We start from the raw sequence: 144,179 nt of genomic DNA on the forward strand, positions 1-144,179 counted from the left end.
TATTTAGTTCATTTTCCAGCTGTAAGGCTGCCTCTACACTAACAATTTTTCCCTTCAGGAAGTGTCTGTCAGATATACATCATGAGTTTAGATGCTAGTCCAGTGAAACAGTTGATTTGACCTTACAGATCCTTTGCCAGTTAGAAAACTAGCTTTTTTAAAATTCAGATTAACTTCTCTTTCCAAACAAGCTGCCCTTGTCATTTCTATTAGGTTATGAAATTCTAAATTAAATTCTTGGAGAAAAAAAAAAGATTTAAAGAGATCCTTTTTTTTTCTTTTTTTTTTTTTTTTTCTTTGCAAAGCACCTAGATATTTGTGTTTAATACAATCACTCTTCACAAACAAAACATATTTTATGGTAAAAGGCTAATTTTCCACTTCATATGTAGCAGCTATCACTTAACAGAGCAATGAAGGGCTCTATAGCTTGTGTATGTTCTCTTCTGATTTCTGTCCTTCCTCTTTCACAACCCAAAAATGTTGAGACAAATGAACTCACATTTCCATTATTTTTCTGCTGTTTTACACATAATTGTATTACAATCTCACTGGTCATTTGTGATGGGAACAGGAAGGAAATTTTCCCACTAGAAGCACTTTCACAGGTGCCTCTTACAACTATGTTATGAAGTTCCTTTTCCATAGTAGTTTCTCTGCCCGATAAGTATAGGAAAGGAAGGCAGATTCAGAGGAATAGGCAGAAATCATGCATTATCTGAGCCTGTTTTACTTGTGTTCTGGGTCTACCTCAGACCTGTAAGTTCTAGCCTCAGTCTGCAAGTTTGCATCAGCATTCAGCAAGGTGTGGAGGTTAACAGCCCTGAACTGGTACTGAAGCTGTAGCCAGATGTTTGAAGTCACCTCTGTCTCTGCAATTATTCATCTACATATCCTAATCAGTATTTGCTAGCATAATTGTCTGAAAAGAGGCAATTTTTGTTTGAAAATAGATAAAATATTTACTTGATTCTGAAGTGGGAAATGTCCCAAGGTACCTTACTTAAAATGGATGCTGAAGGAAATGCAAAGATGTGGAAGCATTTTCCACTTTGAAATTTAAAGCATGTATCTGGCCTTCTGTCATCTTGATATAAATCAAGATCTGACATTTGTCTAAAATAAGCCTCTAGATCTAACAACATCTGTATATTTTTCCTCGTATTTTTTATCTAGTCATGCCCTCTGCAACGTGACAAGTTTTCCTTTATTATTATATTTCAAAAAGACTTAGCTTGAATAAGTGAACAAGTATGTTCTGTTTTCTTACAGATTTTTCACCAGGCACTCCAAACTGGGAAACAGCAAGTAGGTTCAGAGTTAGAAACAGGAGTTGCTGCCAATAACGTAATCCCTGGAATGTATGTGAAAAAGTCTACTTGGTTGAAGTCAACTGTCAGCTGAATTCTAAAGTAGCTGATTAATGTCAGGTTTACCTGAACTTGGTGGAACTCCGTTTACTTCGATAATCAGAGGCTTCATAACAGGAATTAGTTGAAATGGGGAAGAAAGGAAAGGAAGGAAAGGAAAGGAAGGGAGGAAGGAAAGGAAAGGAAGGAAGAGAGGAAGAGAGGAAGAGAGGAAGGAAGGAAGAGAGGAAGGAAGGAAGGAAGGAAGGAAGGAAGGAAGGAAGGAAGGAAGGAAGGAAGGAAGGAAGGAAGGAAGGAAGGAAGGAAGGAAGGAAGGAAGGAAGGAAGGAAGGAAATGGAATTTATACGTGCCAGTGTAAAAAGGGGCAAAAATTTGCTGCCGTTTGAAATCAGAACTTTTTACTCTCCAGCGTTACTTGTTCAACAGAAACTTAAGTAGTACGATTAGAATATTTATACCCAAACCGCACCAGACACTTGATTCCTGGAACATGAAGACGATGGAGAGGACCGCGTCCATGCTTCCCGCCCCGGGAAGGAGCCGGTGCGGGGCCTTTCCCGTCATCCGCCGCCCCGAGGCGAGGCCCCCGCCCCTCGCCCCCGCGCAGGGGCACCTGCCGGCCCTTCGCGCCGCGGGGAGCCGGGACGATGCGGGGCTGGGCTCCCGCAGGGCTCCCGCAGGGCTCCCGCAGGGCTCCGGGGCCGCGGGGCGGCGCTGGAACCGTTGTCTCCCGCGGGCCGGGTCGCCTGGCAACGCGTGGGACGCGGCGGGACCCGCGGCCATGGCCGGCAAGGGAACCAAGAAGAAGGAGTTGAGCAGCCGTAACAGCTCCGCGCAGCTGAGCGCGTTGGGCAAAGAGTAAGGGCCCGGGGAGGGACGGAGGGAGGCGTGGGGGGAAGGCTGCGGCCGCTCCCGGGCGGGCGGCCCGGCTGCAGGTCCCGGGTACGGGCGGCATCGCGGTCCCGCCGCCGCTGCCCCCCGCTGGACACGGGCATGGCAAGGTGCCTGCCCGCAGTCCCGTGCGTGCCAGGCACTTACTTACACCAACAAAACGGGCAGGTGCTTTACTTAGAAGTGGTTTCAGTAGTCAAGGTGGGGTTTGTTTGTTGTTGTTTGCTTGTTTTATTTTGTTTGTTTAAGCTGGAGGCACAGCTGGCTGTAGAATTGGTACTTTTTTCCTTCTATGGTACTTCCTACCCACTGGCCCGGTAGTGCCGTCCTGCCAGAACAGTGCTGTGCGTGTCTTGTCCCGTACCCGGCCTAGCAGACAGGGTGTCCCGGGCCTCGAGAGCAGCAGGAGGAACAAGAAGACCGGAGGAGCAGAGGTGGTTCGCAGGTGGGGGGCTGCTTTTCTGTGCGAGGGGCAGCCTGCTGGCCACAGCTCACCCTGCGAAGCGTTCGATTTGCGGCCAGGAGCAGACACAGGTTCACTTAAATGTCGCTGGGTTTTACAGGAACCTCAAAGCAGTGAACCAGGACCATAATTTTGGGAATCCACACCTTCGTTTTCATCGGGTAGAGGAGTTAAGCAAGTTTTCAGGGCAAAACGGTTAATGACCCTTAGAGCACATCACTTTCATTTACAGAAGGGAAACGCAATTCCCAATGCCTTGAATGTTTGCTTTATGTTATAAGGACTCCAAGGAAATTAAGCAGAAAACCTGGCACATTCTTCCTATTGATTTCTTAAATATTTCTGTGTAAGTAGCATCTCTTGAGATCTTTTGACATTATTCAGTATTTGCTAGGTACTTAGTGTGAATTTGTATATTTCTGTGAAAATGTCCATTTCTTCCTGCAAACAAAAATACATAAATAAATCGAAAAGATTAACTTTCTTTCACTGTTGCTATTTTGACCTGCAAGTTCTATGTTTTGAGCAGCTTTCTCATCCTGAAGTATGTAAGCCCGCATGCATGGCAGTGGCAGGACTTGGAAGAAAAACATGTCATATATATGTTCTCATGCCCTAAATAAAGGTCGCAGTTGTATCACTTATTTCTCTCATGAAATCAATCTTCATATGCCTTTTTTTCTTATTTCATTTCCAGTTATCCGGCCTTTGCTACAAAGTAGATTCATATTTTCATACCTCTGTTTTGTATTTCACACCTTAACTCCCATTGTAATAACTTTTCTCTTGTTGCAGGCAGCTGGTATCTCCTATTCCTCCTTTATCCTTACTGTGTCCCTTTGCTTAGTAACTTCTTTTGGGGTTTTTTTTGGCCACAGCCATGCAGCCCTTCATATTTACTGCTTCAAGCAGTTTATCAAATCTTTCTGATGATGTCTAAACTGTGAGGGACACAGTTTTTTTTTAGCACCGTTAGAGAAAAAGATTGATTTTCTTACTTTCCAGTGTAAGTGAAAATGAATGGGCTGTCATCCAAAATCTTATGTCTAGTATTTCAGGTTTTGTCCCCTAATATACATTCTTACAGTGTGAGAATTTTTTTTAGCTGTTCCATTAAATTAAGACACATCTTTTTTTGGAGAGTCTAAAAAGATGTATTTTTAATATAGTAAAATTGGTGACTCTGTCATACATGTTAACTTATACAAGAATCATACTTAAGAAATTAGTTATTTGTGTAAGATTATCTAGAACAGTATCCATCTTGTTCTTCAGTACATTGTTACTTTACGCTTTATTAAATGAGACTGCGATGGATAAATCAGATGAGAAACTGCTTTTCCCAGTGTCAAGATGAGATGAGAATACTTAATTACAAACTCTTTGAATTATACTAAGTTTTACGGAAAGACCTCTGAAATGCAATCTAGGGGATATACTCCTGTTATGTTTGAAACTTCACGTTAAACCTAAGGGACAGGAGAAACGAATTATCTCTCAATCTGTAATCATCAACTAATTGCAATGGAACTCGTGTCTAGCATATGCCAGCACTAATTCAGTGCTAGGTGAGAATCAGAGAACAGGATTATTTAGTCATGTCACAAAGGCTATTTCACATAAAGTGTAGTAAGTAGCTTGAAGATGTCCTGATTTCCTATCCCTACTCACTTATTATCATTATGCAATGTTACTAAGGCCAGATGGATGGATGGATGGATGGAAAAAAAAAGTTGGTTTAGGTCCATGCATGTCTTACCAAGTTCAGTAACTGACCTGATAAACCTTGTTAAAGCTGTCAGGAAAGATTTTACTTCAGCATCTATTGAGCTGTAGATGATTAATTTAAATTAAGGAAAGATAATGACAGCTTATTCTAATCTTCTGTCTTGAAAGATGAAGTCTATAGAAAAAGCAGCCCCCTTTCCTCATGAAACAGTAGAGAATGATGCTATAAAGTATTTGGAAATCTTAATTCAGTGCTTGCTACTCTTTAAATCATGTTGTTTTGCTCTCTAAGTGGGAAGGGCTTTCCAAGTTGATTAAAGGCTCTATTCTACCACACTGTTTAGTCTCAGTAAGATCTTCATCCTGCTGAAAACCCACATGCATCTTAGTACTCTCCAATCAAATATGTGGGTGAATATCTGATTTTGCTGAAATCAGAGAAGATTGTTGATAATTGTGAACTGATCACAGTGGGGCTAAAAGTTTACCCTTGAGAACACTTTTGACATCTTGAATAGCCTTTCTTCCTGCTTGCCATTGTCTCCCAGATGAATGGAAATTTATACCCCAAACCCAGTATGAAAAGATTGTTTTAGCATACTAGTACCTTTGAAAGGACTGAAATGTTAAAACATCCTTCTTTAGTCATGCTATCTGCCAGTGGTCTCCAAACTTTTTTGATCATACAACCCTATCAGTAAAAAACTTTTGAGAACAACCCCCCAGAAGATGTTTGTTTATTTATTTATAGATTACATACATGCACTACTGAAGTTCCAGTACTTTCTTCCTTACGTGCACACCCCACTTGGAGACCACTGCTATAAGCTACAGAATTTTGATTGAGAGAACAAGCCACTGCGCAGCTTCAAATGTTGAAGTCCGGTCTGGTAAAGTCTACAGGGATTTTTTGATTTGGATCATACTGATGGTCAAAAGTTAGAATTACAAGCGGGGAGTTATGCAAAAAGGGAGGCTATGATTAATTTTTCAGTTTTAAACATTGCTTCTAGAATGTTTTCCCCTTTGTCATATGATTTGTGATGTTGAAATTGCAGGAATGCAATTGATAGCAGACAAATTAATTGACATGTTTATTTGGAAATGGAAAGATGCTGTATAGTAAGGAAAAAATTTATTACAGTAAAGGTATTCTGTGTCCATGAGAAAAAGATGCAAATCTCGTTAATTTACTGTACAGTTCCAGCCCCAAATGCAGGCAATGTTGAATTTTTTGATTCAGGGCTAGATCTGTGTCATTGTTGTCAAGAAAAACCAGCAGAGCCCTGAGCTGATTCTCCAGGAGTCTACTCTGAGGCAAAATTATTATTATTCCTGCTCTTAATATATATAATTGTTGAGAAAAATTGGTGAGCATGGTGATAAAACAACTGTATTGTGTAACCCTATGACTTAGTCCTCATATTGGTTGGCAGTCCCTGTGTTGGAGACATTGCTCTGTTTCCTCAGATAATGTTTTTCTCCTGCTAGTAAGCTAATGTTAGTAATGATTGTAAATGTTTTATCAAAGACAGTTTACCAAACCTTTTTTTAGTGGGATGTGGAGATTTGAAGTAAATCTTACACACACATTCTAAGACTGGAGCTGTGTACCCTGGAGATACAACAGTTACCTACTAGGTATTTTCTATTTACAGTAATTCTGTTACTGAGCTTGTTCAGTGCATTTGTGAGACAGAGGCAAATTGTGTAAGTCTATGAGAACTTAGGTAGTGTTGCTATGCCTGTACCATAAAGGGGAATGGATGTTTGCAGGCTGCCTGAAAAAACATTGTCATGTCAATTGAGTGTTTGATAACTGCAAGGTAGGTTTTCCCTAAGTATCTCTGTTTTATTTTTGAGCATGGCTTGTAGTTGCATGGATAAAAATGTAAAAAATATTTTGTAATTTGTCTAATATCACCTTCCTAATACTAAATGCTGCTTGCTTTTTGTGTCTGCAATTACTGAAATAATGAATACAAATATTGGTAGTATAAAAAGAAAAAAGGCTAATATTTTTAAAAAATATTTTTTTAAAAAGTCCTGAGAACAGTCTGTGCTTAGCACAAAGCATTACAGTGTTATCATTTCCAATCTTGTGAATAACATTAATACAGAAGCTCCCTGAGAGATAAGTGTACACACAGCTGGAAAAATGCATTTTGATGACCCTAAAATTACTTTGCTTGATTTCTAGTGAGATCAGACTTCTTTTTCCCCTATAAATACTGACAATAGTCAGCACAGTACATCTGTACTGTGGAAAATCAACAGGGGTTACTGGTTGGATATATTGCATTGCTGAAGTGGGACCTCAGAAGCATACAGAGAAGGCAGAAAAATTCCTCTGGACTCACTAAGCCAGACTTCACATGGGTCTCTGCAGGATTTGGTCTCTCTTCATTACTGCTTTCTAATTAGGTAGCAATTCCCTTCAGGAGCTAGACAGTTGCTAGAGATGACAGGCTGAAGAGCTCAAAAGAACTGCTGTCCTTGTAGCTTTTCTTAATTGCACCATTAGAGGCTACTGAGTATCTGATCTGTCCCAGGTTTCAACAGCTACAGTGAATGGGAATTGATGTCTTTGTTGGCACTGAAAGAGATTCTGGCTAGTAAGAATGGATAATGAATTAATACGTTTTTTAAAATGAATTTGATGAAACTCTGTGCCATCAATCCCCATCTTTGAATAAAGCCTGAGTCATCAGCATCTGCCAGCACAAAGTAAAAAATAGTGTTTGGGTTATTAGGGATAAAAGTGAGGAGTTAATAGTCAGTGCCAAGAGAGGCAAGTGATTAGGAATAGTTGTGGAACAGACAGAGGTCAGTGATGTGTAGGGTAACATCAGAGTGGTGTTGGCTGTTCTCGTTAGGGTGGGCGGTAACTAAGCAATATTTACTGCTGATGGATCCTTAAGGACCTGCAAAGACAGAATGAAGCCTGGACTGGCTGTAAGAAATAATCTAAGTTTGGCTGTGTGCTTGATTGAATGCATTGAGTAGCAGGTTTTTGCACTGCTGTTGTACATTGGATTTCTGCACCAAAGCTGAGGATTACCTGATGTTTGTTGTTAAGATTAAAGGCTGGGACAGTAAAAACATTAAAAAATAGCTGCATTGCTACTTCATACTGGAATTCCCGCATGCCTAGGATAAGGTGGAAACCAAGGCTTATGGTTGAGGTTTTATCCATTGCCAGCATGTCTTCCTCAGGTAAGCATTCTTAAGATGTAGGCTACAGCAGTGGTTTAGAGAATATAGATTGAACAAATTAATTTTTCTGTTTTGGGTAGGTCTCACTGGACTGGCTTTAGTTTGGCAATGGCAAGAACTGTCTTTTGGATAAAGTCCTGGTGGTTGAAATTGAAGCTGCTTTTAGTGTTGTGCTGGAGCACTTGTGTTGCCTAGTTTAACGAGCACCAAAAATTCACATGGGGTCATGGAAGGAGTCTATGGAAAAGAAATCCACAGAAGATTATATAAGTAAACAGCAACCATATGTAACTCAGGAAGTGCTTGAGCTAAAAATTATTGGAAACTATCAAAGTATTAGAGAAATATAAGCCTTTACGCTCTTTGTCAGCTTTCAATTGCAAACATTGTTTGAAACAAGATGTTGGGCTGTAGTTCACCCTTGCTCTGGCTCACTGTTCCCACTCTTATGCTTGTGGTCCAAGAGGGTACCTCGACAGTGCATCTTTATCTTGCAGCACATGTTGCAACATAGGTGTTACTGAGAGAAGGGGTTGCTGTATTACTGTGAATGCTAGATAGATTGGTACATAGATGCTTACACATGTTTTTGACCTTGCATGAGCTTTGATCAGGGATTAGTATGGCTTGATGGTTCTAAGTTGTGCTAGAAGCTTGAAACAAAGTTACAATTTTGGACAAAAGGCATTGAGGATGCTAGTCCTGATTATTGCTGATGCCCTAAATTTTCAGGTTTTGGGTTAGGTGTATATATATATATATATAAAATATTTTTTTTTCTTAATTCTGGCCTATTTATTAGAAACTGGGCTGCTTTTAAAAATAGTTACAAGGTAATGGTTATGAGAAACACAGTGCTTGAGTTCAAAGCATTCTAGTGTCACTAAGAATGACATTCAAAAGCAACATGAATCTATAATGGCCCAGGATTTCAGGATGTCCAGCTGCAGAAGTGAATGCAGAAGTATCTATGTTGCTTAAAATTTAACCATCTGAAACACTGAGCAAATGGCACCCTCATGCATATGCGTCCTTTCCCCAGGTGTAGTAATGCTAGTGAATAAATGTGTTCTCTTGGGTTCAGTTTCAGCAAAATGCTCTGGTTCATAATTGTTCCTTGTAAATTATTAATTGCATCAATGTGCATCTCCAAACTCTTTCACTGTATTATTGTACTAATACCTACATTTTAATGCAACAAAAACTCTCTAGTTTGTCTCTATTTCTCAGAAACATTCCTGGAGAGTTCGCATTGTCCTACCTGACCTTAAAATATCTGCTTTTCATTTATTGTCTTTTTTTGTCTCTTTGGTTTGTACATAACCCATATTTCCAAGGCCAGTGTTTTCATTAGTCTCAGAAATACAGGTAAGCACACCTAGAATTCTTAATGGTAGCCTTTTCTGGTCAGAATGATTGAGATCTTGTTTTTAGCATCTGTGCTTCATCCATTGAAATGTTTCAGCATACAGAAGCAGTACAACTTTAAGCTATGTAGTCAAATTTTTAGTACTTTTTTTCTCTTTTCTTCTGCCTTTAACTTCTTTTTAGTTTCACACTTTGTGGTGAGATAATATAATATATATATTATATATTATATTATACAATATATATTATATATTATGTATGTTATATATTATTATATATTATTATATATTAATATATTACTATATATTATATGATATAATATATTATATAATATATGTTATATATATGATATATTATATATCATATATAATATAATATATTATGTTATATATATTATTATATATAAAATATATAATAAAATAAATGTATTAAAATATCGTATGAGTCAACCAGTATGTTGAACTTCTGATTAACTAGATTACATTTTAATTAGGAAAATATGTATTCAAATTAATTTTACTAGTTAATTCTAATTAAAACAATGAACCCTTGAGAGCTCAGCCTACCTTGATCTGTAGATTTCCAACTTCATGGACTCATGGGCATGAAAACATTAAGTAATATACCAGTGGCAAGAGCACACTAAATGCTGTGCTCCCTGCTGGTCTTAGTTTTAGGTTTTTCTTTACCTGTGTGGCCTGCACTCTGGTACTATAGGAATAGAGAAGAATGCATGTGCAATGTCAATAGTGGCATACCACCTAGCTGATTTCGACTCCAGCTCATACTGAAGTTCTAGCATGTCTGGTACAGCAGCACTGAGCGGTGGTGTCACTTCATTCAGGCCACGATAGTCCACTGTTAGCCTCCACTCGCCATCAGGCTTTCGCACTGGCCAGATGGGACTGTTGAAGGGTGAATAGGTCCTGCTGATCACACCTTGGCTTTCCAATTGCCGGATCAGCTTGTGAATAGGGACCACCAAATCTCTGTTGGTGCGATACTGCCGTCTATGCACCGTTGAAGTGGCAACTGGCACCTGTTGATCCTCAGCCTTCAGCAACCCCACTACAGAAGGGTCATCTGAAAGGCCAGAAAAAGTACGCAGCTGTTCAGTATCCTCAGTCTCTACAGCTGCTATACCAAAGGCCCATCGGTACCCTTTCAGGTCATGGAAGTATCCTTTCCTAAGATAATCTATACCAAGGATGCACGGAGCATCTGGGCCAGTCACTATAGGGTGCATCTGCCACTCCTCACCAGTAAGGCTCACATCAGCCTCCACAACAGTCAGCTGTTGAAAGCCTCCTGTCACTCCAGAGATAGTGACGGAGTCTGTTCCCTCATGATTCGACGGCACCAGTGTGCACTGTGCACCCGTGTCCACCAAAGCTCTCTATCTTTGTGGTTCTGATGTGCCAGGCCATCTAACCCACACAGTCCAGTAAACTCAGTTATCCCTCTCTGCTTCCTGGCCGGAGGCAGGGCATCTCTAAGGCTGAGCATTAGAACTCGATGAACCATCATGATTATTGACTGATGCAACCTTCCTCTTGGAAGAACCATCTCCTGGTATTGTTCTGTTTAGTAGCTCTTGCACACGCAACTGGAGAATATCAGTGGGTTTCTTGTCCCAGACTCTCATGTCCTCTTTAAAATGATTTTTTCAAGAGAGACCACAGGTGGCGTCGCAGTGAGTCCTGTCTTCCTCGCTGCTGTCTCGTAGCAGGACGTCTCTTATTAATGACTGCAACACGTGGCCTGTCGTCTCTAGGGAGAATCTGAGATTTACTTCCCCATCCATTTGGCATCCTATTCTTTCTGTCAGTCACATATTCAATGGCTGAGGTTTGGAACTGAAAGGAATCAGAGATGATGTCTCCATACTGTCGTGCTTTGAAAGCCACCTCACACACAGTCGGTCTTGCGCCTTCAGTAAAGCATCCCATGAAGGAGAATATATGGGCATGTGCTGCTGGTACAGCCTGAGCAAATCTCCGGAACATCGGTGTGTCACACTCAACATCATCAGGATTTGTAAGTCCGTCTTTATCATAGATAACTTCTCGCACAGCTATCTCTCTCAAGTATGTGATGGCTTTCTCAAGAGTGGGTGTTCTGCTCCGGCGCCATTCAATGTCACCCTTGTGGGGGTATCTCTCTCTCACAGCTGAAAGGAGTCGGTCCCACAGGGTGGTAGTTCCCACCTTATTACTAAGTGCTCTGTCAAAACCAGCATCTCTGGCCAGGGATCCCAACTGCTTGGCTTCTTTCTCGTCCACCTTGTGGGTTTCAGCATCACTATCAAAGCATCGGAGCAACCATGGAAGAATTCCCTCACCCTCAATGCGGGTAAAGTCCTTTCTCATGAGGCGCAGTTCTTTCATAGAGTAAGGGTACAAAAGGTCATCGTCGTCATCGTCGTCGTCGTCATCTGATTGAGGAGGGCCTGCTGTCGCTTTATCCGTTTGAGAGTGGTCTGATTTTTTATCTGTCTGAGAGGCACTCGCTCCATCAACTGTATTAGAATCCTCTTCCTCACCCTCACCTTCTGCTGCTTTAAGGAACTCTGGATATCTCAGACGGGAGCGGGTGAAAAGGGTGGAGCGCTTTGCCTTTGCCTTGCTCCTGGTCACAGGATCAACTAGCCTGATTTGCGATGGATCAGACTCTATCTCTGTAGGAGCACTTGTTTTTGTAGCAGTAGGAGTGGTGGTATTGGCAGCAGTGGTGTTGGCAGCAGCAGTGGCAGCAACATTGCCTGTGGGGGAATGGCAGTGAGCAGAACAGCATCTGGCCCTACGCATCCACATTATATTATAAACATGCAGCAAAAACATCCCTACTGTGACAATGCTATTCAAATCAAAAGCTGGGAGATTCAACTTGAAAGAAAATAGAGGTTTAAAGTTGGACCAGCTAGAACTTGTATTGTGGCTGTACATATACAGTGCCCCCATAAAGAACAGTATCATAATCCCTAAAATGACCAAGCCAGTGATTATATGGTTGATAATGGCTACAGTTCTATCAGTAAACCATAAAACGATCACAAGAGCAGCCACAAAAAGCAGAATGCTCTCGGCTGCATACCACATGTACAGCTGCAGGCTTGAAAGAAAATCCAGTAGATTCATGGCAGCAAATATCTGTTCAGTTTTCAATCCATCAGGAAATTCAGCAAAATTGCTTGCCATTGCTATGTGAGGGATTTCTCCCATCAGAGATGGAATTTGTAATCTGGGCTTAAAATTCGAGCCCCACGTTGGGCGCCAATTAATTGTTGTCAACGTTTGACTCAATTTGACAACAATGCTCTCGATCCCCTCCCCCTCCCACCCAGGTAGGGAAGAAGAGAGAGAAAAAAAGAGAGAGACTTGGCTGGATTGAAAACTGAATCGTGCAACTTTATTTAGAATACTAATACGTGATATAAGAGCGTATATATACATATATATATATATATATATATATATATATATATGTGATTATACAAAGGTGTGGTAGAAGCCTCTCGCCTCCCCGACCCCCAGCAACTCCCACAGCACTTCCCTCAGACGAGACAATTCCGAGGAATCCCGAAGCTGCTCCTGGAGAAAGGCAGAGAGTTACGAGGGTCAGGAGGGCTTGAGGTTGATGGGTCGATGATGATGGGCAGATGGTGTTTTCCCAGATGCCGGCCACGAACAAAAGAAAGAGAAAGAGAGAGAAGAAGGAAGGCAGACAGAGAAGCGAAGTGAAGTGGCGAGAGAGAGAAGCAGGAAGGAAGGAAGTTTTCTTCTGTCATCTCCGACCATCCCCTGAGCCTACGTAGATATATGGAATGGAATATCTCTGGCCAGTTTTGCTGTTCATCTAACCCAGCCTCCCACAGGGGGGCCACAAATCCCCCCGCAGTGTCTGAGCTGGCAGAGCAAAGGCACGACCTTGAGGGCCCAGCAATTACAAAAACATTCCAGTGTCTTATCAACCTAGCAGAACACGCAGTTGCTAGTTGAAGAAAGCTCACTGAAATGAAAAAAGGAATCAGCAAAAGAAAAACTGGCTTCATCCTGGCTCAAACCAGGACAACCTGTAATTCAAAACAATGTCAGGGGATCTTGCAAGCAAACACTGTCCCTGAGCTGTTGATTGAAGACTGTTCAACCAGAATGAGCCGTTAAAACGGGCAACACAATAGAGAAAAGTAGCAGAACTATACAGCAGAAAAAGTGCTGTGAAAATAATAATTATTGTGCTTTGAAACAAGAAAGCATTCTTAAAATACCATGTTAGAGACTGTTTGCCATGGATTATTTATCTACTTAAACAGAATCATTAGCTTCTTCTGAGAACTTCAAGTAACCATTACTTAAGAAATGATTTTCCTGGTTTTCTTACCAATGCATGCAAAGTGCTTTGTAACTGAGTTGGCTTAAATCCACAGAAGTACTGAGGTGCTGTGTCATGCAGACATTTTAAGTTGTTACTTACCCAAGTGCCACATAGAAGACATGAAAGAATTTTACAGAAGCCAAAAAAGAAGAAATGCCAAAGAAGGAAGCAAAGCATAAGCTGTGTTCTTAAAAGATACTTGACTACCGAACTCCAGTGTGGAAAGAGGTGCTGCAATCTTTCCAGCATTCTTGTAGCTGAATCTAAAGCCCACTCCATCTTTTATCAGGAAACATTGGGAGAAACAAACTCCGAAAAGTTACTGGTTTCATAATTTCTAAGGTGCTATAGAATTATATGGAGAAATATTACTTCAGATTCCCTCTTTGAACAAGATACAGTAAAGAAGGATTTGGAGAGAGATCCTCAGCTTCCTGCCTTGGAGAGAACAAGTGGATGCTCTGTGACTGTGCCCTTAGTGGTTTCTCACACAGAGCTCAGTGTAATAGAAATAAGATCCCCTAAGTGGTACATTCCTTTTCATCTTTTTCTGTCCTGAGTTTGGTAGAGGTACATACTGCTTGAGACAGGCTGTTCCAGCAGCTATAGATCATTATTCTCACCTGAGTGGCATCTGATGTAAAAGAGTCCTGCTGGGTAATTATGTTCTGAGCCATCAGGTATTTCCTTTTCTGGTATTAAATTTGTTGTGGTTTATGTTAGATTGTGCTGAGTGAAATTGTACTTATTTCACATATTGGACATCCTACTTCTAACATGTCCTAGTGTTTTCTTTACTTTCCTTGACTACACTTGAACAGGTATCTTACTTGCTCTATTGTAAAGACAGACAGCTCCTGATGTTAGGTGTTAATATTAACTGAGAACGGTATAACCCGTAGTCATTTGCTGCTAGTTGGAAGGACAGTGCAAGGATCCATCAGAAATGTGGTCTGTGAATTGGATTTAGATGGCACTTGCACTCAAATGTGTGACTTACTGAAAGATAGGCACCTTGGTACCTGTGTTAGTAGGTACTCCATTCACTTGTCCTGTAATCCCCACCTTTTGAAACCAGATAACCATAAAGAATTTAGGCCAGCTGACCACAGTGCCACCTGGAGCACAGCCCAGAGTTAACCACCTTGGAAAAAATCAGTCAGAGATCACTTCACTTGGCTGATATTGGCACCTGAAAATCACCAGAAAAGGCATTCATCTTTCCAGGCCTTTGCTATGGCTCTAGCTAGGTCTTAGAATATCATCTTTCTGTCTGTAAAACTGAATACAAAACCCTCCTCTGTAAACTATTTTTGTTTCTATAGATTCAAAGTGCTCATTTAGAGGCTAGATATTACAAGGTTTCTACTTTGGCAGGCATCTCTTGGAACTAATCTTCAGTGTTCCACTCTTGGGAATATAAATTAAAAAAACCTTTTTAATTAAAAGATATCTTTTAAAAGTGCAAGTGACCTTCAGTGTGGTAGAATATGAAAAGCTGGCAAATTAATGATTTCCAGGCCATCTGATACCTTCCATTATCTAGAGTGTTTTTCAAATATGTAAAATAGTATTTGTTTCCATTTCATATCAAAAGCTTTTTTACTGCATTTCTTTGGCTCCATAGAATTTTTACTACAGCTGGTTCTTGCCACTGAAAATGGCAAGCTGAGCTCTTCTAGCATGGCTCTCACAGGCTACGGAGTCTTGACTTGTGCTTCTATTTAATACATCAGTGTCCCTGCTATTCTTTCTGAAGTCTCTAACTTCACCTCATTTTCTTCTGTCTTTGAGCCATTTCTTAATGATAGTTTATGAAAAAAAAAACCTAATCTTCTTCCTGGAACACAAAAATAATAGGCTAAAAGATCCCCAAATTCTGACACTGTACATGAGCTGCCCACTAGTATGCAGGCAAATAAAAGTAAGAAAACACATGGACTTCTAGCTGGCAAGGCTAAATGTGAGTCTCAGTAACCATGCTCTCTTAGCAAATATGCACAAGCATTTGAAATAGGCTCATTCTTGGCAAGTTATGGAAGTCTATTAGTAGTTCATCTGCCACCTAAGAGGATGTCTGCTATACTTAGAAATGATAATATTACACATGGAAGTAGTGATCCAAAGTCCCCTGTACTAAGCACTGGTGAGGCCACACCTCAAATACTGTGTTCATTTTTGGGCCCTTCACTACAAAAAGGACATTGAGGTACTGGAATGTGTTCAGACAAGAGCAACAAAGCTGGTCAAGGGCCTGGAGCACAAGTCTTATGAGGAGCAGCTGAGAGAACTGGGATTGTTTAGCCTGGAGAAGACGAGACTCAAGGGGGACCTTATAGCTCTCTACAGCTACCTGAAAGTAGCTTGTAGCAAGGTGGGGGTTGGTCTCTTCTCCCATGTAATAAGTGATAGAACAAGAGCAAATGGCCTCATTTGCACCAGGGGAGGTTTAGATTGTATATTAGGTAATTTTTTTTCACAGATTATCAGGCAACCCTTTCCTGAAACTGGAACAGGCTGCCCAGCAAAGTGGTGGAGTCACCATCTCTGGAGGTATTTAAAAGGCATGTAGATATGCTGCTTAGGGACACGGTTCAGTGGTGGACTTGGCATTGTGCTAGGTTAATGATTGGACTTGATGATCTTAAAGGTTTTTTTAAACCAAAATGATTCTATGATTCAGGGACTACAGACTCCTTTAAAAATAATATGCCTATAAAGAATAATCATTTGGTATTTATCTTTTCTTTCTATCATCACTTATTTTCCACAATTTGATCTTGCTTCATGCAGAAAGTATTCTGTGCTTTTTGAGGAATAAATCCTACCCCAGTATATAGAAGTGAAATGACAACAAAACTTCTTGTCATGGAGTTTGCAAGGAACCGTCATTGCAACTTAGATGCCTTAAATTATTTGCCCTGCTCATTGTACTGGAATCACATCCACAGCTTGAGCCTCTCCCCAAACATGAGAGCTCTGATCGTTTACACCAGTGTATTTTTCTTCCGCAGAGAGTCTTAAGTTTTGGCTCTTGTGTCTGAGATAAGAATAATGGTAAATTAATGTAAATGACACATACATATTTTGCTGCTGACTGTATTAATAATACAGAGAAGACTGTATTGCCTTAGCTGCTTATTAGATCATCTGATCATGACTCATTCTGTTAAAAATGGCACTAGGTGTGAAGAAAACAAGTAAATAGTTTTGAAAGAGTTACTGATACTTGGGGAAATGTTCTCATATCCTTTCCAGTTAGTCTGAAGTTGAGTGTTACCATGGCTTCTGCTGGGGTTTTCTAAGATACTCAGATGCTACTTTTGAAAAACTATTTAAATTATTAGAGTTTAAAAGAAGATTCTGCTACAAATAAGGTCTTCAAAGGCCCCTTTTGTCTTTGAGTTCTGAAGAGACTAGGGAAAAAGTTAAGTAGCTGCCCCCAGGACACATTTGGAGGAGAAGCTGAACCATCTGTTTGTTCTCTGACCTCTTTTTTCCTAATATAAAAGCCTTTAGTGGGGCCAGAATTTGTATCTTCTGACTGCTCCAACATTTCAGGGATAGGGACACATTTTTCTTTATTGCTTCCTGGTAAGTGGAAAAAGCCCAAAATTCTGTGTTTCAACATTGGTATCAAATGAGAAATATGTTATGTGAGATCCCTCACTGCTATTGCTTCCTTCAGATTGCTCTTTCTTCTGTACTTATAGAGGAGTTCAGAGCAACCAGAGGAGTGGAAAGAGGAAAGAAGGATAAAAGTTTCAGCTCTGAGCCTCATTCACTGACCTGTCAGTTACCTAAGTATCATATCCTTTAACTTAATCTTTTCCATTAATTATTGGCCATCCCAAGAACAGTAATTAGTGTGACATGAGATATATGTTAATAGTGTATTTTCTGGGGTTTGAATGAAACTAAGCTGTACAGTGCAATTGGTGCAGACATTTCAGGGAAAGAATAGAAAGTGTTTAATGAAAGATTAAAGTTTTGCAACACTCTCCAGGGAATGAGGTGAAAATTGCAAGCATCAAATAGACTTTGTCTTCTGCTGGGGTACTGTTATGATCAAATTCACAGTCTATGTTTTAATCTTTAAAACATGCTATGGGTAATGTTGGTGACCATTAAGAACACCTACAGGGAGCACTAAGATGGGTTAAGTGATGGCCTGTTGCCAGTTGCTTAGCAACAAATGCCCTGCTGTGAAAATAAACAAATTCTTAATAGAGTGAATCAAATGAAGACCAAACTCACAATCAGTGCATCTGCAGAAAGACTAGCATATGAATACCTAATCATACTGTGCCACCTAAATATATCATACTGTAAATAAAATGGCTGGTTTGTTTAAACAGTTGCAGTTACCGGTGCCAGTTCTCAGTCTTTTGATTCTCAAAAATGTGCTTAAAATAACCACATTTTACTCCACAGTTGAAGTTAGCTAAGAACACATGCATAGACAGTAACAGTAGCTCAGTTGCTCAGTCAAAATTAATTAATTCAATAGCCTTAACTTGCAATTTTGCGTATCAGTTCTCAGACAGAGAGGTCTCAATACTATGTCCTAAGTTTATGAAAGCCTCCATATTGATTTTCTAGGATAATGATATAAAGCAGATATTAGACTTTGAAACTTACATAGGTTTCCTAGAAAAAAATTAATGAAATCTTAATTAAATAAAACTGGAAAGGTTTTAGCAGCAATGTAACTCCTCTATGTAACCTGTGTCATAAAGAATGACAAAGATCACAGAAAGAGTAAAAAAGATTGGTTATATCTATATGCAAATAATAAATAAGAAACCCTGAAGAAGTCATCAATATGGTGGAATTCCTGGGGATTTTTTCCTAACTTCCAAAGTACAAACATGGGGAGAGAAAAAGCTCAAGCATGTTTATTTGTCAAGGCTCCAACCAGATTTCTGCATAAAGCCCCAGAGTCATTGTTGAAGCAATGCTGGCAATATTATTGAACTATTAGACAATTTTATCTGTTTTGGATACTCCCAATCAAAAGTACTGTGAGAAGAGATCTCATTTCCATCCTCAGATATGCTCATCTAAGCAAAAGTGAAAAACAAATTATTTTTCCTTGCATTTGGGATTTTGTTTTGTTTTATTTTATTGCTAAGGAAAGTGAATGCATTAAAATGCTAAGGTTAAAGGTGCATCTAACTTTTGCAGAGGGAGGTTGAGAAAGAGAGTATTAAATCTTTGTCTGGAGAAAATAATTGAAATAGAAAGAATAGTGTCTTCCTAAAATATTTAAACAAAACAAAAACCAAAACAATGACAAAAAAAAAAAAACAAACCAGCAAACCCTCAAAACAACTTTGCATTGCACAGTGCATCAGTTATTTTCATGTGTCACAAAACTATTATCTTCTGATGATCCAAAATGATGCAATACTGGGATAGGAATGTGGAGGAGCCATGCTGTTCTGAAACTAAATACCAAAACTTTTTTTTTCTGTAGTTCTCTTGAGAAGACTCCATTCAATGTTGCTGGGTTCCCTCTGTGAGGCATGATCATAGAGAGTTTACAGGTAGATTTATTTACTGTAAGAAAAAAAAAAAAAGCCTGCTCCCTAGCAGTCTGAAAAAAGCAAAGCAAGGTATCATTCCAGAGAATACATCTTCCCTCCAGTTATAGTGGTAGAAGCTGTATTTCTTATTTGCACAGCAGAAGGCACAGATGGTATTGACTTTTCACAGCTGGCTTCTGGTAGTGTGGATGAATGTAGTTATTGTCTAGACAGTGAGAAATCTTTATTTTTACCCATGCCTATGTCCTTATTATTGCTAAAACTACAGTAAGGAATCAGAGAAAAATGTTGTTTGAAGGGTGCCTCTGGAGACCATCTAGTTCAACTCTGGCTCAGAGAAGGGCCAGCACAGATCAGCTTGCTTGGGTCCTTGTCTGTGTCAATTTAAATTACATCAAAGCAGTCTAGTTCCCCCAGATCCTCCTTCTTGCCATTTGTGAACTTGAGTGTGATTGCCTTTTACCAGTCATCAGAAAATTTGCCTGATTGCCATGGTCTTTTGAATATGATTGATAGAAGCCTTGGAGTGACTCCAGTCAGCTCTCTTGGTACCTTTGCTCACATCCCAACTAGTCCCATGCACTTGTGTGTGTCCAGTTGGCTTAAGTGCCTCCTAGCTGCCTTCCTCAGCTGTAGATAATGTTTCATTTCCACAGACTCTGCTAGATTCATAGACTGAAAAGTCTGAGAGCCAAATTTGCCAAGAAAATCCAAGACATAAAAGGGCATTGAGTGCCTTGGCCTTTTCTATGTCCTTTGTCACTAGGTTCCCTGACCTGCTAAGTAGTGGACTTGTGCTTTCCTTAGTCTTCCTTTTGCTGCCAGTGTGCTTTAAAAAACTTCACTCCTTGACCTTAATGTCCTTTGATTATTTTGACCCCAGCTGAACTTTTGCTTTTGTGATTTTATTGCACTACATTTGAGCAGTGTCTCTGTTCCCCCAAGTTACTTGCCACTGCCTCCACCTGAGATGTAAGTGCTTAATAGTATTTCAGCTGTCACTTGCTACACACTCTTTTCCCCTAGACTACAAAGTTAAGTAGTCTGTATTTGTCTTTTGAATGTAATCACAATTAGTGTTGCACATACATAGGAATAAGAACTGTTGTGTACAAAAACTAAAAAAGAGCATACGTGAATTATGACACTGTGACCATTTTATCTGAAATGTCAAATGCTTTGTGGAATTTGAGTGATTCTGTAAATCATAACCAGGGTTCATTTTTTTCTGTGAAGTCAGAAAAATCTCAAGAAGAGGCTATAATTCTGAAATTTAAAATGTGAGTATAGTTTTATATAATATCACAAAATATATGTCACAATAAATATCCATGTGGTAAGATATGTAAGATAAGGCCGAGAATTAAAAAAACCCTGTTCTCAAATGTAAAAAATGGGAAGCTTTCCATTTTAAACCTCCTGCAGATGTAAGTTTTGAAAGAAATTCAACTTTTATTTTTAAAATAAGTATTTCTTGGCACCATTTCTTAAAAACAGCCCTCTAGCTGTAGCACAAAACACTTCTATCTTCCTGATGTCCTGGCTGTATTTGTAGGAATCCTATTGTTTCTCATTTAAAAAAAAAAAAAAAAAAAAAAAAAAAAAAAAAAAAAAAAAAAAAAAAAGTGGTATAAGAAAAGGGAAAGTCTTTAGCTTTTTATAGCTGTTGTACATAATGAAATAAAATTACCATGTAAGTAATTGTTAAGGCTCCAGTAAGTAAAAAAGTCTGTCTAATATTATATTTCTGCTGAAGAAGCCTGCTGAATATCAAAGAGGATATTGTGACCTTAGTCGTTTTTTTCCAGCTAGTTGAAGTCTACATGGTTTTTTCTGCAGTAAATTTCATTTTAAACCCTTTTGCTCAGTTTTCAGTGCCAGATTGCATCTCAGGTCACAGCAGCTTCTTCCCTTTGTTATTTTGAGAAGAAAACATTTACAGTTTATTGCCATAAACATATACAGGTTTTTTATTGGTTTGGGAGAGTATAAAGTATATCTAACCAGCACATACTTTGTCAGCTTCCAGGTTTGTTAGTTAAGGGAGAAGGAACTGCTATATTCTCCTTCTAGCTCATTCAGTTTTTCAGCCCTTCGTGTGCACTGGAAGAATGTGCACGAGTAATGCTAGTGCTAGTTGGTAGATGTGTACACTTTATGTATTAGCCTTGGGGAAAATCCCTGCAGTCTCAGGAAACTTTTTGCAAGAGTTACAAATTCCAAAAAGAGGAAAGTGATAATACTGGTAGCACAAGAAGTCCTGAGAATGAAACTAACTGGAGACACAATTGGCTGGTCTAGCAGATCACAGGTGCCTAGAAGTGGGGAGTCCCATTCCTCGATGTTTTTTTTATCTGTGGCAAGCTCCTTTGGTTGGTTAAAGAAAATAAGTCAGGAAAAAAAAAGAAGAAAAAAAAAAAAAGGGAAAGCCTTGTATTGGAGAGATGAGTTGAATTGCATAGTGAATGGTGGGACAGGCACAGGAGAGGAAGCAGAACCATGCTGCATGAAATGGGAAAAGGAAGAGAGAGGAAGCTGTGCCCTAGGGCTCTGCTTTTGTGCTTCTGCTGTCACATTTATTCAGCAGGATTCCTCATAAAAATGGATTTAAATATTTTGTTAGATTATATCTAAAAATGCCATCCAGCACTTCTTCAGGCTTGCTTATCTTAGTGACAAAAAGTTACTGTAGTTACTAACACAAAAATTTTTATTATGGTACATTAGGAAAATAATCTTTTCTGAGATAAAAATCATTCTGCTACCCTTGTCTAACATATTGTTCATTTTTATTCATGCTTCTGTTTCCCAGAGCAACTTTGTCTTCCCATGTAGGTGCTTTCAATGAGAAGTGGAAATTTCCCATTTGGCCAGAATGGAATGAAGCAGATATCAATGCAGAAAAATGGGATGCTGGAAAAGTTGGAAAAGAGAAAGAAAAAACAGGAAAAAGTCCTATTCCAGTAAGTTGTGTGACACAAATATATCCACCTAATTTTTGTGCTTGCATTTAATATTTTACACAACTTCAAAATAATTTGCTACTGATAAATATGTTAATTTTCAATCTTGTTTCTTCAAAAAGTTTCAGTAGTTCCCTACTAAACTAAAAGAATAAACTAAAAGGATTCTGCATTTTTAATGTATTTCTTCTTAAATGAACTGTTAACATATGTGTGCATTAATCTGTGCACATTAATGGTTAAAAAACCTGCAACCCCTAAGTCTCTTTCATAACATAATTTGAACTGATGATGTGGGAACAAGCTGAACTTTCAGTGCAGTCCCTTTGAGCACTGCAGCTTCTCTGGACTCAAAAGATTAAATGCATCTGTGCTTATTATGGGGAAAAGGGCAGGTCCTTTTGTTTTGCACAACTCAGTTTCTTGACATGAGAAAACACTATCTGAAGTTCTAGTGAGTAGAGAGTGGTTTGAGGGGAGATAGTTATTTTGCAGAAACTAAGCACCTACCAGATGCAGAAAAATTTCTGTCTTTCCAACTTTGGAATGACTTTTAATCTCATCTAGATTTTTACTCCCTCAAATTCATTAGCTTTAAAAACTGTATGTGCATTTTATGCAGAGTAGTAGTAGAACTATTTTTTAAAGAGCTTCTTAAACTCAGCATTTTTAAGTGATATTTGAAATCCACTCAATATCATGCTTAATAATTTATTTATTTTATATGCACATTCTGTGTTGTCCATACGTTTGTTCTGTAAGTATCTTTGTGCTATGTGTCTGTTAGCCTATGTATTTGTAGATTTTCTTTTTCTTGTCCCAAGCTTAAATGTATTGTAGCCTCATGGGGCCAAAGTAATCTTCTGAGAGAAGTTACAGGTTCCATGCTGAATGCTGCCACTAACTTGACAGGTACTACATAGTTCCTTTGTGTCTTTTTTCCATTACCACCTTTGGTGACTTTGGGCTGCACTCTTAAGCGTTTATACAGCTCTAATTCATTACATCTGCCAGACATTATTATAATAGACAAAATTTAAAAATAATTGTAATTGAAGATTTCTTCTTTTTAGCGTAAGAGGCATTCTGGGGTATTAACTTGACCGTTCAGTTCTTCAGCCACAAGCTATATAAAACTTTGCCCTTTTTACATGTTTAAAGGAGCTGTTAAAGATATCTGTCAGAGCAGACAAAATTACAGATCTAAAGAATTTTCTGATGTGACCTATTTTAATCCAAGCAGCTAGCCAGGATTCAAGATTGTACAGGGTATTCCAGTTAGAAACAGAACTAGTGATGGCCTCCAGTACCTTTGAGTACACTTAGAACAAGAATATAAACAATCTTTGTTTCTTTTGTAGGAAAATAAATCAATCAGAAGTTATTTCTTTCCTTGTAACACTAAAGCTCTTTTGCCAAGCATCCTACACAATAGTCTCTCTCAGAGCAGCTCAGGTTGCTGCTGAGATTGTGCATGTGACCTTGCCTGTGTCTCATGCCTTTCCTGTAGAACTTGTGGTTGAGGCTCCTGTCCTTATAGCATGAACACCTTAAACCTGGCATTTGTCTCATAGCCACCTTTAATAAAAGGTAAGTTAAACCAGTTTTTGTCACCCAAGTTTAGCTCAACCTACAATGTCCTTCTTCAAAGGATTTGCGCTTGGAAGCTAAAGTAGTATCTCTCCATTTCTTCTAGTGTTTCACTGCATAGTGTTATGTCATTCTCACCTGCCTCTTTTATTCTGGTTTATCTAGTATTTAAGTGCTAAAATTTCCTGTCACACCATGTAGTTAGGATTGGATGTCTTTGAAAGCAGCATGTAAGCTCTGTTAATGCAGTTCTGTATGGGGCAGGCTACAAGGCTTCCTCTAACCTTTCAGAAAAATAAATATTTCTAAAGGGTTCCTTTTTTCCTCCAAGCTTATTGTCCTTCCTTCCTTCAGGTACTTTAAATAGTTTGTTGCAGATTGATGTGTTGAAAAAACTTACAAAATAAATCAAGCAAGAAAAAAAATGTGGGGAAAATACTATTTTTGAGTTGTTGGTTTGAGTTTGGGTTTGTTTTTATGCCTTTGTAATATATTTTCTTTTGCCTCCCTTTAATCAGTAACTACTCAAAGCACTGTAGTTTTTCCTTCCCAGAAAATCTTTCTCTTGATTGTCTGTAGAAGTTAAATAGTGTACATCATGTTCTTTGAATACACAGAAGTGTATAATATGCCTAAAAGCTATATAAAATTCCAGGCACAAATAGAAGGCACTAGCCATGTAACCAATTAGTTTCTCAGTCATCATGAGCAGTATCAGAGGCATCTTCTCCTTCTACATTGTGCTGTTAAGTAAACAGCTATCATATGTCCTGATACTTTCTGTTCACATAGAGCATAAGTATCACTTTGAAAATAGAAGTTTGAAAATTATATAAGACTCTCTAATTTATGGTGCTGTATGATTATCGCTCTCTTTGATTTATGCAGCAGTTTTTGAGGCATGGAACCTGTTTTGTTTGTGTGTTAATATCTATTTAAACACATATTGTCGATCTTCAGTTTAAAAACCTTTTGAAATAATTTAGCTAGAATAAATACTTAGAAACAACTTCATAGAAGAGTGACTGGATTAAAAGCTTGCACTGTTTTTTGGGAAGGTTTTCTGAATGGTGGAAAAGAAAACAAGTATTTCACATAGACCTGTTGAGGCAGTGCAGACCACATAACCTCTGAACTACATAAGTGGCTTTTGTGCTTGATCTTCAGTTTGGGCTTTGCACTCTTTTAGTTTAGAGTTATAGATACTATTTGTTCCATTGTATGATATTTTTCCCTGTAAGTGAACAATAACTTATTTTATGATCACAGAATCACAGAAGTGTCATGGATGGAAGAAACATACAAGATCACTGAGTCCAACTGTCCACTCAGGGAAGGGAAAAAAAACACAAAAGGAAAAACCACAACCACACCCCACAATGCTGTAGTTAATAAAAATGTTAAAAATAAGTATTTAATAAAAATGTTCAAAAATAAAAAATGTTCCATTTTTGTTCATGCATATTTTGTGTAGCCTGCCTTTGATGATCCTGAAGGGAAAATAGAAATGCCAGCATCCTTAAAAGTGCATTCATGGAAACGTCCACATGAGTTTTTAACAGATAAGGTAAGAAGGTCATAATGAAAAAAAGCTACTTGCCTAGCTATGTCAAAAGTAGAGGAATATTAGAGCAGTTAAACTGTGCTGCACACATGGTTTATCCTTCAGGCCTTCGTGGGGCTGGGCATGATCCCTGGCCACTGGGTAAACTCCACCAGCACATTTAATGGAGGAGCCTGCAGGCAGCTCTGCATTTTTGCCAGCAATTGCACCCCTATGTCTCCTTGCCTTAATCTAAGGGCAGTAAGAAATTCTTATGTGAATACCCTTTCTGTTTTACAGTAGAAATGAAGAGGGTTGTTTTATTGTAAGAAAATCCTATAATGGCTCAAATCCTATTCTAGCTCAATAATAGCAAAATGGGGCAACCCACTCGATGGATGGGGTCTGCACAGAATGCTGTGCTGTGCATGGATCAGAAGCCTGTCCAATGCTTCACAACTTGAGGTTCCCAGTGTCTAAAAGGATGTGAGATTATCTATACTAATCCATTTTTTTATATTTAGGTCTAATAATAGGATTTTAATAGTTCTTACTGTGTAGAGTATGAGTCTGAGTGCCTTTCTTACTGGAATCACCATGGACAAGCACCTTCTTGTCCACAAAGTATCATAGTAGTGTATCTTCCCAAGTCTGCTCTGCTTCTTGACTCCACATTCATTTAGAAGACAACTGGATGGAGATGCTTTCCATTTTCTTTGTGTTCTTGTTTTCTCACTGAAAAATCAGTGTCATGGGAAAACAAGTTCTGTATGTTCCAACTAGGCCTTCCATTGAGCAGGTATCTGAAGTAAATACCTATTCTGAAACCATGAATCAGCTCTGAGAGAAATACAGTACTTTTTCTCACTTCAACTACTGTATACAGAATGTGTCCATGTCTTTGACAGTACTTGCCTGGAAGGTAACTATAGCATTTTAGAATTATGCATAGCTCTTACTCAGTTTATTTTAAAAATTAATTGCAAAGAATATAAACAGCCTGCCATTTCAAAGGTTAGTGTTCTTCAATGTTGTTGCTAATCTAAGTTTTAAAGATTTTTGCTTCTGATGAAAACACTTTGACCATCCTTCCAACTTTTTCAGGCTTGTCAGTTTTCCTTTTGTCAGCTTGTCAGTTCCATTTTTTATTAACTAGACTCTAAACAATTTCTGAGTTTAATTTTTAATGGAGGAACAGGAGGGGAAGGTCAGGGGAGTAATTGAACAGACCAAAAGATTGGATGAGAAATGCTGCCAAAATGCATAAACTGAGTAGAAGTGTCTGAAAGATGAGGGCAAGAGAGCTGGCAGCCCAGAAAGCTATGGAAACATGTATCTGTATTAAAAATAGCTATTAAAATCTATCTTTAGAGCACTGTGAGGAAACCATTTGTTTTCTTCAAGGTCTGATTGCATCTTTTATGCTTGTTTTTGTCCAATGCATTTTGAATCAAGAAGCTATCTATGATTACTAGAAATTTTATAAATTGTTAAAAATTAATGTAAATGTCAAGTGAGGAAAGGCTATTAAGATGATATATGTTGCTACCTAATCTACTAGTAACTAAAAAGAAAGTGTAAACAAGCCTATTTAGTGTGGTAAGCAAAGAATCAAGCAATGATCACCAATAAGTAAAGAGAGGCACAGACACATTTAGTTCAATAGACTACAACCCTAGTCCTCAAAATTATGTAGTACAGTCAAAGGTCTGATAAAGTCAGTGTTCATACTGACACTACCACTGTCTAACTGACCATGAGGAAACAAATTCCTTTGTATGTCGGTGGGGCACCAAGGAAATGTCAAACTGTGAGACAGTGTTATGATAATTATTTAAAGGATTAACTGCAAATATTATTAATAAATTGAGGGAATATCAATTTACTTATGTAATTATTCCGTTTGATAATCTTTAAAACTCCTGATAAAAATAATGATTTTTAAAAATTCTGAACAGCTACATTTTAAGAAATTTTTATTAAGGACCTAAGCAGCTACAAGATTCGCAAACTCATGGCCTTTAGTTTGCAGATGTCTAATGAATGTTTGCCAAATGTCTAACATTTGTATGTCACTACTGTGAAACATTAGTGTTAAATGGACTGAACTGATTTACTTTCTCCTAGGTTCCTGTGGTTGTCCACAATGAAACCTCATTTGATGTTTTTTCAGCCAATGATCATCTATTTTGTAGTGAGGTAGGCAGAAATATGTTAATGTCCTTTCAAAAATATTTCCTTTAATTCTTTTTAACTCCTTCTAGCTTTTCAATCCAAATTTCTGTCTTGAAGAAATAAGTTGTCACCATTTTTTTAAGTGAAAAAAGAAAGATGGGAATAAAATAGCAAGAAATAATCTAGATTTGTATAATAGGTGTTTACCTTTTTCACAATTAAAAAAATTAAGTCAATAATGGTCAAAAAATTTTCAAACTTTTTTCCATGAACTATGAAGATTACTGGATAATATTCTCAAAACACAAGAGCAAGTAAAAGCTATATTAGAAAGGTTTCATATTTTTCATTCAAACTTTCCTGAAGTCATGTTCTTAGTTTGCTTGCTAGGTTGTGCAAATGCCTGCCACCCAGCCAGTGTTTTCATTCTCCCTCAGGTTAATTAAATGTTTACTGAATTTCTACAGATCAGGAAAAAGTATTAAGCAGGTAGAATCAAGGCATCTTAGTGCCTTACTGAATTTAATATTACTTCATAATTTCTTATTAATTTGGTGCTTCAATACAAATACAAAATTCAACACCAGAGAAACTGTATGGGAGGATGCCACCACAAAAGGTATTATGTAAATTGTGCTGTTCACAAAGCAGCAATTAATCTTAGGCCAGGTTTCTTATAGTAAAAGCTTATTTTCAGTCTTGTTTATATAATCACTGTAACAGTCTGCTAATACTTGTGGAACTATAGCATACATCAGAAATCTGCGTGTTGGAAAAACAAATGCACTAAAGCATGCTTAGTTAATGTTGTTATTTTAGAAATTATTAAATACTTTTAATGTTTTAGGATTGTTTTTTACTGAGTAAAAAAGAAGTGCTAAAGCCATTACTGATTTTTAGCAGCTATATTTAGCCATAAGCAAATAAATAAGTGACAGTTCATAAGTCCTAGAATGTAATTTATTTTAAATTATATGTCCTAATTTTTCTTTCCTAAATGATGATCAGTGCAATTTATACTGTGCCATTACTCAGTTTCAGGAAGTCTTGTGTTATTGTAGATAGGTATTATGATGATTTTTAGAAAAGTTGTACCAGTTAAATTATTTTTTGCATGAAAACCTAGGATACTTTTGTTTCACTTCATTTAAAACACAATATTTTTAATTCTTTGATCATTATAATTTGGTTTTGTAAATAAGTATTTTTGCTGTAAGTAAAAAACATCTTTTTTTTTTGTATTTTTCTCTGTTTTCAGCTGATGAGATGGATTATAAGTGAAATCTATGCAGTCTGGAGGATATATAATGAAAAGGCTTTAACTAATGCAACATCCACATTTTTTTGGAAACCATGGGAACATATTTATGCCTTATGTAAAGCTATCAAGGGACACATGCCACTGTACAACAGCTACGGAAAATACATAGTGAAACTTTATTGGATGGTGAGTACTTGCCTCCAACAATATATAGATGCTATGCAGCTAATTAGGCAAATGTTAACGGTTAGGGTAAATACTTTTTTTGTTATTGCAAATATATGGATTTGTAGGCATAGGAGTGTTGACAAATTGTTAATGCATGCTAATAAAAATGCCTTTTACCATTAACGTGAATTTTTTGGTACAACTTAGAACTTGATTGTGCTTGTTTGGTTTGGTGGGGTTTTTGGTAGGAAGGGGAGGGGCCATTGAAATAACTTTTCTCATAATTTTTTACATTTTGTGTAAAACAGCAGCTTAAAGCACAATTGCAATGTATTTAACAGGAAATAATTGGTTCACTCTGTATCATATAGTGAGTGGTTAAAGTAATGTTGATTTAAGTGATTGTAATTTTTCTGAGCTGCATCTGATGCTTTACATCCTATTTTTACAGGCTTTGATTTCTAAATCATGTGTCCTCTTATACTCCAATGTAAACTGCTTTTGGCATATTTACACAAATTTGTTTCTTTCTTACACCTTTTTGTTTTACAAAAGCACTTCTTGTTGATATTTTGAGGTTGCGTTTTGTTTTTTTTTTACTGTGTCTCAAAATGTTATGACAATACCAAGTGCCGTATGTGTGTTCTACATGAATGGAAATTCCTTTTACTGCTTGAATTCTCAGTGCAGGTTGGTTATTTTTAATTTCATTTTTGCTAGAGAGAAAAATATGAAGACTGATTGTGAAGTTGCACTGCACTGTAAGCTGTATGATTTAAATTCTCATTCAGTAACTTTTACCCTTTTTATGTTTCCCTTAGTTTCATCTGCTGATTTTTTTGTGTGCATTAATTTTTTTGAAATAATATTTACAATATTGTTTTTCCTGTGTAGTGAATAATGCAGTATTGAGCTTTGATGCACGTTTGGTAGAGCTAGACAAGTGGCCCACACCTCTGGTGTACTGGGTTTAAGAATGTTTTTTATTGTTTAAGTAACTTAAGTTATCTGATTTTACAGAACTATTTGTATCCAATTGTATTTAAAGATAATTAAAGTCTTCCAATGTAAGGACCATTTACTAAATATGTACTGGTAAAACCAAAACATCCATGGAGTTTCTAAACATAACAGACAAAAAATTCTTAAAGCTTTTTACAGTCAACAGGGAACACTTAATTTAATATTGAACCTCATACTAATAAACAAAGAAATTATCACTGATCTAGAAGTTAGAAGTAGTTATAATATAAAAACTTCCTGTGAATAAAAGTAAGCAGGGATTACATTTACTTCTACATCACCATGTTAAATTCTTTATAAATCTGCCCATCTTTTGAAAGAAACATAAATGCAAACACAGCCAGGGAGAGATTTGGAATGGCTGCACTTCTACATAGTGCAGTTTGATATGTGTTTCTTGAGAGGGAATAAAAACCTGAGCATATTTATTTTTAAATAATCCTACACCATGTACTTGTATGAAGAAAAACTTAACAGTTCTAATCTAGTTTAGATCAAATACGATCTTTTGAAAGGAAGCTTCATGCAGTTTGCTAGTGATACATGCCAGCCAGCCAGCACTGAGGAAGAAATAGGAATGCATTTAAAACTGAGAGAATTTCTTTACTTTCTTGTAAGGGGAAGCACTTAGCTGATTTACATGTCTGGGCTTTCCTCATCCCTTACTACTGCCTCCACATATGGAATAACTTGTATACGTATAGGGAAAGAGAGTAGCAATAGTTTAAAAGGCAGAAATTGTGTTGCCCATGTTCCTCAGGAGAGAACATCATTCTGTGTGTGAATTTAATGCTGCAGAGGCTGTGCATTCATGTGATAAAAGACTGCATTTTAAAGCACCTATGAGTTTTCAGGGTGTTTTATTTTCTTTGTCACTTTTGGTTTTGTTACCTTTCTGGCCTTTTGGCTTGCTTAATTTATTTTCTTCTCATTGTACAGATGTATTTCATAGAAAGAAAAGCAAGGGGAAAAAGTGGGTCACATGGTGGAAGATTAAAGAAAATGTACAAATGAGAAAAACTAATACCAGTAGATATAGAAGAGAAACAGATTTTACAGGAGAAAGTGGCAACTTAAATGAAAAAGGAGAGAAAGCACAGTGGAAGAATAAAGAACTGCTTTCAGTAAAATGGTGTATTGAGTCCTGAGGGATCCATGGATAATAATTTTCACATAATTGGCACAATATTTTTTCAGTTCTACCCCACATCCTACTTTCATTTTGCATTCTTGAGTTTTATTGAACTGATTTATTTCCACTTTTTCTCACCAATAGATTTTGTTTTCAATTCATTGACCTTCTGCCCCATATATTTTTCTCTTTCTCTTGCCATCATATTTCCATAAACTAGCATAATTGCTTTTAGAGTTAACATTGAAATGCTATAAGTTTATCAGTGATGCAAAATAAATGGATATGGATTCTATTATTTAATAAGTATAAAAGGAGAGCATTTAATGAGAAGAAACAAAATTTAAATGGTGCTACATATGCAAAAAATACTACTGCCTTTGAAGTATTAAATGCACAGAATTACTCTGAGTTTAAAAATGTCCAGAGCTATAGAAAATCAAATATCTCCTCAATCTTTTCCGTTAATTTTCAACTTGTATTGCTCCCTCTATTAAACTTCAGCAGTTATTGAAAAAGGAGATGACTATGTCATCCTTTAATTTACTAGATCCTCTTCAAACTTGGGAAATCTTAAAAATCTAGTTTTGGCAGTCATGGAATAGTTTTTCCCTAAAAAAATATTAGCCTCTTTTATGCTTTATTGGTATCTTTGCTATTTGGTCTAACTTTATTTTCTTCTGAAACTTATAGAAGTCATATAGTGTTAATCAGCTGGTATTTCAGCTTGAAGCCACAGTTTAGTTGCAAGCAGAGAACAATAATTTTGCCCTCTCTGATAACTTATGGTGAACATTTTAGTGATTTGGTCAGGCATATTTACTATGGCCCCTCTAGTTCCTTAGCCTCTCTGTTATGTCTTGATCACTTTGACAGAGACTTTTTTGGAGAATGGTAGACAAGATTATTTTGTGGGATATTAGCTTGGATGAGACATCAGGTGTTGGAGATATGAGTGTCTTGTCTTACCTGTTTTTTTCTTATCCTGTAAAAACGGATATTTGTTCATTTTGTATTGTTTCCTATAGTGTTTTAAGACACAATCTTAATGCTTTCCAGGACACTAACCACTGCAGCCAACATTCCTAGGTACTTTGTGGGAAACAAGTGGGGCTTGTTTATGTCACAAGTATTTTCTAGACTAAGACCTTAAAGAGGCATTTGCAGAACTGACATCTTATTTCAGCCTTTTTTTAATCATTACTCTTTTCAGCTGTCTGTCATGGCAGCTGATGAAACAGCAGTGACTGCATGCACATGATGGTCTACACACATGAGAGGAAATCTATTTGGAAATAGCTGCAATTAGATTTATCTCTGACGTAAAACACTATGAATACTGTTTCTATGCTTCTCAGATATTATATGAGAACTTCTTTTAAAGCCATCTATAATGTAAATCAAATTACAGTAGACTCTGGTTCTTGAGTTACATGCACATTCTGTTTCCAACCCACAAACTTGGTGTTTTGTTTCTTATTGCCACCCCCTCCCTCTATCATAGGGTTGCTGGAGAAAGATCATTGTGGATGACACTATGCCTTTCAATGAAGAGGATCAGTTATTACTACCAGCTACAACCTGTGAAAGTGAACTTTGGCCAATGTTACTGTCCAAAGCCATCCTTAAGCTGGCAAATACTAGGTATGTTTTGTCATGTCACTTTCTGTTTGTTTTGCAAAAAGTCATTTCAGTGTATATGGGAAATACATTTTGCTACATATTTTCTACTGAAAAATATACATTTTTCTGAAAGCTGACACCATAAATCAGTAAAGCAAACTCCTCTATAGCTAAGGAAGGTGCAGTATTTCCTTTAGATGTGTTTGTAAATGCACAGAAAACTGCAAAGAAACTGGAGAACTCTTCTTGTTTGCTTTATCTGTCATTATTCCTAAAAAGTTTCACATGCAGTTTTCCTGCCAAATTGAAATGTCCAAGAAGTTTTAATCAAGTTTTGGTTGTCATCCTTAACTAGTATTGATTTAACCAGTATTGAAATAGAGTATTGTAAGCTACAGTTGATGTTTTTGCTGCAGTTTTGCTGTTGTGGCCTATTTGGTGATCCACTCCCCTAAAACTGACTTGGAAAGTAGGAAGTGGCCTGTGGTGCAGTGACTGACAATTAGGGCACCAGTCACAAAATTACAGAATGTTAGGGGGTTGGAAGGGACCTTTGGAAATCATCGAGTCCAACTCCCCTGCCTGAGCAGGATCACCTAGGGCAGGTCACAAAGAAAAGCATCCAGGTGAGTCTTGAAATTCTCCAGAGAAGAAGACTCCTCAACCTCTTTGGGCAGCCTGTTCCAGTGCTCCATAACCCTTACAGTAAAGAAGTTTTTCCTCACATTGAGGTAAAACTTCCTGTTCTAGTTTGCATTCATTGCCCTTTGTCCTATCACAGGGCATGACTGAAAAGATTAGCCCTTCCTTCTTGACACCCACCCTTTAGATATTTATATACATTAATAAGATCCCCTCTCAGTCTTCTCTTTATTAAACTGCCCCAGTTCTCTCAGCCTTTCATCGTAAGGCAGGTGTTCCAGTCCCTTAACTGTCCTGTAGCCCCTTGTTGGACTCTCTCAAGTAAATCCCTGTCCCTCATGAACTGGAGAGCCCAGAACTGGACACAATACTCCAGGTGGGGTCTCTCTAGGGCAGAGTAGAGGGGGAAGAGAACCTGACACACTGTTCTTAATGCACCCCAAGATATCATTGGCCTTTTTGACCACAAAGGGTACATTGCTGTCCCATGGATAACTTGTTGTCCACCAGGACTCCAAGGTCCTTCTTCATGGAGCTGCTTTCTAACAGGACAGCTCCTAATCTGTACTGGTGCATATTGTTCCTCCCCAGGTGGCAGGACTCTACACTTATTCTTGTTGAACCTCATTAGGTTCCTCTTTGCCCAGCTCTCCAGTCTGTCCAAATCTTGCTGAATGGCTGCACAGCCTCCTGGTGAATCAGCCAATCTTCCCAGTTATGTATCATCAGCAAACTTGCCTGAGGATAGACTCTGTCTGAATTATTTTGAAAATAGTTCAAAACACTGATCTGGTTAGTCAAGGTTCCCTGTTTTGGTTATATCAAGTTATGTTTGTTGTAAGAGTGATCTAAAGCACTTCTACACAGGCTAGAGAGTTGCCTAGAACTGCCCATTAGGAAACTGTTTTCAGGAACCTGTTTGAAATACTGCATTTTGCCAGAGCACAAGGGTCATGGCCAAGTGCTGGCATGCTTTGCCTTGGTCCTCTCAGGATCTACAGACAGAAATCTCTCTACAGAGTAGCAGACTGTATTGCTTTGAAGGAATGGAGTGTGGTATGCTGGAAATGCAGCCAACTTGTGCATAGTAACCTGGGAGTTAGAGCAGCTGCTCAGGAAATGGAAGTTCTAGATTCATATCCCACTTCTAGCGCGAGAGACTTCAAACCCACATCTCCAGCCCTGCAGAAAGATTCTTTACTGTGTGCTACTATACATAGTATGCTAGCTAACAATTTTGAAACTGTGCTGTTATACTGGAGGGAGCGCTAAACTAAAAGACCTGATTCAAAGGCATAAAACCAAATTTGACTGTAGGCTAGCAGTCAGCATGGTTTGAAGACTGAAATAGCAAGTAATGACTTGTTCAGCAAGCTGTTCTGTTTGTGTGTGGTCTTGATCCTACAGGAAGGAATGTAGACTACAGAGTTTACCATGAGTTGGTTATATTGTAATTCTGTATAATGTCTGCTTTTGTCTTACAGTATGCTTGAAACTGGAAATAGAGAGCTGGAGGAATTCACAGTTCTACAGACACTGACTGGATGGATACCAGAAGTTATTCCTCTCCAGTATGCTCTCCAGTATGCTCTTCTATTAAATGACTTACATATTACTCATTTAACATTTAATTCTATAAGTTATTATGAAAAAAAAGCTGAGTCCTAAAGTCCTGCAGCATCAATTTTGGGAAGTCTATGTTTTTAATTCTGGCACTTGATAAACATGCCTTCAATGAATGAAATATCATTGAGGGTTTTTTTGTAGGTCATACAGTTGCTTGTAAAACTATTTATCATGTTAAGCTGATACTTATTATTTATAACATTATTCAATTTTTAAACTAATATTAAATACTGTGGTGAAAACAAGGTTAGAAGAATCTGTTTCATTTAGTATACAGATACAAAATATCTGCCAGTAATAATAATTACAACCTTGTATCTGAATTCACTATAAAATTAGATATCAAGAATTTGAAAGTGCTCAACTTCAGCTAGTATGGTGTTTTCATCTTTTGAATTGCAACAGTTGATATACTTTTATTTCTAAGCTAAAATAGTATTTCCAACCTATAATAACATATTTCATGTTTCCTCTGGGGTTTAAGTCCATTCTGTAGTTTTAAAGAATAGATGTTCTAATTTTGCAGCTGGACATTGTTTTTACTGAATGAACCACTGGGATACAGGCACTAAATACTTGGACATTTTTTTTTAATTGCTCTTGTTTGCCTTTGATGCATACTTTCTAATGAATAGATTGATAACAAATAGTTTGGGTTTATGTATAATTTATTTAAGTCTAATTATATAAAAGGTATTTTAGCCCTTATTTCAGCAATTTTTATGTTCGAAGCCATGATTGCACTTTGGGTTTTTGATGTATTTCTGCCTTGCACTAGTGTGTTTGAAGCCCATAGACTTAGAAATCTAAAAACCTACATTTTGTTCCTTTATGTAGCTAGCTTTACAACTGCAACAGCAAAAAGCAGTATTCATGACTCTGCCACTTACTTAAAATATATTATGGAGTAAGAAAATGTGAATAGCACAGATTCTTTGCAATAGTAGTAAAACTTGGCTTTAGCTCATTGTACAATCAATCATGTTATTTGGTTCTTTATTTTTGTTTTTTTTAAAGTGGTTTGAATGCAGTTTGCTTTCATGAAGCATATTCATGGCCCTGGAAAAATCATTCACTTCTAGGTTACTTCTAGAAACACTGAGCTTCTGTGGAGAATCAGTATCTCTGCAACTGCCATGTCATATCAAAAAGCAGTTGCAGCTCTGATGGAATCAGTGGAAGAGGCATCAAACTACCTGTGCTGAAACAATTAGGAAAACTAGTTTGGAAGTACCTTTGAGAAGGTTTTTGATGTGCAGAGCCAGAGTCAAGTTATTATACAGTGTAGTTGCAAAGTGGTCTGCAAATTTCCCTGCTGCAACTTTTATCTCCTAAAAAGCTTTAGAACTAATGCTTTATTTATGTGCTCCTCTAACCACCATCTCTTTCTTTATGGATCTATCCATCATCTGTCTCTCAACAAATTGGCTGATACACAAAATTAGGCAAGTCTGTTTTATTTAATAATAAAGAAATTAATAATAAATTAACATAGTAACTTTTCTAAGAGTTGGATTGTCAGTTTTAACATAATGTTGTCTAAATGAATATTATGCTTTCTTTCCCTCTTCCAAATATCATTATCATTGACGTATACATGTGGGTTTTTTTAAAGGCCTGGATACTTGGACAAAGTCTGGAGCTTTCTGAAAAAGACTGTGCCAGAATTCAAGTTGCCAGATAAGAAGACTCCAGAACTTGATATTTCTCAGTCAGATACAAAACCTACAGAGACCAAAGTCTCAGAGTTAAAAAATGAAGTTTCATTTGTGAATAAGCAGTCAGATAAACCTGAGAAAGCAGAGAAAACCGATAAACTTGGCAAAGGTCTGTAATTTTAGTTAGTATCTTTGTAGGCCAAGCATAAATAGTTAGCATAACCTCTGGCTTCAAAATTGTATGTCTTTATTGCAACTCTGTGGGATAGTTGTTGTTTCGTTGAACATGTTGCAATGGTGTAAATTAGAAAAAGGTTTAACTGTCAATCTCATTAGAAGCAGTAGTAGTCTCTTATGAAAATAGGTTCATTTTATGACAGACATTTGTTCAGCTCTATGTCACAGCCATTTTTCTAAAGACTGGTTCCTTGCAGAAGGATAACAGCCAGAGAGGTTACAGTTTCCCCAAAGGCAACACTACTCTGACCATCATTAAATTATTCATTTTGTATTGTGTATTAAAAGCATGATTACCTACAGATGGTTCTGACAGGTACATTCTGATGGCTATCTGCATTTTTATTTATAGCAGCTTTTCTGTTTATGCTACTGGGCATTAATTTTCTTCAAGAGCTGCTAATCTTATTTACATTAAAATGAAAAAAAAAAAGGTTTAAAGACTTTTTTGTTCTAGTATATAATTCTTCAATGTTTATATTTCAGTGTTCTTAATTGTTGTTTTAACTTGAAGGTTTAGATGCAATTTCACAAATACTCTAATGTCTTTGGAATGTACAAATCATATACTACAATTTCTATTTCTTCCTAGATTTTTGGAAAAAATATTTTCTTCCCCACTTTGAATCCCAAATACTGAGCCTGAATGTGCAAAGTGTTGCAAAAATATTAGAAAAGACCTGGCTGAGGGAGTCTTGTCTCCTAGGAATTCTTGTTATCATTTTATGACCCACCCACCAGCATAGTAGATTTTTCAGTTTGGAATGGACACTCACAGGGATGCAGCCACTGGGAACTTCACTGTTTTTCATCCCACAGGGTGTTTTCATTTATTCCTGGAAAACTTTGTAAATTTAATCCTCCCTAAAACTTCAATCCCCAACTCTGAGACTACAAGCTCTGTTCAGATGCTCTAGTAATGTTTGGGATTTTTTTTCCTTAGAAATGCATTTTTGTATAATCTAAATTATGAGGCTTGAAAGGTTTTGCCTGTGGGAGACTTTCTTCTTCCATGTCCATTGGGAACCTATGTCTCATCTGTGTTAGATTTTTTTTGAAATTACAGATGCACAGGAGAGATGAATAAAACTTTTGGCAAAGTGCCAGAAACTCAGGAATTCCAAAATTATCCCGACTTGGAATAGTTTGTGGTTTATTTTTTTTCTTTTTAAAATTTATATAAAATGTCAGTAAAGCATTTATACAGTAGGAGAGTTTATGACTGAAAGATTTTATCTGAAAAAGAAAAATATTGATGTTTATTTTGCTTAATAGAAAAAGCAGAGCATAAAGAAATGGGAAAAAAGAAAAGCAGAGAAGGAGAAAAAGAAAAGAACAAAGCACATCATTCTTCACAAATGTTGCCAGAAGCCCAGCGTACTCAGGCCTTAAATGGAAGTAAGTCCTATTCTTTTTAAGCTAAAAATACAAAGAAGAATTACATATAAAGCAAAAGGCTTTGCTTTTATTTGGTTTTGAACTTAATTGGAGGGAAGTTAACTATACTGTTTTTAAAATTTGTAGTTCATTAACCTATTAAAATCCTGTGAGTTATATTCAGAGTAGCACTGCAGTAACTTGTGTTTGGTTTCAGAAGGTAAAGTAAATCTATGCAGAATATTTGGAAGTTGATGGCCAGTCATGTAGGACCAAGATTTGTTCTCCTGGTAAACTTTCTGTATTAAAAAAAAACCCTTTCCTCTCTAATAACTTGTTTTTTCAATAACTACTGTATTTATTAAATTGTGTTTGGAATAGCTGGAATACTTCTTTTTTGAAGTCTAGGGGGTTAGGGTGGCCAGAAATCATCTCCAGAGAGTGGCCTGAAACAGCAAAAAAAACTGTTGTGATAGTAACATCTGAAACTGGGGCTAGGTTCAATGCCAGTCTCCAGAGGCAGTAGTTGTAAAAAGTTTCTGAATTGTTCTTGGGTATTTTGTAATAGTGACTTTACTTAATGCAATAGGTTTTCTTTGGTTTGGTTTTTGTTTGGGTTTTGTTTTATTTTGTTTGGTTCATTCTTTTTTTTTTCTTTTAATGTATGTGGCTTGAAATACACTTCCTTTCCAGCACCATAAAAGTGCTTGTTTCCCTCCTGCAAGTTTTCACTCTACCTATTTAGTGTGAGGACTTCAGGGAATTGTTCTTTTTTCTGTGAAAAATAAGAATTATTTCTAAAGAAATATTTAGCAACTCTTGATATCATTTATATTTTATTTCTAAAATGGCAAAACTGTTTATTCATGTTCCTACTGGCCTGTTTTAGCACACAGTCTGCACTTTTCCACTAATCAGCCTTTCCTTCTAGGAATATTTCCCCTTTCATACCTAGGGGAGTCCATTCATCCCATAAAAAGTTTTTATAATTATCAATATGAGCTACTTAGGCCCTGTGTTCCTATAAAGAGCCACTGCACCATTTTCCATATATGTTTCTGACTTATGATTTTCCTAATCATTTCTGAATTGCTGGACAGGGTATACTATTCCATGAGAGAAGGCGCTAGCCAGGAATTTGGGAGTTTGTTCTACAAATTGGCCATATATTTGTGCCTCAATACTAGTTTAGTAGAGATACTAATATTTTCTATGTCACAAGAGACTTGAGAGATTATTATGTTTAGAAATTTCTGAAATCTTACAAGCAGTTCTGTAATGTTAGCCATCAGAGTTAATGAGATATATAACATGTAACTGTAAAGCCCTTTTCGTTTTCCTTTTGTCTATTCAAATGAATTTTCATTTACAAGTAGGGACCAGAGCCTAATATTTTGTTCTGGCTTTTCTAATTCTTATTATAATTCTGCAACATTTATGCCGCTTCTGAACAGAACATTCAGTTTTTCTGAAAACTAAAAAAATACCCTCCAATAGGCAAAGTTAATCCGTACCTCACTCAACATAGGAGTTTAACATACAAGCTGCACATCTAATAAAAAAGCTATTGAAAGTCAACTCAAGTGTTTTGGAAAATTAAAATTCAGCATCAGCTCTTGTTTGTCAAATAAATGTAGAAGAAACAAAATAAGAGAGAGCGAGAAAATTATTCTCAAATCTGCAAAACCTGTGATTTTTTTAATTATTTTTTTTTTTTTTTATAAAACCAGTTAAGAACTATTAAAACCAACAGTTCTAATTCCCAGCCTTTCTTTTTAAGTGACTGGATATATATACATTACATGTATCAATTCAAATCATACTTTCCCTTCTCTCAGAGACTGAAGCATTTGTTCAGGTTGTGTACTACTCACTCTCTATAAATGAATTTGCAAAGCTGCAAATGTGAAACATGAGCAGCTACAAGGATTCAGGAATTTTTAAGAAAGCATTACAGAATTAAATCCACACTGATGGCTTTGCTGAATCTGTTTTGTTATACTGTATGTTATAATATTTTTCATCTAATAGTACAACTTCTTTATCGAGGCTATTGGTTTGGACTAGTTTCCCTAGATGCTGAATTCACACAAATCAATGGTACCCTTGATGGCAAATAGTTTGCATATATCCTCCTCATTTTTTGTACAGTAAAAAAGGATCAAATCATGTATTATTTTTAATAATGGCATAATAAAAAGAGTACTTCTAGTATTGTTATTATTAATAATTAATTATTATTAAAGTGGATATGGTTTCATCTCGTTAATCATTTGCCTGCTCTCGTAATTTGTTTGTTGCCATCTACTGTCTGCATTGCAGACACTTTTTTTCACAACCCATCTGGGCTGCTTATGACAGCTTTACATTCCACCTGGTATTTGATTAAATACTCTTTTTTGAGAAATACTTCTCACAAGCAATCAGGTCTGTGTGTCTTATGGTACCCTTCTGTTCTGCAATGCGTAGGACATCGTAGCTGCTCCTGCTGTATTTGTGAGATCAGCTATGTCAGTAGGGACTGAGATCAAACCTAAATTACAGCCTTGCTTTTGAATAGGTTGGAACTCACAGCTATCACAGGAGCTGTGGTTAACATAGGAATCATAAGCATGCAGAGAGAAATATTAAGAATCCACTGGAAAGTAACTCTAACATACCATCAGCTTATATTTAATCAAGTAATTGAATTTCTGGAAGAATATTTAAAATGCAGAGACATCTTACTGCTTAAAAAAACCCACAACATTGCATACCTTCTCAATATAAGGATTTTAAGTCTGATAAATTTTATTTTCTAGCTACCTGCCTCTCTGTCATTTTCCTTTCTTTTCTCTTTTCTTTCCCTTTCCTTTTTTCCTTTGTATGCAGACAGCATTGTTTTATTCTATTTCTCAGAAAATACCTATTCTTAGAGCAACTTCCAGTTAAATACTTATTCAACATAGGAAGCAATTATCCTGTATTTCAGGTGGAGTTGAAAGGAACAAAGTCAAAACATTCTGATGAAAATCATGTGTCACAATTTGTGTACTGAAATCCTCTCTTCACTAGCTTGCTTAGATGAGAAAAAAAAAAATAGAAATAGGTACCCTTCTTTTTGAGCTTTTAGGTCCAACCACAGACCCATAGTCAAGTATTATATTTCCTGGACTTTTCAGTTCCTTTCAGCTTGAGTAAACCGGCTGTCAGCCAGGCAGCCTTGGTTTCTCTTCATCATTCAGGAACTACCAATGGCCTCTTTCACAGAAACAGGTATAAGATGATTGTGTGGCTGCTGAGTGCAACAGATTTCTAGAGGTAACAAAGTGAGCATGTCCCTGCTTTTTATGCCCTGTCTATGGCAAAATTACAGGAAAACAAGCTTCTGGATGGTGTGTGGGATAAGACCTGTCTAGTCACCCCCTCACAGACATCATTACCTCCACTTTTCCATCTCCTTGACAGAAATAAGAGCAGTAACCATGGTTTACAAGCATTCTTTCTCAAACTACTTATCTCAGTCTTCATGTCCATTGGCAGGAGTGGCCAGAGCTCTGGCTTAAATCCTTTTGTTGCCAAAATCAAATTTTGCATTTGCTGGTGGGAAGTACTGACCCATCACTGTGTTTTTACTTTACATCTGTCTACCCAGATTATGTTTATTGTGCTCTTCACACTAGTATATAGTATTTTAAAAATTTAAAGAAAAATGAAAGAGCAATGGTGAGAGCTGTTGCATTTCTAAGTTGTAGTTTCTGTTATTCATTTGTGTAAATGAAGTAAAAGAGGCAAAATTTGTTGGTGGTCTAAATAGGTAAGGATGAAAACAATGTGTTTTTCCATTCATAGCTTCTCTTCTGAGTAGTTACAATTAACTCTTGTTTTGAATGAAATAACTGAGTCAAACAAAGAAAAGAGTAATAAAAATCAGGCAAAGAAAACATAATAATTTAGGGTGAGGCAAACCAATATTTATTTATTTACTGTTTATTATAAAGCCTGTTATGTTTTCTCTGCAGACTCTTCTGCACCAACCCAGCCAGAAATGGCCGTGTATGCTGGGTGTATACCGCTACATTTGTTTGAAGAGAATATTTTTTCATTAAGGCAGATGGTAAGATTCTATGCTCTCAGGACAGGAAAGCATTACTTAATTATCAGGGGGTCCAGTTTTGTAGCAACTATGTTATAACAAAAAAAAAATTGAATTACTATAGTGAAACAGTCACTAGGTAATGACCATCAGTTACATTTGTATTTCAGTACTTCTGTATTCTGAATGTGCATTTTCCTGCCACAGCCTGCTCATTTTTAAAGTTCTACTCCACATTTCTCTGGATCCCAGGAGCTGAAGTCTCCTGGGAGAGACCAGATGTGGACTAGAAAATGCATCATGATGAGATACTTCTGAATGAAAAGACTAATTATTTTACGGGTTGCTTGAAAAACATGAATTTTACTTTTTGTTTAATACTACAGTTAGTGACTTCTCTGATACACATTTCCCGATATGTTTTTCTATAAGAAACAGCATGTTTATATCCATTTCTATCATTAGTGTTGTAACTGTCGAAAGCAGCTGGAGAATGCGTTGCACTTCATGCAGCTGGGGTGAAAGTAATACTGACATTTCTACTTAGTCAGTCACATTCTACTGAAAGCTATTCATAATGCCAGAGCAGGCTTTCTTGAGCTGATTATTAATTATATTTAATTTTTTGTACAATTAAGTCATGTTTATCATAATTAGAACATTAAAATGTAAGCTGCCTTCTCAGGAAACTGGTAGGCTTCATAGAATAAAGACATTTTCAGAAATGGTTTGCAGGTGTCATGCTTTACTGCTCTGAATTCTCACACTATTTTCATTTTAGAAATCATGCTGGGTATTCTATGTTGTTTTGAAGACTAGCTTGTTCTCTGCAATTTTATTTTAACTTAAGGTCTCTGACAGTACTGTCTCTTTGCTAATAATAGGTGATACTACTCATCCAAAAGCAAACTGGAAATGGTGACATAGGTTTATTTCTTTCCTGGCACCTAAGGCCTTGAGTATCAAACTTGGCTTCAGTCTTTTAATGCATAGAGTTTGCTGAAAAAGAGGCATGGCAGACCAAATAAGATGATGCAGATAAATCCAGGTCTAAACCAGTATTTTGGTAAAGACTGATAGAAAAATTGAAGTTGCCAGAAATTAAATGTAGAAGTGCAGTGGTTTTCATGTGAGTTAAAAAAAGCCTACTTTCAAGCTTGAGACATACTACACTAATAGAAGTAATTGAAGTTTGGAAGAGTGGATTTGGAAGAGTGGATTCACTGGGATAAGATTTGCTCCCTAACTTTGGAGGAAACCTGATAATTGACTGACTTTGTGCCAGAATTTCCTTCCATAATTTTTGCAGTATCCCTTTTAGCTTTGCTTTCTATTGCATCTGTCCCTGGCTTGATGTGGCTTGAATTTAATTGTCTCAGATTTACTCAAATAAAGTGAAAAAAATCAATAATCGAGTCACTCAAGTCTGTCTCCTACTCAGCAACTGACAAGTTCTCCTCTATGGCACCTAACCAGTCTTCAAAATCCTTTCAAACCCTGAATGTTTTAACTTGCATTTTTAAGTTACTCGAATGTGTGTGAACCAAGTCACCACTCCTGTAATACATCTTTATAAATTCAGAGATCAAAGGAGTCTAATACATTGCTTGTCTATCTTACTGCATTTAATGTGATCCTCTCCCTTCAAATAACTCTGACAACCACAGCTACATTCTGTTCTGCAGAGTTTATAGTTACAGAGCATCAGGAACATCTGAGAATGAGCAGGAGCAATCAGGGACTTGGTGATGAGCATGTTGAAAAAGGAAATTATAGGTGACTTCTTTAGCAAGTAAAAGAAGGTATATTTTTAAAATAAAAATGATGTACAAATCTTGTAACAGAACTTTCACTAGTGAAAATTATTAAGTACTGGACCATTATTATTTTAATGGGAAGAGCACCACTCAATGTCCAAATCTAAAATTGCTCTTAAGTCTGTTGCTAAGGGCTTTGGTATACAGGTCAACTGTAGTGCCTTTAACGTCTTTTCTAAATTAGCCAGCAGATAAAAAGCTTAACTTTAATGATGCATTGCTTCAAAGTGATACTGCATAATGGAGATTTCACAAATTATCTAAAAGACCAGTTGCTTTTAGAATTATGCTGCTTTATAAATTTAGCATGAAGCAAGAAAAAGTAATTTTATATATGTTTACTTAAAACAAAATGTTGTCACTGTTGTTTTCTTAGCTCTTCATTCTGTTTCACTTACACGTTTTCTGTAGCACTTGAAAGAATATGGTTATATAAATACGTTGAAAGAATCAACGAATCTATTATTAAAAAGTAAAGTATATCTGGAGACTTCTAATTTTTTTTTCTGCTGAATATCAAATTCTAATTAGAATTTTTCTAGATAGCCTTGCAAGATGACCTATTTTTTTTTCATTTGTTATCTAAGCCATTAGATGCTGTTCCTTTTTTGTGAGAGAGAAATTATGAGAAAGGAGATATGACCCCACTCAGCTTATCTTTCCATGTTTCCTAGGCTGATTCTTCAGCGACGCTGAGGCAATATGGGCTCTCCCACATATATAGCCATCCTGTCCTGATCACCAGAACCAGGTCCTGTCCTCTGGTAGCACCACCAGAACCGCCACCAGTTCCTCGTTGGAAGCTTTTCCGTCTGAAAAAGGAAACTGTTGTGACATCTGAACCCCAAGGTTTGTGTGCTCAAACCTAGAAAAACTATGTGTAATCACCTTTTAATTATTAAAACCTTTTCCAGGGCCATACTTACCATATTAGCTTAACTTCAGTGGAACATCCCTAGGGGTTACTTTTTCCTCGCTATTTTTTATAATTTTTTGCCAATTTTGTATTACTTCCCTTCAGCCCTATTATTTCTTAAATGGTTTGAGAAGTGTCTTAATTTATCTCTAAAAAAGCATGCTAATTGAGAAAATTAAGAGGGAGTGTTATCAAAGCAATGCAGAAGCTCTCTGATGTAGAGCCGTGAAAGCTTCTGAACATCTTACAAGCATTTAAAGTATGTTACTAGTCCTACTGCTACAACTCACAGTTTTAGAGGTAAACTTGTTCTAGAGTTTGTCTGTACTGCATAACAGAGTTGAATACATGACATGCAATAGCTTGAGTATGAAAGCATTACAGGCAAGTCAGCAAAACTGTTGTCATCCCTAGTTGTTGTCTTCCATTCAAGTTTATGTGATGATACTTGGAGAATTATTTAGGGGTGATGAATCCCCTGCAGTCATTATTTGTCAAAATTGCAGTATTCATTGTTTCTTACAAATATATATATATTTAACAAATTGCTTTTTTCCAGAGCCTGTGCTAGAAAAACCTGAAGAACACATTGAAATTGCTAGCTTATTTTTGAATTACAAATTGAATCTTATCAGAATACCCACAGATACGTAAGTATTCAATGTAGGTTCAGCATTAACATCCTATTGTTAGTCCACTTCACTGTGAAAGCACAACGGCGTATGTTTACCCATGTCACAGGGAAAAACTGCTCAGTAGTTTAAAGCACATTAGCATCCGACTACTCTATTGATTTATTGATGTCAGATAATTAATTAGCCATCAATGAACTGTACATTTAGGAACAATATAAAAAATATAACAGATAAACACCTGTGCTAGACCTACTTACAAAATGTCAATAAACACCTATAAACTTGTGAGCACTGTTCTGTAACTAATCCCAAGAGTTCCTATGCACACACTCAGAGACACACGCGCATGCAATTGTATGCACCCTCCTGGCACTGAGAGTCACAAGCACAGCTGCTCTTTTGGGAGTTCTACTTGCACATACCTTCTGCTGGAGATGCAGGTTTGGGAGCTCTAAGTTTTATATGCTGCTCTCTACCATCTGCTAATCTACATACTGGTGAGAAAGCCCACCAGGAGATGATGGACGTGTACACACCTAAAGGGTGGGTCCCTGCTTGTCACACCCTGTCCAGACTGTCCCCAAGGTGGATGCACACTGGTCAGGGCATTTGACAGTGAAGGGCAGGGAGCTCTGTCAGGCAAAAGCACTTTGCCAGTTTCTTTACTCAGCCGTAAAACATTCAATAGGTCATTTCCACCAGAAATAGGAATAAACTTTGATGTCTTTCATATTTTACTTCAAACTACTGGTCTTTTCAATTCTTGCACCTAACAAGGGAAGCCATTAACTGGCCAGTCACTAATTTAATGGGTGTCAAATATTTGGCATGGAACAATTAATTTAAGAGTTTATGAAAAAGTCAGGCTGCTCTCTGTTCATTACAGTTACAAGAAGCCTGAGAGTGCAGGGGAGGAAGCTTGTGCTCAAAACATAACTTTGCATAGATGTCTTGCATTAAAGACTATTTGGAAGTCCTGTAAGCTCATGAGGGACAAGGTCTTAGAGAAGAAGTTTCAGATTATGCATGACTACTAGACAGCATTCAATATTCAGCATAATACTTGCTCACTGACTGGAAAAGAAAGGGTATCAGGGTCTTGTTGTTTTGTATTATTTTTTTTGACCCACTGCATAACACAACTGTCAGGCTTCAGCTTATGATTTGAACATTTGGTAGACAACTACTAGAATTATTAATCTCCTCTTTTTTATTCTGACTGAACTCCTGACAGAGGAAACATTGAATTTATCACATACCAAGTGAGCACCAAAAAGCTGATGTTATTTTGCAGGATATTTCTATTATTGAGACTGAGTCCAACAACAATTTTTAAATCATTGGAGGTGTATATATACATATTTTTAAGGTGTGTACACCTTTTGTTAAGTGCAGCTCTAAGTAAATTGAATGAACTACATACTTGGAAGGTTCTGTATTTTGGTCATTATGATTGAATCGGTTGAGATTTAACGAGTTAGATTTTTTTTTTATTTTTTTGAATGGCAGCATTTGTACATGGAAGAAATTACCTTGTATCATTGTTTTGCTGATACAGTTGCATTTTATTGGTTAAAACCACATTAAATTACATATTATTTGTTTTCAAATAGTAGGAGTAGAAATACAAAAAAATGCTCTAAGCAGTAACCATTAACAGGTTATTAAGATAATATTTTGCACTGTTTTTTCATATTTAATAGATTGCTTTGTGGTCAATTTACCCCTTTTTGTCAAGGACAGTTTATTTAACATGCTAAATTTCCATGACAATCACCTAGTTTAATATATTGTGTGTTAATTAACAGGTAGTAACCAAAAATATAAAGTATTAGCATTTCATTAAAGTAACATAGCTGCCTAAATAATATAAGAGACTTTTAATATACAATTGGGACTGAAACTGTTTTAATCTCTTGGTTTTATTCCAATAAAATATTTTGAACATGCAAAGGCAAGATAATTGTTAATTTGCTACTCCTGAAGATCTTGATATTTTAGTATCTCAGTCCTTAAGAAGGGGGCTAGATAAAACAACGTGCTTACACTTTTCTCTCTTGTTTATTGTTGCAATAGCACAATTACAAATTTATGTCTAATTGGCATTTGTGCAACATTGTTTTGATGTGGATCTCCTACTTCACTTATAAGCAAGAAGTTATTTATATTTCCATCAGTTATTACTTCTGTCTTGACTGAACTCAGCAACAGAATTCTTTTTTAATACAACAAGAATAGGCCTTGCACAGGTTTCCTTGGTTATCATGTGTTTTAGCTGTCTGGTAGCTATGGAGACCCATTTTGAGGGAAAAGACAAAAACTATTCTGACACAAAACACTTTTTTATGCCCTACCTCCATTTAAGTAGCGTACATTATACATTCTTTTTCTGGTCTAGAGACCACAGAAAGATGTTCAGTTGTGGCATTACCATCTAGTTTTCCTCATCTGACTTGGGTTTTGCTTTTTTGAGGGTCAGGCAGGAGGGCAACGGTTCAGGTCTTTTGAGCATAGGTATGTGTGTAGTGCCAAGCCAGTAATTTTAAGGAATTATACAAATGTATATTTTGTGCTGCCCGTTTAAGCTGTCAAAATAAAGGAGGCACAAATTATTTTGATAAAAATGTTGCTACGAATGGTAGTTATGAAAACTGTAATTTGAAAGTAAATGTATGGATTACAGTGTTTGCCTTTTTTTATTTAGCCACTTTCCCCAGTCTACCATCAAAAAAGGATTTCAGTCCATATCTTGTCTCCCTTCTGTTACTGAAAGTGATGAAAATGTAAATGACAGTAATGGGGATATGAATCAAGCTAGGAGTAACTCAAATGCTGAAGATTATTCTCAGGTAATAGTTTTCTTATTCTTTTTTTTTTAACTTGACCTAATTTTATATTTTAAAGGAGAGTGAAAGACAAAACAGTAAAGAGTTAACATGGAAATACAGGTTTTTAAAGACTTCTTAGTAAGCCTTTTTTCCCCAGTATTTAAGTAATTTCTCTACCCTTTCCCCTTTATAGGTATATTGATGTGTACTGGATGGGAAGTCTTCTCTAATACTTTCTGTTTTAACCTTATTGTTTTTACAATTTATTCCTCAGATTCTAAAAGTCCTATTGCTAACACTAGAAGATATTTTGGGTTTGCTCTTTAAAATCAATTTGACAGTAGAATCTTAGGAAGACAGAGGTCTTTATAAATAAATGTTACTTCCTGGATCGATGTTATGATTACTATATTTCTGCTACTGTGAAGGATGTACCTAAACACGTGACTACTTGAAAAATGTAAACTTTATAAACACATGCCTTAAAATGTCATGCTCATTTGGTCCTTAATTGAAAGACTTGAGGCCAGAGCTAGAAAAAGAGTTAAGGCTTCAATTCTGCGTTTGTCTTTAATTTCAGAAGCTTTGCCTTCTGAGTGAGTCCTCAGCCATGAATTAGACTCTCAAGCTTCCTGAGCAGCACTTTGAGAGAGTCACATTCCTCCAGACAGGTTCATTAGATGCAGCAGGCTGAATATAGGTTGCCTAAGCTAGCCCAGGAAATGCTAGTTACTAGGTGGAAGTCTCCACTGTAATTTTGCAAGATAGATAAGGTGAATCTTACCCCAGTTCAATAAAACATTACTAGGTTGACTTTAGCCAGTTATAGCTACTGTGTGGTTTTTTTTCTTGTTTCTGTTTTTGTTTTTAAATTGGTATGCATGTGTGCTATCAAAGCCTGATTTTAGAGAAAACTTTTACCAAAATGATTCCTGTAATATTTAAATTTTATGTGTTGAGCAGAGGAAAAAATATACTTTCAAAGGGTTTCTGGACAATACACTATTTCATGCAAAATATTTAATCTTGAGAAATAATTCACAACATATAGTAACAGAGACTTAAATATTCAGATAAACACACAGACCTCCGCTGAGTTGTTTTATTCTATACTCATTGCAGCAAACGCTGCTCATAAGAGTTTCTGGTGGCATTTCTCTAGACAATACACAAATGTTTTCAATGAAGTTATACTCAAAATCTGGATCTAACTCAATACACCAATTAAACTTTGGAGGAGATGTAGTCTGAATTTGTAAATTTCTTTTCTGTCCCATAATAAACAATGAGTACTTCTTCTATATCTGTTACATTCAACATGATTGCAATATAGAAAATAATTTAAAAGAACTTATGAAATTTATTCAACCATAGTGGTGCATAAAGGAGAAACAGCAACAAAGTCCTTATCTGCACAATCCCATATTAAAAATGAATAAATTAATTTAAAATTTCTACTGTTCTGGGACAAACTAATAAGTATACTTGAAAGTAACATTTGTGATATTTCGTTGTTGTATAGTGACTGCCTGTAGGGTTCCAAAATGTGTTTGAAGACCAAAGGCATACTGTTAAGGATAGTAGTAGGTATTTTCAAATATAATGAAAACATAATTTAGTTTGGTAAATTTTGAAATAAAAGGGAAAAAATTTTATATGTAATTTTTGGAGATCCTGTTTATATGTTTCCTCTTCAGAGTGCAATGTAATACCATTATTGTATTTCAGATCTGACACTCAGTTGTTTTCATTATTGTATATATAATGTCTGTACAGAAAATGTACGTGTGGATATAGTTGCTGGAAATTAATTAGTTTAAAATAAGGTAATTCTATAGTAAAGGAGATTTCTTTACATTAGGATATATTTTTAGCTAGTCTGTATTTTTTGTAAATTTTATAAAGAATAGTTTATTTACTAATTGATGACCCTTTAAACATCTTCTTAGTAATTGCAACTTATGAAAATAATTACAAAAGCAGCAGAGTAAAAAGGAGCTGTAAGTAATATCTTACAGTCTGCAACTATTGGCTGCATGACTTCAGTCTCTCTAGCTGTACAAATGTAAGTTAAGTTAATTACAAATTAATAAACCTTTATGTGCTGGAGGCATAAAAGTAGTTTGAAACGTCACTTTGATTTTCTCCCCTAGTCCAAGAGTGTAAAAACCGTGTGACTGTAGAAAGCTGGTCTGTCACACTAGGATATCCAGTCACGGAGAGACAATACAAGAGAGAGAGACACTGATGAAACTAAACGGTTGGAAGAAGACATGAGCGAGACTTAGTCTGAGGGCAACCTGATACAGATATTAAATATAAGAAGTCATGAGCAGCTCATTGACTTATACTTGAACCTTAGTTTTGCATCAGTTTAAATCTCAGCTGATAAATGCTGTGCCTATTAACATCTGCAGAATGTGAGCAGGAATGCATTTTTACAGACTTCAAAAGTATATAATGTTTTTAACTTGCAGAAAAATCTTCTTTATTTCACATATTAAGTCTTTTAATCAACAAAATTCTGTGGATATCTCTGGAATATTCATTCTGGGAGAGCTTTCTTTCTGTAGATTTAAAGCTTGAAATAACAATATACATTTATACTTTTATTTTTTAAAAAATCAATTAATTATTAAAAAAGCAGACACCAAAAGAGAAACTTTGGTATCCCCAGCTCAATAAGTTATTGCTAATTTGTAGAATTTTCTACTGTAGTATACTGAGTGTGAATAACTTTGTTTTAAACTGTGTGATTGCTATTCAAGAGACCTCCTCTATAAAACCTTTGCTGTAGATTTGGTAAATCTCTGGGGTGCAGCAGTTTTATGATTTACACTGACTGAAATTCAGTCAGCTGCTGTGTCAGATCCTCAGTAAGTTTAAATTGGCATATTCTCTCTGATGTTAACTGTATGAAGTTACATCACTGAATATCTGATTCACTATTTCTAAAGTCAGTTGTCACAGAAACAGTCTAGTGATAAATGAAAGAGAAAATTTTAGTAGCTGGATATATTTTCTTTGAAGAATATTGGGTTGAAAAACATGGCATTATCCCTCATGTCCCCAGAGTACTTATGGCAAAGAACAAAAATGCTTTATTATTGATTTTTTAAAGTTTTCTTTCCCTCTGAATTTCCCATTCCCTCTGATTTTACAGTTCTGAAAGCTCTGGGAATTTGCATTAGGAAAAAAAATATTTTAAGATATCTGGTTTTCGCACTTAAATTGATCTTGAATCGCACTGTTACTAAGAAAACATTTTGTGGATATTTTTGAGTAGCAAGCCAAAAAAATAAGGCCCAGTTCTTTAATGAAGAGGCTCATTTTTATTATTTTTTAATAGGAAGGTAAGAAATTTGTATGTTTAAGATGCATTGAAATGCATGTGAAAATAAAGCCCTGGCTTGTTCCTTTTGGAAAAAAAAAATATTTGTAGAATAAGCTGAAGTAATTCCTGAACTAGAAGGCTTTCAGAATTTGATTTTTCATTTCATTTGTATTCCTTATCCCCCTTTGTGTTAAGTAAAAACTCAAAGCCCAGTGGATTGGTATTGAGTCAACTGGAGATACTGGAAGAAAATGAACAATTCTGTTTCCTTTACAGATGTTATAGTTCTGGAAATTACTTCAATCTACACCAAAAGAAAATTTCCTGATTATTTTATGAGGAAAAAAAGTACACATGACTTGTGAAGCGCATGAATTTGAAGAGGGACTTGAGCTCTCAATTAGGCACTTGTGTTACTGAGAATCTTTTTGATGGGCCTGCACATATCTGCTTGCTTATATGGATTGGGACAGCTCCAACATTAGAGACTGAATAAAAGAGAAGCCAATTCCTATACTTCAATCCATGCACAATTTTGCAGCTGCTTGTTCTTTTGTACCACTGCCATTTTTCAAAAGCCACCTCTGTTGCCTTCTCCCACATCACAGCTAAACTAGAACTGATATTGCAATTAGTGAAAACAGTGACTCAGGAGCAGGCACAAAAGGACTGCATCCAAGTATTTCTGTAGATGCAAAACCTTTTGTTGCTATAACTGTCCTGTAAACATCAAACCTAGGAATTTCATACAAGGTTGAATCTTCAGAAATATTTTTGTCTTTGTCATTTTGGAGGTAGATTTAAAATGGATTTTTAGTCTTAAGAATGATCGAGGCATTGGAAGAGGCTGCCCAGGGATGTGGTAGAGGCACCTTCCCTGAAAGTGTTCAAAAAAACAGTTGATGTGACGTTTTGGGAGGTGGTTTAATGGTTAGGGGTTGTGGGTGGATGGTTGGACTTGATGATCTTGAAGGTCTTTTCCAACCTTGATGATTCTATGATTCTACGATTCTGTGTATTTTAAGCTTTATTCCTTCATCTACAATTATATTCAGATAGCTTATTTTTTGGAAGAAGACTTTTTTTTTTTTTTTTTTTCAGAAAAAATTATGACTTAATAAAGCTGAAGTCAAGGAATATAAAAGATTAATTCTTTACCTCCCATCAGCAGGCGATGTCCAGACACTTCCTGGGAAGTCAGGCCTCAGTATGCATAGCAGTTGGTCCATAATACAAATGTAATAATGAATGCCCCACCTCCTCCTCCTTTCTTTTAGCTTTTTTTGATGAGCAGATGTCATATGGTATGGAATATCCCTTCAGTCAGCTTGGGTCAGCTGTTCTGGCTATGTCCACTCCCAAGATGGTGCCCAACCCCAGCCTACTGGTGAGGAGGAACTGTTGGAGAGACAGCCCTAATGGTGGGCAAGCACTGCTCAGCAGTAGCCAAATCAGCACCTTTCTGGCTACCAGTACAGAGCACAGCACTACAGGGTTGGTGTGGGGAAAATTAACTCATCTCAGCCAGACCCCATACAACAGGGTATGTTCTTCTTTACTGGAAATTCTATCTGAGCAATTTTTGAGGATTTTCTGTATCTCTCCAGGCCTTCCTGCTGCCAACTGTTGATACCAACATAGTAGCTCTATGGTAAGATGCCACATGTCCATACTGGAAGCATGGATCATGTGTACTGTCCATGAACAATTAGTTTGGCAGGAAGTGCTAGCTAAACTTGTGGTGCAAACATTTATCTCCAAGGCTTCTACAGTAGATCTGATACTTTGTATATTTTTGACATGCCCAGGATTTCTGAGAAGAAACTTGATAAATTGTACAGTTGCCATCGACATGCACCTGTTTGGTAAATCTTGTGACTCCTACAAGAAATTTGGTGATATTAGAATCTTGCAAGATATATACTCCCATGCAGAGATATGGCAGCTCTATGCACAGTTTAAAGGGGAGAGATAGTCCAGGTATTGCTAGAGATTTTTCTGATCCAAATGTTGAGTAGTGAATTTTCCAAAGTCACATGATAAGTGAAAAAAGCTTGATTTTTGTTTTCTACAGTTGTATGTACAGACATCTGAAAGCAGGAGCTGAAGTACATGGACTATTGCAAATTCCTATTGTGTCCTTTTCAGCTCATTTCCACTAGAAATTAATCTAAAAAGAGACACCTAAGACATAATATATTTCAGTTACCAAATTATTCAACAAACAACAATTTCAACAACATATTTTTCTCTTAGTTGTTATTTATACTAGATCTGTCCCCAGCTTTGACTCAAGAACATTCTTTTAAAAGCCCACAACGGATTTGGAGTAGAATTTAGGATTTGTAATGTGTAAAAAATGTGCCTTTCAGATTCTCTCAATTAAAAATTATAAGGATTAAGTGAATTGGTTCTTCCTATTTTGCAACAGAGATATATTGCAGGTAAGATGGCAGTGAGAAGGAAGGATGACAAGGCATGCATTTTTAATAGTATCAAAGATTTTAATCTCTCAAAGAAAAGGACTCTGTCTTTGCAAATTTAATGAGTGGACTTTCTGAAAGGCTGGATAACTTGATTTTGACTTAAAACTAAGTGAATATTGCATTTGTATTAGTTCAGCAGCTCTAGCTTGGAAATGGGATTAACCAGGATAGAGTTGTTAGCCAAAACATTCAAAAAGAGCAGGCTACTTTTTATTTGTGCAGCTGATAGAAAACAAAAGATGCTGTAGCTGTCAGACATGCTGTTGCCAATGACAGTTTTGTACACTTGCAGAGCAAGAAATGCCTTTTGAAAAAGGAACCCTCCATATACTTTCCAAGAATGGAAACTTAAAATAGAAAACAACATAACTGGTTCTGGAATAGAACTAATTAGTTCATAAAATAGAACTTATTTTATTGTCAAAGAACAGTAATATCAAATAACACTTTTTATTAGCAGAGAAGCAGGCATGGGGAACAGCTTTTATCCCAGACTCCAGATCACATGTACTTCTCTAGAAAGACATCAGCCTGTATATTAGTGATGTATATGTAGGTGTAACGGAGAATTTTATTGTTTCTTGTTGTTGTTTTTTTTAATATACATACTATTATAATAACTTCTAGTTTGTTTCTCCATCTCAAGAAGAACTTCTCCAAAACCAAGTATTTGCTTTAACAAGATAATGCAATAGTATAATCACCATTGTGAGGTTTTGGTTTTTTTCACTATATAGGAGACCTCCTTCTTTCGGCAGCAAAGTGAAGAGACCCTCAGTAAAGGTAAGTGTGTTTGAAGTTTACATTTGGACTTCTGCCATTCCATTATTGTTTGACCTCAATGTTAATCCTAATGTACAAATATCAACAGTATTATTTATGTGTGTTGGTTTTACAGGAGAAGATTTTGAAGAATGGATAATAACATGTGTAATTACATACAGCGGAGTCTTAAAATTGGTATTAAAAAATCCCTAACTTGCAAAAAATATTTTGAAAAAAAATAACACTTCTCATAAGTTACTTTTCAGTAAAATATACTGGAGTTGGTATACACAGCTCTTTTTCTAATCACTGTGAATTATACAATTTTATTTTTTTTTCTGAAAGAGAAGGCAACAAAATAGGACAACTTCCATTTTAATAACCTTTACTCTTTTCATGTGATTGAAATTAGTATTTCAAGTATATTCAGTCTAATTTTCAAAATGAATACTTCTTTGTTTAAGTGAATGTTTTAAGGATTTGGTCAGGAGTAATAAAAACTGCCTTTTAAAAAGTCATCAGATTTGCTTGGTGCAGTGTCAGCCTCTCCTAAAACTGACTGCCAAAAAACACCTTTCCTTTTTCCAGAGATCTGAAAGTTAATCTCAGAGCAGAAGAACATGTGAAACTTGTGAATGGGAGTCATGCTTTATTTGCACCATGACTCATACATTTTCTCATCTTGGTTTTGGTTTTCAACTCTTCAGTCCATGTAGAAGCCTATGCAATGTACCTTTGCTTTTTAGGTGTTTCTGAAGGTTGATTATATGGGGGAAAGGCACAGAATGCCATTTTTAAAAACTTTTTTTCTGTTTTTAATTGGTTCTCTGTGAAATATCTACAATCCTCTCATGCCGCAATTGAGAAACACAATAAATATCCTCTCAGTTGAAGCATGTGTACAACCTCCTAAATTCTACAGTAGTTAAACCAGAAATTTTACCCAAGATGTTTAGATATTTTCAGTTTTTAACATTATCTTCAGTCTGGAAAAAATGTACATCCTATTAACTGTCTCTGGTAATCCCAAAATAGGGTAATACAAGTTAAGGTTATAAAGAGAGGGGGAAAAAACACCCTATCCAAAAACCTGTGTAATACCAAAAGTATAATGACGTGTGAATACATTTATTATTTTTAAGTATATTGAAGCAAACGTAAGTCATACTTCTCCAAAACATACACTTACAAATAGTTTTAAACTAATTTGGAAAACATTTGTTCAGTACAATTTTGAGGCTACACTTTTAAGAACTGATGATGATTTCAAGTACTGTAGTGCATTAATGTCTTTTTTTATTAATTCCTATTTTTGTATTTTGTATACTTACTTTACTATCACCCCAGTAAAAAAAGAACCTACTGATTGATTCTGATGTTAGTGTATCTCAGTAGTTAGACTGCTGTATTTTCTCCTTTGTCAAAAGTCTACTCAAGAAATGCCCGTTAAAGAAAAGGTCCCATAGAACAACCAAGGAAAAGGATAAAGTAGGCTTGTTTCCATTCTCTGGCCTATATTAGTAATAATTCACACCACCACTGTTAAAAAATCCCTTGTAATCAGGTTCTCTTCACAATCTCCCGGCCATCTCTACCCATATGTTGTCATGCAAAATGCATGTATTCCAAATTTACATCAAAAATATTGCTAATCATTACAGGATTCAAAGACTGGAGCCCTGTGCTTCTGTTAGATGGTATAGGTGTGATGGCTTTTCTTTAAAGAATGAAATTTCTTTTAATGTCTTAATTAATTATTAACTAAACCCACCTTCAAAAAAATATTTTTAAAAGAAAACAAACATTGGGAGGGGAGCCTTGGTAATATATCTTACTTTAATGCTTGGCATTGTGCCATGTATTGTAGATTATGGGAATTACTGTTACTTCAGAACAATTCATTATGAGTCTTTCCGCATTTCCATGTTTTCTTTAAAACATTCACTGTTCTTCAAAATCCTGGGAGAAAATCTACATTTAAAGATATCTTAAGTACTATTTTGTGGATTTGGGGTTTTCTGTCTCTGTTATGAAAATTAGCTACAACCTTCATATTCATTGTGGTAAGTCCTTGTAATTTCTGCTGTAGACCGAAAATTCTGGTTTTGTACCTCTAGTCCAGTAAACCAGCCTTCCTGTCCCTTCTTACTGAAAACTGCAACAGAGGACTAATTTCAGTTTTCAACCATTTTGGACATTTACTTTACAAGATAGTATTTGCTTGTGCTTTTTCATTTCCTTGTCAATCAAAAGTTTTAAGTTGCTTGTTATTGTGTTCTGCTAAAGAGCTAGCTCACGACTATAAAAAGCCAGATACAAAGCATCCAGATATTGAATGAATGTTGGCACCCAAAACTGCAGTCAGTGTGATGAGGGGCTTGATTTCCATTTAAGCACCAGTAAAGCACCAGTGCTTGAAAAATTATGAGCACTTACCAAAAGCAATGACTGCATTTCTTGCTAAACTGTTTTAAAATATGTCTTCTCACTTGTTTAAGAATGTTACTCTCTCTAATAATTTCTGGGGTTTCATGTGGTATAGTATTTTCTTACCATAAAAATAGGGATTTTTGTGATAAACCCTGCCAATCCATGTTCATTTTCTACTCTTTCAACTTCCCTTTTTGAATGAATTATTTTAGTTTGTATGCTGCTGTGCTCTTAGTTATTGATCTGGTTTTATTTGTCTTCTATTTTTTGTTACAATGCATGTTTCTTTATTACTTCTGTATTTCAGTGTTTTCTCTTATTCATCAAGTTACTTCTTTTCTTTTGGGCTTGGTTGTACCATTAATCTTTGTTGCTTGAGTTCTAAGTAGCATAAAATTTTTGAACTCAAATAAGTTGTTCCCTTTTCTGAAGCTCTCTGCAATGTTTAACTTTATAATAACCTCATAATAAATCCCTGTCTATTGCATTAGTATTTTAATTTATTTGAGGGATTATTTATATGATACTTATGGAGAATTATTTGCTGCAATTATCTTCCATATGTCAGTTCTAAAATACCATTTTATACTGAACATCTCTTACGATTAGCTTCATTTTTTTATTATTTTATTCCACAAATTATATGTTTATTATCTCACTCAGTGTTTGCAATTTCTTATAGCTGAAAATGACACTTCTTGCATACAAGGTAAATGATAGTTAACAGTTTGATTTACTTTTTTCATATAATTGTATCTGGGAGCTCTGAACAGCACAGTCTTTGGACTGCATTGATGAGAAAGGATAAGATAGGCTTTTTTATTACACTCTCACAAGTTTCCTACCATTTCTTCAAAGAGAAGTGGAGGAACTTCAGACATTTTGATGACATGTTTTAGCCTTCCTTTAGTTGCACTGGAATTTCTGTCTTCCCTCTGACTCCAGTCTGCATACATAATCAACAGAAAAAGGGTTATGTATTGACTTTTAAATAGATGAAGCATATCCTACATGTGAAGGCTGCAAAGATCTCCTGACCCTGTTGACCCTGAAGGTTTATTGATAGTACTGTAGAACTCAGGTTCAAAATGAACAAAGAAGAGCAACACTGAGCAACAGGAAGATAACATAGGGCCTAGTTCTGCTTTGGGAACCCCTTAATTATTCTCTTTGTGATATGCACATTTGTAAGCCAGTCACTTTGGTTGTTTCACTGGAGACCTAAAACTTAATGTGCACATAAATCTAAGAAAAAGCCTAGATTTTGAAACTTCTAGGTAGTTTTTCCATAGTGTAAGCAAAAGGTCTTTGATGCATTTCTCTTGAAAGTTTCTTTCAATTCTTGAAAAATAGTTGCGAGTTACAAACTTACATCTTGTAAACTCATTAGTCATCCAGCACATCATTATGTGTCTTGCAGATCATGAACTATTACTACATACATTTAAATATAAATAATATATTTTTCTAATTAGCTTTCTCATTTGTTATAGCTTAGCTGTTTGGATATTACCTCATCTTTTTCCACAACAAACATTCTGAATTAATATCTCATCATGTTTGAGCTGTTCTGTTCTACTGTTCTCAGCTGTTGTGAGCTATTCTTTAAACTTCATTTTGGGTCCAATTAATCATCTTCAATAATTATTGATATAAATCGTGCATAGTAAAGGCAGAGAAGGTGACATCACAACACAACTTAAAAAGTTACTAAATGATTGCCAAATGTGGTTACAGGACATTTCTGTGTTGATATTTTGGTATGAATCTCACAGTAGTTCTGATTTTCCTACAAGAAAATTCATGTAATGTAGTTCAAATCTATTTCTGTTTACAAGTAGTTAGACTGATTTATGTGAGCAGCATCACAGGGGGTTACTATGTAAGTGCCAGAGGCAAGTCTTAATGTCCTCCACAATTCTGTTTTTTTAATCTTCTGTGGGTTATGGTTCTGGCTTCAGACAGTATCATGGCAGTTATAAAAATTTATCACACTGCCCCATCAGCTTTCACTGAAGAGATTTAGATAAGGGGTTGCATTTTTATTTTATATAGATGATCTTAGGTTTGCAGAACTCATATATAAGTTCACCCGACATGCTCATATTAAAGGTTCTAGTGCATGGTTCAATATGTGATAGTATATTGAGGCAAAATACTGAAGCAGTTACAGATGTTAGCAATTAATCTCTATAGAGAATTTTTTCAGTCACCTTTTGAGCTTTTTAGGTTAGTGTTTTAGCTTTTATTTTTAAACTCTAAGATTTATGAAAATTTCCCAATAAGTTTAGGAAAAAAATTCAATATAAGAATGATACTCCTTTAATATGCATATTGTCATTGTATTGACTCTATATGTCTTCTTGTCTCTGCAGAAGAATTACAAGAGAGTATCAATTTTAATGCCGAAGGAGTTTCAGAAACAGATGATGCTGGTATCAACAGCAAGACAGGGGATAAATCAAAGGAAGAGATCAAGTCAGAAAAAACTTCTGTTTCCAAGGAAACCTGGATTAGCTTTGAAGACTTCTGTGTTTGTTTCCAGTAAGGAACAGAGGGTTTGGCTTTATTCCATAAAATATACAGTGTAACAATATTAAAAAGGTGAAACTTGACTATATTAAAGTCTATCTTCTCAACAGATCTTCTTTGCATAAATATCCCGCTTTTCAGGGTGGTCCCAAAGTTACTCTTCAGACCAGACTTGCTGCTGTAGCTGTTGACAGTGGGTCTGTAGGTGCAGCCCCACACTGTGTTGGGTATGTCCTCCAGAGTACAGCAGAGAACACAATCACCAGCATGGTCATGGAGTGTGCAGCCACGAGGGTGCTAACATACTCAACCCATCAGCCTCTGGGCAGCCTGCATCTGACCAACACAACTCTAAGGCAAAAAATAAGTTGTTTAAATCTTCTGTTGCCATCAGTGTAGCTCAGCTTCATCAACTGGATGCTTTATTTCCCTTCCTTTTCAAAATAATTCCAAGGCATTTGCACCTCTGCAAACAAAAAAAAGCTAGTGTAGTATCTTTAGCTTCTGTTTTTCTGAAACCTAATACAATACAGATCTTTTAGAGAATCTGGCATGGCAGAGGGGAGTAATTTTATGAGAGAAAATTCACCCAATTTTTTTTATTTGAATTTGTAACCAATATTTATTTGTGAAACTTTTATTTTCATAAGTAAGTGTTTTATTGAGCAAATATTAAATTTTGCTCCCTCTCTGAGTGAGAATGTATAACTTATATACCAGCAACACTACTGGAACTTTAGTAATAAAAGATCATAGATGACTGCAGACCTTGTTAAGGTTTGGCTGACTAATTTTAGGAAACCCCTGGTCCAGGAAAATATGGCCTTCAGAAAAAAAGCATCATGAGGAAAGTAATTTCTTTTCCTTTCAAAGTCCTGCTCAGTGTGTCATAGAGAGATATAACCTTCTTCACTTGTTTAAAGAAGTTAACAAATGTTGCAGTACTGCTGACCTTTGGCAGACTAGTGTGACATTAATAAATGTATGCAGCATTTGTCAGTTTCTTATTCCTGTCTCTAAATGTGAGAGAATTTACTTATTTTCACAGTGAACTGATAAAGTAGCTGTTAACAAAAGATTGACCTTTGAAGAATTCATTGCTCAGAAGAAATTAGGCACCTAAGATTTTCATGTTACCAGTCAGTTCTGTGGAAAGTGTTTCCTTGTCTGACATGCCTACATCTCAAATACAGCAAAGCTAAGATGAATGTTCAGAGTTCATATCAACTTTGAGAAGTGAGGAATATTTTAGCCATCATAGGAATTGATACGTCAGCAATGGATCAGGATACCTGTAGAGTTTACAAGTAATCAAAAGTTTTATTTTATGTAAAAAATTGGATTTTGCATCTGATTCCATCCTCAATGAAAGCAAGTCATTTATATTGCCCTTAGTTAAATCAAGGTCAGAAACAACTGTCAGGAACTGAGCAGCTGTCTGAAGGTGTGCAAACACCAGAGAATTGAAAAGACACATTCATAGAATATAAAAAATAGTTCTTCCTAACAATGATACTTTACTAATAATTTTATTACAGTAATTTTCAGGTAGGCACAGAAGGTTTAGGGCAATATTAACTTATTACCATTTATAGTTCAACTTGGACAAATTAGGAGCCTGACCTCCAGTGGAAAAATGTAGTAGTGCAGCAAAAGTAGAAATAAATGTCAGCTGCTTTTTCTGAAAATAAATTGTATTCACCTTTTATGAAACTGAAAATGTTGAACCATCTTTGAGAAATAGCTGGGATTTGTGAAAGTAAAACTAGTATTTTATGCTGTGAAATAGTCACTTATTTGAAATAAATAATTTATACGAAAATTATTTTCCTACATGTATTTTTATTTTCTTTTCTCCCTAGGAACTTGTATGTTTTCCACAAGCCACATACATACACTTACAACTATCAGAAGACATATTTTAAGGTATATGTATGGGATTTTTTTGTGCTTTTAAAAAACCTTTGTCAAAATCTTACATAATTAGATTGTATCATCTAAAAGATTTTGGTATCTCACATAGAACTGCTATTACTCAAAAAATAATAATAATGCCTTAAAATTACTATAGTCAAATTACAAAGATAATGTTGGCTAGCAAATATCCAGAAGTATTTCACTGTATCTAAGACAAGAAAAAATGCTGTGTAATGCTCTTCAAAATAATATAAAAATTGAGTAGGTAAATAATGAGAGTTGGTAGTTGAGTATATATTACAGTGAATCAGACCTCCATCCTCTCTTTATTATGACTTAAATCTACCTTGTAAAATTCAGAGAATAAATTAAATTTAATGATGATTCACCTGCAGAATCTGCCCTTCAGTTCTTCTTCATCTTGACCTATCACCCACAACCCAAATCAGGGGTCTCTGTAGCATAGCCCTTCATTTTCCTTCTACATGCTAATTCCTTTAGTATCTTGCAATATTCTCTTGCAGGAATTGGAAATACCCTTTAGTTATACTTAAATTACAGTATTTCTTTAAACCTACCATTAGTTCATGTTAACAGAAGGTTATTCAACCTGTTTGAATACCCTGTTCCAGCTCTAGTTTTATACTGTAAATAAAGTGTAACTGTAGATGACTGAAATATAAACTCCAAGTATGAACTTTATGTAAAATCCTGTACTGAGAAGGTTAACTACAGGAATTATGCTTTATAATTGCAGTATTCCTGCAATTTCATACCTCCCTGTATTTGTAATCACATCACAAAAAAATTTCCCAGTCACTGCACAATATACTTTTGCTAGCCATAATCAGCATCAAGACTATGTAAGTCTGTGTGCTGTTTTGCTGAAAAAACTAACCTTCTGCTGTAAAACCATTCTATTTATTTTTATTTTTTTTTTACATTGATCAGATGAGGTATTTACACTATTAGGTAAATTCAGCATCAGACTTATGAAATAACCCTTTTATGTTATACTGTGAAGTTAATGGCACTGATATTCCAGGATGCAAAAAATATATGAATATGACTTTTGAGAATGTAGGAAGACGTATTAAAACAGTTCTGAAGCAAAGCAGCTCATTCATCTTCAGATTTTGAAGAATTTCTAGGAACAGCAGAATTTATTCTGTAGTTTCTAATATTGCCACACAATAATGAGGCAGAATCAGTCATGTGTTACAAATTAAAAGAGCACTTATTTATTTGAAGCTTACTGTAATTAATTAGAATCAGAAAGTTGCAACTCAAAAAAAAATTTTGGTCTTCCATTGAATATTGCTCAGCAAGCAGAACTACTAAATTGAGGTCCATGTGAAGAATACAAAAGAAGATTCATTCTCTTTCAATAAACTTTTCCATTTCCTTTTACTTCTTAACTGAACATTATGGTTTATATGTGCAATATCATCATTATCATCATAGAATAATCCTAGAGTGGTTTGAGTTAGAAGGGACCTTCAAGATCATCTAGTTCCAACATCCCTGCACGGGCAAGGACACCTCTCACTAGATCAGGTTGGTCAGGGCCCCATCCATCCTGGCCTTGAACACATCCAGGGATGGGGCTTCCACAACTTGCCTGGGCAATCTGTTCCAGTGTCTCACCACTAAAGAATTTCCTCCTAATGTCTAACCTAAATCTCCCCTCTTCCACTTTTGTTTAATTACCTCTTGTCTTCTCACTACAAACCCTTGTAAAAAGCCCCTCCACAACTTTCCTGTAGGCTCTGGGCTTAAGTGACATGTCTGCAATTTGGAAGAAGTAGTGACAGTTCGTTACTTACTTTCCATACCATATCTAGGGTCACAATATATAAAATCTTATTGATATTCTGTATAAGCCAAGGTATTCAATGAAAATGAGAGATGAGCACATCTGTTTTTCTATGCAGTCTACTGATGACCAAATCTTCTATTATTTATTGGTGGACAGTCTGAAACCCACTGAAATCCTGGTTAGCTTTTCTGCCTTAATACACTGGAATGGTATTGGAGGTAAGTCCAACACAGAAAAGTACAAATTAATGTTGTATTTTCCATGCATAAATATATCTGTTCTGTTGTGTTTGGCTGGGCTGTATTTTAGCATAGTTTGAAGTTTAGGATTAAATTTTCAAACAGATTCTAGGAAATACATGAATACTCAAGTAAACTTTCTTGTTACTTCCTATTGATGAATATTTTCCTGAAAGGATTCCTCCCTTAGCTGTTTATCACAATTTGCTGCAAGCTTTTCATCAGTGTATTTCTGGTATGGATTTCCTCATGTTTTCTACTGGGTTTTTTTTTTCTACAAATTCCACTCTTGAAAGCTACTTTATGCCTTAGCTGATCAAAAATGCAGTAAAATAGGCAATATGACTGGTTTATTTTTGAAGTGATTTTTAAACTCGTGCACTGTAAGCTCTTAAGTAGATTTATAGCTGGCATATTTCAAGATCCAACAGCTTGGATGGTTTAAATTAAAATAATTTGTATTTTATAGAAGTCATAGAGTGGCATTCAGAAAAGCTAATGCGTGTTATGACAATCAGGTTAAGTTAATCAGACATTTAAACATTCAAAACGGACATAACTATAGTGCATCTAAATAAGAGCAGATAGAACCAAAAAGAAAGATTAAAAAAAATTAAACTGACCATCCTGTTCAAATAATTTACAATATGTGTGTTGTACGGCTGTTTGCTTCCTTTGCATATGGACAGAGTGGGTTTTTTAGGGAGTTTTAGAACAGCCTTAAGCAATTTAGAAGATGTCTGATTTACACATCCTCCTAACACATCCATTTAACCATTATTTTCTAGTAAATAGGACAAATAAGCTATATTCTGTACCACCTATGCATTTCAGATGACTGTTTCTCTTCTCTGAATTGTCAAAGCCTAAATGAGGCAGATACAGATTCTGCTTAAGTGTATTTGTCTGAATTTTACTGTTATTCCTCCCCCCAAGTTTTACATTGTTATTCTAGGTACTAAACAGGAACGTTCTAGTATTTCAAAAGGTGTGCTGATGGTTGAACATTTTTCTTGGAAAAGTGTGACTCCTGGAGAACTTGTGTTAATGATGCATACATCTGCAACCAAAGCTACTGTGTTAAATCTTCCTATTGGGTATGTATGAGGCTTCATTTCTGTCTTAACACTTTAGTTGAAAGGCTTAGAATCCCAGAATCATAGAATCATTTAGTTGGAAAAGACCTTTAAGATCATCAAGTCCAACCATTAACCCAGCACTGCCAAGTCCACCACTAAACCATGTCCTTAAGCACCACATCTACATGTCTTTTAAATACCTCCAGGGATGGTGACTTAACCACTTCCCATGGCAGACTGTTCCAATCCTTAATAACCTTTTTGGTGAGGAATTTTTTTCCTACTGTCCAATCTATACTGCCCCTCGTGCAACTTGAGGCCATTTGCTCTCATCCTATCTTGTTACTAGGAAGAAGAGACCAACCCCCACCTCACTACCATCTCCTTTCAGGTAGTTGTAGAGGGCTATGAGGTCTCCCCTCAGCCTCCTTTTCTCCAGACCGAACAACCCCAGTTTCCTCAGCTGCTCCTCATAAGACCTGTGTTCTAAACCTTTTACCAGTTTCGTTGTCCTTCTCTGGACACACTCCAGCACCTCAATGTCCTTCTCATACTGAAGGACCGAGAACTGAACACAGTGTTCAAGGTGTGGCCTCGCCAGTGCTGAATACTGGGGGATGATCACTTCCCTGCTCCTGCTGGGTTGAGATTATGTTTTACTTTGCAAGGTAACTAGGAATTTATCTCCTAAAACATAAGATTTTGGAATATCAAACTGGTTGATAGCTAGGATTTGCTAAGATTTCAAAATTGCTTTGAATTAAAAATAATTGCCAAACCTTTATGAAGATTTTGAATTATTTAGTCTTATTTAAGAACATTTAGTAAGAAAAATCATACTGCTTTCCTAAAAAATAAACTAGAACACAAATTCCTACTTCAGCCTGGAGAAGATAAGGCTCTAGGGAGACCTCATAGTGGCCTTTCGGTATCTGAAGGTGCTACAGGAAAGCTGGGGAGGGACTTTTTAGAAGGGCTTGTAGTGAGAGGACAAGGGGGAATGGATTTAAACTGGAAGAGGGGAGATTTAGGTTATACATTAGGAAAAAATACTTTAGTGTGAGGCACTGGAACAGGTTGCCCAGGGAAGTTGTGGAATCTCTATTCCTGGATGTGTTCAAGGGCAGGTTGGATGGGGCTCTAAGCAACCTTGTCTTGTGGGAGGTGTCCCTGCCTAAGAAGGAGAGTTGGAACTAGATGATCTTTAAGGTCCTTTCCAACTCAAACCATTCTGTGATTCCGTAATTCTGTTTTCCGGACTACCAACAATAATTAAAGTATTAGGATTTTTAGTGGAACTTCAAAAGTATGACAATACCATGGGAGGTTTCATAGTTTTTCTTGAAACAGGATTTACGAAACATGACTGGAGAAATTCTGAGGTTATCCATGAAGCCTCACATATTTTACTTCACCTTTACATACTGCTTAATATTATTTATAATATGATTTGTTTGTCTTTGCATGTAGCTCTAGATATTCAGTGTAGACCATTGCTTGAATCTTTAAATAAATAAATAGATAAAGGCAAGAGCCTTTTGCATTTATTGTTTTCTGAAAATGCTTCCAGTGGAACAAGCAAGATGACATCTTCATATCTTGACATAAGCATAAAGTTGCTGACTTGAGTCCTTTTCTAAAAATAGAGATGAGACTAAGTGGATTTTTTAAAAATCAAGGTTTCAAATAAATATGTGTAGAAGGAAAACACCTTGATATTAAACCAAAGACGCTCAATAGTGTCTTGTATTTTGTTTTGATTCAGAATAAAAATGGAAATGTTATTATTGTGTTTATAGGTCAGCTCTTCCACCACATTGTCAGTGTAATTTCCAAAAGTTGCAAATCTCTGTCCCATAGGGACGGCAAAAATGCACATCTTTTTTCACCTGCAAATTTCAAAGCTACCAGAGATACAGGCAGCTCAGATTGATAAGCTTCTCAACTTTGATTCTCTCTATTCTAGGCAGATCCAGTAGGCTTTCAGAAAGCTTTAATTTACAGCAGGTGTGGGAGGCAAATGGGCTTATTGACTGCTCCCCCATTTCACTCCAAGTGAGAAATTACTTGCTTTCTTCCCTCTGTCTTTTGGGGGTCACTCACACTAAGATGAAATGTAAAAAGTGTGTGTGTGTGTGTGGCGTGGAGGGGGGTAACTCTCCTTTCTTACTCTCACTGCTTAGTCTCTGGTTAACATGTTGAGGCTGTGCCTGGGATGAACTACTTCAGCTAATTGCCATCCTGACAGTGATATAAGACCATGGAGCTTCACAGCTTGGTATCAGCAGGCTCCTCAAGTATTTTGGTGGGACTACAGGACATTGTTGACTGAAAAGCAGGAATTGTTTGTGTGGTATAACTATGTTAGAAATGGTTTATTTTATGATTGGAATCTGTTATAGGATATTATTAAGTAAACAAGAATGAGCCTAGCTGAGTGTATCCCAAAAGGAAATACTGATTTTCTGTTGTTTGTCACCTTAGAAACAAATGATTGAGTGGTTTGGCCTGTTTGCTCCATAAAATGATCTTTTTGTAGCGTTTATCTAGCCTGACACAATTATGCATTTTTTTTGTTTTGTCAATGCAAATATGGAAATTATGATCTAAGTAATGTATGACCATTTTATTTCTTCTCTAAGCTTTCTAGAGCAAGTATGTTTTTAAGGAGAGCTAGCTATGATCCTGACTAAAAAAAAATAAATTGTTTCTATCCATCTGAAATAGTGAAACTATCTATTTTGCTAAATGAAAACAAAAATTTAAAAAAAGAGTAAAATAAAATAACAGGGACTTATCTGATTTCACCTGCCTGTGGTTTGGAGATTCTTGAGAAGCAGAGTTAGAAATGCCAGATTTGAAGAGCCAGGTAATCTCGGAATGGATTTCATTTTTACCGAATGCATAAAAGGTAAAGCTTAAGAATTGCTGTGACTGAATTTTTTGGGGTTTTTTTAAAGTGCTTTTAATATATATATATATATATTTTTTTTTTTTTTTTTTTTTTCCCCCCCCCTCCCCCAATGTAGGCGGCACATACTGCTCTTCACAGTAAGTTCACCCATAGGGCACCATGTTCATCTGTGTAGCTTGGTGCCTTGTGTCTTTGGAGAAGAGGACACGGTGATGTCAGGTCTTGAAAAGGTATGCATAACCAGAACTAGTCAAGAGTTGCAATAGAGGTGTTTCTGACTACTAATTACTTTTAAATTTAAGTACTGTTGCATCTTCATTTAGAGTTCTAATATTTAATAATATAATTAAATGTACGTACGTATGTATGTATGTATCAGATGACACTAAGTTGGGTAGGAGTGTCAATCTGCTTGAGGGCAGGGAAGAACTACAAAAGGATCTGGACTGGCTTGATGGATGGGCCAAGGCCAATGGCATGACTTTCAATAAGGCCAAATGTCAGATCCTGCACTTTGACCACAACAACCCCTGGCAGTGGTACAGGCTTGGGGAGGATTGGCTGGAGAGCTGCCCAGCAGGGAGGGACCTGGGGGTGCTGGTAGACAGCCGGCTGAACATGAGCCAGCAGTGTGCCCAGGTGGCCAAGAAGGCCAACAGCATCCTGGCCTGCATCAGGAATAGTGTGACCATCAGGACCAAGGAGGTACTTGGCCTGGGTGAGGCTGCACCTCAAATACTGTGTGCAGTTTTGGGCACTGCAATATGAGAAGGACATCAAGGTGCTGGAGAGGGTGCAAAGAAGGGCAACTAGGATGATTAGGGCTCTGGAGAACTGGCCCTATGAGGAGAGGCTGAGGGAGCTGGGGCTGTTCAGCCTGGAGAAGAGGAGGCTGAGGGGAAACCTCATGGCCCTCTACAAATACCTGAAAGGAGGTTGTAGTGGGTGGGTATTGGCCTCTTCTCCCTAATCACCAGTGATAGGACAAGAGGAAATGGAGTCAAACTGCACCAGAGGAGGTTTGGATTGGACATGAGGAAAAATTTCTTCACTGGAAGAGTGGTGAGGCATTGGAATAGCCTGCCCAGGGAGGCGGTGGAGGCACCGTCCCTGGAAGCGTTCAAAAAACAGGTAGATGTGGTGCTTTAGGAGATTGTTTAGTGTCATGGGGGTTCAGGGCTGGTGGTTGGACTTGGTCTTGAAGGTCTTTTCCAACCTTAATGACTACGTGATTTTACAACATCAGTTTCAATATGATATTGCAATAATTTTCTTAAATGTATAAGTAATCACTGGGTAGGATTTTGGATTACATAGAAAAGCAATGTAAAATAGAATGCTAAAAATATTGTTGTTGAAATACACGTCAGGGGTAGAGTATAAGCTCTCTTTTTGAGGCATGTCATAAAGTACACGTGCAGAAACTAATATATTAAAAAATACCTGCCGAGTAAAATAAACTGTCACATCAGTAAAGTTTGTTTTGTCTCATGAGATCACGTATTACTCACGGAGTCCCAGAGCAGCTTTTACACATACAATGAACAATTGATTCAAACAACTTTTCATAGCTAAGAGGCCCAGGGGAGTAATTACTACAGCCTTTGTTCTTCACTGCCTACCATCCAGACAAATAACACTTCCATCCATATTTTTGAGATTTCTTTGGCAAGCAGTTGGCCCAAATATTTGCTGTGGTTACTCTGGGGAGGGAGGATATCATCTAGAGCAAAGTTGTGCCAAAATATTTTGAAAGGTGAGTGCAACAGCATTCTAGGTTCAGGGTCCTAATAACAGGACATAAAAGCAGCTTATGCAAGTTTATTACATTTATTGTATCAAAGAATTTTAAACATAAGCAGTTGGACAACTAAAAATGTCTTGTGGCTGTACTATACCCTTGTCTTCAGTTTGTGGATGAAAAGCTGTTCCTCGTGAAGACAGTAAAGCAGAAATATATCCTGGGGTCTTCTTTGCACTTTTTTCAAGACAGCAATTTCTCTGCAGAGTGTCATCTGCAGGAATGTATCCACATTCTTGCACAGAAATCCTGATGAAGATTAATGATGCTTTGGGCAGCATGTATTTGGTGTTGTTTTCAGCAGGATACAAGTACTCATCTATCCTTTTATAACAGAAGAGATGCTGTGCCTTTCAGCTAACAGAAGGCTTATTATCACTGCAGTAGAAAGTCTCTATGTGAACCTATTTCTGATTAAATGTTCTAGGACTAATGATACAGGAAAAATAAAATCCTGAACAGACATTTGTTGTGCTGCCTCTTATAGTGTTGTAATGTTTTAATTTTAATAGATAAAACTGGTGAAAATTTTGTATGCTTTGAATACCAGAGATCTAATTGATTTTACAGTTTATATAATTAATAACAATTGCTTGGCTTATGAAAAGTTTTGTACTTCAGCACAGAAAAAAAAGCTTGTGTGCTGTCACAGCCTAGAAAGAAAACAAAAGAAAATCTTAAAGCAATCTTTCTAAAAATAGTTGTTTTTCTTCTCTCTCTCTTTAGGAGAGCTGCCGGTTTATAGGACAGGCTACAGCTATCCTGAAAGCTATTGGAAATGTGATAAATAATTTCAGCAGTGAGCCTGAGCTTTCTACAGCACTGAAGGAGTTAGATCGAACTCATTGTCCTCCTGGCCTCCATGGTACTGAAGTGGCTGCAGAACACTACAAGGTGAACAAACAATTTTAAAAAACGCTTATCTAAAGGCTACAGAAGCTGGATAACAGCTTAACATTGTCATTATACTTTTCAAACAAATTACTGTGCTCCTTAGTGCTCCAAATGTGGGATTTGTTGTTAAGTGTAAACCCAAATGGCGTAACTTAAAACTGTGTTATAATTGTCTTCTTTTAATACGAAAAAATTTAATATGCACAGAATAGCACATTCCAGATATGAGTCCCTAATTTTGTAAGTTTCATTTAGCACACTTTGTGGTAGGGAGCATGATATTTTTTATTGTATTATTTCATTTTGGGTTTAAAAGACTACCTGAAATGCAGAAAAGCCAGAATGGTTCCTTTATGTGCCTAACGTTGATGACACAGAAAAACATTATTACAGCTTATGTTACTGAAGAAAGTCATGAAGTTTTTTTACTTGCAGCATTTCTGACTTGTTTTTTGTTTGGTTGGTTGGTTGTTTTTTTTAAACTGCATCATTCTTACTCAACTTTTCTGCTCGGCATGTGTGTGAAAGGGTCTTTAGATACATGATGAATAAGTTACACTTTTCTGTAGTTCTCTATACTATCACTTCAATATTATAAAAAGACTGCAAAAAATATGCAAAAGGCATACCAATTTTTATGTATACATAAATGTTGATAATACTGCTATAACTTGATTTCTTTACAGTCGGTACTTTATATATTCAAGATTCACTTACTTTCATCAGAATACTAGAAAGCTCATGCAGTTTATACCATGTATTTTAGAAGACTGAATAGAAGAAAGGGATTAATATTTTTATAATCACCGATATTGAAAGGCAGACCACCTAAGCCAGTGCTTTTATACATGGGCTTGACACCAGGCTTAAAACAACAAAATTAAGAAAATTGTGTGCCACTCATGAAAGGTAATTTTCATGACAAGTCCAACATAAAAATAAATCAATTTGACTTCTCTGGTCTGGAAAATACAATATTTAAATTTATATTTTCATATTAAATATGTGCAAAACTTAGTGACTTTAAGAACAACTAACAGGCATGAGCATACATATCCTTCCTCTCTCTTCCAAGAAGGCCAGTGTATAGTTATACAGGAATAAAAAACCTGAAATGAGAGAAATAAGAGGTACTGAGCCATTAGTGACTCCAGAATGAAAATAAGGAAATAATCTATCTTTAATACAAACAGTGAAAAAATATTCTGAATGTAAACATGTACTAAAGTAGATTCTTTCTTCACCAGTCTTAAAGCTTTCAACATAAAGAAGTTTCTATTAATATCAAAAAATACATAACTTAGAATAAAATGTTTTCAGAAAGCAGGAAAATCTTAAAATAAGGACAATGAAAGAAAAATTTTGTTTTCCAGTAAGTTGTTACTATGTTCTTTGATTCAAATTATTAAACCAGCTCTGAAAAACACTCTTAACACTTCCATTTTTTGGAAGAAGGAGAAAGACTGGATTTCTGCTCTTTAAAGAGCATCACTATGTTGAGGATGCATATAAAACCATCGCTTTAGTCATGTAAGTAGGACATGAAATATTCCCCTCTTTCCCAACAATATATTTCTACTTTTCTTTGTGGTGCTACCTCCTAATTCAGTAAGCATGCTCATTCAGTTGTTGGTCTCAGTTATGAAAACCTTAATTAGAATCCCAGTTTTCATTATGGTGATTGTAATGTGTTCTGTCCTCTGGTAGGAGACCATCAACTAATTTCACAAAATGTTCTAAGATACTTTCAGGTGATACAAATTTAAGCTATAGTTAATCAGTCCTATGTTTAATAAGACAGGCATGAAACAAATTCTCTCTTGATTTTGGCTTGAAGCATTGTCCTACTGTTGGGACTGATTTTTCAAATGCTATATTTGTTAGAGAAAGTTAAAGACTTCATTTTTACCTAAAAGAAGGTAAGAGCTAAAATGTTTTTAAAACAATAATGCAAAGCAATATCAATCAGCTTTTATAAATTATTCCTTCTTTAAATGCTTTTCTTATTTTTTATTTTAGGTTTTCAATAATGCATTTTGGTATTTGATCAAGTACGTAACAGGCAGGGAGAATTTTGACAGCTACAAATTCGCCTTCAGGTCCTTCACTTTGGATTTTAAAGACATTGAGATTTTTGAGGATGACACTTGGTCTTCAGGTATTGCATTGGTATTAATAATTGCTTTGTATATTTCTGCCCATTCTTATTTTCAAGGAAGCAAGCTCTTCACTAATCTTGTGTTTTCTTCCTGAAATAAACATGGTTCCTTTCTTATGAGATGCCTAAGCCTTCTACTGTTCTCAGCACATCTGAGACTAATTTCAAAATGGAAATCATCCTTTTTTTTTTCTGTTCCAGAAAGTTTGTCCAAGTTTTGTGAATTTATAATAAATAAATTTCTGAAATTTTCCTTTGTCTTCCTTGATTTGTATTTGTTAGTATTGATTGACAAGCATGAACAACCATCTACAGATGCTTTTTTTTTTTTTGCCTGATGTACTGCAGATCATGACTCGTTCAAATTACCAGCTGAAGAGACCTTAAATTACTCGAGTTAGTGCCTTAATTGAAAGTTCACCTATTTCCTGTTGATGGGTTGAAGTGTTTTTTTTCATTTGGGGAATGTTTTGGGTTTTGCTTGCTTGCTTGTTTGTTTTTTAAGCTTGTTTCAGATATTGAAAAATGGATGACTGGACATTTGCTCAAGACCACATGCAACCTGCTCTAACTTGATCCTGGTTTGCATGTGGGTTTAGAGCAGATGACCTTCAGTGTTCTCCTCCAGCCTATATTACTCTGTGATTAGATGTTTGTGTTTTATGCAAGTGGTTGTACCATCCATATTGTTGAGTTCCAACCTGTTGTCTGTTGAAATGGGCTTGTGCAACCTTTCAGCCACTAAATATTAAAGAGGCATTCTAGGGTTTGGAAATTAGGCAATAATGAGGAATGATGGCTGGGTACACAGTCACACTTAAGAGTATTCATTAAAAGAGATTAGACTGAAATCTGTCATCTCCTGGCTGATGACAGCAATATATTTTCTTAAGCTTGTTTGTCCCATTTTTCAAGCAAATTGATCTCTTTCCTCCTCCTTTTTCTTTGTTGGTTCTTCCTTTTGGAGCACTGTTTCCTTCCTCTGACGCTGTCTCACTGCCCTCATTCTTTATCTGTGCAGTTCAAAAAGCTCATTAATAATCCGTCAGAACCTACTAATTTTTGTTACGCTCCAAAACTCATTGGTAACAGAAAGTCACAGTCAGATAAATGAACCCCTGCTTTATCACAGATCTTATCTGTATTTCATGGCTCCTTTGCAAAGGTTGAATACAATGTTTTGAATAACAGTGGTATATAAATTTTCACTTAATAAACTGGTGATATTGAGAGACAGAAGTGCTTAAAGTCTTGTGAAGCTCTTTTAAGCTGTGTTCAGAGTTAGGATTTAATGTTATCAAATCCTGTGGGTTCATATTTGGGAGGATACTTTAAAATCACATTAGGAGACTTGATTTTTAAAAATGCACTGCAATAGGTGTCTGTAAAGAGTAGTATGAATTCAGTGATTTGGTATCTGGAATTAGCATGCTCACTTTGTATAATTACATAGTATATTTTGTCTAATTTTATTGTGATAAGAGCAAAACTTTAAGAGCAGTGTTTTTTGTCACAAATGGAAATTTTTATGCAGAAACCATGCTGTTTCCGGAATATAGCACTCATAACTCTGAGGGGTTTTGGGGTGGTTGGTTGTTTTCTGTTTTGTTTTGTTGTTGTTGTTTTCAGTTTCATTGCAGGCAGCTACAGGACTTCCTGCTTTATTGATGCTGCTCATTCCCTTCTTTCAGAGAGCTGTGGGAGGAGTTCCCTTAATAGCTGGCAGAACCGAACTCCTACTTCTGAAGAGGAAGCAAAAGCTAGTAAAATTCAAGCTTGCTGGAGAGGAGCTTATGTTAGGAAAGTACTGAACAGCAGAAAACCAGGTGTGTGCTTTAAAAATACCTTTAAAAAAAGTTTTATACTTCACCATATTAAATGATTCACCAGAAGGATTTTGTTACTGATTAATATCTAGGAAAAAGGAACTGATATGCAATAGAGTGTTCTAGTTTAATCTATGACCTGTTCTTTTATTTTTTTTCACTCATATTATTATCCTCCTCCTTTCTCCCATTATTTGTAATTTTCTCTAACATGTCATTAAAGTGTTATTACTCCCCCCACTTTATTTTTTTGTTTTCCCCCTCTATTTTTGCACCAATTGCTTATGCAATAAAGAAGGATTTCATTTAACTTCAGTCTTGAAAAGTTAGACAACAGGTCTAAACTAGTTGCCTAGTCTTCATCTGTATTCTGTGGATAGAAATAGACACCTTGAAATAAGAACACATCCTGTAATCAGAGAAGTATCAAACATGAGTGAGATTAACTACCCACTGGAGCTGCCTGATTATTTTTAGCTACACAGGTTGCCTAGGCACATAACTACTCACTCATACTGTCTGCAAATAAAAGCTGCTGGGACCCAAACAATGTATTCTCCAAGGACAGAGATCACCTCATAGCCTACAACATGTTCTAGTGAAAAAAAAACTGTAAATCAGAACAAATATTGTTCACATCATTTTTGCAGTTGCAGGAGTGCTGAAAAGTAGAAAGGTGATCATGAAGCAGATTTCCTTTGTCAAAGGAGAAATTAGTTTTCAGCTCAGTGAGACTTCTGTAAAATTCCAGATAAAAACTGGTGATTCATAAGAATTTACTTGTGCAAGTGGCATTTTTCACAAGTGTTTGGCTGGTGTGTATTTAGAACAATACAAAAGTTAGATGTTGTATTTTCTTATTTTATTTTATTCTTTCCAGGTACTAGAGAAAATGCTAATGTCAAAGAATCCTTGCAAAAATTGTGGACTGTGATTGAGTTAGACTTTGAAAACTGTGCTGTGCTACTGTTAAGGTAATTATGTAATAAATTAAACTGGTTTATTGCAGTCAGTACCACAGAATTGCTGTAAATTCCTGGTTCACAAAATAAATATCATAAGAGAAATACTAGTTTAAAAATTACAAAACTGTTTGAACAGATGAGATGTGTTTGGCAAAGACAGATATTCTGTGCTTTATTCTGTTTTTCATACATGAGTAAAACTACAGAAAATTAATTTTTAGAAATGTGTTACAGGTTTTTTCTTAGAGGTTAAGCTAGAACATTACCTTTCTCCTGGATTTAATTTTTTCATATCCTGTAGGCTATGAATAAGTTACTGATTCCTTAGTTAAATAGCTAGCCAGTAGATTTACAGAAACATTTTGATACATGCATCTGATAAAGAATCCTTGTTGACATTAGGAAGGTATTAGCTATGCTATTAAATTGTGCCACAGTTTATACCATCAGAGGATGTGTTTGTAGCTCCTGCTTAAAGGGAAGTAGATGTATTTCTAGGCAGATTCTTTCCCTGGCATTTAATCACAGCTTTTGCAAAGTTAGCTACTTTAATCTGAACAGTGTTCATCAAGTCATTTGCAAGCATGACACCCTTTGGGATTCATGTATTATTTTCATTACCTCTTTGAAAAAACTCAGCAAGTGTTCGCACAACTGATGTAGCAGTAGATCAGTTCTGCCAATGGTGAGGAGTAAGAACTGGCAATAATTACTAGCTGCAGGTATAAATCCTTACTCCTTATAACCAGCAGTTTGAGTAACACTCATATGAAGTATAATTTTATTTTACTTTTTAGTGATTCTAATCCTGTAAAGCCTTTGTATGTTGATGGGACCAGGACCTTACAACCACAGCCTTGTTCCAAATGTTAGACCTCAGTTCTAGATGTGTAACATCTCTAAATTAGCAAATATCAGTCTTTAGTCTACCTTCAGACTTTTAAAACTTGTGGGAGAGACTATTAGGCATTGTCCCGCGGCATGCATTTGAGTGTTGAAATTATGCTAAGATGTTTTTAATCTTTTTTAACAGCTGACATACTTGCATTTAATATAACAAGCTAGCACCTCAGCTATTAAAGTAATATGCAGGAATTCTGCGAGTTCAGTTTTAGGGTAAAAGTTTTCCCATTCTCGAACCCCAGACTAACTGGAGGCTGGAAGCAGTACCATTTTACAAAGCAGCCAGGAATGTCTTTCATATCATTTTTAAATTTAGTTGGTTTTGCTTTTATAACTTTCTTGTTCAAAAAAGTTTTAAAAGGCATTAAAGCAGTTTTTAATCTCCTAATGATGTCACAGCTTTAGGATGACAGCTTCAGATTAAGAAATAGGAGTTATAGCTGCTATTAAAGAAAAAAAAAAAAAAGAAAAAGGAAGTTTTTGTAGAAGCCATAACATTTTGGTCTATTAGAAGCAGCTTTACTCATGGGTAGACTGACTGATAGAAATATTTGTATGGAAATATTGGCCATTATGTGCCTTTAGCTCTAAGAGAGCTGATCCCTACCTGTTTTATTGTTTTTGAGAGTGAAGAGCTACCAGAGAAACAACAGTAACACATTTTATAACATAGCTTTATATTCATGCAGGAAGCAGTGTTCAGGGCTAGCAAAAGTTAAGGACAAGACATATGTGCCCTCCTGATTAGATTTAAATATTTATCTTATCTGCTTTCCAGAGAAATGTTTAAAAGAAAGTGTAAATCAATTGAAATGTTTCCTTGTTATGAAGATGAATGGTGTAAGACCTGTTTTGCTGACTATGCTGTAACATATGCTGATCAGCCACCCAATGTGTGGTTTGTGGTTTTTAGGTGAGTTTCCTACAGCCCTATTGATACAGTAACCTGCTTTAAAAACATTGTTTTATGCAACTCATCTTGTCTTGAATTCTAATGTATACGCTTACTTCATGTTACACAAATAATTTCATTTGTGAAAATAATATTATTTCATTCTTATTTTTTTTAGAGAAATATTTCTTGTTCCAGAAGAAATGCTTATAGTGCCAAAGGTGTATACCACTATCCCTTACTGTAGACTTCATGTTGTTGATAATGACACACTGGAGGAAATGCCAAATGTCTTTTTCAAAGTGGCACCTCATGTTTATCGCAAGAATAAGGTAAATGCAAAGAAAAAGTGTAATTTAAAAAATAATAACTGGACATTTTCAGCTAAGTCATAATGCTCTACTTAGAAGCAAGCACTTATTTACTAATTTGAACAGAGACCATCACTGATCTGTTTATGTGCTAAACCTTTTACCATGAAGGAATAGCCTTAATTTTCATTTCTATTCTTTACTGTTGCCAAATGGAGGAATATTGTCCAAATTCCCTATGCTGTGCTACTCAGTGACAAGGTAGTTGCTTGCTGATGCTGTCTATCTGACAGGGCAACCTTCAAGAGTTAAGGGCCAAACTAAGAATGAGGTTTAAATAGCCTTTAACAGGTAACACAATAATTAAATTAACATGCATCTTCAGCTGCTAATGATAATTGCAGCATTGAAGCCAAGTACAGCTTTAGATACGTGCCTCCTCACAGCCTATGTCTTATCTCAGAAACATTAGTGCAAATTGCTTTTTAAAAAATAACTCCATTATTTAATAATTATCACAGCTTCCCCTCCTCCTGGATTTTTAGCTTTAGACTAAAGAATACAGTTTGTTCAGTCTTACCTTGCAAGTCACATGTTCTACCTTGTTTACTCACTCCAGAGTTTTCCCAGTTCCTGATGTATTTTCTTGTTTATCATGTACAACACTGAGCACAGTAAACTTTGCACCAAGAATTAACCTGTGACCATAAAAATGATGAATAAGGGACAATTAGTTTACATGCCATGTGTGCTTTACTTCTGCTAATATATCCAGGTGTGATGCTTGCTCTATTTTGCAACACCACTGTTGACTCATGGTGCTTTCCTGAAGAGCCGAATCCTGTCATTTATTATTCTTGACTACATATAGGGTATTTGACTTGATTTTAATTATATTTTTTCAGACCACTTCCCTACCTTAAAATAATCTTGAATTCTTTGTCTCTTCCTCTAAAGTTACAATCCTCCATATTTTGTGGTATAAATTTATTAAACACGTAAATTCTCCGTACAATCATCCATGTTACTAACGAAAATACTGAACAGAATCAGACTTTCATTGATTGCATCCTGCTTTTCCAGAAGGAGCCATAAATATGTGCTTTGTGGGTGTGTTCAACAGCCCCCCCTAGTTTCTCCACTCAGCATTTCCTTAGGCTTAGATGAATGATGAGAGAGACAGTGTCAGGTGTTTCCTTTATTCTCATTTCCTACAGAAAGAAGCTTGATTGGTTTAATAGGAGTTGTTTTTTGCAGTCTCTGCTATGTTGAGGGGACTGTAAATTTCCTTAATTATTTCATAGTTTTCATTGGAGATACACTTATCATTTTCTATATACCTTTTTCCACCTGAAAGAAATATAGTATTGCAGTTCTACAGTCTTTCAGTACCTTATGAGCCCTCCATAAGTTAAAAAACATAATTTTAAAGTTTTGTAACCTTATTATTTAATTATCCTTCAGACAGTTCAGAAGTTCATCAGACCTAACTAACCCTAAACTTTAATTTCTCTATATAAACATTTACTACTTTTCCTATGCCAGATTTCCTCTTACCTCTTTAATATTACCCCTAATATTGACTGTTGTGGCCACATGGTCATAGTTGACCTGATAGTGAAGACAGGGTCACATTTTAGTCTTCAGTCTCCACCTGTCAATAACAAAGAACTGATGTCAGTTACAGTCTAACACTGTTGTAGCAGATTTCTTGTCTTTATTTTGTAACTTGCATTTTAATTAGACTTTTTATTTCCCTAGAAAGAGCTCTAGTGTTTATTGTGACTATTAGCTGAATTTGACAGATAAAGACTGCTACTGCTGCAGGCATATGCTTTAAAAAGAAGGGTTGCAGACAAGCTCTTTAAGCTCTCAAAACTAATCTAGGATCCTCAGAGATGGGATGTGGATTCCACTAGAAAGGAAAATTCCATTTGGAATCCAACAGCAGCACGTGGCAGGATGCAAAAAGAAATCTCATTGATGAACATCAGGAAAATGACGTGTTGTGGAAAGAATAACAACTTCAGGTTTATTTCAGATCTCATCTCAGCATTAGCAGAATACAACTGTTTAGTTCTGTCTTGTAAGGCAAGTTTTCCATTTCCTTGATTTTACCAATTCTTTCTCAAACCTCTTCCCATTTAACATATTTTTCATCAATAAAGATGTCCAAGATTGTACATAATATTCCAAATGAGATCTTACCAGCACTTTGTTCCAATATTTGAAATGTTTTTTTTTGTGATTTGCTACCTCACCTTATACACTCAATTATAATATATTTTTTTTTCATGGGTATAATGTTATAGCCTCAGTGAAAATGGTCCCTTTTATTTCTGTCCTTCCTTATTGAAAAAGTCCCCACTTAATGCAGACATTTTTTGTTCTTGTCCTCTAAGCTCATGACTTACAGATTTTAAAAGATTTAACAGTTTAGTATCGGTGAAGAGTGACTCTGATTTAAGAGTATTAAAACAATTGTGCAGGTATGCTGTATTTTTGTACTGGTTCTTAATCTACATTTCTTAATTACTGCTATTGAGTTGCTCAGTAAGTACCGTACAATTTAGCCTGTTTTCTTCCCATTTTGAAATTATTCGTAAAAGTTTCAGTGGACGTACAATAGCTTTTGAATGTTCTATTGATATTCTGACAAGACATAGTTATTATGAAACACAGAATACAGAGTATTTTTATGTTATCCTTCGTTTAACAGTGTTTTGTAAGTAATAGTCAACAATGTAATACATCAAGCAGTAAATTATTTATTATGTCTGGATTACTAAATGTCAATATTAATGCAAAAAAAGGCTTTTCTATTTTTTTTTTTAAGATAAACTTATCAGTTAGTTGTTCTGCTTCAAAAATATGAATCAGCAATTTGTTACAGCACTAAAAAGAAATCCTGTCAACACATTGTTATTCTGCTTCAGAGACACTCCTGGCCCACATTATAGTTCTTTCAGAATGATTGACAATAAGGATAAATCTGCACACTAGCAATAATGTCTGTGTTCTTTCTGCAGACATTGCAATCTGGATAGAAACTAGGTACTTGCTTTGCATTATCTGGATTTTCTTTGCATTAAATTTTCTTCTTCCATGGTAATTTTTTCAGCAGCTGGATTCAGTTTGGATTGTTTGTTTTTTTAAACTCTATTATTCTCAAGTCTTTTGAACAGATTGTAAAAAATAATAAAGATAAGCATTCCTCAGGCTTCAGTTGGCCAACAAAGAAATAATTACTAACAACGTGTTTAATCTAGAAAATAGAAGTCTATTTGAGCAAGGATGCTGATCAGTTGTTTTCTTGACTAGTCACAGAAAGACATAAGGAAATAATCTTACTTTACCAGAAAGCTAGTTTAGGTAGTATATTGGAAAACAATGCCTTCTCTGATTCTGTAGACAGGTATCTTGTTACAGCTCACTAAGTAGGTAATGAAACCTTGCAAAGGTTTTCATGAAAGAGACATAAATCTGATGGGATTGTCTAGACCTGTTTGTTCATTTCTCAATAGTGACTGATGATTACTCAGTGTTCCTAACAGCTGCAAAATTCAGTTATTGTGCTTTCTAATTGCCTATAGTATTCAGAAAGGGTCCACTTAAACAATTTTTTTTATCTCATGTCTAAATTTTCAGCATATTTGTAGCGAACATTAAGATTGTATAACCTTATCTTTATAAACAGGTGTACAACAGAAAGTGTTTTTCTCAGAAAGCACTTTAATATCTGACTAAATCCCTCTCAGTTTCCAAGTGTACTTGTTAAGAATGGGGGAGACTTTATGCTTAAATAGATATTTTAAAATAAGTGAGTGCTCCTGGATAGTAGCTTTGAATGGTTGCCATTACCTTGTGTACTGATTAAAGGGCTTAAAGTGCCTTACAGTTACAATTGCACAAACTGAAATCACAAATAATTTATTTTACTTTCATTTTAAATATTCAGTAGTCCTGAAGTCACAGCCCTGCATTATTGGATAGTTCTGAAATCACAACCTTATTTCTTACAAGAATTTTTCAACAAAGCTTTTTTTTTTTTTTTTTTCTTTTTTTACCAGTAAATACTAATTTCTTTTAACTGAAATGTAGTGGAAGACTGCGAAAAAAGAAAATATTCTGGAGAATTTCTTGGGTGGAACATGAAGTTTTAATGTTTGAAATACCAAGTTGGTAGGCATAGTTTGCAGTATTTGAAGAGGGTACTTAATCTTGTCCCTTCCCCTGTTACATTGCAATTGGTAATTGCACTCATTATATCCCTTTTTCCTGCCCCTGCCTTTCAAGTTATCACATTCATATTGCCTTATTTTTTTCAAATACAAAATAGAAAGCAATTTTGAGACCTTTTAAATTATATTAGGGTTTCTCATTCTTCTCATTCTTCTTCTCAGAATTTATAAATAGCAGATAAATCTGCATCAGGCTTATTAATTGTGTATTGATTTTTTTTTAATGTTAATTTTAAATTTTTAATACTAGAAATATTTTCTGCTAAATCAACACCTTCATAAAATAAGAACAATATCCTGATATTTAATTTCATCGTTGCAATTACATTAAATTAATATTGCTCCTACTTTTAATAATCTCAGATTTGAAGACCACATGAATTTGATCTCTAAACTTCCATGCAGTAACTTGCATTCACCTGTGGTTTCACAGTGCCTACAGCATGAAGGGACATTTTCAGATCTCTGGTTTATCAGTGAATGCAGTTATTTTCACATTTAAGTTTTCTCTTAATCTAATTTCGCTTTCATACGTGTGAAGACTACTAGCTTTTGATAAATGTCTTGTGCCAAAATATTAGTTTCCTTATCTTCAACTGTGGCTACCTTTGTAGTTAAAAATATCTATAATCTCAAAATAGTTGTGCAGTTTTCAAATACATCAGTACTTTACAATACACATTTTTTTTTAACAACTGGCAGAGAGGCCAGACCATTCCCAGCAATAGCAGAATTTGATGTGATTGTCTCAGAACTTGGAGTGAAAGTTCGTGGCTTATTCCGTCTTTAACTCTTTCTTCATTATATCTACTACTACTATTGCCACAACATACAGATATCAAGAGGGAAAACACACTTTGTACCAAATGAAAAGGCTTGGCTTGTTAATGTTGCTAACGGCATTACAAGAAAAAGACTGGTAATACTACAGAACCCAGAGATGTATAGATGTGTTTTATCTGGGAGCTATTGGCATAGCAGTATGATGTACAAAGCAAGAAAATTCATTGAGAAAACACGTTTCACTGAACTTGTCATGTTATAAGAAAACTTTTCAGAATGGAGTACTGCACATACTTAAATGGAAGAACAGAAGCTCATTAATATATTTTAAATTAGACTTTATTAAACAGCTTAGAATAATCCAATTATTTCATCAGAAAGTGACCTCAGGGGTTCGCTTGTACCTGACCTTAAAAATAAGGCCAGCTTTTAAGTTAGATGAGATGGGGTTTGACTTGCTCTGTAACTTTTTGCCAAATATAAATTCCTGAAATATGTTATTCTTCATAATATAGACTATAACAGAACTATACCAGTACAGGTTGGGGGCTGACCTGCTGGAGAGCAGTGTAGGTGAAAGGGACCTGGGGGTCCTGGTAGACCATGAGCCAACAATGTGCCCTTGCGGCTAAGAAGGCCAATGGCATCCTGGGGTGCATTAGAAAGGGTGTGGTTAGTCGGTCAAGAGAGGTTCTCCTCCCCCTCTATTGTGCATTGGTGAGGCCACATCTGGAGTATTGTATCCAGTTCTGGGCCCCTCAGTTCAAGAAGGACAGGGAACTGCTTGAAAGAGTCCAGCGCAGAGCCACAAAGATGATTAAGGGAGTGGAACATCTCCCTTATGAGGAAAGCATGAGGGAGCTGGGTCTCTTTAGCTTGGAGAAAAGGAGACTGAGGGGTGACCTCATCAATGTTTACAAATCATAGAATCATAGAATCATAGAATCCTAGGGGTTGGAAGGGACCTCGAAAGATCAGAAAGGGACCTCGAAAGATCAGATATGTAAGGGGTGAGTGTCAGGGAGATGGAGTTAGGCTTTTCTCAGTGTTGACCAGTGATAGGACAAGGGGTAATGGGATCAAATTGGAGCATAGGAGGTTCAAGGTGAATATTCGAAAATTTTTTTTTACTGTGAGAGTGACAGAGCACTGGAACAGGCTGCCAGAGAGGTTGTGGAGTCTCCTTCTCTGGAGACATTCAAAACCCACCTGGATGCATTCCTGTGTGATGTGCTCTAGATGACCCTGCTCTGGCAGGGGGGTTGGACTAGATGATCTTTCGAGGTCCCTTCCAACCCCTAGGATTCTATGATTCTATGATTCTATAGTTCTACAGTAATAGGACTATATAGTCTTTTGCTCATGAAGAACATCTTAATAAGTGTAACATGGACAAAAAGTGTTTTGTGTGAAGTCATAAGTGCATGTTGAGTAGCGTTACTCCCAAGTGAAGTCCAGGTGACTTTTTTTCTCCTTCCAGGAAGGGTACACGTTCATGGCTGAAGCAGGTACTCGTGAGCACCCCGCGGCAGCTGGGAGGTGGAGGCTCCGGCTCATCGGGTCTCACAGGCCTCTCCCCTTCCTCTCTCGTGAGGCTGTAAACAATGTCTATTCTACTAAAGAAATCAAAGAGTATTACGTACCCAATGACAAGCATGTGATGTTCAGGTAAATCCTGAGAGAAGTGTGATTAAATTCTGCATTTTATATGGACCAGTCCTGACAGAAAAGTATCTTATTTCCCCTTTCTTAGAAGGGGAAGGTATTAAGGCCAAGCATATAAAATGTATTGACTGTCAATGTGCAATATCAAATTTAACATAGAATTGATGAAAGTGTTATTTGCTGAATATTGTCACTGCTTGCTGAGGAACAGGTATGAAGTACATAGACTATAATTTTAAAATCATAATAACAGTATGTTGCATTTCTGTAGGCTCAATCTTAAAATCTTATCCCTATTTCAATTACTGAAATGCCATAGTACTTTTGGGGATGAAATATGTATTAAAAATTGAGATTTTGCTGGTTGGAAGGAGACAAAGTTTGATGCATTTTTTCACCTATTCAGATAAAGATTTAATTAAAAGTAAAAAAATACAACCCTTCCTTTTCTGAAATACAAAACCATTTTCTATCTTGCAGTGTTGTCAGAAAAAAATATATACATTTTATTTTAGCACACAGAACCTTTTAGGAGAAAATGCTTAATAAAAATGTGATTATTTGATTCTTATTAATCCTTTTTAATTGATTAAAATTTATTAAAATCAGTTTATTCTAGTTGAGTTTGAGTTCAGAACTGACACTGACTAAGTCAATGTTAAGGTATTAACCTAAAAAAAGAATAATCTGTCATAATTGGTTATATTGCTATAACTTTTTTCTTCCTCTAGGTATTCAGTAAAAGTCACAGCATCGCATATTGCTACAGTGCAGGTACAAACATCTAAACCAGATGTATTCATTAAATTACAAGTCCTAGATAATGAGGAAGAAATGGTGAGTGTCACTGGAAAGGGCCATGCAGTCATCCCTGCTTTTAAGTTCTTGAGTAATGAAGCACCTTGGAGTTCCCACTGTAAGTACTGTATTCCATATTTAAGAATTTTATTCACTGAGTGATACGCATTCTTACAGTATCTTTAGGTAATCACAGAAAATATTTTGTTCCTACTTTTTCCATGAATCTGTAATTGCTTTGTGATTCAGTGAAATCAGCTGCATTTTTAAGCAGTGAGTGCTGAGAGTTCTTTTCCCTCTTTTTTTATAATTTAGTGCCATTCATTACATTGCAGTCTTGTCAGCTGAGCTCTCAGGAAAGGTGAGAACCAGTGCTTGTTCAAAGGTCACCTTTCCTAAGTATGCTAAAATTCATATATTTCTAAAAGTGTGTTGAAACCAGTGATTGTCGGTAACAAAAATCCAGCTGACATCAGTTAGATCTGCCTGTGTAGTCCAGCAAACTTTCATGACTTTATGGCCGAGCCTGGCACCATATAAACCCTGTGGGGAAGGGCCAGGGAGGCAACAAAAATTAAGCCAAACTCTCTTAAGTGGTGCCCAGTGACAAGTCAAAGCAATCGGCACAAACTCAAATATAAAAAATACAATTTAAGCATGAGAAAAGGTGATTTGGAGGAGGGGAATTGGTTTTGGTTTGTTTTTTTTTTTTTATTTTTACTGTCAGGGTGTCAAACATTGGAACAGATTGCCCAGAGTTTTTGAAGTTTTCACCCTTGGACATAATCAAAACCCAAATGGAAGTGGCCGTGAGCAACCTGCTTTAGCCCTGCTTTTAACAGTGGGGTTGAACTAAATGATCTCCAGAGATGTCCTCCAGCTACTGCCAGGACCACTCAGCCTACTGTAACCCTGTGGTATCAGTTCGTAGTTAAGGCTTATGTTGGGTTGTTTTGTTTTTTCTTAATGATACACAAATAATCCAGTTTCTTAGGATGTGCTGTCCAACTAAACAGGTATTCACTTATAACCAGATTTAATTAAGAGCCTTCAGCTTGTGATTGTGGCAATGCTCTGCCATCATTCCCTATCTGATGTAGTGAGATAACTTCCTGCACACTCTGCAGGGCACAGTTAGGTTATTCAGGCATCCTCTTTCTGGCTTTCAGAACTTACAGTTCTGCCAAACTTAAGTTCAAAAGAGGTACCATCAGACAACATCAGCTATTTGTTATTGGCATTTTTATTGTTTGGTAACATTAGGGCTGGGCTATGAAAGAAGCTAAAAAAAAACCCTGGAATTATAATTTTGCCACCTGAAAGTACTTTCAGCCAGTTGATTGACATTTGATTTTGAAGTGGTGTTGAATTTTACTGTCTAGAAGAAATAAACACAGCTTAATAAAGTACATAGATCTTTGGCATATTTTCCACAGTTGTCCCTGTAGTCATTTTTAACAAAAATTAAGTACATTCCACTTACTGCCACTGTACTTCTTATAGGCAATAGATTTTGCAAGCTGCTGCTGTGCCATCTTAACTTCATCTTAATTTGTTTCCCTCTTTTCTATACATTTCACTTCTTCAAGTGAATCAAGTTATTTCTGTTTTATTTTTACTGTCATATACTATTCTGAATTTTTCATTATATTTGTGGGTTTCATTTTGAAAATATATATTATTCATAAGCATTACAAGTTTGCATAAATAAAACAGCCATTTATAAGCAAAAAAGTCAGCTACTGTACCCTCCATGGATATCACTATACATCAATGGTGTAATATCTTAGACTTCAGTCCTTTTATGAAGACTTTAAAACCATAAACCTTCTATAGATCAATCAGTTTTTGCCTGTTTGAGCAGATTCAGAACCTGAGGCAAAGACAAATTGTTCAAATACTGGATTATTGCTTCACTAAGACCCAAAATAGCATCATATTTAATGTGCTCACCTCCATAATTTTGAACTGTCTTTCATAACATGATCCTTTAGAAAAATGTTTTATCTAAATTTCCAATGCTTTGTGGTAAAAATTACTAATTTAATCATGTTTATGAAACATTTTTACTTCTATCTCTGCTGCACCATGTTATTACCATAAATGTAAAATGAGGTAGTATGGAGAGCTTACTGTCAAAGTATAATTCATCAGCTGACAATATTGTGGTTTTAAAGGAAATCATGGAGAAGCTGTCATGATTCTGTGACTGAGTTGCCAAGATAATCAGTAGATATTTTTGGTTACTGTTTTTGGAATGTGGGAATGGATTAGTAAACTTAATAACAGATTGGGGGAAATAGAAGCAAGAAGGCTATAAAATAGTTCAGATTAAGGTAAGGGCCACAAACACTTGAAATAGATTGCCATGTTATCCTCAGTAAAGTGAAAGAGAAACTTTCTTTCAGCATGCTGGATTGTTGGCAAAGATCATAGCATGAAGACTGAAATAAGTTAAAAGGCATAGTGATGTGAAAGAGAAGAGAAATGGGTTCCAAGAGAGACTGAAAGGGAGAGGATGGGGCAGAATAACTGAGAGAGACATTTTGTCTTTACCAAACTGCAGGGGACATAGGGGAGAAGAACTTTTAAAAATGTCCTCAGAAATCAGACACACACTTTAGGCTTTTGTCTTTTATGTGCTGTAAATTGAATTCTTTCTGCTAATATAAAATTATTTTGATCCATGGTGAATCATTCAGTGAAATATCTGTTAATTAATCTGACTGAAAATAGGAAGGCTGTCCTGTCAGGCTCCTATCCAGCAGTGGAGCCAGTGAAATCTTAATGGAAAAAGTGGTGATGAAAGGTACTTTATTTCAAAGGGAATTTTAGAGTTTCTAGACCTGGTACAACTACTGTAAAAAAGTGTTATGATTTTAGACCATCTTTAGTGTATAGAGATCTTTCATTTGGAAAGAAGGACTGTGGAGCTGTCTCTGTTTATTTTTTACTATTTATTATTTTTTAATACTGGACCAAGTGGCCTTAATGTTGAAATTATTTTCCTATCTATATGCAGACTGTCTATCAGAAAGAAGACATTTTGTGTAAGTGTTCCAGATCTTTCACAGCATCCAAACTTAATTAAAAGATCATGAAATTTACTCACTATAACCAGTAGGACAGTATCTCATTAACTCCCCGGCTGAGTGTCTGTGCAGGTGCAATTTATGGCATTGTAAAAGCATGGGTTTCTGCTGTTGTCAAAAGTATTAGTAAATTATGGCCTGTAAGATAACAATGTAGGAACCTCCATAAATGCTGATGCCAAGCTCAGGTGACTATTTGTACAATCAACATTTCATACAAGATTCAGCCTCTAGTTGTTCTGTAAAAAAGTGTGCTTTCACAGAATAGGAATAATCTGAAATCACTAATATAGCATTACCACCAGAGTTCTTAGTTAAGCAAGACACAATCCTCACACTTGAGACCTATTCAGTACCACACATGTTCTGCCTCTCATAGAACTGATCACTGTGTTGACAGAAGTATTCTTCAGGGAAACTGTTGTGCAGGCATCACCAGTAAAACATTATGCCCCTTTCCCACTCACAATCTGTTAATTCATCTCCAGTCCCAGCTGTTTTATAAATGTCTTTTATAGCTCATAAACTACATTCAATCAATTTTTTAAAAATATATTTACCTCTTTTAAGTTGTAGCAGTGACTTGAACCTTGAACACTCACTCACCTGCAAATGAAGGAATTACATATTGACATTACAAGTACAACTTCTTTTGTTGATACAAGCACAGCAGCTCTGTAGCACAGATGGACAAATGAATCCTCATAAACCTTTTATTTTCCATAGCAGCAGACTGATACAACGGAGTCTCAAAGTAGCAAATCTCATTCAGATATTTGTTTGCATCTGGAACCGCGATGGGTAGGAGCTCCTTCTGGGCAGCGCTTTGCTCAGAAAAAGCAGGATTGAGTATTTATGTCTGCTGTTAGAAATTTGGTGTCACAGCTCCACCTGGTGACCATTGCTAGAACTATTATTTTGGTTGTGTGGGAATTTTGGGAAACGGTACCAAGTCGTCTTTCCATCAAGAGCAGAATAACTTTTATGGAGCATTCCACCATTCTGAACTGTGTTAGCTTCATGTCAGAAGCATCCTCTGCAAAAAACCTTTGTGGAATTATTTTTACTTATGCTCTTCAACTTAAGGAGAGAGACAAGAGGAGGTTAGTGAGGCATTCATGAAAGATAATTATCGGCTAAAGAACACAACCTGCCTTGAAACCTGCCTACCTTGACAGGTGGAGGTAGACTGCTTCAGAGGACAGCTCCTAAGGTGAGAAATCAGACCTCCTGGAGAGGAGATCACCTCTCTGTTGACTACAAGGAGGAGTATATTTAGTTGGTCTCACTGCTTTAAAGCTATCTTTTTGTAAATTATTTACACTGCCTCTTGACAACATTGCTCAGGTAGGCATTGATGATCCTTCCTGACTAGAAACTTTCATGAAAATATTGCAAATAGTACCCTCAAGGCAAGTTACCCAATTGGAAAATACTGGTATGTAGAGTTATCCTTCCATTTGGAATCCTATTTTATTTTATTTTTTTTCCAGCAGGTTTTCATATAGATGTAAAATAACATACAAGACTCTAGTCTATGAGTAATATTTCTTTTTCATCCAAATGCACTTCTGTTGAGTGAAAGTCTCCTGATTTTGGTTCCTCTGATGAAAGATTTGATGATCTAACCACTGAGTTATGTCTCCTCTCACCTTCCCAGAATGGGAAGGTGTCACCTGGAAAGCTCAGCAGACTATTTGAGTGAGAAACTGTTTTATAGCTAAATGCTTGGTTAGGCATATATTTTTTTCAAAACAACACCCATGGACTTGCATCACTTAAAGGAAGACAATACTTGTCTTCTTCTAACACATTTTTTTTAAGTCTCTCTCATAGGCCTTCTTAACACAGGGACAGAGACAGGGATAGCTCAGGTGCTAAAGATTCTGAATGCCATGCAGAAGAGCAACTTGTGTCTTGTGATTAGGAATTTGAGACATCTTGAAGAAACCATCACTGCAAGGTCTTTCTTATCATTTTCTGACTTCTACTGATTTTCTTAGGAAAAAATATACACTACATTCTGCAGCAGAAAGATGCCGTAGCAAGTGTTACATGGCATTTGACTTCCATAAGGAACACTATTTCTTGGCTCCCTTTGAGTTTCTAGTGGGACACTTAACCTTTTATTTGGCTTTTATACACTGACACACCACCTGTACAATTTTATTGAACCTGGTCTAATAGTCCTCTCACCTCTAGTGAACTTCCCTGGATGTTTTGTCAACATACATGAAACTCTATACATTTTTATTTTGAAGTGTTGCAATGATACAGTATCATCCTTAGCTTCTGTAATAAATCTTGGGAAGCATAAAGCCTTCTGTCCTCAGTGAAGTAAAAAATATCTCTTTCCTAGCTGATGGTCCAGCTACTATTAGCATAACACAGGCGTAGTTGCTTCCCAGAGGTGTTATTTCTGCCCTTATTTAATTCTCTATGAGATATTCCCTTTTAGAACTCTCCTTTCTTTGTAGACATTCAGGCAAGATAGTATCATAGATATCAGTGGTATTAGAATTGAATGCAAATTTAGGTTTTCTGGATTCATTACTTCTGTTACAGCTCTTCTGTAGCATGTTCCTGGTTTCACAGTTTTTCCATATTAATTCCTCCCTTAGAAGACAATATAATTTTATAAATGATAGACCACAAAAAGCCCTATAGCTTTTAGCAAGATTGGCTTGCTTTAAACTTCAGTCAGCCATCATCTGTGTCAGGTTGACATAAGAGACTTCTGAAAGGGTAGGAGTTGCCAGACCTGTGGTAAATGCAATGATCCTGTCCTTCCAAAGGTGTATACAATTTATTGAATTAGGTTAGCTCCATAGAAATCCCATCATATGCAGTGCAGGGGTATCTGTGTTATGTACTTTATAGTATGGTGCTAGAGTGGATAGTGCAGGAGAGAGGTGTGGAGTTGGGCGAAAAATATATATACTTTATAAACAGCAATGACATATATACAGACTTTCAAATATCTCATTATTTACTTGAGAGATATTTATGATTTGTATGCAGAATGACATCAGGATAGTATTTGGAATAAGCACAATTTTAATTGGAATCTTGTGAGCATAATACAGCATGCTAAAACACACTGTGCTAATTCTTCTTCCTTACAGTTTCTGGAGGTGTCTCTTTACCTCATATCACTAATTCATAGAATTTCTGGAAATAAACACTGACCTTTTTTCATCTTGCAGCAAGCAAAACCCAGATTACTCAACGTATTGCAAAGAAGGCATCAGAAAGTGGAGGATCGAAAAAAAAAGGTCATATTTCATCTTCATCAAGTAGCAAAACTTCTTTCAAGTCAGTTGTACAAGAAGGTCCACCTGTATTAGAAGATGAACCTGTCCTCTTGGAAAACTCTCAAAATAATGATGGAAGTCCACAAAGAGTAAGAAATTCCAAATTATTGAGACCGCGGGGCAGGGCGAGGAGGGAACCCAAACAAAACAAAGCATGGGTATTGGTAATCCTTTTGGTACATGTGGAGGCAAGAACATGGGATCCGAAATTATGATTGTTGGTAGCTTCTGAATAAGGCTATGGAGAAAGGATAATGTACATGTGTTTGCCAAGCCCAATTAAAATATAATGTAACTTTCAACTAAGGGCCAAAAACTGCCAGTAATTAAATTAAACCCTTGATGCTTCAGTATCAGTTTTCTTTGAAATATAATGTAAGAGAAGGCCATCATTAGTAGTTTAAATAAACACCTGTTGCCAGTCAGCTGAAAGTGACACACACAACAGCTGCTACTTTAGCAGAATTTCTCAGAGAGGAATATCAAAATAATGAGTTTTTCTTAACTTCACCTAGCATTATTTGTTTATCTTTACTTATTTTCTTGAGCAGTGCTTTTCTGACTATCTCCAAACTTGCTGTGATTTTTCCTGATAATTGAGTTCAACTGCGATAAAACACTCCAAGGGAAAAAAAACAGATTACAGGAAATAAATTCCAGGGTTGTTCCATTGACTCAGAACTGGCTTTAGAATTTGGAAAGCAATTTTTAAAGAGTGTATTGGAATAATTTCCTGTTCAGTGTAGATAATATTTAAAATTATCTGACCATGTTACGTCCACCTCCAATTGAGACATTATAGAGGGCTAGTATCAGCACTCAAAGCCCTGTAGTAGGTCTTAAAATCAAAGACAAAAGTCTTTGTTTTAGCACAAGGCATACACAGGAAAGTTACATGGAAATCTTAAAGGAATGCAGCTCCTTATTATAGCACAGCTTATTTTCTCTTGATAAACACATGAGTAATTGTTTAATTTCACAGGAATTAAGATAAAATCTGTGGGATTAACACTATTTTTTTAAGCTTCTTGTGACTGCTGTAATGTGCAAGCTTGTAAATTAATTTTGTGTTTTATTTACTGATTTCAGTACCTGGCAGTTTACTCAGCTACAAGACTTTTGAACGCTTACTATAATTGTTATGTCTTCATCATGCTAACACATTGCATTTTCTTTCACAGTCTCACAAGTATATCATCCAAGCACTGGTACTATACAATAGTTGGCCACTTACTGAGAGCCAGCTTCTCTTTGTTCAGGCACTGGAAGAAATGGAGAAGAATAAAAACAAAGGTAGGTTTGATCTAAGTATGTATTTAGTCAAATGCATCATATAATTGATTTTTTTTAAATGTTATTTTATATTGCTACAAGCCAAAACCATATGATAGTTTTTGTTTCAGTCACTGCCTGAGTGAAATTACTGAGCAAAAAATCTCTTTGTTCTGTAGTTCATAGAAGTTTGATTGCATGATCAGTTCACAAATTATAAAGAAATCAAAGCATAATCTGCACAACTCGCCTGAGCTTCTTGGAGCTTAGCTTTTGGTAGTGAACTGGAACAGCTGTAGAACTATGACTGTTTCTACAGACAGAGACACCAATGCAGTGTATTATGAAGGCACAGATCCCTGACAAATTATATCCAAACTTAGAAGTTTCTTCTGAAACTAAAGAAACATGCCTGCTTACAGTTTAAGGAAGTGCACTGCCAAGTTGGGATAAAAAAGGCCTTTTTTGGAATATGTATTATTTCTGTACTGCTGGGAGAAAAATTTAAGCAGGAGGCAAGACTGAGAAAGGCCCCAAGCACAGGCTGTGTATTCAAGCTAAGAAGGGGACAGAGAAATTGCAGGGGGGTTTTTTGTTGTTGGGATTTTTTTTCCCCAGACTTTCTTAGCATATCTTGTTAAGGGACAGAAAAACCGAACAAAACACATATTAACAGGAGAAGTTTGTATCTAATTTTTAAGACATAGACTAGTATTCTAACTTCTCCTTTTACTATTGGAGCTGACACAGAATTATACAGATTTTGTTAGAGGAAAATTTATCAAGCTAGATCCAACAGCCCAAGAGGCAAGGCTGCTGCCACCCCATGTCCCCAGGTTCAGCCATTAGCAAGGCTGAAGATGTGGTCTCAGCAGACACATACACACAACACACATACACACTACATGCATACATATATGCATTGCCAGGCACACAGATCACAAACAGACACTTGGAGCACTCATACAAACACAAAGAGCACTAATGGCCTCATCCTCCTCGACTCTCTCTGGCTGGACAGAATGGAAGTCCATTAGAGAGACTATATATGTATCTATATAATTATATATATAAAAATATATTTAAATCACACAGGAACATTCTGGCTGGAAAAGACCTTTAAGATCATTAAGTCTAACCATAACCTAACTCTGCCAACCATTAAGCTAACTCTACCAAGTCCAGTGTTTAAACCATGTTCTAAACCACATCTATATGTCTTTTAAACATCTCCATGGATGGTGGTTCAACCACCTCCCTGGACAGCCTGTTCCAGTGTTTAATTACCCTTTCAGTGTAGAAGTTTCTTCTAATATCTAAACCTTCCCTGGCACAACTTGAGACCATTACATATATATATGTGTGTGTAATATGGATGGATGGATGGATGGATGGATGGATGGATGGATGGATGGATGGATGGACGGAAGGTGGATCCTTCCAGCAGCTAGGTTAGACACCTGGTCTGCCCCGTAGCTGACCCCTGAAACCCATATGAGCTCCTGAGGCTGCAGGACAAACACACAGGCAGCTGATTCCCTTGTCTTGCCCCTAGATTTCTGCAGAACCTAAAAGACTACTTTCCACCATTCAGCAAATTTCCCATGTCATTAATATTAAAGTTCTACAATTCAGTTTTCAAAGTATAAGATAAGGAGAAACTCTTCACAAAATCATCTTTTCTTCCCAGATGAATCTGTTTAATTCTCCTCATTTTCCCTTTAATGACAGACTGCTTCTTAACACAGACATACTATTACAGTGTCCTTCTGTGTCGGCTACATAATTAGGGCTCGCATTTAACACACCAAGTAGTGGTGTATATCCTTTCATACAGCTATCACCTTGGTCTATAAAACTGCAGGTCAAAGGAGGTCACTTAAATTCTTAATTTCTTCACTAGCTCTCAGCTGTTATTACTGAGGCTTGTCAATGTCATGAGTATTCTCATGTTTAGTTCAAGGTAGCAGTATTCCAGTTCATAGCTGCCCTTCTCCATGTTAATCGAGACGTTAACTGAATACTGTGGTTTATTTCCAGTCAATCAGTCTTAAGCCACAGTCAGTGATAATGAGCACTTCTCCCATAGGATTCTATTTAAATGTTGTGATTTCTTTGTCCTTTCATAATTGCTGCCTTTCAAAGTAACCCAAATCCATTTCACAGTTCATAGTAACTGAGCGTTTCTGTTTACACAAGAATACCAACAGATTGCTCAGGGCACCAACAGCTTAAAAACATCTATCATAAAGTTTAAACATCAACATTTGCTATGTTTATTACTTAGCATTTATTTTATGCACCCCTATTAACAGCAATATTTATCTGGAGTGTTTACTATAGGTAAGTATTCTGGAAAAAAACATTTAAACTTTTTGTCTTTTCTGATTGTGAACCAGTCTTAAAGCAATTTTAAAACTGAGCTTTACCATGGAAAGCTGCCAGCACCAGCTGTCAAAGACATAATTCATATACTAGCAATGTTGGCATGTAACCAAAAAGGCATCTTCTCACTGTGTGATTTCTAAGAAAGCTGCAGTAAGCCAGGTGGAAAATTCCTGCAGCAAATTTTCACCATTTCAGGTATCACTTTTTCATATATGACAACAGTGCCATCCGGAGTCAGTTTTATATTAAAGCTAATTTACCATGGCAAAAGCATGTTTCAGCTTTGTGTTAGCAGTTACTAAAGTGATTTAAACTAGTCTCCCTTTAAATGATGACTGTACTATTATACTATCGATATTCATCATTATTATAAATATTTATTAAGACCATTTTGAAGAGACTAAGTTCTCCAGCATACAGATGCTATGATAATTTTGTATTTTGTATTTGTTGATGCTTATTATTCTTTTCTTTCTTCAAAATCCTTAATATTGCAGTTTGGCAGTACTTGTAAAAAGAACTCTTAGGAAAGGTTATTTATTTACTACTATTTAGTAATATTTATTATATATGAAATCTCATTAAATGTTTTATTAAATAGCCCATTGCACAAACAAAACATTAAAATGGCATTAACCAGGAAAGGCCAAATACAAAGAAATTAGAAAGTTCCTGATAGTGTATTATTTATACAGTCTTTATTTATCTTTTTTTTTCTTTTTTTCCTTCCATTGTTAATGGGGCAAGACTTCAATGGAAAAATAGTAAAAAGATCTGGATAATAATTCTTGTGTAAATGGGAAAAAAATAGCAGTCTTACAACTGCTAATGCCATTTCAAGTTGCTTGACTGTACAAACAAAACTATTTTAAGATTCATATTGCATATATTATTTTCAGCTACTGCCTTTGTGGGTTCTTTTGTTATACTTTTCTTGTAGTAAGATCAGTAGTTTTATTGTGTAACTGTCACAACCAGAGCTGAATCATCAGTACACACAGAATGTTGATTGCAGTATGTATTTTATATATTGCCCTAAGTTAACTCAAAAGTAGTGGCAGTTGCTGAAAGAAGGCTGCCTGTCCAACTGGGACAGCAGGCTGAGGGAGATAAGGCACCCAATCCATGTACTAGAGTTAGGTTTGAAAAGGCAGAGGAGGCAATGTCCTTTGGAATATTCTTTTTTTTTTTGTTTGGTGTTTTGGGTTTTTTTGTGTGGTTTGTTTGTTTTTTGTTTGTTTGTTAGTTTTTTTTCATCAGAGCTGGGAAAGTTTATCCCACAGGTTTTCTCTTCCAATCTGCTGGCTTGTGTCAAGGGCAGCATTTCATGGGATGTTTAACAGGTTGTTAATTTCTCCCTTTCTTTAGCTCCTTTCCACCTTGCCTCTCTGTAGGGGTAAATCCCTTGCCTGCAGTTCAGTGAAAAAATAAGTCATTGAGGATACACAACGGTGCTAAAGATTTGTAGACCTCTAAGCCATGTTCTAATCCCACCCTATTACTGCAACCATATTGGTGGTTTCTTCTCTCCTGGTGTGGTTTTACTGCACCTTTAGTGTCTGGATGAGCCCAACCTTGTGGCAATCCTTCTGAGAGACAGGAAAAACAAGAGTTGAACTTCTCTGTGATTTCCTAACCAAATCTGAAAGTCTCTCATGGGGCAGGTAACAGTGGTTTCTGCCAACTACTGGGTAATCCCACTAAATGTTTAGAGCCTATTTCAGATAGTGGAATCATGATATCTTCTCCAAGAAAACTTAAAAAGACTCCTCAGTATTTTACCTATGAAGGAGCACTTGCCTGGCTTTGGCCTTGGGAAAAGCCCCAAGGAACTATCCACATCTCCCTAAGAGTCAGAGTGGGCTGCATACTATATTGCTGAACTCCTAAAACCATGTTGACTGCCCACTCTGCTGAGGGAAGGAGGAGGGCTGGGGAAACCTGGGCAGTGCAGTGTACTGATAGCTAAGAGAGCTCAGCGGAATCCTGTCCCAAACCTCTGTATCAGGAGGTAAAGCAGGAGACCTCATTTTAGCCCTGTCATTTCATATGCTTTTTTGTTCTGAGTGTATGCATTAAGTCCAGAGCATGGAAATGTTAAAATTTAGAGGTGTAAAATATGTATATAAGCCAGAAAAAGCTTGTGGTGTCCCATGACATAGAAAGTCTTTGTCTGATATTTCACTAATGACCCTGAATGTCTCTTGGGTGTTTGTATATATTTATCTTTAAAATTAATAATTCACTGAATAATGCATGTACACCAGCCTGATTTATGGTGCTAATATGTTACAATAATGTGCAATTAAATAGAAAGCCATTTATGTAATGCTACTATTAACTTCAAATACTGTCATCACTATTTATTTTATATTTGCATTTCCTCTGGACTTGTTCTAGTATCTTCAAAATTTGTGGAGACCATTTTAATTTTTGCTTTCACTCTTTAATGTATGTTTTGGTAGCACTGCATCAATTCAAACTTAGCACTTTGGTGCCATTGTGTATTATTTAAGTAGCATGAAGAGATAAGAATAATACAATTTATACATAAACACATGTATAATATATGATGTAATACACATATATATCATATCACACATATATTTGTATATGTAGTTATATGACCATTATAAATATGCTTCTATATATTTAATATTTAAAATTGTATAAATCCATATAAACTCAGCCATCACATTACATATCTGATCCAAACCTCCTTAAAGCCAGTGGAGTGTCTTCAGTGGACTTTGGATCAAATGATGCAGTATAGTGATTTGTCCTTAGTGGAAAGAGATTAGAAAAGCCTAGCATTAGGTGAAAGGTACCTTGTTATTACTCTCAGATTGTAAAACAGTCACTGATTCGCTCTTTTTTCTAAGAGAAATCCCTTGTTTTATTGTATTGACTAATATTTGTTTTAATTTTTCAAGCAGTGTGAAGGTGAAGGGAAACAGAGACTACAGATTCAGAGTTTCAATCTTTCTCATAGTGTTGTGAGCCCATGCCAAGTTGTTTCAGTTGACAGGTTCCTCATGCTATTACAGACTTCATTTATTTATTTATTTTAAGAAGAACATGACAGGCGAAATTCTTGTTAACAGCTTCCACCAGCTAAAGCAGCACAGAATAAGTGTTACACGTCCTTAACGCAAACATATAGCATACACATGTACTGATCAAATAATTAATCCAAAAAATGTTCTCAGATAGTTTTGAGAATTATGATTTTGAATTTCTTAAGCATGCATCAAATCTCAAATGTGTTTCTTTGTCTTAACTTCCTTGCACTTTTGGTGGGGTGTATCTTCCATTCTGATCTTCAAGCTTTCAAGAATATGAGACAGGGAAAACATTGACTTTACCTCCTCTGAGCTTCTCACCTGCCTGGTGCATAACACTGACAGAGATTGTATGAGACTATATAAGAGAAATAAGAATCAGACCATGATTCTGTTCATTGCAAATTTTGGACTGACCCATACACAAGGCACAAGGCAGTGACTGATGTGCAGGGATTCAGTAAAGCCCTGGGTAGACTGCTATTTAGGACATATAAGTCTGTCACAATATGTCCACCTTGTAAGTCTGTTTTTAAAAGTTGTTTTGTCCCCAAATTCTTTCTTGGTCCAACATTGTTAGTGTAGTACTTGAAAGTGTCAACTAGTTAACTGAGTTTTCTTTGTCTTTCTGTACGGCTGTTTTGTGCTGTTACTCCATCCTGGATATTATGTGGGGAAACGTATTTATGGATGACAATGGTAACCTCCACTTCATCATGTATCATAACATACATCTGAATAGAATGTGGGGAAAAGCTTAAGGACTGTAGCCTTCCCTCAGCGATCAATTCTGAAGGACAAAAGTCTGCAAGTATTCCTAAATCAACAAGAAAATCAAAAGATAAAGCATCTGAGAAGACAGAAAAAGAGAAGCCAAATAAAGACAAAGGATCATTTTTATCTGTTTCATCTCTACCTGAATCTCAGGTGAGAACAAATCCAAGAAACTGGATTTCTTTAATGTGCCATCATTTTCCTGAGTGTACACGTATTTTCAGGTCTGCAGATCAGTATTACTAGCACATCTAGCCTATCCCTTGCAGTTCTCTGTGCCCTGATTTGCCACCTTTCCGGCTTTATACCTGAGAGAGATTGAATTACATATGCAGCAGAAATGCATCCTGCAGTTAGTCATGCCACGTACTCATTTCTTTGTTTATGTGTAAAGCACCTGCTGATTGTACCTTTTGTTCTTCTAGTTTCTGTCTCTGCTGAAGGTTTATTAAATTCCATGAATTCACCATATTCATGTCCCATTAGTCCCTCAATGTACTGGTTTTCTTCTCACCTATGGTGGGATAATCTGAATGTTCTATGGTTGACTGAAAGGCTACTGCCGGCCTGCAGGCCTTAGAAGGAAGAGCTGTCTTTATGGATTGCAAGGAGATTAATGGAAAGCGAAGAAGAAACTTAATCCTTTAATGGCATTGGTTTTGCTGAGAATTTTGCTGCCTCATGGCATGTAGTTCAAGAGGAGGGCATCTCCATGGAGTTTTTCCATTAAGAAACCTTGCCCTTGTTGCCAAAAAGACTAATGGAATCCTGGGGTGCATTAGGAAGAGTGTGGCCAGTAGGTCAAGAGAGGTCATTCTCCTCCTCTACTCTGCCCTGATGAGGCCACATCTGGAATACTGCGTCCGGTTCTGGGCTCCCCAGTTCAAGAGAGACAGGCAACTACTAGAGAGAGTTCAGCAGAGGGCAACAGAGATGACTGGGGGATTGGAACATCTCCCTTATGAGGAAATGCTGAGAGAGCTGGGACTAGTTTAGCCTGGAGAAGAGAAGTCTGAGGGGAGACGTAATTAATGCCTTTAAGTAGCTATAGGATGGGTGCAAGGAGAGTGCAGCCAGACTCTTTTCAGTAGTTCCCAGTGACAGGATGAGGGGCATAAAGTGGAACATAGGAAGTTCCATTTAAATATGAGGAAAAACTTCTTTGTGGTGAGGGTGACAGAGCAGTAGAACAGGCTGCCCAGGGAGGTTGTGGAGTCTCCTTCTTTGGAGATACTCAAGACCTGCCTGGATGCAGTCCTGAGTAATATGCTCTAGGCAATCCTGCTTTAGCAGGGGAGTTGGACTAGATGATCTCTTGACATCCCTTCCAATTCTGACAGTTCTGTGATTCTGAGAATTATGTTGTTGACTAAATCTGCTGCACAGCAAGCTTCCCTATGATTCACACCCACGCTTATGTACCAAAATCATGCCTTAACCCTTCCTTCAGAGCAGTCCGAGTGCCTGCAGTTGGGGTTGTTGGCCACAGAAATAAAATGCAGCTTCAGGCTGTGTCCAATTTCTGCCTTCAGCTCCACTGATGGGGTACACTGGAGGTGATGGGATGATACCTCTTGGAATTTTTTCAGTCTACCACTAAAACAGATCCAAGTTTCAAAATGGAACTGCTTGCAGATAAAATAATGTCTTCCTTTAGTCTCAAATAAAAGCTGAACTTGAATCTCTACTTCTAAATCTTAGGCTTAAAGCTTCTGCAAATGCTATGGTTTCCAGAAATACATGCAGCTCAATAGTTCATTCATTGCTCAAAGAGCAGAATAGTCTCCTACACTTGAGGCACTACCTGAATCCTACAGTTCTGGAGAAGTCATGCGTTAAGGTAGTTTAGATAATTTGGGAAGTAATTGGGAAGAACCAGATACCTCATAAGACACAGCAAGATATATTTCTACAGAAAAAGCATTGTAAATATAAGAAGACTTCTAGTAAAAAAGCTTGTGAAATGAAAGAAAGGAAAGGAGGAAAGAAAAGGAAGAAAGCTTGACAGGAATATAAGACAATAAATAATCACTACAAAACACTCTTGTTCAGACTTGAGAGTAACTGGGATTGTGGAGCTGTATGGGAGTAGGGGAAAGCACATAAAATACCTCAAAGAGCTTCTAGACATTGCAAAGTAATTTTCCTTTTGGCAGAGTCTGTGTAGTAATGCATGTCAAATCTATCAATGTGTAATCAGTCAGGAGAATTACCAGGGTACAGAAACATAACTTTACCCTAGGTAGTGGTGGTAGATGTATAGCAATGAATACATTATGTGTGTGATAATTCACTTTCAGGAAGCTGCTTCAAACAAACCATACTGGACTTTACGTCTAGTTAGTGAGCAGAAAGAGGCAGACATTCTGGAGGTGAAGAAAGACACGCAGAGAGCAGATGAGATCAAAGCCATGAAACAAGCATGGGAGTCCGCAGAGCCAGGAAGAGCTGTCAAGGTAATATCAGAGTGCAATCTTTGCAGTAATGTTTCGTCACGAGTTCCAGGAGCTGCTCTGATGGTAGAGCAGTTGCCACAACACAGACTGGACTTCATATGGCTGTCCTCATCACCACTCTGTGGAAGACAGAAAATTTTACACAGGTGAAAGAAAAGTGATTATGTGCATGAATTCTGAGCAGGAATCCAGAGCATTTCCTTTAGACTTCTGTGGATTACTAAGACTTTAGATTTTACTTTACAAAAGAGAGAAAAATTTCTCCTTAGAAAGCATCTATAAAGCTGCTACTTGTGGCAAGTTTAATGTTCAGCATGAACAGATCCTAGTGAGAAATGCAGTGTTACAAACATGCCAAAAAGATTTCTCTTGAAGAACTGGCCTCTGGCCATACCATCACTCAAATTGTCCCCTGCAGCCAGGATTCCCAACTTCATTCCACGTTACCCATGAGCCTGCATGTGCTACTCTATGAATTCAGTGTTTGGGAGAGGCAATAGTAATTCACGTCAGCTGCAGCTGGGCTCTTTTGACATGATGTATGTTTAAGATGGAAAAATAGTACAAGTTCTTTTAGCAAAGCAAAAACTTAAACTGCTGATTCAAAATTGGAAACATCATTTTTTTTAAAAAAAAAAGGAAAATAAAAGAGGAAAATTCAGTCTTAAAACTTATCTAACTAACAGTCATCCCAAATTGCCACCACCAATGACCTTTGAGGGGTATTCAGTCAGAAATCCCAGCTCAGAAGCATTTTGCCTTTTTTATATTACCTTTTCAAAATGAACCTCAGCCATGGGTCTTTTCAGTTACACTTTCAAATGTTATCAGTTTTATTCAGTGTATCCAAAGCTCAAAAATTCTTCTGACACTACTTTATTAAATTCAGATCTAAGGAGAGATGCATTACACTGCAGCTTCAATTGGCTGTCCTGAGACTGAACAAGCAAGTACAGCATCCTAAAGTTTAGCTGGAAATGAATCACCTTTGATGTGTAACATGTCTCTCCAGAATGCTGGTTCTCTCACTGTTGCCTTTTTTGGTCAGAACATCAACTGAATTCAAGCTGAAGGGTTCCATTTTAAAAGCCCCTTAGGTCTGTGACATTTTTGTAAAACAGCCATCATTAAGAACAATGCAGCAACTATGTGTAATACACTAAAAAAAGAAGGTTTAATTTGGGGGTCTGATATCCAGACTAAGTAGCTTCCTTTCTTTCTGATCACCCTTCCCCAATGTCTGAGTCTTCCAGGGGTCACATGCAGTGTGACTCCAGGAATTAGGTGCCTGACTCCAGGCTGATACCTGGCTTCTCAGTCATTCTGACAATCTGAGCCTTTACAAGGAAGTCCAATCAGACCAAGTCACATTCTGAAAAGACAGGCAGAAGCAGTGACACCTGGGTTTGGCATCAAAGGTAATTGAGTGTGAAAAGGTTTGCACCCATAGCTCCTATTTCTCAGGAGGACTCCTAAATCAGCAAGCTATAGGTGCTCTTAGGAGGAAGACCTCCTTCCCTAAAGAGGTGCAGTAGCTGGGTGTGTTTTGACAGTACATTCAGCTATGAGGGAACAGACCATGCTTTTCAGGGGGTTATTAATTTTTTTGTTGAAATCCAGATATTATTTTTAACTGCCCAGAGATCAGTGACTTTCCGGTATTTCTTCACATCACAGTCTTTAGTGTAAGTTAGGTTTCCTACTGACAACTGAATTTTCTCATTTGGGATATATACTAAATAGAGCCAGTGTGCATTGAGTGGAGTGAAACCATTCCAAGTGTACTGCCTACTTTTCATTTTACTGAACTACAGAGGTTTACTTAGTGATTCTTATTCATATACTCAAGACACACTTGAGATAAATTAAAGATGAACTTTAAGTAGTAATGGTAATTTATTTCTCCTCTACACAACACATTAAAACAAAACAAATAATATACTGAAGAGATGGTTTGAATATGACTGACATGAAATTAGGTCCTCTTATGATTATCTGTTTTTCTCCCCAGTGACTCTCTAATGATATTCCTGTTAGAAGTGATGTTTTCATCGAACCAGTAAAGTATACTCACCAGTAATATAAAGTAGCATCATATCTCACATGCACTGGATTTGAAGATGTACTGTCTTATTGATTACTTACAGATTCCTAGTTTTGAAAATTCTTTGAGATTTAAAATATGCAGTAAAAGTTTTCTTACCTGCATTAAAACTTTGATCTCTAGGCTTTTCAGGAACGCATACGGTTTATTAATAAGTGTGCTCTGAGAGATTCAGAGGAGTCCACAGCTGGGACTGAGACTGCTGTTTTAACACCTAGTTCAGGAGAAGAAGGTAAGGGTATAACTTTCTGTCAAGCCTATCATCTGCTTATCATGTTCAGCTCCTTAGAAAATACTTTTGCATTAAATACTGGTAGTAAATGGACAGATCAGCCCCAGCAAAGGTATCCAAATGCACAATGGCATGTTTAGTCTCTATATTCTCTATCCTCTTTTGTTTTAATTGTGGCATTGCTCTGTTTTCAGACACAGAAAAGCTTCATGGCTCTTGGAGGCTGCCAAGTTGCCCTTAAGTAATCTTCAAACAGTCTTCCTGTACTACAATTCTAACCCTAAATTAACATGGATTTTTTGGAAGTTCAGTAGAAAATACCAGCTGCCTCAATTCCAAGTTGGGTAGCAGAGGTCATTAGTGTAGAAATACTTTAAAATTGTTTAGCACCTGAAATAGCATGTCAGTAAGACACTAATATGTCTACTGTGCATTTTCTGTATGTTAGTGTTCATGGGAACTGTTCCTGGACAGTGCTCTGAAAGTGAGGTGTCAAAAAGTGCACACTGAGTAGCATCAGTTTCCTGGCAGCCTCCATAACTGTTGTCTAATTTTATTTAGGGGTTACAACTTCAATGGATTCTTCATCTGTATTCCCTGACAATTACCGGAGTCTGATGAGAATGTGAACTGGGGGCAAGGCTGCAAGGATGTTTGTTGTTTCTTTTCTTCTGAGAATAATGCTGAGATCAGGCCATCACAAAACAGAAAATATAATACCCAGTCTGATTGTGACAGTATTTTGTCATGGCTCATGTGTGTGGAACTAGAGCCTGTGACTGGTAACATAACTTGTTAAAATTAGTATTTTTCCAGTCACCTAAGTAATCCTCCTGGGAATGTTTCAGAACTTAAAGCAGAAGTAGTCCTCACCTTATGCTGCAAACAAACACATCATTAGTTACTTCTTGCATTCAAAAGAAACATGAAAAAACATGTTTTCTTTTAAGTTACCGGACAAGAACTTCAAAATTCATGCTTATCTATCCTGAGCTTTGTTCTACACTAAACATTTACAGTTGAATACAGTCTCGGGAAGTAAAGAGGTGATACTTTATTTGATTTAAATTGTTATGGTTTGGTTCCGTAGAGTGCAGCAGGAGGCAATATTGTGCTTGAACATTTTCTGCAATGTTCAGTATCTTAATGAGAATTTTTATGTTCTGGAAAATACTTTTCTGATGGGCAGTGTCTAAGGCATTTCCAAAGTCCATGTCACCCTTCTAGACCAACAGAGAAGGCTGGTATATTTATCTATGTATAGACAGTAAATATATAGACAGTAAATTCTTTTAATGCTCAGAAACCTCTTTCCTATTTTTGGTAAGAGAATTCCAGTAATTTTTTCTAAAGTTTCAATTGATTATTACAATAAGTAGAGCAATAAGAGAGTTTTTATGGAAATAATCTACAGCTGTGATCATTCAAGCTCATAAGATTTCACAGGCATTTTCAGCACATCCAGATGAAGTGCAAGAAGGAAGGGTTGGAATAATCCCAAAGCAGCTCAGCCCAGTGGCATGCCTGATATCAGATGTGTCACTGTATTGTGAGAATGCTACATTAAAAAAAAAAAAAAAAAAAAAGTAAGGCTTCAGAATGACCTTTTTTCTTTAGACTGGTACTTCCCAAAATAAATCTTTGTCCAAAAGTGAGTAATTTTTATTTATTTTTTTTTTAACTACTGCCAGGAGTGGACAATCAGACTTCAATTTAAAAAAAATAAATAAAATAAAAGAATGTGATTCCTTCCTCATTAGAAGTTGTTCTTTTATTCTTCAGGCACTTTAAATTGAATGTTCTTGCTTAGATGTAAAAACCTTTGTGTGTACTGTGGGTTTAACTAATATATAAATATATGAATTTCACTCCAGCTTATGTAGGGAGTTTTTTACTCCATTATGAGTGTTGGAAAAAAGAGGCAGAAAGACTATACCCAGTCTCATTTAATAATGTATTTTGCTGAGCCAAAAGAGGAAAAAAAATGATATGTTAGCATAACTGAATAACCAGTTTAATCTGTTCTGTTGTAGATTCTCTTACTACAGAAAAGAAAGCATCACAAGCAGCCATTGACTCAAGCTTACAAACGCAGCAAAGAAAATGGGAGCCCATAGACCTTAGTCCTTACATGAGGTAAACTGCAGCAAGAACAATTAAATCCCAGTGAAACACCAAAATGAAAGACTGGTTACAGATTTTCATATATAGGAATTAGTAAATGCAATATATTTTTATACACTTGTATCCTACCTGTAATTGGATGCAGTATAATAGATGTGAATTTAGACTTCATCCTTCACGTGTCAGTGAAGTAAGCTACAACTCTGTCACTCACTTTTTAAAGTTGCTGTGAAAGTCTTGGCCCATGTTTTATCTATTCTTTATGTTATGTACACAAAATCACTCAGTATTGACTGTAGAAGTGTAGATAGCATCAAGAAACAGTTTTAATCTTTGACTTTCCTGACAGGGATTTGTTTTAAAAATCTGTGCTCTCCTAGATGCATTTATCATTTATGTCCTTTCCTTAACATAATACATTTTGAAGGAGCTGAATCACTGCACTACATGTAAAGAGAATGTGACACAAAAAAATCTAACCTAAAATCCAATTTCAGTGGTCATCTCGAAAGAAGTTTGCCATGATGTGATGCTAGATTCAAATATTATACTTTAAAAATACAGTTCAGTTAATAATTATATTTAATAGCTGAAATAATTCTATTAATGATGTTCTTTATTCAAAAGAGCTACATTCTTTATTACATGTGTTGATACGAATCTAACTGGCTAGAAGACATGCAGCTGCCTGTTTGCTGTGCTGCAGCTAGAGCCCAGATCATGCTTAAGTACATTTGTATGCAATGTGGCATTTATGCAGTTAATTGATTTTCAAAAGACCTTAGAACGTGGTGAAAAAATCCCCAAATTTAATTCTAAATTGAAAGGGAAACGGGTGTTATATTGAAGTGAATAGCATTAAAAGAGTAGAAAATATGGCAAAATATCTTTCACAGGCTTAGGTCTTGTAAGCATTTCATTTGTCTTCAACTCCTTGACTTTTTCACTAGTCATTTAAGTCAAATTACAAAAAAAATATTATGCACTTAGCTGCCATTATGCTAATGGCAAAAAAGAAAAAAATTCTATTTGTCTCAATGCTGAATTATAATATCAAAAACTTCTGGGAATATGATATTTCTTGCAAATTAAAAATAAGTGTCATATGTAGGAGTTTTTCATATGCTGAAAGATTAGCATGATTTTAAATATATTTTTAAAATAGATAATCAACTATAAGAAGACCTTGCCTCAGGAACATACTTTCTCATCAAGTTTATATATAAGCAGAGGAAAAGAGTGTCCTTTATGGTATATAACCATATCTCACCATATGATGGTGACATTGCATATAGGTGTTCAGCAACACACCACTTGAAAGTGTATTTTAAATGAGACAAATATCTTTGTATTTCCTTCAGAAAAACAGTGTCTGAGTCTGTGCTGAGAAGTGAGTCTAGCATTCAACAGCAAGAGATATGTAAAGCAGAAAAAATCAACCATTATATACAACTCCAAGAGCTGGCCTTGAAACAAAGAGAAGAACAACAAAATGCCAGAGCTTTATTGAAGCAAAATATACTTGAAATGTATGAGAATCTGCAGGTAGGTTTTCAAGATTTCTTTCCAGTAACTATTACTGTGATAGCCACCACCAATATGAATATCTTGATCAACCATTCTCAAGACTTCTGTATTCAGTACAAATAATTACAAAGAATCAACAAGCTTGAAATTTCAGTTGGGCAAAGGTTAATATTAAAGGTCTGAGGAAAGAAAAATAGTAATACACAACATCCTTAATATGATATTCTTAGTACTTTCTTATAATCCTTAATATGATATTCTTAATACTAACTTGATTCTTAGTACAAGGAGCAAGACAGCTCCTTGCAAAAACACTATTTTAAGAATATCACCATAAAAGGATAGTTTAAAGTGAGACTAAATTGAGCATTTGATATCTATGACCAGATGCATATAAGATAAAACATCTCTGGTTTGGCTATTTTATTTTTCTTAATTACAGAATTGCATAGGGCTTTTTGGCAAGTAATAAAGAACAAGATAATTTACATAGAAGGGTGAGCTGCCCGTAATGTCTCTTACAGCAAAGTTAGAGACCAGTTTTCCTGGAATATGCATGATGCCAACAATAAAAAAAATGAATTAATAATACTCTTTTTTTTAAGCATATAAATAATAAATTTTGTAGCATTAGTGTAGGATCCATTATTAGGATTAACTCAGCCAATGCTCTGCATGTGAATCTGGTACAAATGTCTTAACAAAATGCATTTAACCCTTGAGTGTCAACAGGAATAAAGTTTTGTTACACAGTGGTGATAAAATAACCATTAGCAATCAGCTGGTAACCAGTCAGAGCTCTCGACCTCACCTATTTACAGAAATCACTTGAAAACATTTCCTTAACAAGTTCCCAGAAGGCCTGATTTATATTACTTTACTGCAAGTTTGCAAGGAGCTGTAGTTCTCTACCAATGACTGATCCATCCCTAATAAGAATTCATGCCCAGGTTTTCAGATGTTGCTATGATTTTGGATGCCTAACATCATATATTAGAGGGCAAATTTTTGTTGAGAGTAGGTTTTTGGCTCTTTCAGGACAGTATGTCCATTTAGAGTGTTTCACAATACTAATTTTAAATGACAGTTACTTGTGAATATGCATACTGTGCTGTTTAGCACTTTTACAGTATTTTCATCTGTAGACCACAGAGAACTATATCAAGGTATCCAAGTATCCCCATTTTCCAGGATGGAAATGCAAAGGAAAAAGTTTTCAGAAGTGTCCAAGTCCCACTTGCCCTAAGCCTCATTCAAGATCAATGTGAATTAGGCTCCTTTAGTCTCTTAAAACACAAAAGCTTGTAAACCATTTTGGCATTGCTGAAAACTAGGTTTTAAGGGACTTAAACGTTTAAAACAACAAAGCCAGCCAGCAACCTAATAGGGATTAGACCCAGATGGATTACTAGTCTTTCGCCCTATCCTCCTTTTATGCAGTTAACTTAAAAAGGATTTTAATAGAATTTCTCTTCTTCATGGTGAAAAGACTGACATTAGCTGTATCACTGTGACAAATCAATAAAAATACACATAAAAAGAAAAGGAGAAATGCCCTCCCTGTACTTACAGAGTCACCAAGTGATACATAACAGGAAGAGGCAGTTGCTTGTGATGAAATCAAGATTCATGTGTCGGGGGGTATTGCTGTTTCTTTTTGCCTAGGCATCCTTAGATGAAGCACGAGGTAGAGTTCACAGCTCTCGGGAAGCATACAGAAATGAGCTGCTAGAGGCTGAGCGCAAAAGGCAGGAAGAGCTGGCAGCCCAGGAAGCAGCCCTGCTAGCAGAGCAAGAGAAGAAAAACCCCAGTGCACAAAAAAAAAAGAATTCAAAAGGTTTAGGGAAAAAAAAGTAGTTGCTAGCACTACTGAATTGTATTTAACAGTTTGGGAGATAAAGTATAAATGCAAAGATGTCCAAGATGTGATTTTCCAGTATTTTTGTCAACCATATCCCATTGTATCTCTTTGCCTGGTGCTAGTGAGAAAATTGATCTGGTACTCTTTTTAACAACGTATCTGGTATTTTGCATCTAATAAAGGTACTTACTACTATCAAAGTTTGTATGTTTTACTGGAACAAAATTTTGCAACAAAAAATCTTAGAATCTTTAGAATCTTCACTCAGAATCACAGTGTCTTGTGTCCCCTTTTCCAGTCAAAACAGAACCAGTCAAGAATGAAACAGAATTAAAACAGTGAATGTAACCTATCAGTTTTGAAGCCATTTAAAATGGCAGAAACATGAGTTCCTTAACTGGGTAACAACTGTGGAGTTTATAACAATTAAATAGTAGCATACTGTACTTTTCATATGCAAGCATTGGAAGGCTTCCCAAAACCTGATTCAGTCTCAAGCTTTCTGTGTGCTGTACTATTTCCCTTTTACCACTCTTAAGTGTTTTTGAATCTCACAGCAAACTCATGGCAGAGCCTTCCAAGGCTTGTTGAATATTCCTCAAACCCTGTTGCTCTCTTTGTTTATATTTTCTAAGATATGTTTTGCCCACACTGGCATCACTTAAAGTGATAACAATAGACCTTTGGTTCCTGGACCTTTAGTTGGAATTTACAAATGTTCCCTTAAGGAAGAATCAGTGTGTGAATTAAGTGGCAATTCCAGGCTTTCTTAATGATGGGTAAAGTACTTCCTCTAAGCTCTTGCTTCTGTTAGCATAGAATTCCTAAATGTTTTGCTATTATCATCATACATTAAAAAAAAAAAAAAAAAATAGTGTGTTCATACTTAGTAGCTAATACTCTGTACTTGAACACAATGGTCGAAACTCTTACAATGGTAAGAACTCTAGACAAGACAGAGATGTTGTAAATGGCTTAAAAATCTTTGTGTGTGTAGTCACAAGGAGCTGCTTGGGAAGTGAGACTGCCTACATGTTGTATGCATACATATTGTACATATACAATATTTCAAGGATGTCCAAAAGCATTTCATTATCTAGAAAATATAAGAAACCTTAGAAACATAAGAAAGCCTTACCTAGTTAACACAAATCAAAAGAAATGTTATCCTTTGCGTTCTGGCTGCCTGGTACTGGCTAGCCATTGCATTTGAAACTAGCCTTTCTTCTGCATCTTAATGACTTACCAGGTTCTCAGCTTCTGCTGGTTTTGCTCACCTCTGTTTTATCCGTACCTCACTGCCTGGCTTGAACTTGATTTACTCTATCCGTTCTGTAATGTCAATACTTTGCACATCATCACACCTACACATCTGCTGTGGTGCTTCTGCCTCCAATAAGCCTTCTTCCTCCTATACAACATAAACTAAACTAGCTGGCTTGACTTTTTGAGTTTTCATGCTTGGAAAGGAGGAACTGAAAACAGAGTCCTGAAATTGAACTGGTGATTTTTATTTCAAAGAGCACAAGTTTTGCTTTGATCCATACAGGCTGCAAATAAAAAGCCTGTCAGTCTTATGCTATAAGTGCTCTGACTTTGTCCTCTCTATTTTGGAATATGGGCTATACTGCTTCATAATATTCCATCTTGTTTCCATGGCAATAGCACGTGTTGGTTGTCTTCTTATGTGAATCTCTAATGAGCTTCTGTAGAGGAAGATCAAGCTCTAGTTCTGTCCTTGATGTCACTGCAAGCTCTATAATGACATTCTGTTGTAAAAATCAATCCAATTCCAAAAGCCAGCATAATTGACATCTAAATGTCAAAAACTCAGCTGATAACCTGCTTGATCACAACCCATCCTCACATGTAATCAGCTATAAACTGACTTAAACTGAGACAAAGAGCACTCAAAGCTACATTATCAAATCTGGTTCTAATGTTATACACAATTTTAAGTTTCATAATTTCCTCATTTTAAAGAGTAATGTGGCATCATCAAAATCTGCTGTATGGTTTTTTAATGTCTCTGTTGGCTCATTTATCATTTCAATAGTGCAGGAATGATGAGGGAGTGAATTACTGTCACACTGTTTAACTGCATGTACTTTGATGTATGTAATTTTTTAAGTGAAACACAGTAGCAGTTTTATTAAATCCCTGTGCACAAAATATCCAATTACCTCATAATGAAGTCTGGAAGAGAAAAGGCCTTGTTTGGATTGTGACAAAGAATTTATATGCATTGGGCCTGGAAACAGATGACTGGTGAAATTTCACATGCATCATTTTCACATCAACACAACAGCTTCTTACATGGTGCACTACTGTGCAGGCTAAGTTAGTGGGGAAGGATGTACGAAAACTAAAACAAAATGTAACCGTATTTCAGAACAGACATTTGCAGTAATTTAAGGTGCCATAATATTTAGCGCTTTACTGGGAGAAAAGCAAACAAGTAAAACTACATGTTGTGTTTTAATTGATAAAATTCTTGCCTCCAGTCTGTCGACCAAGTTGCCCAATAGTCAAATTGTGTGTTCACATAGATAAAGCACATTTATTCTTCTGCCCTCATCACATCCCACAAAGTGGACACAAAGTGGGCATGGGTAGAGTTCCCCAGAGGTGGGGAGAGGGAGAGATTCAGATCCAATCCTCCTCTCTTGAGTAATCACTTTTACCAACCCAGTCAGCAAGAGTAACCTCTGGAATTCTCTTAGTGGTGTTTTAAGAATAAGACCATTACTCAGGAGGCTTATACAAAACATTACTTAGAATTGAGTAAAATTATGAAGCTTGTCAAAAAAAACCAACATTATCACTCTCAAAGCAACAGATTAGAACTAGCAGAATTTAGCATAATGATACTCTTGAAACAGGTTACAACTGGAAAAACTTTGGAAAATTAGAAATGACGTTACCCTTAGGCGCCAAGAATAAGGTTAGAAACAGAGAGATAAAGAGGGAGAGAGAAACAGACAGAGATTAAGAGAGTCAAAGAGATGAAGAAAGAGGGGATAGGAAAGATATTACCACCCTTGGATGCAGCAGGAATCTCAGCATGATGTTGTAGTCCTTGGAGATGGCAGGCGCTCACCCTGAGCATTTTGAGTGTGCCGCTTTACGGCCCCTGTCCCCAGCTCTCTGGGTGAGGCTCAGCCTACTTTGCACAGACTCAGTGTTGAATTTGGGAATGTTCTGGAAATAAGTCAGTGGGGCATGCAGGTCCAGGTGATCTCTTGCTCCCCCCCATCCAGGTTGACTGAGCAATGACCTGTATTTTCACACGTGCACTCTGTCCTTCAACTGGAAAGTGGTCTTTTACAAGGTGGCACTGCGCCTCCACAGGGCTCCTCTTGCCCACCACTGCTCCTAATCAAGTGAGGACAGTGTCCCATTTATCCAGGTGGCTGCCAAAGGAAGGGGTCCCCTTTCAAGGACAGTGTCCAGTTTATCAGGATGGTTACTGAACGAGGGGCTCTCCTTGAGATTAGAAGGTCCAGGTGACTTATGGAATGAGGACCCCACCCAAACACAATGTCCAGTTTGTCACGGCGGCTGTTTGGAGACAATTATTCTTTTCGGGACTCTACAGCCCCTTAGGAGTAAAACAGCTGTTCAGCACCATAATTTTATGAAATTTAGACAGCCTTTATAGCAAAGGAATTTACTTCCTGTATTCAGTGGAAGAAATGGCTCAAATTCTGGTTTTACAGACTGTACCTTTCAGAGATATGCTATATTGCATCAAGAATTCGTATTTCATTAAGGTTTCCTGTAATAAAAGCTCTGAAATTTGGATAGTCATCATTCCTGCTTATACTCAGCTTGGCCATTCAGGGCCAGATTCAGTAGGGGCATAAGGATAAGCTTTAAATTATGTGCTTTCTTATTCAGTAAAGAATTCTGGAAAAGAACTGAAACATGGGGTTCTGTCCAGTTCTGGGCCCCTCAGTTCAAGAAGGACAGGGAACTGCTGGAAAGAGTCCAGCGCAGAGCCACAAAGATGATTAAGGGAGTGGAACATCTCCCTTATGAGGAAAGGCTGAGAGAGCTGGGTCTTTTTAGTTTGGAGAAAAGGAGACTGAGGGGTGACCTCATCAATGTTTACAAATACGTAAAGGATGAGTGTCAAGAAGATGGAGTTAAGCTTTTTTCAGTGATGACCAGTGATAGGACAAGGAGTAATGGATACAAATTGGAGCATAGGAGGTTTAAGGTGAATATCAGAAAAAAATTTTTTACTGTGAGAGTGACAGAGCATTGGAACAGGCTGCCCAGAGAGGTTGTGGAGTCTTCTTCACTGGAGACATTCAAAACCTGCCTGGACGCATTCCTGTGTGATGTACTCTAGGTGACCCTGCTCTAGCAGGGGGGTTGGACTAGATGATCTTTCGAGGTCCCTTCCAACCCCTATGATTCTATGATTCTATGATTCTATGGGGTCAATCCCTTTACAGAACAGAATAGATAAAAAGAGCTTTTCTGAATCATGACATGATTGCTCAATCTTGTGAGATGACAGTTGTTTTGGAGGTGCCTTAGAGGAATGCCTGCATCAAAGCATACTTTACCAGGTATGTGGTGGCTTCAAGTCACAGAAGAGAAGGTTTGGATTTGGGAGAGTGGGAGCAGGGGTTGAAAAGTTCCCTTCTGGCATTTCTTACAGAAAATGTTCCCTGAGGAAGTCTGCACAGTTTCTCACTTACACAGCCTCTTAATTTTTGTTCATGGAAATTACTCTGGATATGATAAACAGCACAGATAACTATGTCAACCTCTAAATGTTGCAATTCAGTTATATTGTGACTTGCAGAGTCGCATACATCTCCCCTGAAATGCCAAAACTTGCTCCTGAAAAAGAGTATGGCAATGGCCATCTCTGTACATAGATGAAGAGGATGGCGTACTCCAGCTGTTCAGAAATCCTGATCTGTCTCTGGCAGGAGGTTGTATGCATCTTACAGAGCTGGTCTCCAATGTCCTGGTAAGATGTTCTTTTTGTGTTTGTGTGATTCCTCCACACCTCAAGTACCTCCAACTCATGAACCAAACATAAATTCCAATCTCTGTATTTGAAATGCTTTTGAACAGTCTCTTGGTATCTAATCATCGCTGAGGACTTGCAAGAACAGGAGCAGATTCAGGAACAAAGAGTGGCATGTGAGAGACAAGCCTGGCTTTCCTCCTGCAGATGAGCTATGCAGGTTGACAGACCTGATGAGCTTAAGGCAATACTGGAAATATTTTACAATTATACTTTGTGATTGGCTTGACTTTGGAATAAGGTACTTTCATAACATCTTTAAGGTTGAACTGCATTTTTCTAGTGCTAAAACAAAAAAGAATTTGTTTATTGTACTGATTCCTGATATTCATTCCTCTTTCAAATGATGTGTAGCTAGTTAGACAAAGGAAAATGTCAGTGTTCAGCAGAACTTTTGAAAAGTTTTGATGAAAACTGCAAATGCCACAGAAGAATGAAAAGTCAACATTAGACTGCATTGTGAATAATCCCTACAGAACTTCTCAGAGATTGCTTGCTTTATTTCTGTATTTTAAGAAAAATGGTAGCATTCACAAAGCGACACAGGTACCTGAAAGAAATTAAGACTTTGACCTGATAATTCAGCTAAATAGGGATTAACCCTGTTCAAAGTTAATAATGTCTAATAATTCTTTGCAGGTGTCTTCTGCTAAGCTTTAGCAGTTTTCAGTGCTTGATCCTTTCCTTTTGACCTGCTATTATGAACTAGAAAGGATCTTCTTCATTAAAATACATATCTTAAGTTACTTTTTAGAACAAGTAGCTTCATTAATCTTCAAATTACTTGTCCCATCTGCTCTGCTTTCATTTGGCTGGCATTTACACAATGAGTTAGACATCAAAAACCAGACCAAGCCCGTTCCAGGATGCCTCGTTGCTGAGACAAGCAATGTGCTGTGAAATAAGGCTCAGTTCTGAGCTGCCAGTCTGCTCACCCTGGCAGTGTGCAATTTACCAGCTATGTAAGGTCTCATTTTAATTCAAGGAAGAGGCACAGCATTTATGCACATGCACAGCATTTCCCCTCCAAAAGGCAAGAAAAGTGTCTACATATTTTGTCTGGCAGAAAACACAAGAGAAGAGCTTTGCATAATCACACAGCAGTTTGCAGAATGAAAGAAATCTTAATTTCAGAGCCCTTTTTTCCTCTCATTCATTTCTTCAGCCAACCCAAATAGATTCACAGTCCAGGTAATATTTCAATGATTTAAATATTCTTGTCATTTGCAGAAAAAACAAGGTGCTGTTGTCCTCCATCTCAGAGGACAAAGAAAGGAAAGAAGCAGAAAGTCAGGGAAAGAGAGGGAACAGTCTGCATTGCACAAAGTGAGACAATATCACAAAAGAAAAGTGCACTGAAGGTGTTATTAGCTAAAATAAGAAAAAAGAGATTGGGGGGTGTTCAGGTAGATATTTCTGTGGAAATAAAAATGTGGTTAGGAACAGCAGATCAGGGACTGGCTAATCTGAGAATGAGATAATGTACAGACCTGAGTGTATCGGAGACACGTCACTTTGGGTCAGGTCTGGATGCACACTTCTTTCTGAAACTAGGGCTCCTCATCGCAGTACCTGGACTGCTCCCTAAGGGCAAGCATCAAAATGTTCACTCCTTCAGGGACACATGAGAGGTGTTTGCCTTGCACATGGTATGCCCAGTGGGTGCAGCACAACCCATGGAAAGCAATAGCCAGCCTTCTGTACCCTCATCCTGAGAAAACTGGACTCAGTGGGTGTGTGACCCCTTCAGCAGGGCATCACAGACATCTTTCCCAGCTAATCTTGAGCTGGGGCCACCGTGCAAGGCTCACAAGACCAAGTATAGAGCACAGCATGAAAAGTGCCCAACTCCAGGTCTGAGCCAGCTCATTTCAAAGCTGGAACACATGAGGAGGGCTGCAGCAGCTGTGTGTTCAGAGATACTGGTAAGGTTTAACTTGATAATAAATCACACAAATTAAGTGTCTGCTGAAAAAGAGACCACTGTTTTACATATCCCATTAAAAGATGGCTCTTGGGAAGTGGAGGAAGACAGGAAACCAGAAATTAGTCACAAGTGCCTAAAAGCAATATTGGTATTGTTATCTTACACCTCAGAAATTTGGCATGAGGAATGTGAGATTCACCTAAAGAAGGAATCAGAAGTTACTTCTCTCACTTTGTCTTTAGTCTTGACAGAATGAGTTTTACAGCACATCTCTGTCACTATCAAAGCATTCTCCCTTGCTTTTCTTTGGTTCCAGTCCAAAAGCTTGGTTTCCTGAAAGCACAGTTCTCAGACTTGCTTAAGTGGTTTTCACCTAAACTATTAAATCTTAACAGTTTCAAAAACTTCATTGGCATCTTAGCTTTTTTGAGTGTTTTCGTCCATTTTTTCTACCATGCATGTTACTCATTGCAGCTGTGATGCTGCAGATGGAAGTTGTTTTGATAATTGATGCTCTGAAATACCATTTATGCACAGACTGAGATATTCAAGTGTTGTTTAGAGTGTTCTTATGTCTATCTCCATATCTGCTTTCTCACCTCAAAACAAAAACACACACCCACATGCAAACAATGTATTTCCCTGTGATACCATTTACAAATTAGATGCACAGAAAAGCCATTTAAGATGAGATGTCATTCTATTTCCAGTCTTTTCACTGACCTTAGCAGGAGCTAGAGGTCTATTATTTTCTCCCATGTTATCTGTCAGCACATGTGACGAGTATATCATCTATATAATTTAACACAAAGTCAACACTGTTTCAACAGTGCTGATGTGCAGTGCAGAACAATTGCCAATCAGGTGTGAGACATTTTATAAGATAAAGTCCCTGCTCAATGGAATTCAGCTGGAGTTTTGCTCGAGGCCAGGACTTCATCAGTGAGACCCACAGAGTAGGACATTGTGAGGTATCACCCTTCACAGTCCAGTTAAGTACTCGGCTTTCAGATACTACAGAGCCCAAAGTGTCCCTGTTTCCATTCTTTTTTATGGGTTCCACTGGTTTCATTGTTGATTTTGCATTGTCATCCGGGTAGCAGTGTGGCTAGATGGCGAAGTAACACCAAAATTATTTTAAATAGAAACATACAGAAAGGTTGTTCCACAGGTTTGTGGGGTTTTTTTTATCAAAGATAGTACAGATAGTGTAGAAGCAATGCTTAGGTCTGGCCAATAAATCTGGAGGCTGAGTCATTCAGCCACCTTTAAAAATTCATAATAATGAGTATTGCCTGGAGGAATTTCTAAAATGAGATGCGAATTGTGCCAAAGCCTACAGGTAGTATACACCATGAATAAGGTAATTAAGAGAGTATTTAGCTTACTAAATGGCTTGAAACTTTTTGTGTAGCCCTGATCTTACTGTTCCCTCATGTAAAAATCTAAAACATTTTCGTTATTAAAGCAAAATGTAACAGCTTTACAGTCATTCTGAGGAGTCTTAACACCTTCTATCCATATCAGACATTTCCTAATCTCATAAAAAAAACACAAACCAGGCAAATGCCTGGGTGCACTCTTAATTCTTCTTTACTCCACTGAAGATTTCTTTTTCTTTTTTTTTCACAGCGCCCATCAGGGTTGCTTTTCCCTGCATAGAGCTCAACTCACTGAGGCTCCAGCCTGCCAGAGTGAGGAGGGCCCCACTGGTACTGCCTCCCTTTCCCGGGCAGTGTCCCCGTCCTCGGGCCGGCTGGAGCATCTCAGGGGGTGGTTGTGGTGCTTCCTCCTCCTCACCCCCCCAGTCACCCACCCATCCCTTCTACAATTCCAGCCACCGTGCTGCCAACTGGGGACTGGTGGGAACAAGGGGAGCCCAGGGGAGCTCCTGCTCGGAGCTGCATCCCGGTGAGGCTCCGGAGAAGCCAGTCTCAGAGCAATTTGTGGGTAGAAAAGATAAATGGTGAATTTCTAGCTGACCTGGGCTTCTTCTGACAGACTGCTGGCAAGGATAGCTGTCTTTTTAGTCTTTTGTTTACCCCACAGCAAGATATGTACTCAGTTTTGAGTAGGGCTATAAATAAACAAAGTAAAAAATAATAACTGAAAGGCACTGGTCTGCAGAATAACAAAAGCTTAGTGCTTTCAGCTAGGCCCTTCAAAGCTGTGCCCTGTCTTGCCCTATTCTGCTTTTGAAGGAGAATGAATCTGTGTGAACTGGAGGAATTTTATGTGTCTTTCAACCCCACTGCCCATTCAAAGATGCTATGTGTAACTGTTCTGCAGCAATTCTGAAATGCAGCTCAGCTAACCAGTGGATGAATCCTCACTGCTGCAGACCTCCATGAATGCAGATGCTGTATCTAGCAGTTGCTTCGAGCCTAGAGGGCTTTTCTACATTTTGTTTTCAGTGCTTGTCTTCAGGGACCAGATGACTGCTCAGCTGACCTTTATCCTCCAGCAAGGTTGACACCGGTGCAAGGTATTGATCTCACTGCAGCACAAGAGGTGCAGCCAAAATGCCAATAATCACTTGCCGTTTGCAGTGTGGTGCAGTGAACATCCAAGAAGTACAAATCCTTGTTCAGGAGACTGACAGAGTGAATCATTAAAAATACCTGCCGTCCATTGTGCCTCTTGACATTCATTGTGCTGCAGCTGTGACTTGTTTTATTGACTCGTTGTAAGGATACAATGCACTGGGGAGTCAGTAACTTACAAAGGGAAGTATTGATTGTCCCAATAATTGTCCCTCTAATTTCGTAACACATTACAGTTTAAAGGCAGGTCATAATGTTCCCAATCAGTTACCAGAAGGTAGGTCTCTAACTAAAAATGACTTGATTTTGTGAGGAACTTGCTTCAAATTGGGGCACTGAAAATCAGGCCAGTTTGAATTAACTGCTGATGGAGTCTAGCTCTGAAAACACAGAGTACAAGACTTTTTAAACAGATCCAGGGAACGAGTGACCATAAAAATATTCCAGACAATTTGAGGGTACTAATCAGTGGCACTGAGCATGCCTGTGCCAGTGGGTAGCATGACCTGAAGGCCCTCACCTTGCATGAGGACACAATACAAGTGTCATCTCCACTGGATCTGCATCTTCTTTACCCTGGATGGGTTCTTCAGCTGGGACACCAATTCTTCACTCTGGATGTTGTACAACAGGAAAATTGGGGATTGAGATAAGTGAAGGTCTGTTTTCTCCTCTCCAAGTACTCTTGCACAGACTGCGTAGCTAACTATACAAGTAAGCTGAATCATACCAGGGACTGCTTGTGTGTTTAAACAGCTGATTGACTTTTTCCTTCCATTTTTGGATCTGATACATATTACTATGCTATTTTCTTTCAGCAAATTTTTGAGTTGCAGCACTGAGAGCTGCAGCAAACCACTTATATTTGTTTTCAGTTTTGTTTAATAATTGTTTTTCAAATGTCAGAATGCACCAGAGGTCTGCAGGAGCCCATCATTTCTCAGAGACAAGAAGACTGCAAGAACCTTCAATGGAGAACACTCAGTGCAGTCTTCTGCCTACAAGAAACTTCTTTTTTCCCTGGCATGTGGGCATCAAGATGGAATATCACAGAGATTAAAAAAACAGATTGAAGCTCTCATTGTGTTTAAACTGCAGTATATGTTAGGATATGGCATTTGTCTAATGATGAGTCTTACGGTTAAGGTGTTAAAAAAGAATTAGTCTAGGCAATTTAGCCACCAGACAGCTGTTGATATTAACAGAAGCAATCTGATTGATTTTGAGTCTCCAATTTTAATCCTTGCTATAATGATGATTGTGCTTCTCTGTAGAGTACTCCTGAGCCTCCACTTTTGACTCATACCAGATTCCCACTGAAGTCAGCAGGAGCTGTGCTTGAGATGGGGCTTTCATAGGCAGTACTGTTTGTCCAAAAATAAACAAGCTGTTCCTGTAAATTGGCTCCCTGATACAGACTGGTTTCCCCTTTGTATGGTAATAGGTCTAATCGAACATGCAGCTTTTGCTTTGTTCTTCCACAGGAAGAAAGTAAGGCCTAAGGGACCAGTGGTCTGAAGTATTTTCAGACTTGTCCAGTGCTGTAGAAGTCTTAACTAGACTTTTCAGGCCGGCAGATTTAGGAGCTAGCCTGAGTCTCTTGAGTCTCCATCCAATAAGTCACTATTAAGAATACCCTGCTTGCCTGTAAATCTCCTCATTAGTTTTGTGACAGAAAAGTAAAATATCTTAAATTGATTTAATCATTGTGATTAAAAGAGTTAAGTAGATTTCCTGCAAGAGAAGCAAATACTCAGGTTTATTGTGGAAAGCTTACACTGGAAAAACATATCTTCATCTCCTTACCTACTATATATTCAGCAAAACTGCATATTGATTGTGGGTAAAGTTGTTAATTGCCAGCACCGCAAGTGAGGAAATGTGTTTGGGAAGCAGCATTCCATTTCTGTAGAAAAAGAGGAAACAAAGGCCATAAACTGGGGAAAATCTGAAATAGCAAAATTCATGAGACTACCATTATTCATGTTAAGATGCACAATCTGAGAGGAAGATCTTCATATTAGGGAGTTTCTGCAAAGGTTATCTTGCTGACAAATTGCCCCTATTATCTCTATAATCACTGGCTAAGCTGTAAAAACCATAAATCTCTCATCTTGCAAGCAGATCTATGGAACTACAATCCCAGGGGATTCTGCATCGCCCTACTAGCCTGCTCAAGTAGATCAGAGCACAGTTAGGGCTGCCATCTCAGGCTGTGTTTGAATGTTGTTGTATTCTCTTATTTCTGGCACAACTGGGATATTCAACCCTATAGTAATTGTCTGGGCATCACTGAGGAAACATATCCACAATCAGAAATATATGGACATTTCTTCATGGAGAGTTTTCAGAAATATAATTAGAACTGGCCTTGAAAACCATGTTCTACATTTTCCTGTGCCCTTTATACTGCTCTGCTACATGATGGCTGTGTGAAGTCATATCAGAATTTTAATCTCGGACTTTTTTTTGCTGCCGCCTCTTTCCAAAGTTTTCAGTATCAAATACAGTCAAGCACTGAAACAGAACAGAGAGAATGACTCCAGAAGTTTTCCATTGCAGTGGTGGCTACAGTGTGTCACCCCACAGTATTTGAGCACTTGCATGCAGGAATGATTTTTGTCTCCTGGGAACACTGGGTGTCAAGGAGTTGTCCTAGTTTTGCGGAGAGTAATTTGGGTATTAGCAGAAATACTGCATAAGCATCATGGCCTTTTGAAAGTGGTGTTAGATGGGAAGCTCAGCATGGCCTAGAACCTGGGCACACCATACTTTTGACAACCCAGTCAATGCCTTCTCTCATTAATCCATAGCCATGCTGTACAACTCAGTAGGAGAAACCCTCTTACCCCATGCTGAGTGCACGTTACTTTCCTTCTGCTGAGAGCGAAACCAGAATTTGCAAAGTCAGCTAATCGTTTTTTCTCACCTTTTGCAGAATAAAAATTGAGGCTTCCTAATGTGCAGCCACTTGCATTACTCAGCAGTGACTGTGTCTGAGAGGCGCTCAGGGAGCTCGCACCCCGAGGTTCATAACAGATTTCGACATTTCTGGTACCTGCAGCCAGCGGTGGGGGCGGCAGGATCCTTTTCCAGCGACACGAGTGTCACCTAGTGGTGAAACAAGCCCACTCGATGGCGCCCCAAGGGCCACTGTCTGGCCCACTGGTTTCCACACAGAGCATTGGGCGACACGTTTTGTTTCCGCGGCACTTTAACAACCTAATGCAGAATGAATGTACTAACACTTAGTTTAGCTTTTGTCTTTGCGGGATTAATTTTACACTGGCTAATGGAAAATAACATAACCGACCACAGGTAAGCAAGGAGCAGACACTAATGGCTCTCTCTGCCTCAGGTTTTTCTGTCCCTGTGTTGATGTACAGAAAGGCTCTGTCTGCCTATGTACAATGATTACCAGCATCAGCCTTGCTCCCCAAGAATTAGGTGAGAATTTTACAGGCTAGAGGGCCATTTAAAGCTTTATTTACTTGTCTTTTGTAATGTGTCCATTGCAGGAGTGGATGTTCCAGATCTCCACATTTTTGAATAGAGTTTCTCCTAAACTCTTTTGCCTTCTTTCACACATAAATCTGGGTTCATTAGTGAAGCAGAGCATAAACATAGAAATTGTCTTTTAATCAGTCAAAAACAAACAAAAAGAAACACCTTCTCACCAGAAGCAGGGAAAGTTGGCTGAGCTGGTAACAAAGTGGAGAAGAGAACTACTGTCTGGTTATGTATAATTTTCCTGGTTTGACTTTCAGGCAGCTCATCACAGTAGCTATAATGTGACAAGCCCAGCTCAAGGTTTTGTGCTGGTCTTCTGAGGAGAAGCAGACTTTCAATGCTCACAAGGCAACTAGGCACAAGACACCTAGACCTTTGGAATGCTCGCAAGGTGTCATGTTGTAAAATTACTCCCACAGTTGGGATACACTTGAGTGCACTCAGTGCACATTTCCAAGCGTGGAATTAGAAACTTAACTTTTTTAGGACAAAGGTAAGCTTCCCATATTTCAGCTGATACCAAGGACTGAGGCTTAAGGAAAATGCCAAGTGCTAAAATCAGGCGAGTTGATTAGGGGTTAGTGGACAGAGGAAGGGGAGCTACATGGCTTTGTAGCCCTGCTCCCACCACGGACAGTGCAAATAGAGAGACCACAGCATCTTACCACAGCATCTTACCACTCTTCTTTCCTGCTAGAACAAGGTCTGTGGACTATGCCAATGGAGAAGAGATCTTTGCTTCCCCTTTTAACTCAACTGTTTCTCTGAGGAGGATTCACACCCCAAAATGACAAGTGCTCAATGGCCCTTTGGAACTGGTAAGGGGAGGAGTGTGTCTGGTCCTTCCAATCCCTGGGACTGTGTTGTTCCACATGTATTTTTCCAGCAGTTCAGTGCCAGAGCAGTGCCCCTATGTTTAAGAAAAGGCACATTTCTACTTCTACTCTTGACGCTGTGAGGAAAGGATGCTCTAGTAGCACAGAGCAAAGGGTGCTGTAATTCCCTTCAGGAAGCAGAAGTCCTCCTTTCCCTCCCTCTCATGCCTTCTTACAATTGTCCCCAGCCTGTCTCCTGTCTCTCCTGTTTTGTTTCTTTGATGCTGGATCCTTTCCTGTTTGCTAGGTGTGGCTCTGCATCCATCAGGGGCTGACCTGCTGCCTCCTGCCCAGTTGCTCACTCTATCAGCTATGGTAGTGCTAATGCTGCTGCCAGGAACTCGTATGACAGTGAAAAAGCTCCATGAACCTGAGAGCCTGGGTTTCCCGAGCACCACTCTTCTTCTTTTGAACTATGCTTCTTTCTCTGTCTGCTGTGCAAAGATGAACACTGCTAATGCTACATTTCCCCTATTCACTGGTGCATCCTTTATTGTGCCAGCAATACAGGACACACCTGTGGTCAGGCCTTTGAACAAGCTGAATCTAACTGTGCCGGGGCTGCTAACTGATAAGCTCCTGACCCCAAAGCCCCTAACACAGGGACAATGTTTTGAAATTTGAGGATCCAGTCCCTCTTCTAGGGAAAGAAATTAAGGGCATGCTTCATTATTCATGTCCCAATGTCCAGCACCATTTTCTGCTAGAGCAGGCCTTGGGCAGTCATGCCTTTATCATAGGGGTGCTTGCAAGGGAACCAAACCAGCAAACAACCTAATAAAAAGCACTGAATCCCTTTGCAAAGCTGCCAGTCAGCTGTAACCATGTGCTGGGCAGGGCTCAGATCAGCCAGATAGTCAGGGGCTCTTGGCAAGCCGAGGGCACTGAAGCATATGGGTCTTCCTCTGCATCGCTTTGTGCCCGGAGCCACAAAGGAAGGAATGATCAGTTGCCACCAGCTCTTGCTGTTTGTCAGGCTCCCTCTCCTGTTCCCTGTAAAAGCTGACCTGGCAGGGCACGGCCTTATGCTTCATTTGTCAGCCCACCTGCGTCAGCAGTAATGTGGGGAGCTCAGCTGCTCATCACCCCAGCTGATAATGTCTCGGAGGGAATTAGGCAAGGCATGCTGGTAAAAGGGAGAGAGAGGGTTTGAGGGAGAGTAATCACAGGCACAGTGATGGGAAATAAATGAGATCAGAAAAAAACAACCCCTCAAACAGGGTTTTCTCAGGCTAGAAGGGAGTGTATTTTTAGGAGGATGAGGCTGTTTCAGTCTCAGCCGTGGGAGCAATGGGACCAGCAGCAGGTCTCCCCTGGATATCAGCAGTGATATCAAGGCTGCAGTGAGTGGAGTTGCCACAAGGCAATTGGCATTCAGCTGTGCTGCAGAAAAGCTAAATGGCTGGGCTGAGAATCTGGGCTGTCCTCTGGTCCACAGAAGAGATGTGGCAAGAGGCAGGGGAGGGTTTGCAGATGCTGTCAGGTTCACACTGTGCAGTCTCTACCTCTTCTGAGCAAAAGCAGAAAGCTTTGCTTGTCACAGGTGTTCAGTCACACACCTCTTGGCTGGGATTTTAAGTGTTCTTTCCCCATGAGGACACTACTAATGATACCACAGCCAATCTGACTGAAAGCAGGGGAGGTCCTGGCCATGCAAGCAGCATTACTCGTCATGCAGTAGCCAATTGGAGTCCAGTCTCAGTCCCCTCATGAACAGAGTGAAAAGAGTGCTATATCAAAAGGAGGCATACATTTAATGAGTCCTTGTGTTGCTGTAAAACTCAAATTTAATTTGAATTTTTTAAATCTGCTTCAGTGTTTTATCCTCTGCTATCACCAGAGCACCATTATTCTCCTTCTCCCTGTTATTTCCCAGCAGAATGTGTCTCTTTTCACTGAAATTTAGCAAACATTTTGAAAACACTGTGGCAAGATCAAGGATGTTTTGCAGAATCTTTATCTATGTAGTCTAAATGGACCTGACAACAGAACAGATTTTGCTGGGAACTTGGGGAAAAAGTGAAATAACTCATCTGCTATGAAATAACACTGTTCTGCTATTTGTATGTGGGAGAAATTCAGGCTGATTGTCCACCTCGGAATGTTGCACTGACCTCTAGATACATGGCATCCAGAGTCACAGTGCCTGGATTGTCCACCAGTGTGAACAGCTTGGTTCTCCCAAATACCACAAAGTGACCCCTGGAGGAAAGTTGCATTGCTGGGCCCATCACAGAGCTACAAACCAGAATTGTCAACTTAGAAAGCTGCATTTTATGGATACCAGGGAAGCAACGAGTATGTCCGTGCAGAATGAGCTTTTTTTGGGGTTGAGATTGTTGTGTCATGTCTACACATCTAGTAATAAACACTATAAAATTTTATGCCTATGTTTTCCTTTTTCTGACATATATTTCCGTTGTGTCAAATTTTCTGCAAAGTTCAGCAATAAATAGTTATTTAATGAAAAAAAAACCCTGCTTTGCACCCGCATTTTTTTTCTTTTTCCTCTTGCTAATTGGACACCACCAGCAGAAGCACCATTAGAGTGATGCTGAAAACAGGACCTTTGTTAAGATTTCCAGAGAGACTGAGGTAGAATTGTCAAGGGAAAGGTATCCATCCTCTGCCTGTCAGGCCCTGAAATTTTATCCCAAAAAAGGGGACACCCTGTGATTGAATACTTGGCCAGTGGCGACATTTGAATATTCAACTGCTGTGAAGGCAAAGCCTCCCTTGAAATGAATTATTTGGCCTGACATCATGCCACCAAGTTAAATTGCATTTCATATTCTTGCACAGAAATTATCCCATACTGTGTTTTTCCTTTCAGAATGTGCCTGGAGTAAGCAGGCATCCTTTGCTAATAAGCCCGAGAGGAAAAGCCTTGCTTACACAAGTTAGAAAATGTCTGAAGGACTGATAATTTTGGCAGAACGCATTTCGGGCCCTCTAAGGGAAGTCTGTAAGCAATTGCTTGTCAGTTAGTTTATAAATTTCGCAGCCAGGATGTCCTATTATTCTTCCATTTATAAGAATATTTAATATAAAATTCATCACCAAGGTTTGCACTTTGTTGTTTAGTCCTTTATTATGCACTGCAAAGCCTTTCAACAGGAAGTATAACTCTTTGGATATCAAGCAGGGTGACATTGGTGACAGAAACAGGAATAAATTTGTGTTAATCAGAAATGTCTCTTGCGCTATAATCAGCTTCAGTGCCCACTTCTGACCCATGGCTATTCAGTGCTCCTGTGGCCACCATAGTCTCGGAGCCGGGGACTGACACCCAGCCACCAGGATAACCATCCTCCCTGAACAGAAAAAATCTTTCACATTATACAGTGAGGTCTACAAATAAACATGCCTATTTAGCATTATGATAAACCTTGGGTTGTTAGTCCTTATTCCACTTTGATTTTTGTTTGGGAAATTCAAAATCTAGTCTGACCCGTTCATAATGTTACTGCCAAGTTTCACTCCATTACCACATTCTGGGAAGTCTTATGAAATACATCTTGTCACTCTCTAGATTTACCTTGTTCCCTGTTCTGCCCAAGTGAAGGGCTTTTTGTTGCACAGCACACACATGTCCAGCATAGCTTTTGATGCTATTGGAAATCAGCTTTCCTCTCTGCAGGTGTTCCCTGCAAGAACTACAAACACTTTTCTTCTTTCATTTGAGGTGAGTTTTTTTCCCCATAGGGCTTTGCCAGCTGCAGTCACAACAACTGAATGCAAATGCAGGACTAGGAAGTAAGGCCTTTTGTTTTCAGTGAGATTCCACAGGGTTATCCAGGCACTGAATTCCCTGTATAACAACCCAATTAATTCCCTTCAGTGAATCCAGGAATGCACAGGTGTTCCTAGAGAAGCTGTAACCAGCAGCTCACAGCTGGAGCTGGCTTCAGTGTTGCAGGAGTGGATTTCGTGGCAGACTGGTCCGAAGTTTCAGAGCGTCAGACAAGGCTTTATGGTGACCTTACTCCTCCTCCATACAGTCCTAATGTCTGTTTTGCTCAGAAGACACTCTTGCCTAAAACTTTCCTTAATTCTCAGCTCTCCTTGCCAAGTGCTTCATCCCTGCGCTGTCCCATGCAGTGATGTGCCAGCCAGGAGGGGGAAACCTCTCTGGGATCTCTCTGTCCTGACATTAGCTCAAAAAAAGCTCAGTCCTTGGACAAGTTAGCTCCTTCTGTGAAAGCTGGGCCTTAGTGGAAGAAAACTGAATGGAGAAAGCAAGCAAGGTCTGGTGAAGAGACCATGCAACAACAAGCATTGCCTCAGGCCAGCAGCAAATACAAAACAGACCCTCAGGGGCTTCAGCATTGACATCAAGCTGAATTTGAGGCTGAAGAAAAGACAGCTCTAGGTTAGCTGCAGTGAAGAGAGGCACTGAGAGAAGAGTTAAATGGTGAAGGGCAATTGCTGAAGGGAGAAGACAAACAGGTACAGGATGAAAGTCTGAAAAACATTTTTCCACATGAGACAAGCAGCAGCTGGTACAGCATCCAGAAGGACTGACACAATGCCTGCCATAAGCAATACAGTGAGGATGGGGCCAGCTTCCAGTGTCCTGGTGTGTCACAGGGCCAAGATGTCCAACAGCATCTGGGTGACCAGCACAGTGGCTTCTGCAAGCAGGAAACAGTTTAGGTACGGATGCTTTGGGGCTTTTTACCCCAGCAGTTAGGGATGGCTAACACTGCTGTCCCTCTCCAATGAAATAAAGGCCTTATTAAATGTTTAAATATCCTGAGGTGCAAATTTTATTTAAATCTGTCTGTAGCATTTGTTTTCTACCTGCAGAACATCATGGGAATCAGTGCTTACAGGTATCATTGCTATCCATTTGTATACCAGTGAGTGTGTTAACAAATCGTCCACCATGCTAGCTCCTTTACCAGGACTATTTATTGTCCCTTTATAATACTAGCTGGAGGCCAGCAAAACTGGGGACTGAGATGACAGGGACCAAGGTGTTATCCACATTTTATAGATGAGGTGCTGAAGGAACAGGAGGTGACATGAGTTTCAGATCATACTCAATATCTGTGATAGATTTGCCAACTCAGTCTAAACCTCTGGGGCTAACAGAAAAACTGTCCCTCAAGGAAACTGATACACAGGGACAAAAAGGGTTCTGTAGAGTACTTGTAGTACTAAAATAAACTTAATTCCCTGCCTAAAAGAGTCTCTCTGCTTTTCCTTCATTTTGCATTCAGTAGTGTAAAGCAGGAGCTGTGACTTATTTTTGGTTGGTTTTGTTTTGTTTTTAAATTTCTTGATTTATGCAGCAAAATCTACAATAAATCCAGCTCAGAAGCTCTGTGAAGTTTGCTAAACCCAAACCCTACTCAGCTCCAGGCATTTACACATGACGCATACACTCATCAGTGCTCACTGTTGCTGTTTCTCTGCCAATCACCTTACCCAATGTGAAGATGTGTCACAGCACTGAGCAAACATGGAAACAGCCACTTTAATCAACCATATTTTCCCCATCTGGTAACTTCCCTTTAACATGGTAGTCCAGCTTTCACACAGATTTTATAGAGAAAGTTTACAAGCAATAAAAATTAACAGCCAGTATATATGAAACAAACAAATCAACAAACATCACCCGCCCCGCCCCCCCATAGTGTGTGCATGAGTGGATCTCGTTCAAACTCTGACTAAACTGTGGTTCCATTCCCATGAGATATTTTGCCTGGGGATGTGCAGTATGCAAAGAGTGTGTGATTCAACTCCATGAGAACCAGACGAGGGGTGACAGTAAGAAGTTTGGAAGGCATGCACAAAAAACCAGCCATAACAGGAGAGGAAAGACCCAGAGAACTGCTTTGTACATGCCATAGTGCCCATAGTGCCCAGAGCAGTACCTGGGCAGGGAAATTAGGGCCTTTCCTTCTCATATGTCTACAAGAACTTAGCTGGCTCCCTTCATCTTTACCTATCCCTCCCCATAATTAAAAAAAACAACACCGAGCAATGCGGTTAAGTGCTGGGACAATTAATGTTTCCAAGTACTCTTTTTACCCTGCCTCAAAACACATCTCAGTTAAAAATCCTCCATGCACACCGGAAGGACATTTCTGGGAACACTTATTTCCCAGGAGAATAGGCAATCTCTGGGGGAACAGGGAGCAGGTGCCTTGCTACAAGTCATTCTCTCAGTTGTCTGGTTCATGTGTTGTTAATGCAAGGGCATAATTTCCACCAGCATAGATTAGGAGTATTAATGGCAACAGAACAATTAATATGTGTGCAACCAGAATCTGACATCTTCTATTTGTCATGCCACCAAAGAGCTTGTTTCCAAATGATAAAACACTTGTGTGGTGAATGGAATCGGGCTGTGATAATTTGTGTGATAATTTGTATGTATGAACAGTATTTTAAGGTCCAGGCATTGCTGCATCTTGTTCAAATACTGCAAGGATAGATGTTGGGTGAATGGAGGAGCATATGGAAGAGCAGGCTTCTCTTCCCATCTTTCAGTGCAGCTAATTGAACTGCCTTTCCTCTGGTTATTCACTTTCAGTAAGACTGTTGAGAAGAAGACAAACTGAACACAGCACAGCATCTGAGGACACTGTTTTCAGAGTTGGCTGGGAGTGGTGGTCTGTATTCCTGACACAACAATGATATGACAGCTCTGCCTCTCTCTTTTCCTTCAACCTACTCCTTCCTTCCCCTTGCCCTTCCCCTTCTTTTCCGTCAGTTGCATCATCTCAGTCAAATTTGGCAAAAGGATTGAGGGATAATATTTCAGAGACAGTAAGTTCCTACAGTTTTTTGCCAAAATCAGTTGCAGAGGAAAGACACTCCACTAGTGCCTGCTGTGGAGGAGAAGCAGGCTCTAGCCATTGCATTGCAGCCATGAGGCAGCCACTTGCTGGCCAGTCATTATATACACAGCTCCCTGATGGATGCTTCATTTATTTTCTGCTTTTTGTCCAACTGAGAGGCAAAAAACAGGTGTGGTGGTGGGATGGGATCAGTCTATTCATGGCAGAGGGATGGAGGGGCACAGAGGGATTACAGGGAGGCTGGATGTAGGGGATAGAAATCTGCAGCAGGGGTAGAAGAGGAGCTGGAAGCATTGCAAATAGGACTGAGGATATTGCAGTGTGTAACTGCAGGGCCCCTAAAGCTAGTGATGAGGAGAAGAGGGAATCCAAAGAACAAAAGTCTGTAATACTAAGTCATCTGGTGTAGTTTTTTGTGCAGAACTCAGAGTGAATTAAAAGCAATGAGTCAAATGCAATGTTTGACAATTCATGTTTCTCATAAGAAACTGTTTCTGAGGAATGCAATAGAAACACACTTTAAGAGAAACAAGGGAGAAGAGGGGAGAAATTTGAGTCTCACAACCAAGGAAGGATAAGTATCTACATTGAAAATGTTCTTTATTTCAAGTCTTCCTTCAATTGCTTAACTACTTCTTTTGGTAAACTATACTTGACTAATTGGTATAATTCATGTTGTTTATAATGATGAAAGGTGATCTCAAACTCAGCTAAGAGGTGCTTTGTGCTCTGTGGTGATTCCATGGTAAGGCAGACTGGCAGTAGCTACTCTCCAGCTCGTGTTTTGGTCTTAGCAAGAACAGGAGAGTGTTGTTTCCTCTCACCTGCTTGGGCAGCTTTGAAAGCTGTTGATGATGCCAAGTTAGCATGTGATTCAATATGAATTTCATCAATATAGATTTCATTGCCAACTTGCTGAGACTTTCATTCATCATGGGATATTTCAGCATTAAATTTTGCACCCTCATCTCTGCACATCTCAGAAGCTGGATGAGGAATGCTCTTTAAACAGCTCCTCCAGAAATAGTTCAGAATGCACACTGATCATCTCCTGCAACTCCAACTGCACACTCAAAACATCAGAACATTTCAGAATGGCTTTCTTCTTCATATATTCTGTTGTTGTTGGCTTAGCTGCAGCTGAAGCAGTTTGTTTCCCACTGCCATCCCCACCTCCCCCCCTCCCCCACCCCCAAATAATCTGACAAACAAAGGCTTCCTGAGACCTATTTTCCTGATAATAATTTTGTTGGTCTTTTGGCTGTGGTAGTGTTGTACTGTTCCAGCTCAGTTTATCAGTGCAAATTCACTCACCTTCATTAACTACTAACCTTTCCACTGATAAAAAGGGGAGACAATAATTGTTCTTTTCCTGATGAAAAAGATTTGTGAGGTCTACTAAGGCATTGACTTTCTCACTCTCTAATCCCTTTTTCATTTTTTCACCTGGTGATTGCTGGCATGTTGGAGAGCAGCTGATATTTGGGATTACAAGTACCTCACCCAGCATGAGGACCTGCTGTTATCAGTTCACACAGAACAGGGCCTTAGCTTATTCTAGAGGTTAATCAACTGAATTTGGATAGTGACGGTGATATTCACATAAATAGCCAGCTCTCCAGTAAATAACTAAAACATTTATCCTGTGATCTGTTAATTAACTTTATCAAGAAAGAAAGATGAATAAACACCTAAGTATCTAGCTGCCAGTAAAATAATAATTTTTGCTTATAATAATATCAATCCTCTCTGAAATCTCTACCTACATTTTTGACCGTGAAGGAATGCCTGAAGAAAAGAAAAAAGAGATTTCTGTTTCTCCCTTGACTTTGTCCCAGTGCCTGACCTTTGAGCAGATACACAACAGCTGATGGGAATTCAGAGCTGCCCATTTGCAGAGAACTTTTATGTAGGATAGTGTTTCAAGCCCATCTAGTTCATGCAACTCCCAAGTCTGTGAACTACGTTTGGGTGTCTGAAAGTGTCTGCAGTATTTAACCAAAGCATAGGGCTGATACTCAGGTGTGATCTTGCAAATTCTCTGACTCAGTTTGGGAGCTTGCCTGAATACCTGCATTGCGCAGAAGAGCTCTTTAGCCTGGTTTTCTGTGGAGATGAGGCCTGGATGCCTGCAGGTTGGTAAGTAATTCTGCCCATTCTAATTGTCTGACCAATTTCAGCCAAATTTTCTGCAAACGTGGAGCTCACAAAATTTTAGATATAATATAGATAAGCATAGTTTCCCTATGCTTTCAAAAGCTGTCAGACAGGGAAAGAGGCACTTGTACTGCTACTGAAAGTACAGCCTACAGGCAGACAGGTCTAGTTTTCTTTTGCATTAGGTATTTTTCCTCAAAAGCCAATTAGTTAAGAAGGAAGATAGTAAGACAAAACAACTTTTCATCTCCAATCCTAATGCACTCCATATGCCTGTTCTTCACAGGGCTGTCGCACCAAAGTCAAATCCTAGAGCTGTGCCATTTTCTTTGAAGCATGGGCTGAAAATAAGGCCTCTGCAGATGTTCCTCTGTAAGAAAGTTCTCAACATCACCATTATGTGTTTCCTTTGGATCCAAGTGTCCCCAGGCCCTATTTTCTCACCCACAAAGTGCAGCAGTGGCCTGTGCTTTTGCTTAACTCTCCTACTTCCTGAGCCCTTATTAGGATGAACTGAGTCCTCAGCCCTTCCTCTTTTCAGGATCTGCTCTGAAAATTCATTGAAGGTCAGCTGCCTGTGCAAGTCTTCCTGTGGTTTTCAAAACAGCAGCAGAGGAGCAACATTTAATTTGCTGCTTCTGCTTCTTAACCTCAAAGGAAAAAGGAGGTAACTGTTAATTGCATCACAGCATGTGTGTGCTGGAAAGTACAGCAGTTTGCTCTGACTGTTGGTGTCCAGGGGCCAGCATACCTAACCAAACACAGACCCAAACCACCACATGTGCAAACCTAAGCCCACACCACACTGCAAAATGTCGGTGTTTATTGTTCTTGTGGATTTCGAGGCAAGAAATCATTAACCATCCCTCAGAGCTCCTGACACTAATGCACACAGATATAAATGACTGTGGGACTGCTGACACATATTCACTGGTGAGGACAATTACAGGCTGAAGATGTATATGTGGCAATTCTTTCAAAAAGAGCCTGAAGATGTCCAGATCAGTCACGCTGGAAGAAATAGGTTGCAAATTCTATTTTTCAGACCCTATTCTTTTATTGAATTTCTTTTATTTTATTTTTGAAGTTATGCCAGACCTCAAGGTTTTTGTTTTTTTGGGGCTTGGTCTTCTTTGTTATCAAGCACTGGCTGCAGGGTTCACAAGGGAGCATGCATTAGTCTACAAGGCAAGGATTTTTTGTGAAAGGCTAGAGGGGTAAGGCTCCAAGGTGGATGCTGCAAGGTTACACTCACTGTTGCTTCTGCCTCAGGCTAGACCATGTTCCTCTCTTCCCTTCTCTCCTCCTTTCCTCTCCCTGCTCATCCTTTGCCAAGTCTAAAGCTGTCACTGTGAGAGGTAAGAGCTGTAAAGCTCTGTGCTACTTTATAGCAGCTTGCAGGGAAGCTATGATGATGGAAATAAAACGAAAATTGGTCATATTCTAATTAACCTAGGGAAAATTGCCATCAGGAATGCAGAGTATTCCCCTGGAAAAGATGCTTTTAAGTGGCTGATTGTGTGTTTGTCCATGAAGCTTTTATCAGACCACATAACAGCTTTGGGGAAAGCTTGTGAGGACTGTTCTTGAATAGGCTTCCATCAGAGAAGGAGGGGTGGGAAGCCAGCTCGGATGCTGAGAGGCAGTCTGTCGCATTTAGGAAATACAGTGAACAGCCATACAGGAGAGCAAAAGAAATGGAAAAAAACAACAGGGCTCTCTGTTTAGTGTCTCAAAGGCTTAGGGGCACCTCAGACAGCAGAACTCCGTAATTCCAGACTGATGAGTCCTTAATCATCTCACACTGGTGAAAGCTTTTCTGCACCAGAACAAATATCAAATCATATTGCCATGCACAGTGACAGAATGTGGCAAACTAGGCCAAGCTACAAAATGAAGATCTGAACCAGACTGGCAGCAGACAATAATAAGGTGCAACCCTGCAGTTTCACTGCTGTTTGTGATTTTTTAATTAGTAAATTCAAAAACTACTTCAGTGTGATTTTTTATTAGTCCATTTCACATAGCATTGCTGGGCGCTGTGGGGCATTTTCCTGGGCTGCCTTCCCTGACTTAGGGCTTGAGATACTTGTATTTAAAATGAGTCTCCCCCTTCCCCCTTGTGCCTTTTCAAACCTAGAGTTAATTTGTTCCCACACCTCAGTTTGCGTGAACAGATGCCTCCATCTCTGAGCTCACAATTGCTGGCTGGGAAGTGATTCAGCTACTAGTTGTAAGTGAGCAGGGGAATAATCACTGTGTATTGCTGACATCTGAAGAAATAATCTTGTGTTCATGACTTTGCTAGCAAATGAAAAGGGACAAAAATAGAGGCCCAAGCTGCTTCAGAGCTGGGCTACGCTGAGAGTGAGCCCTTCTGTGTGCAGCACTGAACTTAAGCATCTGGACAACACCCCCACATAAAAAATGCTGCTGACTTTCAGCGCTGGAAGAGCACTGAAAGAACAGGGTCAGTATGGTAGCTGTAGGCTACCTCAATGTGCTCCCACCATGGTGTCCGACCTCACCCCACAGTTCCCAGTTGGGAGGTTTGACTTATAAAGGAGCTGTACCAGCTCCATGGATGGTTGCTACCATGGCAAATGGATGGCGTCACCAGGGCTGTGGGGATGTGGTACCCCTGTATTTGGGGGAGGTGTCGCAAAGCGCCAAATGCTGCCTTCAGCACAGCCAAGCTCTGCTACAGGAGATGCCATTAAGAAACAAGAACCAACAAACAAAAAATCCCAAACTCATGAGTTGTAAAGAGCCAACAGAGGGTTGCAAACATTTCTGACTCACTTTATGATTTTTTTAAAACCTCAAAAATAAGCAGTTAGTTTTTATAGTCCTGAATGGGTTTTACAAATGCAGTAAATGCACTGGATTCAGTTTTAAATGCTAAGTAGTTCCTAGCTTGAGTAGTTTCTTGGTAAAAACAAACAAAAAACAAAAAAAAAACCAAAAACAAACAAACAAACAAAAACTGAAATAGCTTTTCACAATTTATTAATCTTTGTAGATGTAGTCTCTTCTTTTTTATTAAATTGTGTCCATTTTTAGAAATAGAAATTTGGGGATTAAAAACAGACACAGGTGTTAGAAGAGAAGAATGTCAGTTTGCTGGTTCTTTCTGTGCTATGTAATCTGAAGTGCAAAAGGAGGAATTCACCAAACAGCCAAAAATAAAACAAAAACTTGTGCCAGAGCATTAGCACCTCTGCAGCATACTAACTGCTGCCTTATCTTTTGTATTCTCTCCACTGCAATATTGTGTTAAAAAAAGAGACAACTCCAATTAATAGTACAGGGGCATAACTCTGAATCTGTGGTCGTCTCAGGCTGATAAATCTAAATTGCAGAATCAGTCATAAAATTAAAGAGAATCCAAACCAATCCCCTGTACTCTCTGAATCTGGAGGCATTGTTGTGGAGCACTGCAACCCTGTGGAACAGACACTATGGGTTCCCCTGCCAGGGACAATGCCCCGTCCCTTCTTCTTAAGGTAGGGCAGGAGACAGATGCCTCCATGCCACCGACAGAGTGCTTGGAAGCCTCTTTGGGTACCTGGCTAACCTCTGAGGTGCACAGCAAACCTCAAAGGTACAAATACACCTGAAAGAGCAACCCCACACCTGGCCCACACACGATCCTATATGGTACCAGAGTCTCTGCTGAATAATACAGAGCAGAATAATATATTTATGTCTCCCAAATAAGTCTGGTCTGGGTATGTAGCATTTCCTGCAATCCAAGAAGGAACCCCAGAACCATTCTGCTGGATCTCTCATGGACCAACCATGACCAGTATCTGTCATGCGGTTGTGTGGGCAGAATTGGATACTACCCACAATATCCTGCTGAAACAGATCTCATTGCCTATCAAGCCTGGGTACAAACTCCAGAATTATAGTTACATTTTTTCCCAAGCCTCTAAGAGTTTTTGTGGGCTGGCAGTCTAGCCTGGATCTTTGAAGTGCCAGCACAGGAGACATCCTGAGCAGCATGCTTGTCACAGGCAACATTACCATTAAATTTGCAGGTTGCATTAGGCTGGGAAGGACTAAGGACTGTGGGTATGCAGGAGAACAGGATTAGAAATCAAAACTAATCTGAAAAATGTGATAAATGGAATGGAGGAGCTGAGGCAAAAATGCAGGAATGCATATGAATTGCATGAGTAGCAGCTTTCCAGGGATGGATTCTGATAGCAATTTCAGAGGGTAGCAAGCTAACCAGAAGTCAGAAACATCACACTGGACAGGAAATAGCACAGCCTGGAAGATACATGAAGTAACCCTTGGCTAGATTGGCAGTGGATGTTCGAGTAGGATTTACTCAACTGGGCCTCTTTAAGCATTAAACCCTCCCTCCTCTCCTGTTTGAAAGAGTGAGCCAGATGAAGAGAAAAATTATAAATAAATAATTATTTGCAAAGCAAATAGTACTGAAAAGGGAGAAAGTGAAGCCAGAGATAGAGTTATTTCCTCATTTACCATAAAACTAATTATGACAGTTCAATCTACCTCCCAGGTTCCCTTTTCCAGTCTGGAAGGAAAAGCAGACAGCCTCCTTTCACATTACCAGATGGAAGTGGCAACATATACATATGAACATTGGCTTGGTGTCAGTTTTGCCCTACACCCACTGGAAGAATTGCAGAAGGCTCACTGACTTGAGTGGATCAGCCCCAGAAGAACAGGTTAATGCATAAACCTTTGCCAGAGTACTTGCAAGCCAGTCTGCATGGCTGCATAATCAAAGGCTTTATTCAATGGGATTATTAATTTCAGTCTTCTCTTATTTAATTATTTCTTATAAACTCATTAACAACATTTCAGTCAGGGGCTCCAAAAACCTCTGCCAAAGCCTTCAATGAAATCCCTCCTTGGCAGCCTCAGCTCTCATAATTTGCTCTTTATTTAGCTTCCCACACTCACCTCTTCCTACCTCTGTGCCCCTCATAATCTCAGAATTTGGCTGTATCACATAAAGCCCAACCCTGTACAAGACCAAAAATTACCCCTAATGTTTAAGGCAGACTTTGTATGCAGTGTCTGCTCTTTATTTTCTGCATTTTTTTGTCTCAACCTTTTAATTTACATATGCTTAGCCCATCCAAGCTTTGTCATATTAATACAGAATAAAGACTAGACAAGTAAAATGGTCTTCCTTGCATTTTCTGCCAGTTTGGGTCTAGCCAATTTAGTAGGATGGTATGATAATGTTTTAGAATTGGTGATAGTATTATATAGTGACGCCTGCCCCACAGCCAAGGCCTTTACAGTGTGTGAGCTGTAGACACTACTCAGCCATCTGGGATGGCAGGAAAGGAACATCTGAAGAAGCAGCAAATCGCATCTTCTGTTTGCAGCCAGCCCACATCAGCCTAGCAATAGCAGGCTGAAAGGAAAATTCTTCCGGACTGCAAAGAAATATGTGTTAAAGCATCATTTGCATGAGGATTTGGATTGACTCAGCAGGCCTTGCAGTTATACTGCTTCCCTACACAAGGATCTCTGTTTCCTTTTTTTTTTTTTTTTTTACCTTCTGTTTTTCTGAGGAGTTCATCTTCAAAATCTTTTGCATTAAACTAATTCTGGAAAAGTGAATGGCAGCCAAAAAGCCTTCCCCCGGCAGGAACAAGGATGATGCAAGTATGGAAATAATCTTCCTCATCTAGAAAGGAATGCTCCATCAAGCACATCTTGATTGAAAAATAAGTAATCACTAACTTAAAAATCATAAAACCAGCTAATGTGGCTGAACATGAAAAAGGCTATGATCAAGACTTTGGAAACTGACACCTAAAATTAATCTCTTCAGCATCAGTCCCTGTTGTGTTGCATCTCCTGGGACCAATAATTGGGTTTCAGCCTCCTGAGACTGGCAGGCTCAGGGTACATAACAACTAGGTTGGTTGTTCTTTTAAATTTTCCAAAAAACAACAGCTTCTCTTCCAAATAGTTGAGCTCAGGCACTGCTGCTTTGAGTTTGTCTGCAAACCTGAAGGGTCCTGCTTCTATCTGGGAAGGCAGGGCCTCAGTTTATCATGCCCATAAAATCACTTGGAGAGGTGGCAGACTGGGGGGAACCATGCAAAGCTTTCTGATGCTTTGTGTAAGAATGTAAAGCAATACTGATACTCTACAGACATCAGAGCAATATTTAATAAAATACTCTTCTGTCTCTCAGGTCTATAGGAAACCAGCTGAGGATTTCTTGATTTCCAAAGTGATGGTAAAAATGATTTTTACACCAGAACCTTTTAAGAGGACTTAGAATCTAACACTGAACAGCAGCTGTTTTCTGTGAAAAGACATTGGATTTTGGAAAAATTTATTGCTGAATTATCTATTCTGGAACCCTCCCAATATGGTTATAGCAGGAGTCAGCAGATGGCACTGTTACTCATAGTGATAAAACTTTTTACAGCTGTGCAAATCTTGCTACATCTTGGAATAAATTCTGCATTGCTGCTCATTTTCTATTGAAACGTCCTTGGCCAAAAACTAGGCATTGGTTCCCTACCTCACCTATCAAACTAAAGAAAATACCTGAGACACATCTGGCCTTACAGAACTCCTCAAATTCCTGAGAAAGGGGGTTGTTTGCATGGTACTTTTGTTGCTAAAAAAAAAAAGGAGCAGTTGAATACTTTCAAACAAGTAACCATACTTTTTGTCAGTGGCTTCTCTGCTGGGAAGTTGATGCTTTCAAGGATACTAGTTCATGGACCGTGTGGACTTCATCTTGGAGCCCACAATATAGAAACTAGACAGGGACTACAAGACCAAATGTGTGTAAAGCAACCTGAGCCATGCAAACTGAAGGGCTGCTTCAGTTCTACTAGAAAAAAATGTATACATATCTTTTTAAAAATACATGGTCATCAGGTCATAAAAAGAGAGAGAAGAGGGTAGTTAAGGTGAAGCTGAGGAACTTCAGAGGACAGCGAGAAGGCTTGGGAAACAAGAGGAGTCTCACCAGCAGGAAAATGGTGAAAGCACTTGAAAAACTGAGGTAGAACCCCATGTGGAACATCACAGGGGCAGCAAGACTGAAGGAAAATGAGAAAGGCTGGGACAGGGACAGGAAGGGGGTCAAGGAAGTGTGCCCAGAGAAGGCTGGCAAAGGAGATAAGGCCACAAAGCACTCAGCAGTGGTTATTCATTCCCCAGGAAGAAGCAACACCTCTCAGAAGATTGCTGGTCTAGTCTGAAATATTTACCTCACTGGTGCCATGGATCAAAAGAAACAACATGTAACACACAGTAATTGTATAGATAATTTCATCTGTCTTCATTAAGGTAGTTTTTTCTCCTAAGGGTCTTGTAAAACCTCTGTGAACAAATTCCACTTGTCAATGTTTTGCTGGTGTTTCTGGTTTATGTTATTAAATTATTACATCAGTCACTTCAATCTGCCTGTTAATTATGAGTAGGCACACAGATGCAGACACACAGACACTTTTTGTCTCAAAACAAGTGTTCCTAAGGTGAAAAGGATTTTTACTATTTGACTGAAGCTGCCTGCTACATAAATCATCAGCATGATCACTACCTGCTGAGGACAAAAGCTTGTTTCTAAGAATTTTCACTAGTATGTTCTCATCTGGTTTTAATTCTCTTTGCTACATGCAAATCCACAGAGACCAGAGTGTCACTGGAGGAGATTTGAGATTTAGCCAGGGTTGAGGTTTGATGAGCACCCTCAGCTCCACACAGCTGTGAGCCATAGCAGAGCTCAGGGGGGAGGGGAGAGGAGAGCTAACGGGGCTCCTTCCTCTCCTGTCTCATTTGAAACTATCTGTCTTGCTGTATTTCAGCTTTTGTTAGTTAATGTCAGCATCCCATCCACAAGATATAATATAGTCTCTATGCCCTGTGGAAATTTGGAGAGTGCATTCTTTCATCAGAGTCTTCACAAAGTGCTCACAACTGGGTAAGTTTATAAGCAATTAAGAAACACAGAACTCTAAAAATAACAGTCTATTTATAGTCTGTTTGTAATCTGTTGTGTTGCTATCGTTGTGGTCACAGTTTTCTCTAGTTTGCAAGATATGTTGTAGGTGTTTTGTGCTTAAAAAAAAAAAAGACTAAAGGAAATAAGAACTGCTATAATGGTTGATTTGACTAATGTTACGCTTTAGGCTCTTGGGTTTCTTAGATTTTTCATCCAAATTGTTCATCAGCTATAAAATTTATTAAATCAAAAGGGCTAAAGAAGACCTTTAAAATAGCAGGGGAAGCACAGGCTATATTCTTAATCTGCTTGCAAAAAAATCTGTTGCTTGCTTGTTATCTGTCCTAGGTTTGTCTGTGCTTATCAATATTTGCCCCATCCATGATTAGAGCAGGGGTGGACAATAGAGACTGTTAATATGGACTGAGCTTCAATACACAAAAGGGAAGAAAAATATGAGTGTGTAATAGACTTCTATTTTTAGTTATGGGTTTCTGCACCCAAACTAATATTCTTTTACATCAGCTTCTCTATAAAGTTTTGTTTAACTATGAGCTGAATTAACGAGAGAATCCTATGTCCAAGACATTAAGGAGTGAGAATGGATGCTAGAGAGATATCTATTTACAAACTAGTAAATTGTATGAGAAGCACTGCTGTACAAGATACTGAGCATATGTTCAATAAGATCTGCAAGGTTGAAGACCTGCTAAAATAATTTTGAAACAAGTCACTTGCATGGCTTCCTTCATATGCCTTTAGGCAATTACATATTTAAAATCTTAGCATCTCTATCTTCTCTTTCAATGAACAAAGAGATACAAAAATCCTTTTAAAATGCTGTTCAGTCAATATCCAATTCTGGGTTTGTATTCCTATCTATTTTTGGTAGGTTCAATATTTTTTCTGGAAAGAAATGCAGTCTTCCTGTGCATGAAGGAAGAGGCCACAATCTGGAGGGGTAGGTGGCAAACACACATATTTACAATTAAGAACTATTCTAGATAATTATTATTCTGTATTCATTTGGATGAGAATTGCAAGGTAATAATTCTTAAACCTATCAATCTAGGGTTTGAAGCAGAAGAAAAAGTGGTATGACCTTATTCTCTAGCAGCCATTTGATATCACCTGGTGTGTTATTAATTTGGAGACAATGGAGAGTATGGCACTCTTCTTGTTATGTTTGGGTTTTGGACTTGATTGTTTCAGCCTTATAAGGGTTTCCCTGGTAGCACCCAGTATAACTAGTTATTTTGCCTTTCATCATAGCCACTAGCTCAGGGGGGATATCTGCATGGAGGACAACAGGAGTGCCTGCATTATCTAAATGAAAATTATTCATTTCAGGATTGTCTGCTGGGCAATAAAGAGCTGGGACAAGTTACCAGCAAGACTTTATCCAGATGTCTATCGGAGATCTCCGGGTTAATGTAAATGGTTCATGGCCAAAGCCAACTTGCAGTTTAAAAGGGAGTCCTTAAATGATCCTGCCTTCTCCTCCCTCCCCACATTTTAAGCGGGAAAGTGTAAAATGGTTATATAAAAGCTTTCAGGTATAAGAGGATACAAATGAGAATCCAGTTCTTCAGCTGCAAGGATTGTCTCTGCACCAAGCAATACCTGCCTGCCTGAGAAGTTTCGACTAGAATGTTGAACAGGGCTGGTGCTTTTGAACTCCATTCTGCTGTTCTCCACCAGTGTCGCTGGATAGAACATCACAGCTGGCTAGAGCCTGAGTGTCAGGTACTGCCAGGAGGACAGTTGTCTCCTCTCTAGGGAGTCCTTTAGGTGAGGCCCTGGGACACCATAAAACTGATGACACAGCTCCCTCTGAAGTGTGGAGGTCCAGGTCTAGGGCATACAAGCCAGGGATATGGCAAGCCTTGTGGGTCTTCAGGCACTACTGTTATCAAAGCTGTGCTGGCAGAGACACACTGGTAGCCCTTTTACGGGCCTAGCATAGGATTTGTCTCCTTCTGTCAACATCTCTGATGGGGATTTCAAAGATGCTGTTATTTGGAGCCAGGCAAAGTGGGGGGCTGTCTTACCCAACAAGATGGCTCAGGAAGAGCCTTTCTGAATTATAGCCCAGATCTCTCACAGAGATATTCTGCAAATTTAGGTTAAAGGCACAGGGCTTCACTCCCGTTGCTGTTGTTTCGTGATTCAGCCCCTTCCTCGAGAAGGTTTGCTCACAGCCACTCTGGCATAGTCTTGTGTCACCAGATTTTTTGCAAGCCTCAGCCTAAGGACATATCCTGAAGCACTTCTTTTTTACAGAAGTACCCAAGGATTGTTTTTACACAAGAGGCTTGCCTTATAGTGATTTGGGTTTTTTTGCTGGAGAGGCAAGCAGAAGGGTTGTCTTGGGCCATGTTTCACTGCAATGCTTGGTTGGTCTATCAGTGTTATTTCAAAATTGCTGATTAATTTCCAAACTTTGAAATGAGTGACCCCAAACATGGCCCTTTTCTAACTTGAGGAACATTTTTTCATGGTATGTAGACAAATAACATGTTAATGTAAATTGTCAGAATTTAGCTAGAGTTAATCTGATTTGCTGTATGGAAGCAAAACAAGCAAATTCCTTCCAGGCTGTTCCTGAGATACAGACATCAGCTCCAGTCACAGCCTCTTTCTCTAGCTGCCAAAATGCGAGCAGTGGTCAGAAAATGTTGTGCTTCAGCATGGGGAGTCTAACAGCTAACAAGCAATTCCTGACCCCCCCCTCTGCAAAATAAGCTAGGGCACACAAAGTCAGCTTTGCCAGAACAATTTCCAGACTCTCTCCCTCTCCATTAATGCTTTTGAGCTGGGACATGTGCAGAATTCAGTGAGGCAAAACATCTCCACTTCTGCCTCTCTACTTTTTTTCCCCTCTCTTGCTAAGGGTGGAGGGACAGAGAGGGGGTGGGTGTAGATTAAGCCTATGAGTCATACAGGCAAAGTTCACTACAAGTCACACAGTTATATGCTCAGATTGAAGAGGACTGGATATGCTGTTGGTGAAACAATCTCTCACCACTGGGGTTTGCATAGAGCAATATGGTATTGTGCACCTGCACAGGAGATCACGCTAGGGGCTGTGTTTCTGGAATCAGATTAAAAAGCAGGTGTGGGATGGGCAAGTTACCTTAGAGGTATGGATGTCTGAGCTAGTGCATGTACACCTGTGTGGGGTTGCTTGAGAAAAGGTTCAATGAGGGATAAAGAGAATCCTTTGGAGATGTCCTTTGCTTTTGGTTTGAATTTCACTTCACTTCAGAAAAATACCTAGGGACTCAGCTGGTTCCCTCAGGATGTGAAGAATATGGGAACTGCAACTCTGCATTTAGGTATTTCCAATTACAGAAAGTACAGACCTTGCAGAATCACCTTTTAGCTGCTTGCAGGCAAGCTTCTGGATGGATACACCAACTACTTGGTCTAAACACAGCTAAATGTCTGAGTAAGAGCTACATTTTGAAGCAGAGAAATAACCCAAGTAATTAACATCTAATAGACTGCTCTTCTTCTAATTGTTAAATGTGTATATTAGCTACCAGTGAAGCAAATACTTGCAACTAAGCAAGCTAAATAAGATAAATCTGTCTTTGGAAAAATAATCTATTAAGATATTTTAAATTAAAGCAAACTAAGACTGGACCTTGGCTCCAGGTTACAAAACCTATTTTTCTATGCTTCTAGGTTCTTGTGATTTAATATTCTAGGGTGTATATGATTTACCAGGCAAGGAAACCTATACCTGTTATTGAGATTGATATCTAAGCTCTTAATGTAGGGGACAGTTCATGTTCTTCTGAAAATAAAATGCTTGCAATATATTCACTTCTGAACAGAATAATTCCTTTTTCACTCTTTCACAATCATCCATGTTTAAGAAGATGGAAAAACAGACGGGAAAGGTGGTGAGGATAAAACTTTGAATTTACGGTTTTGAAGAGCGTGTCCCTGCCAGAGGACTCGGAATTCAAGCTGCTGCTCACTTGGCAATGCCAAGTGAAAGTCAAGAACCAACGTCAGTGAAGTGAAAGCAAAGACTGGTTGGGACTAAAGTATATTGGGCAAAAAGTGAGGTGGACCTGTTTAGTCATATTCCACCATCCCATAATCTCCCTGGGCTTTCCTC

At 37.7% G+C, this 144,179-nt stretch overlaps 1 protein-coding gene across 1 annotated transcript; it reads left to right on the forward strand.

The window, feature by feature from the left end:
* Positions 1-1,870: 1,870 nt before the first annotated feature.
* Positions 1,871-109,203, forward strand: ADGB (androglobin). Its single transcript, XM_051615054.1, has 36 exons — positions 1,871-2,229; positions 21,773-21,923; positions 24,988-25,080; positions 27,184-27,255; positions 28,490-28,678; positions 32,320-32,459; positions 34,565-34,651; positions 36,322-36,533; positions 37,877-37,999; positions 41,980-42,074; positions 44,545-44,719; positions 45,346-45,436; positions 48,126-48,270; positions 50,230-50,249; positions 59,128-59,138; positions 59,640-59,808; positions 61,659-61,722; positions 63,648-63,750; positions 64,727-64,868; positions 67,880-67,994; positions 70,292-70,459; positions 72,479-72,617; positions 74,309-74,443; positions 75,324-75,417; positions 77,090-77,224; positions 77,382-77,535; positions 84,019-84,206; positions 84,935-85,119; positions 91,300-91,496; positions 92,589-92,700; positions 98,872-99,056; positions 101,204-101,359; positions 103,587-103,701; positions 105,729-105,831; positions 107,181-107,364; positions 109,012-109,203. Exons 1-36 carry the CDS (start codon positions 1,871-1,873, stop codon positions 109,201-109,203), a joined length of 4,998 nt encoding a protein of 1,665 aa, XP_051471014.1.
* The last annotated feature ends 34,976 nt before the right edge of the window (positions 109,204-144,179 follow it).

Source organism: Apus apus, chromosome 3 (assembly GCF_020740795.1).
Source record: "Apus apus isolate bApuApu2 chromosome 3, bApuApu2.pri.cur, whole genome shotgun sequence".
NCBI lineage: Eukaryota > Metazoa > Chordata > Aves > Apodiformes > Apodidae > Apus > Apus apus.

Coding starts and splice junctions, on each gene's coding strand:
- ADGB (XM_051615054.1), top strand. CDS start 1,871: ATGGAGAGGACCGCGTCCATGCTTCCCGCCCCGGGAAGGAGCCGGTGC. Junction 21,924..24,987: donor CAGGAAAAAGTCCTATTCCA/GTAAGTTGTGTG, acceptor TATTTTGTGTAG/CCTGCCTTTGATGATCCTGA. Junction 44,720..45,345: donor TGTGACATCTGAACCCCAAG/GTTTGTGTGCTC, acceptor GCTTTTTTCCAG/AGCCTGTGCTAGAAAAACCT.